General features: G+C 52.1%; 6 protein-coding genes across 13 annotated transcripts; 4 read left to right on the top strand and 2 right to left on the bottom strand.

Moving 5' to 3' along the window:
* The first annotated feature begins 292 nt into the window (after positions 1–292).
* GNB2 (G protein subunit beta 2) lies at positions 293–5,753 on the top strand. The gene is made up of 10 exons (XM_019752759.3): positions 293–726; positions 2,943–3,088; positions 3,304–3,342; positions 3,458–3,564; positions 3,894–3,957; positions 4,049–4,211; positions 4,306–4,372; positions 4,677–4,878; positions 4,970–5,186; positions 5,267–5,753. Exons 2-10 carry the CDS (start codon positions 3,032–3,034, stop codon positions 5,371–5,373), a joined length of 1,023 nt encoding a protein of 340 aa, XP_019608318.1. The 5' UTR covers positions 293–726; positions 2,943–3,031; the 3' UTR covers positions 5,374–5,753.
* A 322-nt stretch (positions 5,754–6,075) lies between these two features.
* Positions 6,076–20,790, bottom strand: GIGYF1 (GRB10 interacting GYF protein 1). Of its 7 annotated transcripts, none has more exons than XM_088796740.1 (28): positions 20,661–20,790; positions 17,495–17,567; positions 16,195–16,432; positions 15,341–15,492; positions 14,977–15,084; positions 14,753–14,882; positions 14,548–14,643; positions 14,279–14,390; positions 14,061–14,169; positions 13,677–13,717; positions 13,288–13,458; positions 12,811–13,064; positions 12,583–12,691; positions 11,929–12,066; positions 11,632–11,732; positions 11,248–11,419; positions 10,954–11,120; positions 10,738–10,838; positions 10,535–10,651; positions 10,310–10,410; positions 10,102–10,184; positions 9,850–9,999; positions 9,540–9,767; positions 9,144–9,331; positions 8,883–9,043; positions 8,629–8,792; positions 8,416–8,545; positions 6,076–8,316 (listed from the first exon to the last, which is right to left on the bottom strand). In XM_088796740.1, the coding sequence occupies exons 5-28, from the start codon at positions 15,009–15,011 to the stop codon at positions 8,264–8,266; spliced, it is 3,111 nt and encodes a 1,036-aa protein (XP_088652866.1). In that variant the 5' UTR covers positions 15,012–15,084; positions 15,341–15,492; positions 16,195–16,432; positions 17,495–17,567; positions 20,661–20,790; the 3' UTR covers positions 6,076–8,263. The 7 variants fall into 7 exon arrangements, with proteins under 7 accessions (XP_088652866.1, XP_088652864.1, XP_088652865.1 ...); XM_088796738.1 differs by having other exon boundaries at positions 17,495–17,622; positions 20,661–20,777; XM_088796739.1 differs by lacking the exon at positions 20,661–20,790 and adding an exon at positions 20,009–20,620.
* A 174-nt stretch (positions 20,791–20,964) lies between these two features.
* Positions 20,965–29,915, top strand: POP7 (POP7 ribonuclease P/MRP subunit). Of its 2 annotated transcripts, none has more exons than XM_074328353.2 (2): positions 20,965–21,195; positions 29,222–29,915. In XM_074328353.2, exon 2 carries the CDS (start codon positions 29,232–29,234, stop codon positions 29,652–29,654), a length of 423 nt encoding a protein of 140 aa, XP_074184454.1. In that variant the 5' UTR covers positions 20,965–21,195; positions 29,222–29,231; the 3' UTR covers positions 29,655–29,915. The 2 variants fall into 2 exon arrangements, with proteins under 2 accessions (XP_074184454.1, XP_019608239.1); XM_019752680.3 differs by lacking the exon at positions 20,965–21,195 and adding an exon at positions 28,735–28,976.
* Positions 29,916–37,550: 7,635 nt separating this feature from the next.
* EPO (erythropoietin) lies at positions 37,551–47,024 on the top strand. Its single transcript, XM_074329190.2, is given in 5 exon segments — positions 37,551–40,071; positions 40,073–40,222; positions 40,492–40,578; positions 40,837–41,016; positions 41,186–47,024. Coding segments are annotated over 5 exon segments (717 nt in total). The 5' UTR covers positions 37,551–39,930; the 3' UTR covers positions 41,345–47,024.
* On the top strand, positions 47,024–83,009 carry ZAN (zonadhesin). The gene is given in 50 exon segments (XM_074329191.2): positions 47,024–48,671; positions 49,573–49,634; positions 50,137–50,283; positions 50,449–50,720; positions 50,901–50,988; positions 51,695–51,847; positions 54,186–54,350; positions 54,642–54,733; positions 54,907–54,985; positions 55,097–55,243; positions 55,336–55,338; positions 55,752–56,020; positions 56,330–56,414; positions 56,931–57,446; positions 58,149–58,333; positions 60,826–60,967; positions 61,137–61,256; positions 61,763–61,887; positions 62,131–62,276; positions 62,868–63,011; positions 63,335–63,442; positions 63,559–63,728; positions 64,433–64,635; positions 65,738–65,879; positions 66,180–66,427; positions 66,667–66,847; positions 67,142–67,253; positions 67,638–67,729; positions 68,047–68,223; positions 69,060–69,268; positions 69,505–69,649; positions 70,058–70,305; positions 70,402–70,563; positions 70,889–71,013; positions 71,364–71,674; positions 76,598–76,836; positions 77,337–77,469; positions 77,840–78,085; positions 78,494–78,589; positions 78,592–78,621; positions 78,811–79,046; positions 79,294–79,415; positions 79,683–79,757; positions 80,232–80,385; positions 80,387–80,431; positions 80,530–80,668; positions 81,152–81,292; positions 82,127–82,226; positions 82,321–82,364; positions 82,978–83,009. Coding segments are annotated over 50 exon segments (7,449 nt in total). The 5' UTR covers positions 47,024–48,627.
* A 1,719-nt stretch (positions 83,010–84,728) lies between these two features.
* On the bottom strand, positions 84,729–100,280 carry EPHB4 (EPH receptor B4). The gene is made up of 17 exons (XM_019752811.3): positions 99,785–100,280; positions 96,962–97,032; positions 96,446–96,733; positions 95,412–95,808; positions 94,546–94,701; positions 94,041–94,373; positions 93,588–93,712; positions 93,046–93,211; positions 91,857–91,959; positions 91,586–91,650; positions 91,357–91,470; positions 91,011–91,258; positions 88,417–88,632; positions 87,992–88,141; positions 87,393–87,586; positions 87,054–87,209; positions 84,729–85,848 (listed from the first exon to the last, which is right to left on the bottom strand). The coding sequence occupies exons 1-17, from the start codon at positions 99,834–99,836 to the stop codon at positions 85,719–85,721; spliced, it is 2,964 nt and encodes a 987-aa protein (XP_019608370.1). The 5' UTR covers positions 99,837–100,280; the 3' UTR covers positions 84,729–85,718.
* Between the last annotated feature and the right edge of the window lie 11,649 nt (positions 100,281–111,929).

Below are 111,929 nucleotides of genomic sequence, written 5' to 3' on the forward strand. Positions count from 1 at the left end.
AAAGAGTTCTACAAAATCCCACTTTTGGTGGGAAACTGCCTGGGCAAGACCCTTTTCGCGGCATTCCCAGGTTCCCGAGCGCCGGCAGTGGTCCCCATTCATTCCTGCTCAGGGACTTTCAGAACCACAGCCCTCTCCCTCCGCCTCCTGGAGGCCTCCTGCCCAGTCCTGCCAGGGTCAGGATCTCTGAAACTCCGTCCCCTGAAGGGCGTGGTCTTACCAGGGTGGGGGCGTGGTCAAACCGAGAACTGGGGCGTTGAGCTTCCCTTCCCAGTCTGGAGCCACCCAATCCGGGAGGGTAGGTCACGTGACCAGAGAGCTGTTTCACCCTCCCTTATGCCGATACCACCTTTGTCAGTCCCAGGGGGAATGTCTTACTCCCTTTCGGGAAGCAAAGCATTCATTTTAGTCCGTTTTGCGTCGAAATAGCGTGGGGCAATATCTTCGTTTTGACAGAATCAGTCTTTGCCCCTTAGGTGGTATTTTCCCTTCCGGTCTCCCCCCACTATGTAGTTGGTCTCGCCCTGCCGGGCCCTGGGCGCGGCGGCGACGGCCGCGTCACTGGCGGGCGGGATCCCTCCGCCCTGGGGAGAGCAGCGCTGGACTGTTGAGTTGGGGTGACTGAGGAAATCCATCCGCGTCGCCGCCGCTGCCGCCTCCGCCGCGGAGGAAGACAGGACCTCCCGCGCTCCTCTAGCGACCCTTCGCAGAGTCCCACCGCCACAGGTACCTCCGGTGACAAAAGGAGTCCTCATCTCCCCCAGCCCCAAATTCCCTTGAGGGGAAACCTCTCTTTCTTCTGTCTCCCCGATCTGGCCTCTTGGGAGCGGACGTAACTCCCCAGACCTCTCCTCCCTTCCTTCGGCCCCGTCGCTTCTAAACCCGGAAGGGGAACTGGGGGACCCTCAGCCCCAATAACGCACGCGCTCCCTGCACCTTCAGGCGCATTTTGTCTAACCTCATCCCATCCCGGCCTCGCCTGCCTCTTGCTCCCTGAGAAGTTGGGGGGCAAATTCGGGGCTTTCTCTAGGCCCTGTTCTGTCCCCCCACCCCCGTTTGCTCCTGGGTAGCACCCCTCGTGTCTTTCCATTTCGCACTCCCGCCAGTATTCGCCTTGCAAAACTCTAGAATCCTCAGAGAAGCAGGCAAGGCCGCGAGGCCACCCTTCCCTTCGTCTCTACCCTAACCTCGATTTGGGCTCTGCCCATATTTTCTGGCCCCATTACCCTGGACGGGAGTCCTCGGCACCCCATTCCCTTTACTAGTCCTAACCCCAAGTCTAGCTCCAGGGCGCCCCCACCCCTCGCCTAGATTTCTTTTGGGCAAAATGGAGGTCGTGGGGGCCGGAGGGCCAGGCTTACTGCGCTTCGCAGCGCGGCACCGGTCCGCGCCTTCCAGCTGCCAGATCCAGGACCCTCCCTAGTCCCCTCCCCTTCGCCCCGCTAGACCTGCGGAGGCGGTGGCACCCCCATTTCTCCTTGGAGCCCCGGCTGCTCTGTGCCCAGAATCTGGGGACCCTGGAGGGCGAGGGGGACTGAGGGCTAGGAGCGTCGCCCCCGCCCCCAGCTTCCTCCTGCCCCGGGCCTTTGGCGTTGCCGCCCGGCCGGGATTGCTGACAGCTGGAAGGAAGGGGCTTTGTCTGGAGCTGGGAAGGTGGGGTGGAGGGCTTTGCCCCCTCCCCGCTTTTTCGGAGGGGCATCCCCTGGCGCTGGCTTAGAAAGCTGAACTGACAGCGGGAAAATGCCCGTGGGGAAGAGGAACGCCCAGGCCTGGGGGAAGTGGGAGCAGGGTGGGGGACGCCCGGGTTGGCATAGTACAGTGTGCATGGCCAGATCACACAGGTGTCCAAAAGGGGGGGCCAGGACTCCGAACCCTGGAGCGGAGCCAACCAGGCCCCTGGGGCCCCGGCGACGAACCCGCAGACTGGGCTCCTGGGGTGCCGAGGACACAGGGCCAGGCCGCCTGGGGCCGCCTCTCGCCCGCCCGCCGGCGCCGGGGAGAGAGCAGCTCCGTGCCTTGGGGCCGGAACCTCTCTTCCGAGCCCTAATTACTCGCGAGCGGTTCCCACGGGCTTTCCGCGGCGCGCTGGGGCGAGAGGCCTCGGCTCTGGAGGGAGCAGCGGCTTGAGACTGTCCTCCCCGCCACCCTCGCCTCCACCCCGCGCGGGCGGCTAATGGGGCGCAGCCGGCTTGGGGATTATTCAGGGTGAGCCGTCCCGAACCTATTAGTGCCCAATCGGCTTTTCCCAAATCCTGTAAACAGTCACCCGGTTCTGGGGAGGAGCGGGAGCCTGGGTCGGGCGGGGGCGATGGGGCCGGGGGTGGGGTCACCCACCCGACAGGTCTCTGCCGTGGATGCGGTTGCCTTGGCAACCGGGCTAGGGTGGGGGCACTTCACCAATGAGGTGCTCTCAGTCCGGGTGACGGTTGCCTAGGCAACCCCACGAACATCTCAGCTTCCCCCTCTGGTCTCCCCCCCAGTCTAAGCTTGGGGGTGTGTGTGGAGGGTGTGCGACGTGTGGGGGTGAATTTAGAGAGGCACCGCCCCTTTTAAAATGAGGTGCTATGAGGGCGGTGCCTGTACGGGCAGGGGCGGACGCCAGGTCTGTTTTCGAAGGGACTCTCCCCGCCCTCTTGCCCCCCCAGTTCCTGTCGCGGGTGTCCCGCCCGGGCTGCTGTCCGAGGGAGGGGTTTCCCCTGCGCTTCCTCTTGCACTTCCCGCTCCGTTTCCGGGGGGCGGGAGGAAGATTGGGGAAGTCAGCTATTCCTAGGCCCCATCTTTTCTGTGCCAGAGGCCCCGGGTTCTGCAAAGGGGCTGCGGCCAACCCAGACGTCCCCTCCCCCCTCTACCCTGTGCTCACCCTTTCCGGCCGCGCTTCAACCCCGCCTTGCCCCCCTTCTTCCCCGCGACCTTGGGCCTGACGTCAGCCCTGCATCCCCCAGGCCTCGGGCCAGCGGCGAGGAGCTGCCTCCCCCAGCCCCCGTCCCGCGGCCCCCAGCCGCCCCCAACCCCGCCCCACGGGCCTGGCGCCATGAGTGAGCTGGAGCAACTGAGACAGGAGGCTGAGCAGCTCCGGAACCAGATCCGGGTGAGGGCCTGGCCGGCTGAGCTGGGAGGGCTGAGTGGGCAGGGCCAGGCATCTGTGTGTGCCGGGCAGGGGGAGGGGTTCTTTGTGCGTGTGAGGGGTAACCTAACCCCCCCTTACTGTGTTATCCTCTCCACTCCTGTGTCCTGCGTTTCTTCTCCTCCCCTTCCTGGTCTTCTCTCCTGCCTCTTTCTGACTGGCTCTGCCATCTCTTGTAGGATGCCCGAAAAGCATGTGGGGATTCAACATTGACCCAGGTGAGATGAATCCAGGGCTGGACTTGGGGCTTGGGGAAGGAGCTCCGGTTTGAGGCATACTGCTTAGCGGGCCCTGCCTCCTGACTCGCCCTACCCATTCTCCCTCTACCTCTAGATCACAGCTGGGCTGGACCCAGTGGGGAGAATCCAGATGAGGACACGGAGGACCCTCCGTGGGCACCTGGCAAAAATCTATGCCATGCATTGGGGGACAGACTCAAGGTGTGTGTGCAGTGGGGGCTGGGTGTGAGCCTTTGTGTTTGCCCCAGGACTAAGTAGAGCAGGGCGAGTTGGGGGCAGTGGGAGGGGCAGCCTTGCAGAGTTGGGGGATGAACAGGATGCCCACGTTGCCAAGTGTGTTTGGGAAGATGGAGACTCCCAGACATCCCCAGGGGATGGAAAAGAGGCCCATACCAACAGGAACTTCTGAGCTGCTGCTAGGAGTTGTCTCAGAAGTGCTCCCCACCAGATGGGAGACTGGGAAGGGCATCCGTCCTCCAGAAGGGGCTTCACCCTGACCCCTCTGCCTCTCTCCTGCCACTCTCCAACAGGCTGCTGGTCAGCGCCTCCCAGGACGGGAAGCTTATCATCTGGGACAGCTATACTACCAACAAGGTAGATAGAGGTGGTACCGGAAGCTGGATGGGGCTGGGATGCACACCCTGCCTAGCTGGCTCTGACCCGGGGTACTGCCCCTCCTCCCTAGGTCCATGCCATCCCGCTGCGCTCCTCCTGGGTCATGACCTGTGCCTACGCGCCCTCAGGGAACTTTGTGGCCTGTGGGGGGTTGGACAACATCTGCTCCATCTACAGCCTGAAGACCCGTGAGGGCAATGTCAGGGTCAGCCGAGAGCTGCCTGGCCACACTGGTGAGAGGGGCCTGGTCGGGCATAGGTGCTGTTGGTGGGGGAGGGGCTGCGTTGCCCTCCCTTAAAGACCTGGTTGACCAGCCCCTTTCCCCAGGGTACCTGTCGTGCTGCCGCTTCCTGGATGACAACCAAATCATCACCAGCTCTGGGGACACCACCTGGTGAGGTCCTCCCAGGGCTAGGCATTGTAGCTCACCCCACACTTCCTGCCTGGGGGGCCACTGCCTCAGTGCTCGGCACATAGTACACACCCTGAGCAAGTGAGGGCAGAGCCCTCATTCTGAACACCTAGTCTCTCCCGTGGCGGGAAGGGATGGGAGAAGAGGAGGCTGCTGAGACCTAGTGGCTCCTGGCACCCCTTCCATGGAGGCTCTGTCAAGGCTGGGCTCCCATGGTCGAGGGATAGGGAGGCAGGGAGTCTGTCCTGCACCTCTCTCTGATCCCATCCTTCTGTCACCTCTCCAGTGCCCTGTGGGACATTGAGACAGGCCAGCAGACGGTGGGTTTTGCTGGACACAGTGGGGATGTGATGTCCTTGTCACTGGCCCCCGATGGCCGCACCTTTGTGTCAGGTGCCTGTGATGCCTCTATCAAGCTGTGGGATGTACGGGATTCGATGTGCCGACAGACCTTCATTGGCCACGAATCTGACATCAATGCTGTGGCTGTAAGTTCCGGGCTGGGCTGGGCGGGCCGTGTCTGCCATGCTCCTGGCCCTGCTCAGTGCCCTCATCCCACGCTGGTCCTGTGTCCTGTAGTTCTTCCCCAACGGCTATGCCTTCACCACGGGCTCCGATGATGCCACGTGCCGCCTCTTTGACCTGCGGGCTGACCAGGAGCTCCTCATGTATTCCCACGACAACATCATCTGCGGCATCACCTCTGTTGCCTTCTCGCGCAGTGGCCGGCTGCTGCTCGCTGGCTATGACGATTTCAACTGCAACATCTGGGATGCCATGAAGGGTGACCGTGCAGGTGAGAGCTGGATGCTGAATGGGGACAGGTGGGGACAGAGAACCAGGCCAGGTGAGTTCTGATGTACCCCTCCCTCACAGGTGTCCTTGCTGGCCACGACAACCGTGTGAGCTGCCTCGGGGTCACTGATGATGGCATGGCTGTAGCCACAGGCTCCTGGGACTCCTTCCTCAAGATCTGGAACTAATAGTCCCAACCCCAACTGGGTCTGGCCAGGAGGGGCCCTGCCCATGCCCACACTACAGGCCGGGAGCTTTGGGGCTGGGGGCATACAAACCTCCCTCCCCGGGCCACGGGGCCTTGGGTCCCTGCTCCCCTACCCAGGTTTGGTTCCTCCCGGGGTGGGGGGGGGTCCCCACTGTGGAGATAAAGATTGGAATAGAATGGGGGAAGAGGAGGAGCAGAAAGCCCTCATCCTTTTGCTGCCCTGGGGTCAGGGCCTCATCCCCCTGGAGGGCCAGAGGCAGGAGGTAGAAACTCCAGGGGCTGGATTTTTTAAAACTGGTTTAATTTTAATTTTTATTATATTTTCAGTTTTTCCATAAAGGAACCAATTCCAACTCTGTACCTGGTCTCTCCCCTTGCTTGTCTTTCTCACTTTGGGTCTGTCCCAGAGGGCACATCAGCTGGAGGGTGTGGGGCTCCACCAAGGAGAGGGCCAGAGAGGAAAGAAATCCCACTCTTTCTGACCAAAGCTGGAGTCACAGGCAGCAGGAAGGACCTTGTGCCCTGTGGGGCCATAGGTGTTCTTCCTAAGTGCACGGCTACCACTCGTGTCTGGCTGGGTCAGGCTGACCGCTCTGCCAGCAGCTCTTGGACTTCCTTCCCAGTTTTGTGCTTCTCCTCCCCCGTGTCCCCCCTCCCCCAAGAAAAGATGCAGAAGCAGAAGGGAACACACACCAAGTTTTATTGGGGGACATATTTACAGGGGCAGGGGTAGGTAGAAGGGTAAGTCATGGGGTCGGGGAGATTGTAGGTACAAGGCAGACAAGGGATTACAGAATGGCCCCTGCACCCACCCCAACTCTGGGAAGGGTGGGAGAGCAGCCGGGGCCCAGGAAGATGGGCTGGGAAAGGACAGCAATAGGGGCTGAGTCCCTGGGCTGGGGGGCTCAGGGGCTTGTAAACATTTACCACTCTCAGAAGGGGATGGGGTGGGAGAGGGCTCCCCCTACACTTCCTCACAGGGTTAAGGCCTCTCCAGGCTCAAGGGCCCCCTAAGTTCAAAGTCTCTTTAGCTGGGGGTAAGGGGAAGGAAGAGAGGGGAAGAGTGTCATCCCCCCTCCCCCTGCATTGGCTGCGGCAGGGGTGGGGGCAGTTACATTCAGTCACAACAGTACTCCCCCCACACCTCTAATGCCGCCAAATACTGGCGCAAGGAAACGGGGAGCTGGGGGGCCAGCAGCAGCAAGTCATTTCCCCCTGGCCCATCATCCCCTTATTGCTTTAGAGAGAATATTGTCTTTTCACGGATGCTAACACTGTTGAAACCAGGGAGAAGCAGGTGGAGGGAGTCCCTCCACCCCCCAAGGCCAGCTTTATCCCCCAAACACTGACCCAGTTGCCACTTTGGTGCAAAAAAAAAAAAAATGTGGTCTCCGGGGATGGATGGGGAAAGAAAACTGGGGCCACTCCCCGTTTCCCCAGGGCAGGAAGGATAGATACATTCATGGAGGGGAGGCAGCGGCAGAGTCCTGCCCTAATACTGCACTCTGAGCAATGAGGTCAACAGGAGAGATTAGATGAGAAACCCAAAAGGTACAAGGGAAAAAACCAAACCAGGAATGGAGACAAACCCAGGCAGGTGATTGGGAATACGTAGTCGGTGAGCAGGAGAAGGACTGCCGCCCACTCAGGAGACAGACACTTCTATTCTTGACCCCCCCACCTTACCCAACATTAAAAACTCATCAGGGGAGCAGGGAGGGGAGAGGCCACTCCTCTCCAGTTTGGTCAATGGAGGGGTACACAGCCAGCTGGCTGCAGGTGGGGGGCTCCCTTCTAACAGCCCCCACACTGCAACTGAAGCCCCCAGCTGCCCACTCTCGGCCTCCTGGGCCTCTCCTCTAGCCCCCTTTTCACAGGAGAAACAGTCATTAAGGGGTGCCTCTCCCCAGCTCCTGGAGGAACTGCTCTGCCCCCACCTCACTCAAGGCTGAGGCAGGGGACACAGCAGGGGCTTGTGGCCCGAAGAATACATTCATGTGGCAAGGCAGGGAGCTGGGGCTTTCAGCTTCACACCCAGGTCATCCCCCCAATGGCAGCGGAGGGGAACCCCCTCACCAGGGCCAGAGTGGAAGTTCTGCTGCCCTGACAGCCAGATGAGGTTGGCACCAGGCCGGCCCTCTGCCATCTACCCCATCAGCCACCTGGGGAGGGGAGATGGCACAGCCCATTTGTGCAACTTTCCCCTAAAGCAGCAAAGCCAAGGGGCTCCTTTGGCCCCAATCCCAGACACCTCTGCCAGTCACAGCAACAAGGGGGCCATTCACAGAGGTCCGGCTGGCGGGGTTAAGGGGGCCTTGCTGTGCAAACTGCTGGCACCCCAGCTTCCAGTTACCCCAATGGCCCACCTGGTGGGGCAGGGAGGGTAAGTGCAGCCTTGGGGGCCAGGCAGGACAGATCTGTGGGGGCATGTCCCCACTGCCCCAAAATAACAGTGTGTTTTTTTTCTTTCAGCCTCCTAACCTTTTTTTCATTGTTTTTCCTTTTTCTTAAAAAACAAACCAAAAAACCCAAAACTCCATGGACCTTCCACTGTCACCCCCAAAACCCCCAGAGGGGAAAGGGGTGATTAGAGTCTAGTTTTTAACAATTTTTTTTCTCTCTCCTAACGTTTTCTTCAATGTTGTTTAAAATTTTTTAAAAAGGAAAAAAAAAACCCTTCCCCCCAATCTGTAAAGTGCCTCGTGGTGGGTGAGTTAAGGTGCATTGTGTGGTTTGTAACAAGTGCTGGGGACCCTGCCCCTGCTTCCTCCTATGCTCCTTGTTGGGAGCCTGCAGACTGGGGACCCAAGGGTCCAAGCTGCTGTTGCTGCTCCTGGCCTACAGCCCAGGGGGCTGGTGGGATGGGCTGGTCAGTAGTCATCCACGCTCTCAATCTCACCAGAAGGTCCGTGCAGGGAGTACCCTGAAGCCAGAAGAAGCTGGGTTTGAGCTCTTTCAGCCCCAGGCAACTGCTCCATGCTGAGGAAGGAGCCTCCTAACTGGTCCCACCCCTAAAACATACCCAAGATGCTAGGGTCCGAGTGCAGCATCAGTGCCCGCCTCTTGGCCTTGCTGCCCTCCCCAGGGCCAAGTTTGGTGCTATGGTTGGTCTGAAAGGCCGTCTGCAGGGAGCCACTGCTCAGCCAAGCCTCCTGCCAGGCACCAGAGAGGGAGGGGGAGTCAGGAGGGCGCCTGGTGACCTCACCCTCACCTGAGTGGGGCTGTGAAAGCTCACCTGCTGCTGCTGCCGTTGTTGGCTGGCTTTCTGCTTAGCCCTCCGCTCCAGGAATTGTTTGGCAAATTCTTTGGCTTCCAGCGTGTCCCCCAGGCAGGAACGGATATAATCGTGGACATCATAGGGGGATTCCACCTCCTTGAGGATCGCTACAGCCATGGGTACTATGGGGCAGGATAGGGGCTGTCAGTGCCCACCTGATGAAGGTCTGCACCCCTGCGTCAGCCCAGCTTCCCACGGTCTGACACCCGTACCATCCAGGCTGCCTGTGGTGCTCAGTGTGTGTAGCATCTGCTCACACCACTGGGTGAAGCCATCCTGGGGCCTGGGGATGCCCTGTAACAGCTTCAGCAGCTTCTCTTCCTCCTCGGTCTTTTTGCGCACAGGCCGACCTGACAAGTGGCTATAGGAGTCACTGAGCGGGACAAGGGTGAATGAGAGGCAAGAGATCAGCTCCGGTGTTCTACATCCTTCCATCCTGGCCCGAGCCCGGACCCTGCGGCCCTGGCACCCACCTGAGAGAAGGGCTGCTCCGGCTGTTCTTCAGGCCCAGGCTACGGGCCAGGCTCCCGCTGGTCTTGAGGGTGTCCTCCCAGAGCCCCAGGCCGCTGCTGCTGCCCCCACTCTTGTCGGGCCCGCCCCACAGCGGCCCAGCCTCAGATACCCACTGGTTCAGGGGGGCAGTGCCCAGGCCCCCAAGCTGCTACAGATGGCAGGAAGTCAGGGTGGCCCGAACAGGGACACCCATACTCAAGAAAGCTAAGTGGGAAGACTCATTTATGTGTCAAAGGGGGGCAAATATGGACCAACGATCCCCACCGCATCCCTGGGGCACCTTGGGAGCTGAATGGAAGGGTTCCTGAGGGCCTAAAAGCTACAAGTCAGGTGAAAGAAGGGCCCAGACTGCTCACCACACGGTGGTTGGGGGCCTGGGCCCGTGATGGTTCCCGAGGCGGGGGCTGCTTATGCAGCTGTCGCTCGCCCTCCAGCTGCAGCTCAAGCAGCGTCTTCATGGAAAGTCCTTGCTTGGCCAGGCCGGCCCACAGTGGGGGCGGGGAGCTGGGTGCAGGGGGCACTGGGACGGAGGCCACCGCCTGCTGCTGCTGCAGCAGCTTCAGCAGCAGCTCCTGCTGCCGCACCTGAACCAGCGAAGACAGTGAGGGCCAGCAGCCTGCCCCCACGCTCAGGCCCAGCAGGTCAGGGGCGCGGCAGGGCACCCACCTGCTTGCGCCGAAACAGCTCCTCTTCCTCCTGCCGCCGCTTCTGCTCCTCCTGCTGCTGCTGCTGCTGCTGCCGCCGCTTCTCCTCACGGCGCTTTCGCTCCTCCTCCTCCCTCTTAGCCCTGAGCTCCACTTCTCTGCGCTCTTGGAACTGACAGTCATGATCCCACGTCAGACCTGGGGGCACCTGGCCTTCCCGGCCTCAGTCCCGCCCTTCACACCCAAGGGTTCCAGCCCCAGGATGCCTACTCACTTTATGTTGCAGCTGGAGTTGTTCTAGAATTGGACCCTGAGTCGAAGAGTTAATTGGTATGTCCCAAAGACTGGCCTCACCGCCTGCAGGAGGCAAAGGCACTTGCAGGAGCAAGCTCAGGCCCCCTGGGCTGAAGCAGCTTGAGCAGCAGGCACAGCCCCTGGGCCCCCTACGCCCCCAACAGCCCGCTGGGGAGGCCACACTGTACCTGACTGTGATGAGGCTGAGGTATGTATGTCCCAGAGGGAGCCTGAATCCGGCACCGACAAGGAACGGTTCATCGTCGGGAGCAGGTTCTGGTCCCCACCTCTGAGGAGCAAAGCACTGATTCTCAGCACCCGGGCTGCCCCATCTCCCCACTTTACATATCCTGAGGGCTCATACACGCACACAGCCAAGGGAAGACTGATTTGACAGAGAACAGCCCACAGACCTGGGGGGTTTGAGAGCTTGGAGCTGCTGCAGGAAGGCGGTGAGCTGCTGCTGCTGCGGTGGCGTCAGGTCCCCCAGAGCCGCCTTTTCCCGGAGCCCACACTGCTGGAGGGAGCGGCTGTAGAGAGGAGGACAGATTGAGGGGGTGCAGGCCAACACAGCCAGTGCCTGTCCCTACTTAGAAGCTCTTCTAGGCCCCGGTACCTGTTGACCAGTTGAAGAAATTGCTGGTGCTGCAGCTGCTGGTACAAGGCCGCTGCTGCCAGCTCCTGTTGCTTCTTCAGCCGCTCCTGGTCCATGTTGCCCTGAGTGGGGGCAAAAGCATTCCCACAGCTTCGACCTCGTGCTCCACACTCCCCGCTGACCTCCATCAAGCTCCCACCTCCCCTCCCTGCTCCTTGCAAAGGTGGGGATGCTCACCAGCAGTGGGGGTGGCGAGGGCCCCGGGGCAAAGGGCACACGACCCCACATCTTGATCACCTCACCCAGTGGCTGAAAGCCCTCATCACAGCCACGCTTTACAAGCAGGGCCATGGAGAAGTAGCCTGCTTGGAACCACTCCGCCATCTCCTGCGTGGTGAAGGGTCCTGGACCGGGAAGGGGGTGGGGTGGGGTTGCAATCAGAAAGGTGTGCCAGAGAAGCCCTGAAAGAGAACAGTGGTGTGCCCCTGCCCCAGCAGCCCCTCCTGCATGCCCCCTACTCCTCACAGCCACCTTGGATCTCCCCCTGTGGATCCTTGTAGAACCACTTCCGGGCTGCACCGTGGCTGAGGGGGAGGGCAGTGGCAGCTGCAGAGTGGCGCAGGCCCTGGGCCTGCATGGCGGCCGTGAACTGCTCTTCCTCCAGAGAGCTGTCCTGTAGGGATGCCACAAGCTTCTCTGCCTCCTGGGAGCCCAGGGAGAAAGGGAAGGCTCAACTGCCCAATCACAGCAACACAAAACGGGGCTGGGGCTAAGGTGGGGATGGGGTCAGCTGGACACAGCAGGATAGCTAGGGAAAAGCTTGGAACCTAGGCAAGGACAGAAGGAACAATGGCTTTCTGTCCCCCTACAGGGGAAGGCCCTAGAGCCTTCTTAGGCCCCCTGCTCCCTCCCAACCTGCTGGAGGTGCTTCAAGCCTTCATCATCTTCCAGATCTCCAGGTGGGCCAGGGGGTGAGCCCATCCCAGGACTCAGCTGCATTCCCCTCAAATCATCTCCTAGAAGGAGCAACGAAAAGAAGGTAGAATGGGGCGGGGTCCATAGAAGGGGCGAGACATCTCCCTATCTACCATTATTCCAAAAAAGAGGGTTCTACCCTTGTGGGCGCCACCCTTGTGGGCTCCACAAAGAAGGGGAGTGTTTTCCCCACCAGCCCTTGGCTCCAGAGAAAGGGTGGCCCCACCCTCTGGCTACCTTCAGCAGCTGGCAGGTCTTTCTCCACAGCGTCTCCTCCGTCCCCATTAGCTCCCCAGAGTGGGCCCAAGGTAGCCAGTGGGGATGGGGAGCTAGACTTCTCCTCTGGAGGCGGCAGTGGAGTCAGTTCCTTCCCACCTGAAGGGAAAGGTAATTACCAGGATTCAAAAGCAAAGAACTGGAAGGCCTTTAAGACAATTTAGCACAAACCTTCCATGTGTGGCCAGATCTCAGGCCTCTGACTCCCACCTGTATTGAGTATTGAGTCGACATACTTCCCTTTGGTCAGCACGACTAACACTCAGTAACTCAACACCACAACCCCCCTTTGCACCCCTTTTTCCCTGCAACATAGGCCACAGGTGCACGGTGTCCACAGCACTGCCCAGGGCTGCACGCACAATACTCTAGGTTTAATACTCCAAGGGGCTGGCAGAGCTCATTTGGATGACGCCTGATTTTTATCTGACATGCTGCCTTAGATGCAGCCCTGCTGTTTCCGGGTTCCTCCCCACACCTGTCAGCACCTGCCTTTCTCACATTTCTAAGCAGCTTTCTCCTAAAGGTGGGTGGACAGCCAGTGCCCAGCCGGAGGGAGCCCTATGCCAGCCCCAGGCTCTCAGGCTTTCTCCTGGCCCCACCCTGCAGGCTTACCTGCTTCAGGCCCCTCCTCGTCCAACCCTTCGGAGGGTTCTTCCTCCTCTTCCTCCAGACCCTGGAAGTCAAGCTCCTGCTCCTCAGGAATGGGCTCCTTGGGGCCCTTCTGCATGGGGTTAGAGGATACAATGGGAGGTGAGGAGGCAGAGGATAAACAGTTGGCAGGAAGAGGGCAGGTTCCCGCCAAACTCTAATAAAAGTTTCCCCCGGCTTCCTCACAGATACCTTGAGAGGCAAGAAGGCCCCCGAGGCATCGAAGGTGCCCATTTCTTCATCCTCATCGTCCAGGCACCACTCTGGGAGCCCGTCCTTGTCTTCGTCAAAGCCGTCAGGCCCTCGGCACCTCCGGAGGTGAGAGCTGCCCCCACCCACCCGCCCCTCCTCTTCACCACACCCTCCTCGATCCCCTCGCAAATCAAACTCAAACTTGCGACGCCGGTCCCCATGTTCTCGCCAGCCAGCAGAGCGGGGGCCACCATCTGGGCAGGAAAAGGTAGAGGAGGAGAATCAGTACCCCTGTCAAGCCAGAGGCTCCACTCTTCTGCTGCCCACAAGACCCCCAAGCTTTCCAGGACTGCAACCCAACCCACCCCGCTCCAGAAAGCTTTTGGCTCCCTCCACCCGGCCACAGGAGCCCTGGGCCCAGGAAGTTCTTTATGCCCCACCCTACCCCCCACAAGGCCCATCTGGCCCCAATCTCACCAGGGCTGGCTGAGCGCCAGCGGTCGCCATCTCGACGGGGTCCTGCCCCAAGTCTCCAGCTGCCCTCCTCCTCCTCCTCTTGCTCCTCCCGGAGAGAACGCCAGTTCTCGCTATCTGAGCGGGCATGTTCCTTCCTCAGGCCAGCCCCTCCGTCCTCAAACCCGGATCGTGCTTGGGAACAGGGGAAGACACAGTCAGCAGAGTGGCAGCCATGGTCCCTGGAAGACTCCTACTATAAACCTCGCTGGTAAAAAGGAGCCCAGCCCCGAGCCCTGCTGCTCCCCTACCTCCCTCAGGAAACATCCCCTCACTGGGGCCACCCATTTCAGTCTCCCCTCCCCCTCTCAATGACCTTCAGGGTCTAGCACCACCCTCACCACTATCCATACCTCCATCCCTCCTGGCCGACTTCTCAAACCGCCTCTCGCCTCTGCAGGAGAGACAGGTGTTGGTCAAAGGAGGACAGCTTCCCCTCCCCGACCTGCGGGATCTCTGTATACCTGTCCATTTTGTCCTGAGAAAGGTGAAGGGAGGGAGGGAACAGGGGACTAGGGAAAAGTCAGGCTAGGGAGGGAGCCCAAGGGGGATTGAGAGAATCAGAAGGGCAGGACCACAAGGGTTAGAGGGCAGAGAGAACGATCTCTAGCCAAGGCTTATTTAGTAGGTCTTCTGTTGCCCTCTAATGACAAAACCTAGACCCTCCATGGGACTCTGGATCTAACCCCGGGGCTTCTCTCTGCTCTGCTGCTATGCCCCCTCCTTCCAGCCTGCACCTGTCATCCCAACTCTGGCTACGCTGGATCTCCCGGGGGTTCCGACCAAAGGCCCCTTCGCCTTCTTCAATGCTTCTTTGGTAAAAGCAACTGTCACCACGGCCACGGCCTGGAGAAGGAATGAGACACACACGGGAAACATGCCAGATCATCTCTGCACATCCTCAAGACCACAGGCCCGGCCTCTGCTGTCCCCACAATACATCATCACCCCCTACCTCGGCTCCGCGTGCTGCCCCTGCCACGGGAGGCGCCGCCTGGGGGGGGGCCAGCCCCTTTCCCCATCAGCCTCAGCACAGCCACACTGTTCACTGACAGGGAGAAGTTTCTCTGAGGAGGGAGCCAGGGGTGGGAGTGAGGACCCAGGCACCTGACCACCCCCACCCTGTCCAGAACTGCACCCTCCACCACCTGTCTTCCCAACTCCAGCCCCCCACAAAGGTGGAGCCCCCGCACGCCAGCCTGCAGTCGCCCAGCCCGGCCCCACCTGCTCCTCCTCGGTCAGAGGCTCCAGTGCCAGGGGCTGCAGCGGCTCTTCCTGTAGCACCGCAGCAAATTCCTTGTCCTGCAGCTCATCGGGCACCTGTCAAAGGGGCAGGCGGGCCAAGACACCACATGCTTCTGGGCCCTGTCCACTGGCTGAGGCCACACGGGCAACTGGGCCACATACCCCACCCTGAGCCACCCCCTACCTTGTTCTCCTTGACGTAGAGGGCCAGCATCTCCTCTCGCCCATAGCGATAGTCGGCCAGCTTGTACTTGGGCATGGCGGGGGATGGGGGTGGGGAGGCCACGCTGCCACCGCTTGACAGTGCCCTCAGCCTAGAGAAGGGACACAGGGAAGGAGAAAGACAGGTGTCTGAGCAACCCTATTCTTCCCAGCTTCCCCATGCCACCCACAGCACATCTGACTCACCACTCAGGCCCAAAGTTGAGGGTCTCTGCTGCCATTGTGAAGCTGAGCGTGTCCTAAAGGTCGGAGATGAACAGGGATGAGGGGACCTGGCGTTCACTCTCCAAACACCTGTGGAGACATGGGGGACACTGGGCTTAGAAACAATGCACCCAAACAACCCTGAGAGGACGAGGACTATGTCCTCACCTTGGTGGGCACAGTAACGGGTCTAAAAGGACTCACCTAAACCACCCACATGCTACTCACACCATGAGTTAATAACCAAAGAGTTAACCAAAGAGAGAAGACCTGAGGGAGGAAGGAAACAGGGCAGCCAGAGCCCCTTTGAGCTTCTGTAGGAGCCCCTCCCTCACCCCAGACTCACCTGGCAGCCTTACCCCAGGAAGCAGTTAGAGTGGTGGCCCGACTCTCTTCAGGCAGGAGTCTATGCTGGAGTGAACCAGGGTCCCCAAGCTACTGGACGTTGGTGTGACCGCAGTGGTACCTGGGGAAGGACCTTCACATTTGGGCAAGACCCTTAACGAGAGGTGAGGAGAAGAAGAAGGTGGGTTAAATGAATGGGTCAGACGGCCCTCCCTGCTTCTAGCCCTCCTCTGTCCTGTATAATAGGGACCACAGCCCCTGCTCCTGCTCATCTCTGTCCCCCACATTTGGCCTCACGAGCAGTTAATTCACTTAGCAAAGCATGTCTGAGGTGCTGGAGGTGTGGCAGAGAACACACACGGCACCTCTCTGGATCTCAGCACTCTTTCCTGCATCGCGGAATATTCAGTAAGGGGGTATCTAAAGTTTGCATGGACGTTCAGGACAAAGATAAAACAAAAACAACCAAACAGACAAACCAACCACTGGAACCACAAATATTTTAAAGAGGAAAGGTTATGGAGAGAAGGATTAGAAATTAATCTGGGCGGAAAATTACTTCCCTCCTGAAAAATCTCAGAGCTGGCTATTGGTGGCTAGAATCCAGAGACTCAGTTTTGAGAGAAACCCAGTTCAGGGGAATTGGGGTGGGGATGCTATTCCAGAGCCAAAGGTGGGGCACACACTGAAGGCTGCAGGCAGGAGAATCCAGCCAGCACACCCATGGACTGGTTTACCAAACAGGAACCAACACCCAGGCCCCTTCCCTGGACCTGGAAGAGCCCAAGCACAAGTACAAAGAGCCAAGAAGGGAACAACATTATTAAGATACAAGCTAGGAAGAAGGCCCCTTACCATAAAGTAGAAATACAGTCAGTTACTGAGACTGAATGAAGTGGCAGTGGTGGCAGTGACCTGTCCCTCTAAGGATCAGCAGAGGAGATTCTCAGGAGGCAGCGCATCCCTGGCGGTACCGAGCAGAGGACGAGCAGACAGGGTCTCAGGGGGCTGCGCAAGGGTTCCCTCAGTGGCTGGGGGGGAGGTTGGACCGGAGCGCCTCCACGATGCCCATCAACTCTAAGACTCCACAACTCTGGGAAGGAAGGAAGAAGGGTTTCTACCAGACGGAACAAGAAGACAAGTCTGTTGAAAGCTCTTCCTTTCACGGAATTCAAGTAGGACTCCCAGGACAGCAGAGTAAGGTTAATTCTTTCTACACTACAATCCTTATGTAATTTGGCCAATGGATGAAACTTGAAGACATTATGCTAAGTGAAACGAGCCAGTCACAATAGAACAGATATTGTATGATTCCTCTTATGAGATTACTAGAAGAGTCAAATTCAAAGAGACAAGATCTTAAGTAGAATGGTGGGGGCCAGGGCTATGGGGCAAGGGGAGTGGGGAGTTGCTGTTTAACGGGTACAGAGTTTCAGCTGAAATGGGGCAAATGAAACAGTTCTGGACAGGATGGTGGTGATGGCCGAACGATGTGAACGTCTTTAATGTTGCAAAGCTGTAAACTTAAAAATGGTTAAAATGGTATATGTTAGGGGCGGCCGGATGGCTCAGATGGTTAGAGCGCGAGCTCTGAACCAGGGTTGCCGGTTCAATTCCCGCATGGGCCAGTGAGCTGCGCCCTCCACAACTAAGACTGAAGAAAACAAGCCGCTGCTGATCCCCCAGAGGGGCGGCCGGATGGTTCAATTGGTTAGAGCACGAGTTCTCAACAGCAATATTGCAGGTTCAGGATGGTGGGCTGCAGCCCCTGCAACTAAGATTGAAAACAGCAACTGGACTTGGAGCTGAGCTGCGCCCTCCACAACTAGTTTGAAGGACAACAACTTAGAGCTCATGGGCCCTGGAGAAACACACTGTTCCCCAATTAAAAAAAATTTTTTTTTAAAGAGGTATATGTTATATTTTACCACCATTTTAAAAAGGTTTAGGAAAAAATGGCATTTGGGAATAGCTATTACATACCTAAGCCTTCCCAATTCCAAAAAACACCCCATATTTTTCAAACAAATCTCAGGAGAGGCTGTTCTGAGCCTCCTCCGGTTCACTCCACAAGAGCCTGTCTTCTAGAGGAACAGGAGTCCTGTGGCATGGAAGGCTGCTGTGGGGAGGGGGTAATAGAAAAGGGACAACTCACCCTCCCACCCTGCCAAGGAGTGGCAAAGGTGGCCTCCTTGGTGCTTTCCACGTCTGGCCTTCACCTTTCTGTCCTGGTTGTAAGGAGCAAAGTGAGGAAAGCGGCTTCCAGTGTGAAAAGCAAGAAAACTGCAGAGGCAAAGGGAGAGGCGGTCAGGGGGGAAGAGGAAGCACAGGAGCAGCTGGAGAAAAAGGCCAAGTCTCCTGGCGGGCCCAGCCAGGAGAGGATTGGTCCCAGAGCTGGTGGCTGACTGGCTTCCTTGACAAGCAGCAAGCATGCCTCCCATGGTTTCCACCCCTCCAAGCAGATATGTGCGTCTTTTCCACATGCTTCCTCGAAGCCAGCTGTTCTCAACTGGGGGGGGGGGGGGTGACTCTGCTCCCCAGGGGACATTTGGCAAAATCTGGACACATTTTTGGTTGACATGACTGGGAATTACTACTGGCATCTAATGGGTAGAGGCCAGGGATGCTGCTAAAATCCCACAATACACAGGTCGGCCCCCACAACAGAGAATTATCTGGCTCAAAATGTCACTAGTGCCACGGTGGAAAAACCCTCCTCTATGCCATGAGCACAGGTAATCCTATTCTGTTTATGGGGAAGAATGGAAGACGACAGAAACCACATTTACTGCAGTTCATTCTCCCACTGAAGAGCAAGGAAATCATTCCATAATTATACTGTCCCATGAGAGAAATATGAGATTCTGCCAAGAGGGAAATCCTTGGGAAAACACTAGATTGAAAAAAACTGTCCCAAATTTCTCTATCACAAACTCTCAAAGGCAAGCGTTTGAATCCCTTTCCAGTGAAGGAAAGAGTGGGAAAGGCAGTAGAGGACTGGGGACATGGCCTTTCCTGGCTACTTGATCTAAGGGCCTCCTCACAGGCTCATTCCAGCTTAGCCCCACTGCTTACCCTGCCCTGAGGCCGCTTGCCTCATCTGTACTGGCTCTTCGTTCTCAGACCTCAGCATACCCTCACTCTCCTGGCATCTGAATTATTGCTATTAAAAGGCTGCCCCCTGCCGGAATCAAGGGGAAAGGACACACACTGGTCCTGGGTGCTCACAACAGGCTTCAGGGAACAAGAGGGGAGCCTGTTCTCTGGGGTTCAGAATTCACAAAAGGCAAAGATTCAGAGACTAGGCGGTCCCAGTACACACTAAGTTAAGAACATTATTTCCTCATTCCATCACCCCTAAAATTAGCCCCAATCCAGAGCAATGTGCCTTGGCACAGAAAGGTACCACTATTAACAGAAGTAGAATCCCAAATTCCCCAACATTTGAGCAATCGCCCAGCTCCAAGCCTGTTAGAGGTGACTCCGCCCTTTCACAGGATGGAAAGATTCTCCCAGCATGGTAGGATGAGAACTTAGAGGCTTAAAAAGGGGGTGCAAGCCCACATTCCTCTCGGATGGTCAGCTATCCCAGCTCTCTACTCTCTGAGCCATCCTGACAAATTCTGCCCCTCGGCATGTCTATTAGTTAACAGTTTTCAAAGCAATTCCACACTTTACCTCACTTGATCCCTTTTGCCCACTTGCCCAGTCTTGGGTTCCAGCCAGGGAAAACAAGGGAGGCTGCAGCTGCTACGGCAGGGGACCAGGACGTCCCTAGACACTATCCAACTGAAGAAGGGGCACGTAAGCAGCAAGAACCATCCCAAACTCTCAAACATACTTTGTGAGTTTCAAGCCATTTTAAATTTCTCATTAGAGAAATTTTAAAATCTTTCACATAGCTGCCTCTTTTCACCTTCTCAGCTCTATTCCAAATTCAGAAATAAAAGCGAGGATGAATGGGTCTTTTAATCCATCAAATCACACACAACACTAATACGTCCACTGGCTGAAAAAGCCAGACCAGGGGTCTAAGCACACAACTCACTTGACTGTAATTACCATATGGGACACTTGAGGCCCCTGGTCCCCAGCGATGGCAGCAACATACAGTACACATCTGCCCCAACCTTTCCCAATGACATGCTACACCTACAATGTAGGAAACAAAACGAGCTAGAGGGTTGGCGACCTGGGACTGCACAGGGGACAGTACAGATGAAGGAACCAGAGAGCAAACTCGCGAAGTGTGAGCCGCAGAGGGGACGCATGGTGTTTGAGCTGCAGAGGCAAACGAGGGGGCTCTTGGTGGGAGGCTAAGTTGTAACTATCATGTCAGCTCCAAGGGGCGTTGGAGAGGTAGTGTAAAGGGTGATTATTGTTGGGAAAGCAGCACTGAACAGCAAGAGGGGAGTAAGACTGGGTTGGCTGGAGGAAAGACTAGGCCAAGAAGTATTGATTTAGCATCTCCCAGGGACTGGCGCTATGATGGACCAAAGCTGGAAGCTTACTAGAATTGTAGTAACGACTAGGTAAGAGGTGCAAGATGAGGGTCTCCTTAAAGTTAACTCAAAAAAAAGGGAAAGTGTAAGGGGCCGTGGCCAGGGAGCTGCTGCATCAGGGGGATTGGGCTGGGAAGGGCGAAGCCTGGCGACAAAAAAAGACTAACCTGTTTAACACGGCTGGGCAACCGGGAGGAAGGAGACCCCAATGACCAAGCACTAATGTTGCTGACTGAAAGGAAATTCAGGTGAAGACCCAGTAGAGGTACTCTGGTTAAGGGGAAAAGGCTTCCACATTAGCCAGTCGTGCAACGCTTGGACTTTAAACCCGCAGGGCCCAGCTAATTTTGACAAGAACCCCGAGACACGTTAAGGAATCTCTGGGGAGCGCCCGGCATTCGGGTCGGGGGCCTCCGCGCGGGCCCGGCGGAGGATGCGGCGCGGGGGAGGCCGGGGGCCCTGGGCCGAGCTTCCGAGGGGCAGGAGACGACCGTTAGGAGCGCGGGGGTGGGAAGGAGGCAAACTGGCCGGGAGGACGGCGTGCCCTTCAGGGAGGGGCGCCAGGTGCGCGGGGCGTGGGTGAGGACGGCCACCCCCCGGGAGGGACGGCCGCGTTGGGGGCCGTCGCGCCGGAGGGAGGGCCGGGGGGCGGACACACCCGGCGGCAGCGGCCACGGGAGGAGCTGGGGGAGGTCCGTGCCGGCGGCCCGCGCTCTGGCTCCGGCTCTCGCAAGCTCGACGCGGTCGCCTCGGCGTCGGGGGCGGGCCTGCCCCGGGCCCGACTGCGGGCCAGGGGCTGCGGGACCGCCGAGCGCTTACCGCGGCGGGCGGGCGGGCGGCGCGAGGCTCCGGTCGCGGGGCGTGGGCGGCGGGCGGGCGGCGCGCGGCGGGCCGGGGGCGGCGGCGGGGGAGGGGGCGCTGGCGCTCCCGCGGCGGCCGCTCCTCTCTGTTTGTGTTTGTAGCAAGATGGCTGCCCGCCTCGTACCACGTGACGCGGACGCGGGGCCGCGGGGCCGCCCCCTCCGCCGCCGCCGCCTCCTCCCTCCGCGGCTCCCGCCCGCTCGGACCCGCACGGCCTCGCGCGCTCCCCGCGTGCCCCGCCGGCGCGGCCCGGACGCCCGCCGCCTCCGACCCCCCCCCCGGCACGTGACCCGGGAGCCCGGCTCGTCACGTGACGCGGGGGCTGCTGCGGGCAGATTGGGGGGGGTCCCCGTTGTACTCCGCGGCTATCCACCGGCACGTGACGCTCGACCATCGCGACGGGGCCGCCGCTAGTGGCATCACCGGCCTTTCCCGGTCAGACGGCTTCCTCCAGGAAGCCCGCCTGTATTGAGAGACTATAAACGATCTTGAGGTGTGTTTATCAGACGTCCTGGGATATATACAATAAATGAGGAACCTAATGATTTAGAAACAGCCCCAGGCCGCGTTGACTGGTGAGACCTAGAGTTTTACCTGGCTCCGCCACTGAGGAAGAGTTGAAGCTTTCTCGTATAGTAAGGAGTTAATGCTGTCCTCTGCCCCGTACCTGGCTGGCCCTCACTCCACTCCCTGGAGCGCTAAAAGCAGTAAAATGGGTGAATGTGAAAGACTTTGAAAAGCGATTAACTGCTATGCAAATGTAAGACTTCGATTGACACCTCCTTTGTTTAAAACAGGTTTTCAGGAATTTTCTGAATCCCTGAACCTTTTCGAATGAAAAAGTTTTTGTGTGTTTCCACTATTTTCCTTGGAGGTCATTCCAGAATGTGTACTCTGCTACCCAGCATCCTAAAAGAACTGTTATGAAATACAAAATAATCCTCAAGACAGGGAAAGTTAAGTTCAGTCTAGGAACTTGAGTCCCCTGTGTTGTGCCATAACAGAGTGCGAACCTTAGGAGCTACTACAAGCAAAGCCCTTTGTTCCGGCACGGGAGTATCCCCCAGGCTTCTAAGCACTCGTAGTTTTAGTGTCGGTTTGTTTCAGTTCTGCTGACTTTCTTGCAGTCTTGATTCCTGCCTCAGTGTTGTCAGTCAAGCTGCTTGCTCACAAGCTGCAAAATGCAATTGTTTAAAGCAATGGCTTCTGTGCTTCTTTCCATTACCAACAGTGTCCTTGGGCAAATTCATTAATCGCTCTCCTCTCTGGCTTGTATGGTAAAACACTTAACACAGTGCTTGGCACAGGACGAGCACTCCATAAATGTTAGCTAATAGGGGCTTGTGGTTCCACAGGGTCCACAATATTCAGATTGTTAACACTGTATGAAAATGTATCAACAGAATGTAATCTTGGGTCAGAATTCTCCTAAATTAAAGCTCATAAATTTATGACAGCTGTTTTTTCTTACTTAAAAGCTTTTGTTGTTTTTGTTGTTTTAACTTCGCTAGATTGTATTCTGGGTAGTTGAAATTACCAGTAGTCTAACTTCTGAATGAGTGCGGTCTTAGCATGTTTTACTTATTAATTGGCGAATATGAGATTGTAAATTACGGTGGAGAAATGGTGCAGGGACAATGGGGGAGGGGACCTCTGTGGATTGGAAAATGTTGGGGACTGAGGTTTGTGCTGAGCTGGAAGGAAGGGCAGGATTTGGATAGATTTAGGAAAAGTGGGCACCCCTTTGAGAATAGTAACAATCCAGGCTGATGGAAGACGATCTGGATTGCTAGTTGGATGAGAAGTGAAGTGAAACTCAGTTGAGGGCCTAGAATGCTACCATGAAAATGTTTTTGTTCTGAAAGTAGCACCCACTAGATGCACTGAATCAAGGAGAGGGTAGAAAATTAATAGTGATAACCCATGGTTTCATGTGTCCAGCTTGTGACCCTGGGCAAGTAATGTTCCCCAACTGTAAAGTGGGTACCCTGCTGCTGCTGACACTGGAAATGAACCGCATAAATGCCCTCTGTGAGAAAGGAAACTATGATATCAGACTGAATCTCTCATACAGGATTAAAGAAAAAAATTAGAAACAAATCACTTGGACGTAAAATATTTTTGTTTATTCAGGTGCTATGCTGTAAAATGTCTTGGTCTGTGTTGTTTTAAATTTAGAAGCTTTAGAACTAAAAAATTTGGTTAGATGATAAATCTAGATGAGAGGGAGGTCTCAAGACTAAACAGCCAAGCTCTGCCTTTTTTCTTAATGGCAGATTCCTCTGCGGTGTTTGCCTTCAATGAAATGCGAAAAGATAAGGACCATCTTTAGTGTCAAATCAGTTTGTTACAGAGCTTGGTTCACCCACCTAAATTGTGAACCTTTACATTTATCTGGATGTCAAAGTATGGAAAACATTTTAGACATCATGAAAAGACACACAACCTGAGTAATGGAATGATAGTTCATAAACTGTGCTTATAGTTAATTATTAGACAAAATGGACCTTAAAATTAATGTATTTCATTAAGAATTAGTTTCTGCCATGTGCCAAGTTCTTTGGTGGTCGACCAAATGTAACTGCTTGTCAGGTCACCAATGACCGCCACATTGCTAAAGCCACCGGCCGTTATCCTGTGTGGCCTCTGAGCAGCATGACACCACTCCCTCCTCCAGGAACTGCTTTCTTCACCTGGCTTCCATCCTGGGTTTCCTCCTACCTCACAAGCTGTTCCTCCTCTTCTCCCCTACGTCCCACGGCATAGTCCTAAACCTCACCATTGTAGCAGGAGGGGCTACACAGGATATGAGCCCCACTGCTACGCATTCCTATCTCAGCTTAGCCATTGCTTCCTTTAGAAAACCTTGGATCCCCCAAGGTCATATTGGCTGTTCTTCCTTGGGGGTCCACCAAATCCTGTACATTCCCTCCACTGGTCACACTATCTTGCTCATATTGTTTGCCTTCCACACAAAACTGAGCTGCTTAGCACAGTATTCTATGATGTCACCAGTATTCCATCTAACAGGGCTGCTTGATCCCACCTTCATTGCTGAATAGTATTCCATGGTGTGGATGTATCATAGTTTGTTTAACCATTCACCTGCTGAAAGACACCTGGGTTGTTTCCAGTTTAGGCTATTATAATGTTAAAAGTGAACTGGTATTGGGTAAGCATTTTAAGATACCAGTTCACTTTTATCAATAAATAAAACTGCTATGGACATGTGTGTACAGGTTTTAAATGCCTAGGAGTGTTCTTGTTGGGTCATATGGTGAGTATATTTTTAGTATTAGAAGAAACTGCCCAACTTTTCCAGAGTGGCTGTACCATTTAACAGTTAGTTGTACAGCAGTGTATGAGACATGCAGTTTCTCTGCACTCTTGTCAGCACGTGTTATTGTCAAGATTTTTTATTTTGGATATTCTAATAGGTGTGTAGTGGTTGTCATGGTTTTAATTTGCATTTGTAATGGCTAAGAATACTGAGCATCTTATGTGCTTATTTGCCATACTTATACCCTCTTTGCTAAAGTGTCTGTTCAAGACTTTTTCCCATTTTCTAACTGGGTTTGTTTTCTAACTCTTGAGTTTAGAGAGTTTTTTTATATATTCTGGATACAAGCTCTTTGTCAGATACATGATTTGTAAACATTTTCTCCTAGTTTGTGGCTTTTTTTCATCCTATTAATGTGGTTTTTCACAGAGTAAAGGTTTTTAATTTTGATGAAGTACAATTTATCAATTTTTTTCTCTAATGGATTGTGCATTTGAGGTTGTATCTAAGAACACTTCACTTGACCCTATGTCATAAAGATGTTTTCCTCTAAAAGTTTTATAGTTTTACATTTTATGTTTAGATTTACCATCCATTTTTATGTTGATTTTTTGCATAGGGTTGAGGTTTAGTTGCCTATTTGTCCACTTGCTTTAACACCACTTGCTGAAAAGACTTGTTCTTTCCCCATTCAACTGCTTTTGCATCATTGTCAAAAATCAGCTGACTGTACTTGTATGAATCTATTTCTGGGTCCTCCTTTCCGTTTTACTGATTTTTGTGTCTATCCCTTGGCAGTTACCACACTGTCTTAATATTGTATTTATACAGTAAGTTAAAATCAGGTGATATAATTTTTTTTTTCGAAATTGCTTTAACTTTTCTTGCTTTTCCATATAAATTTTACAATAAGCTTGTTTGTATTTGAAAAAATTCTTGCTGGGCTTTTCATAGGAATTGCATTAAAGCTAGAGATTAGGAGAGAATTGGTATCTTTACTATGTTGAATCTTCTAATACATAGACATTGTGTATCTTTGTATTTACTTAGATCTTCTTTGATTTCTTTCATCAGTGTTTTGTAGTTTTCAGCATGTAGATTTTGTGCGTGTTTTATTAGACTTATACGTAAATATTTCTCCCACCTCCCCCCATCTCGGGTGATTATAAATGGTATTGTATTTTAAATTCATATCCAATTGTTTATTGCCAGAATATAGAAATACAATCTGTATCTTTTTCTTGCCTTATTGCTCTGTCTGGGACTTCCAGAGTGGTTGGTGAGAGAAGACATTCTTGCCTTATTCCTGATTTTTAAAGCAAGGTAGCCAGTCTTTTATCATTAAGTATAATGGTAGCTGCAGGTTTTTTGTAGATGCTCTTTATCAGGTTGAAGATGTTCCTTCTATTCTTTTTTTGCTTAGAGTCTTTTTATTTTTTTTAATTTTTAAGATTTTATTGGGGAAGAGGAACAGGACTTTATTGGGGAACAGTGTGTACTTCCAGGACTTTTATTTTCCAAGTCAAGTTGTTGTCCTTTCAATCTTAGTTGTGGAGGGCGCAGCTCAGCTCCAGGTCCAGTTGCTGTTGCTAGTTGCAGGGGGCACAGCCCACCATCCCTTGCGGGAGTTGAACCGGCAACCTTGTGGTTGAGAGGATGCGCTCCCACCAACTGAGCCATCCAGGAGCTCAGCGGCAGCTCAGCTCAAGGTGCCGTGTTCAATCTTAGTTGCAGGGGGCAGAGCCCACTATCCCTTGCGGGACTCGAGGAATTGAACCAGCAACCTTGTGGTTGAGAGCCCACTGGCCCATGTGGGAATCGAACCTGCAGCCTTCGGAGTTAGGAGCATGGAGCTCTAACCGCCTGAGCCACCAGGCTGGCCCTGCTTAGAGTTTTTATCATAAAAGGGTGCTAAATTATGTTAGTTTTTCTGTATCAGTTTGATATGATCATGTGAATTTTCTTTAGACTGTTAATATGGTAGATAATACTGATTGGCTTTCTTATATTGAACAATCTTTGAAATCAGCTCTATTTAGTCATGGTGTATAATTATTTTTATGTACAGTATTCCCCACTTATCTCCGGGGATACATTCCAACACCCCCAGTGATACCCGAAACTACGGCTATTATTGAACCCTGTATATACTATGGTTTTCCTATACATACATACTTTTTCACTTGAAGGAAGCACTTTACAGCTTCTCTTTGGCATATCTGAATTGCCAGCATCACTGCTCTTGCCCTTTGGAGCCATTGAGTAAAATAAGAGTTACCTCAACACAAGCACTGCAGTCCTTGACAGCTAATCTGATAATCAAGATGGCTACTAAGTAACTAGTGGGTGGGTAGTGTATATAGTGTGGATACACTGGACAAAGGGATGATTCACATCCCTCAAGGGACAGAACAGGAAGGCAAGATTTCATCACACTATTCATAGTGGCGCGCAATTTAAAACTTATGAATTATTTCTGAAATGTTCCATGTAATATTTTCATACTACAGTTGACCACTTAATTAAAACCGTGGAAAGTGAAACTGTTGGTAAAGAGTGTCTACTATGTTGCTGGATTAAATTTGCTAACATCTGTAGTTTTCTTTTGTATTGTCTTTGGGTTTGACCTCGTAAAATTGGTTGGAAAACATTCCTTCCTACTGTTTTCTGGAAAAGATTGTGTAGCATTTGTGTTATTTCTCCATCTGGTAGAATTCACCAGTGAAGCCATCTGACCTAGATATTTTTCTAAAGGTTTTTAAAAAGCTATTATTTACTTTAATAGTTACAGGACTATTCAGATTATCTATTTCATCTTGGGTTTGGTTGTGGTTTTCTAGGAATTGGTCTGTTTTATCTAAGTTGTCAAATTAATGTATGTAGAGTTGTCTGTATTATTCTCTTAGTATTTTTTAGTGTACGGGCTCTTTAGTGCCATCCCTTCATTTCTGATAATCATAATTTGAATCTTCTTTCTCTTGTTCTCTCTTTTTTGCCAGTCTTGCTAAATCAATTTTATCTATCTTTTCAAAGAACCAGCCTTTGCTTTGAGTTTCTTTGTTGTTTTTCTATGTTCAATTTCATTGATTTTTTTGCTTTTTATTATTTCCTCCCATTTTCTTGGTTTGGCTTCAGTTGACTCTTCTTTTTCTAGTTCCTTGAGGTGGAAGCTTAGATTATGCTTCCCTTCTTGTAAATATACTATTCAGTGTTTCCAGAATACTCTTTGGTTCCCTGAAGGACTCCAGTTTATCCATTAAAACTCAGCTGAGGAGTGGCCGGTTTGCACAGTTGGTTAGAGTGCGAGCTCTTAACAAGGTTGCCCGTTCAATTCCCACATGGGATGGTGGGCTGCACCCCCCTGTAACTAAACATTGAAAACAGCGACTGGACTTGGAGCTGAGCTGCGCCCTCCACAACTAGACTGAAGGACAACTTGACTTGGAACTGATGGGCCCTGAAAAAACATACTGTTCCCCAACATTCCCCAATAATAATAATAATAATAATAATAATAATAATAATAAAAACTTTAAGAAAAACTCAGCTGAGATGTCACTTCTCAGGCAGTATAGGGTTGTAGCCAGCCTTTCGCCTAGCCCCAGCTATATGCCCCCAAACTTGTGGTTAATGAAAGAATCTGAAGCTAAAAGAACTATGGGATTTAAATTCTCAGGAACCTGACCTCTTTCTAACCGCCAGTCGTATGAGGTTATAGACTGCACCCTAGGTATCTAGAGAGGGGTCTGAGGGCCATAAAAATACCAACTCATGTGTAGGCTTCCAGTTTACAAGGTTATATAGATTATGCCTCACAACTCCAGGACAAGACAGGAATTATCCCCATTTGAGTGATGGGTAAAAGTCAAGCGGAGAGTAGTATGAGGTCCCCAATGCAGGGCTAACGCATTTCTGAAGAGAAGTCTCCAGAAGCGACACCAATCTAGGTAGAGAAGCCCCTCCCCAGGCAGAGGAAACCTGGCCTTAAGGAGCCACGACCCTCCTTCCCCCGACCCCTGCGCCGCCTTGCCCTGCCCGCTAGGGGGCGCACCTGCCCGCTCCCGGGTGGCTGGCCACAGCTGGAGAAGTGGTGAGTGGTAGTTCAGGCGTGTGGGTAAGTCAGTGTACCCCCAGGGAACAATGAAACCGGGTCTCACAGCTTGGGTCCCCAAGGGCAGGCCTGGGGTCAATCAGGCAAGAGGCAGTGGGGGGAGAGGGACAGCTCTCCGTGAACTGCAGGGGAGTCCCAGGATGCTGTCCTCCGCCGAGGGCCAGACCTCGCCACTCGATGCCCACCTCCGTCTTTGGGCCACAGGGACCTTGGGCATGAGGTCAGCTCTGCCAACAATGCCACGCCTCCTCCGACCAGAGGAACTGCGATGGACGCGGGAGTCCGGACTTGCCTTCAGGGTCCTTCGCGATCACGTTGTCCTGAACTCGCCGCCCTCCCTGCTATCTTTACAAGACCGTCGCCCAAATCTTCCACGCCCCTAGAATAGCCGCTTCACCTCCACGCCCCCCCACACCACACCACCCCCATCCCACAGGACCCCTCCGCGGGCCAGGAACTTGGACTGGCCTAGGAAAGCTGACCCTCCTCCTAGATCCTCCCCCACTTTGACTTGGTACTTGTCTCCGCCTCCGAGGCGTACACGTTGTAGATTCCATCGCCCCCGGAAGCCTCGCGTTACTCAAAGACCTCGCGCGATTGTGCAATCGCTCTGGAAAGGGGCGGGGAGAACGGAGGCCGAGAGGCGATTCGTGCACCGTGTGGGCCTGGCGGAGGGCCCGGCGCGCGTGCGCACTCTACAGTCCTTTCAGGAGTCCGGGGCCGCCTGCGACCGGGCATTCTTGTTGCGCGCCCCTTCTCTTCCCTTCCTGGGGCCCGAAGGTCGCGGACAACGCCCTCTATTCGGGCCAGTCAGCGCAACGCTTGAGCGGCCGGGCAGGGGAGCGGGCCGCGTGCGCGTGGAGGCCACGGTGGACCGGAGAGAGTAGGCGCGGAAGAGCCAGGGAAGGGGTGGTGGAGGGGCCTGAAGTTGGGGTGACGCGATGAATGAATAAGAACTGGGGGTGGGGGAGATGTGGGAGCTTGAGGTGAGTGGGCGGGGATTGAGGCTGGAAGGGAAGAGGGACGTCAAGTGCACCCCTTCCTGGCTACACCCTTTGGGCAGGAAATGGGTAGGAAGGAAATGAAGTCCCTTGTCACCCCCGTTGATCTCGCCCTTTCTCGTGCTAGGGCACGCTACATGGCCGAAAACCGAGAGCCCCGCGGGGCTGTAGAGGCTGAGCTGGATCCCGTGGAGTACACTCTTCGGAAGCGACTGCCTCACCGCCTGCCCCGGAGGCCCAATGACATTTATGTCAACATGAAGACTGACTTTAAGGCCCAGCTGGCTCGCTGCCAAAAGCTGCTGGATGGAGGGACACGGGGTCAGAACGCATGCACTGAGATCTACATTCATGGCTTGGGCCTGGCCATCAACCGCGCCATCAACATTGCCCTACAGCTGCAGGCAGGTAGCTTCGGGTCCTTGCAGGTGGCTGCCAATACCTCCACAGTGGAGCTTGTTGATGAGCTGGAACCAGAGACTGATACGCGAGAACCACTGACCCGCATCCGCAACAACTCTGCTATCCACATTCGCGTCTTCAGGGTCACACCCAAGTAACAGAAATGAGACTGGCTTACTTTGTCCACCCTCCCCCACACAGCTAGGCAGAGATGTGACTCTCCTTGTACTGAGTACTGTCGTGGACCTCCTACCAGACCCACTTAAGAAAAAGCCTGTCGCCTCATAGCCCAAAGGACTGAATTGAGAGGGGGAGTATATCTCTTATTGGACCCAAGCAGAGGGTCTTCCTGAATCTTTGTGGTCTGTAACCATTGTCCTAGACAATAAAAAGTATCAAGTTGTGTTAGTGCCCCGCCACCCCACTTCCACTGCCTCTCCCCTGTGTAAAGTCTGTGCATACCTGGAAAGGAGAGTAGGAAACTTGACAAGTATTTAGGTGCAGGAAGGGAACCCAAGTATTTCCTGCCTTCACAGCGCATAGATTGTACTATGGACAGTGTAACATAAAACAAACTTTAGTATAATGCAGAAGCCTGACAACCCAATGTTTGCTTTAAAATTTCTTACCCTCTCAGAGGCAGGCCGGATGAATAAGATGTACACTCACCTGCTGAGTGCAGCTGGGATAGGTGTATGCTCAGAAGTCAAGTTCTGGTGGCAGTTTCCAATCACAGGAAAGGTGAGGGTTTAAGGACGAGGGAAGCAGAAGCAAAGACTGGGGCCTCCTTTGTATCAGGCTCTGTGGTAGGGACTGACACACAGCTTCGTTTGCTTCCTGGTCCTGCAGGGCCCAAATTGTTCTAAGCAGCTATGGTCCAGATCCCTTCAGACCCTTCTGGTTGGGCTGCTCTAGTGGAAAAGGAAACCCCACTCTGAATTAGTGGGCATACAGATAATAAATCTTTCTGAGGTATTTGTAGAAGGATCTGATTTCTCGTGTTTATCAAGCTAGAGTCATGTTTGTCAAAGTGGATGTTGACCCATTTGTGTGTCTTGAAATCAATTTAGGCTTTTAAAAAGCAAGTATAAAAAGTTTAACTTAAATGGTATATCCACCCATTGATAACTGAAAAAATGCCAACATTACCATATATATATATACACACGATATATATATACATATATATATATGTAGTGTTTCCCTGAAAATAAGACCAGGTCTTATATTAAGGTTTGCTCCAAAAGATGCATTAGTGCTTATGTTCAGGAGATGTCATTCTGAAAAAGCATGCTAGGGCTTATTTTCCGGTTAGGTCTTATTTTCGGGGAAACACGATATATATATATATATATATATATATATATATATATATATATATATATATATATACACACACACACACGTGTACTAGTTATGAGGTAAATTGTGTTTTTTACTTTGGTCGAGGTCACAATTTTGCAAGTCTGATTTAAAGGTTAGTAACAGAATTTTGCTCTAGTTTGCTTGAAGGCAGTTTGGTTTGGGTTCTGAAAATCAGCCTTATTTATCCAAAATCCCTCCTGGCTTGAGTATTCCTATTGATGAGGGACTTTGGTACTGGGTGAGTGACTGCCAGCAACTCAAGAAGCACACTCCTTACTGAACGACTAATGCTTCATTCAAATAACTAAACGTGCTGCGTACCTATTGTACGCCAAGGCCTGGGTTGGGCCCTGGGGATACAAAGATGAGTATAAAATGGCCCCTGCCTTCACGGAGCTCACCATTTAATTGGGAAGGTGGTACACAGTTTTTGTGAATGAGGACGATATGTTATATAAGAAGTAATAGTAGCCATGATATGGAAATGTGGAGAAGGAAATGGCTAACTTCCTGAGTCTAAGATCATTTCACCTTTGACCTGGATTTTGGAGGATTAATAGTTTGCCAGGCAAGAAAGAGGGGAAAGGGCATATCTGGCAGAGAGATTGGTATACACTAAGGGGATTCATGAATAGGCAAGGCGTGTTTGGGGGTTGGAGAGTCACCCAGCGTGGCTAGAAAGCAGGAGACTGCAGAGACAAGATGGGAGATGTTCCTATCACACACCCACTGCCCCCCATTCCCCTGTCAGCCTTGACTGCAAGTCTCCCTTGCCCTGGAGCCCCCAGTAACAGAGTGGGAAGCTGTCAGGGATCTGGATGGAACTATGTGTCTCCCTGCACGTATGTGTTCTTGTCTCTGTGCTCCTAGCCTGGCCCCAGCTGAGGTGGTGGCAGGCATCCCTTTTGCGTTTGTTTTGGCAGCTATGTCTCCCAGTCTATTTGTTTGTTGTTTCTACTCCATGTTCTCTCACAGCTTGCCAGGGCGGTTTGCTAAGTGGCACGTTTACATGAACAGCCCCTAGACATTGCCACTGAAGGAAAAGAGAGTGTGGGGCACACCCTTGAGTGTGGGGACAGGTAGGAGGTGAAGGGAAGGCTCCTGCATCTACTGGAGACCAGGAGTGGTACGTGGGGTAGGGAACTCCATCCTTTCTGTAGGGAAGTCAGAAGAGAGGTTGAGAACAGCCTCTGTCCAACACCCTCCCTCCAGCCCCCCATCTACTGACTCTCTGAAGTGTCTTCCATCAAAACTTGAGAAATGGGAAAGTGGTGGCAGCAGAAGGTATGTCCAAATGCAGTTCCCCTCACTTCTTTTTACTTAACAGCTGAAGAGCCCACAATGACTGCCTAATAACCTCCTACTTCAAAACCATCCTCAGAAGCCAGAATTCAAATGCTTATCTTGGAGGCAGGTGTAGACATTTGTTCATCAGCCATTGCTCAGCATCCATCAGTTGTAGTGGTTTGTGTTAGGCACCAGGCCTTCCTGGAGTGGTGCAAACCATTGGTCCCCTAACGTCCAATAGGAAGCAGGACAGATAGACTTAAAAGACTAATAATTTGCATGGTGCTTGGAGCTGTCTTGGCATTAGTAAGGGCTCAATAAATGGTAAGTGTTGCTCTTGTTCATATGAGCCATTTTGCTAAGGAATGGTTTGGGGGCTCTTAGTGGGAATGGGAGGGGGGGAGGAAGGTGATTTGTGTGTGTCAGAATCACAAAGCTGAGTTAGTTCTGTCAGGCTCTGTGGCTTGCCTGGCAGGGAAGAAGACAGGCCCTCAGGACACATGAACTGGTTTTGGAGAGGCTGGTAATACTCCTGTGAAGGTCCCCATATTATGTGCCAGGTGAGTGCCTGGTGCATGGTCAAGAGTTGGAGGAAAAATGGTATGTTCCACACACCCTTGAACCCTTGGAGAAGTCGGACTAGAAGTATGTGTGGAATGTAGTTCCTTAGGGAACAGATGTCCAGCAGCACAGAGATTTGGAGTGAGGCAAAGCTTATTCCACCAAGAAAGAAGTCTGTGAAAATGGCCACTTAAGACTCCGTCTCCCAAATGGCATTATGGGTGCTTTGTAATTTATGGGGTTTTTTTGTTTGTTTAGCCATCTTTTCTACTTTTTCAATGATCACATATTGTTGGTTTTTTTCCCCCCTTTCGCCTACCCCCGCCCCCGCCACTCTGGTTCAAGCCGTTGTTTCTCAGTCTAGTTGTGTAGGACACAGCTCCCTGGCCCGTGCTGGTATTATGAGCCTTGTGCTCCCCCCGGCTGAGGAAGTTGGTCGCTGGTCGTAGGTTGGCTGCTCACAGCAGCTCACGGCAGCTCTCGCTGGCTTCCGGCTGCCGGCCGCTCATGAGGCTGCTGGCCACTCACGCTGGCTGCCAGCAGCTCCTGGCAGCACTCATCAGCCCGCAGCAGCCCGCAGCAGCCCGCAGCAGCCCGCAGCAGCCCGCAGCAGCCCGCAGCAGCCCACGCCAACGTCCGGCTGCTCACCGCAGCCCAGCTCCAGGGAGAGTCCTTGTTCACAATCTTAGCTGTAGAGGGAGCAGCTCACTGGCCCATGTGGGAATCGAACCGGTGGCCTTCGACAGTGTTAGGAGCACGGCGCTCCAACCACTTGAGTCACCGGGCTGGCCCCACATATTGTTTTTGTAATAAGAAAAAGTTAATTTTTTAACGAAGTCTGTTCTTCTGTTTTCTAGGTGGGGTGATCAGGGGAGTTAGTTATCAAACTGATGAGGTAACCTCAAAGAGAAGTGATTTCATTGCCCAATCCAGTAACAAATAAATATCCGACAAGCGAAGGAACGGAGTGGCAAGTGAATGAATGGATGCACATGAGGACAGCTTGCTGTCTACTCCATAACAAGCCTCTGCTCCCTTGGAGAACATCAAATGTCTCGTCGCTGGAAATATGCAAGCGGAGGGTGGAACTTCCCCTTCACCACATCTCCTAGGTCCCGTCCAACTTAGTCTATGAATGTTGTTTACTGCAAGAAAAATATGCTTTCCTGAAAGTACTAACATTGTTTGCAGGTTCATGAAATAAGACATGAGCAGAAGGGCTCATATATACAGATGGGGAATGCCTATGGTGTCAAACAATAGGCTCCTGTTATCCGCCAGTTCTCAGTGAACCATGGACAATTTGGGTAAATAATTTGCTAGATTTGGATGTTTAAGTATGTTTAAGGCTACTATAAACTTCCCTTGGGTAGCGCTTGGTCTCTATTCCTTCAAATAGGAAGAGCCTATAGGGCTGCTCAGTAGAGTCCCTGCAAAGTCCTTAAAAAGTCCCCAAGCCCCAATACAAAATGAAACTTTTGTATTCACAATTGTACACGTGCAAAGACGTTTCGTGGGAGAAAAACATTACTCCCGTTGATATTTTCAGTAGTGTTTTGTTTCAGTTAGGACTTTCTCATTTTATTTTTGTTTGGATAGGAAAGTTACTGTGGCCAATTCAGCAGCTCCATCTTCTGATATAGGATGGGTGATAAGGGAAGGCGCTTAGGAATATTCAGTGATACTTGTGAGCTGGAAATGAGGGCTGACACTTTTCATAGAAATCTAGACTGGTTCTGGAGCTCAAGGTGGAGGTATTATTGCTCTGGGAGCCCTGCTTCCAAGACCAAACCTTTTGGGGGTTCAAGAGACAAGTAACCAAGGAACGTGGCCCTGTAATGCTTGTCTAGGATGGGCCCAAAGGCTTCATTCCGTCCAAGGTCTTTAGGCTTCTCTGGGGACCCTCGTTGATGGCGCAAGGAATCTCTGGTTGGGCCCAGACTTTGAATTAACTAAATTTGAGACTTGTCTTGATATCCATGTCTTAACCCACCTCCAACTCCTATAATAATGCCGTTTCGCTCAGTTATGTTCAGGGGCAAGTTTCTCCAAAGTGCAGTCAATGTGTACACCCAGAGATACTTCTGTCCACACCCCACTATTCTCATGACTTCTTCCAGTGAGCTGCTCAGTGGGACAGCTACAATACCAGAGAAAAGGTGCCACGAACTTGTGCCTAGCTCCCCAGAGGGAACAATGGAAGATGCTGGAGGAAGGCCAAAGAAAAGGGTGGGGGTTTGGTCTCCAGGCTTCCAAAGTGAGGACAAATCGCAGGGACAATAAAGCAGTGTAGGAACAACACCTAGCGTTTATTGATCACCCTACACCAGGTATTATATAATCCCACAACAGCCCTGGGAAGCGATTACAATCATTTTCACCACCCCCATTCTACAGAAACAAGGCTCAGAGGTAAAGTCACTTGCCCAAGTCAGGTGCTACTAAGTGGTAAAGCTCAGGCCATGAACCTATTGTCCCTGTTTACTGGACAACCCCTTTAGACCCCTGGCCACAGAGCTGCTTGCTGAGAACAGTAACCTAGATTTGGTTCTCCCGGCTACTCGGTAGCCAAGAAAACAGGCCTTGCCTCAATTTCTCCAAATTGACCTTTACACAGGACTTTTCTTTGGTTATCCAGCAGGAATCCCTTCTCCAGCATTCTTGCTCCCTTCCCAGTTCCCCAAGGGTCAGGAAGCGCTCCCCCACCCCATCCTCCAAGATCCCCAGCCACCTCACTTCCTAGCACAGAAGGTCTTCTGGGCCACTGGCTGAACTCCCAAGTCAAGCCAAGAAGCCACTGCTTGGAAAGGAGGGAGGAGAGGCCCAGAGGCCCCCCTTATCCCCAGCCCGACTCAAGGCAGCTGGGACTTCGTGCTGCCTGGGGTCTGGGACAGCTCAGGGGGGCTGTAAATTTGCTTCTCCTTGGATTTTCAATCTGAATTGGCTGCCAGGAAGACTCCATGGAACAGAGCCTGCCTCCACCCCCGCCATCCTCTGGTAACAACTGTCCCTTTTCAGACCCTGCCTCAGTGGCTGCCTGCTCAGGAAGTAGAGGAAGGCCTTGTAAGTCCCCATGATGCCAGAGCTAGGTTGTCCAGGCATGGCTTCAGCAAGCACCACTCTGAAGATGGATGGATTACTTCCCTCCTCTAGGTCAATCTCTGGCTGAAGTGTTTGGGGACATAATGGAAGTCAGACACGAGTGATGACCATAAACAGGAAACGTGCTGGGTGCCTGGTGGGTACCAAGGTGAACAAGACCTGTTAACACTGTCCTTTGCTCTCTTCTCCGATTAATGGGGCACCTGTGCTACATGACTCCAGAGGGTACCATTCCCACCAAAGTCTACATGAATGACACCCCCTGGACTTGTGCAGTGCTCAACCATGACAGTTGAGAGGCATGTAAGATGTGTAAAAATGGCAGCACAGAGGAAGGAGACAACTTCCTGCTAGGGCTCAGGGAAGGTTTCATAGAGGAGGTAATCCTTGGGTTTGGGCTTTGAAGAAAAGGCGAGAGAGTGTGGGAGGCTGGCTGACCCAGGGAGAAGGCACAGAGTGAGCAAAGGACAGGAAGCTGCAAGCCATCTAACTGAGCTCATGTGATGGAGGGAGAGGTAATGAGCAATGTGGGACAATAGGCTGGAGAGGTAGGTGGGTGACAGAACACAGAGGGTTTTAGTTCTGAGGCAACAGGGAGCCATTGCAGGCTCCTGCTCAGGGGAGTGACTCAAAAGAGGCTATTCAATGGGAAAGTTCATCTAGCAGCGAGTTGGGAATTAACTGGAGGAGTCAATGAGGAGGCCCCCTGCAGTGGTGCTAGGACTGGGTCAACACCATGTCAGAGGAATATAAGCAGGCAGACGGAGGGGGCATTGGGCAGGGGGTGGTGGACATTGGAGGGGGGGCTGCAGGTACCGTAGCTTCCTGATTTCTTCCTGCTCAGGGTCCCCTGATGAGGACAGATACTGCTGGGCAGTAACCAAGAGCACCTGGGTTGAAGTTGGGCTCCAAACTAGCCCCTGCCCCTTTAGCAGGATTACACAGTTTAGAGATTGGGTGTGGGGTGGACCAAGACCCTCTCCTCTACCCTCTGTCCAAGCTGCAATCATAGCTCTTTCCAAAAGCCACAGAGAATGAGCCAGCACCCGCAGGCCCTAGCACCTACGGGCTGTGCTCATGGCCCATCTTCCTTCCTTTCTCTAAGGTAGGGGCCTAGGAGCCTCTGACAAGTTGCTGTCAGAGGGGAGGGAGGGGCAGGTCCCACATCACAGAGAGGCTCCTTCCCTCCTCCCTCTCCTGGGCTGTGTCTACACTCCTCCCCATCTGTCCCTGGTCTCCTCGTCATGGTCAGGTCAGGGCAGTGACGCAGGAGTCAGAGAACTGGGAGAGCAGAGCCTGGGGGCTGTGGGGGGGTCGGGACAGAACGCATGTGTGGACGTGTGTGGACGTGAGTGTGTGTGTGCTTGTTCCACAGCTGGGATCTGGGAAGGGAGCAGAACCAGGATCTGAGGGCCAAGAAGAGCTGGGAGCCTGCCTGGTGCTGAGAGGGAAACTAGGACCAGAAGGCATAATGGGGCATGCAGACCGTTATATCCGTATACCAGGTTCAGGGAGGGCGCCCAGAGTAGGCTGGAGGTGAGCAGAGGGTAGGGGAGTAGGGGCTGAGACAGTCAGGCCCTCATTACTTTCTACCAGAAACACAGCGGCCTCTCCATCCATCTTTCTGAACATGTCTTTGATCACACTCCCCCGCACCCCACGGCTCCCTCCCTCACCTCAGTCAGGGCTTCGTTCAGGTCACCTTCTCAGCATGCATCCCTGCCTGTCTGGTATAAAATTGCAAACTCTTCCAACACTCCTGGTCCCCTTCCATGCCTGTTCTCAGTCCTCTTTGCCATCGGAGACCCTCTATTTTTATTCGTTTTTGTGTTTATGGGCTGCTTCTCCACTAGAATATCGGTTCTACCAGAGCAGGCGAGCAGGCGAGCAGGCATTCTTGCCTGTTTTATTCACTGCTCTATCCCCAGGTTCTGGCCAAGAGTATATATATACACATATGTGTGTGTGTGTGTGTGTGTATATATATATATATATATATATATATATATATATATATATATGTATATGTACATATATATATATGAAATGAATATTCATTTCTTGAAGAAACAAATATTTCTTGAATGAATGAACATTTCCCACTCTGCAAACAAAACCCAAATTTCTCAGAGTGCCATTCCAGGCCCCTCATAACCTGAGCCCTCCCTCACCAGCACTCTGGCTTGATCTCCACCTCTCCCTGCCCTGCAGCCTCCACCCAAACACACCTGACCCTCCTTTCACTTGCTGAATTGGCCTTCCACACCCACCTCACATCTCTCCTACCCACCCTTCCAAGCTAAGCTCACTGCCACCTCCCTCATCAAAGCTTCCTTGAATCCCCCAGATAGAGGAGTTCTCCTTCTTCCAAACTCTCACAATTTATCTCTGTGCACTCCAGTCTTTGTCACACACGAAGATGTATCCATCTTATTTCTATAGTAAACTACAAGCTCCAGGAGGCAGGAACTAGATCTCCACATCTTTTTGTCCTGCAAAGTGCGTAGTCAAGTGTCTTGCACAAAGAAGGCACTGAACACATGAATAAAATATCTCTAATATCATGGGATGGAGTAGGGAGTGAAGGAATATATATAACCACCTGTATTTATAGGACTTTGCTGTCTTATGAAATCTGTGTGAGGTGAGACTGGTATTTTCATCACACCCATTTGACAGATAAGGACACTGAGGCTCAGAGGCTGAGGCTGCTTTCTGAGGTTTGAGAGCCAGCCAGCCTTGCACACCTGCTCTGGGGAGCTTGTCCCCCTGCCTCAGGGCTTTCTAGAAGCCACAAAAGCTTAGCTGCAAATCCAAACTGCCATCACTCTGGGGGTTAGCTCTATTCCAGAATTTGTAAGAATTCTGCTTTGCAAGCTAGCCTATATCACAGGTCAAAGAAACAGATGTCAAAGTGCATGTGTGTCTTGCACAGCATATCATGTGCTTTGTGCCGTAAATGTTCAATTTCAGTGTCCTAGAAAGTGAGGAGTGTGTGGGGTGAGAGAAGACCCCCCACATTTCTTGCTCTGTGCGCCCCCATCAAATTCCTCAGCGTGAACAACACTGGTTCTACAACAAGTACAGAACATGTGAGAAGGAAGACAACTGACTTGCCTTTGCCACCTTACTGGCTTTCAGACACCGCCGCTTCGCAGGAACGCGGGCACTGGCAGCTCTGAGCCCCCGCCCAAGACCGGGGCGCCCCCAACCTTTCTCAGAGTGGCTCTCCTCTCCCAGGCGCAGGCGTTCTGCCCAACCTGCCAGTGTGCAGCCAGCTACACCTCCGCAACCCGGGGTCTGGCGGGCAGACGGGTGTCCCTGCACACGTGCCTACCGCGGGTCCGCTCCCGCCCCGGCGAGCCCGCGACCCAGGCGTCCTGCCCCCTGCTCTGACCCTCTGGCCGCCCTCCGGCGACCCCTCACGCACACGGCTCCCCCACCCCCGCACACGCACGCACACATGCTGATAACAGCCCCGACCCCCGGCCGCAGCCGCAGTCCCTGGGCCAACGCCGGCTGGTCACCTCGCGTACTCCCGGACCCTGGCCCTGCGCTCGCTGGGCCCGACCCCCGACTCGGCGGCTCCGGGACGGTAGCCCCCTCCTCCGGCCCGTGGGGTGGCCCTGCCCTGCTGAGCTTCCCGGGATGAGGGCTCGGGACGAGGGCGCCGGGGGAGCCCCCGGTCGCTGAGCGGCTGGGCAGGGCGCGGAGATGGAGGTGCGCGGTGAGTGCTCTCCCGCCGGGGAGTTCCCGCCCCGGGCGGTGTTTGAGAAGGGATTTACCGCTAGGGCTGTTGGCCCCGAGGTGGCTGGGTTCAAGGACCCGCGACTTGCCGAGGACCCCGGAAGGGCAAGGGGGGGTGGGGCAGCCTCCACGTGGGACACGGTCTCGGGGAGTCCCTGAGAAAGGCGGAATGTGACCTGGAGACGGGGACGAAGTTTGGGGATTCAGGGAAAAGAAGGGCTGCTAGGCGGGTGGGGAGGTAGTTGATACCTGGGCGCTGGAGCAACCACCAGGATCTTCGAGAGGGAAAGCCTCTGTCACAACAGGATTGAAGTTTGGCCCCGAGAAGTGCGGCCGGTAGCTGGGGGGTGGGGTGTGCACGGTAGCGATTGAATGAAGGCAAAGGAGGCAGAACCTGAGCGCTTGGAAGGTTGGGGTAGGGAGGACTGGCCCCAGCGAGGAGCGGCAAGTGTGAACCTGCCCCTCCAAATCAACCCTTCTCCTCCCCTCTCCGCCTCACACCCAGCCTGGCTCTTTTTTTTTAGAATGTTCTGCCGTGCTGCTCCTGCTGTCCTTGCTGCTTCCTCTGGGCCTCCCCGTTCGAGGCGCCCCCCAACACCTCATCTGTGACAGCCGAGTCCTGGAGAGGTACATCCTGGAGGCCAAGGAGGCTGAAAATGTCACGGTGAGGCCTCCTTCCTAGGACATTCCACAGAACTCACTCTCAGGGGTCCAGGGGTCTCCTCCGAGATCCAGGAAGCTGGATTCCTTCCAACCTGGCACTTGGTTCAGGGGTGGAGGTGGGAAGCCAGAGCCCCCAGTAAAAATGATAAAACTGGTAGCCTCTAACCCACACCTGTAAGTTAGGTAAGAGGCAAAGCTGGGACCTATGGCCTATGGGCTGCCTGGCCAGGAGCTCTTGGGCACCCTGACTCACAGTGTTGCGCATTTCAGATGGGCTGTGGGGAAGGTTGCAGCTTCAGTGAGAATATCACCGTCCCAGACACCAAGGTTAACTTCTATGCCTGGAAGAGGATGGAGGTGAGTTCATTTTTTCCTTCTTCTTGGAGAGTCTCATTTTGAGAGCCTGATAGGGTGGGAGGGAGAATGCTAGAGAGAGAGCAGAAAAGGAGCAGTAAAGATGAGGGCTGAATGGAATATGTTCATTTGTTCATTCATTCATTCATTCCACAAATCTTATTGCATGCCTGCTGTTTGCTCAGCTAGGTGCTTGGGGCTGTGGAGAGGGAGGAAGGGGCTGGCTTGGGCTGGATGACTTCAAGTCTCTGCTCCCTTTAGGTTGAGCAGCAGGCTGTGGACGTCTGGCAGGGCCTGGCCCTGCTCTCAGAAGCCATCCTGCAGGGCCAGGCCCTATTGGCCAACTCCTCCCAGCCATCTGAGACCCTGCAGCTGCATGTGGACAAAGCCATCAGCAGCCTGCGAAGCCTCACTTCCCTACTTCGGGCGCTGGGAGCCCAGGTGTGTAGGAGTAGACCCTCCCTCAAACTCTGCCCTTTCTGTAAAATGGGAGAAGGGTCCTGCCGAGAAATACTGAGGCTTTCCTCATGCCCCCTCCAATTCTATTCCAAACCCCATCTTCCTCTCGGGTCCCTGGCACAGCAGTAACCTTCTGTTCTCTCCTTGGCAGAAGGAAGCCATCGCCCTTCCAGCTGCAACAGCCTCTCCTGCTCCACTCCGAACATTCACTGTTGATACTTTGTGCAAACTTTTCCGAATCTACTCCAATTTCCTGCGAGGAAAGCTGAAGCTGTACACAGGGGAGGCCTGCAGGAGAGGGGACAGGTGACCAGGTGCTCCCACCCCAGACACACCCACCACCTCGCTCACCACCACTGCCCATGCCACGCCTTCCACACCACCACTCCCAACCCCCATCAAGGGGCACTCAGCTCAGTGCCAGCCTGTTCCACGGACACTCCAGGGCCAGTGGTGACATCTCAGAGACCAGAGGAACTGTTCAGAGCTCAACTCTTATCTAAGGATGTCACAGGGCCAGCCTGGGGCCCTGAAACAGGAAGAATTCAGAGGAGATCAGCTTAAACTCGGGACTGCGCCATGCTGGGGAGACACTGAACTCACCTCGGTGCCCAGCAGAACTGTCATACCAGGACAAGCTGGAGGGAAAGTACTTCTTTTTTTACCTACCAAGCAGGGACAGGATGGACTGGAGAATTTAGGTGGCAAACCATGAATTCTCCCCAGGTCTCATGGGGTCTCCATGACAGAAAGAGCCCCCTGGACAATGAAGGTGGTGGGAGCCGTGAAGATGGGATGGGGGCTGGCCCCTGGCTCTCATGGGATTCAAGTTTTGTGTATTTTTCAATCTCACTGGCAAGAACTGAAACCACAACATGGCTCTTGGCTTTTCTGTTTTCCTGGGAGCCCCCCACTTCCCTGGCTCTTACCCCATCCGGGCAGCAGGCAGCAGGCCTGGGAAACCAAAGGTGGAGGGGGTCAGGCCCTACGTGCTGCCTCCCATGGCTTGTCTGACCTCTTGACCCACTGGGCCTGAGGCCACAGGCTCTACCCACAATGGTCAATAAGGTGGCTCCATTCAAGGCTATTCCTCAGTAGGCAGCTGCCAACGCTTCTTCTTTCTGCCTCTTCTCTGTGACCCCTTCAGCCAATGCCACATTCCCAGGAACCACCTTTGCCACGTCAGCACACAAACGTCTTAGAAATCCAACTGACCTCTTTCCGTGCCTAGGGATGGTCACCATTGGTGCTCTACCCTGCGACTTGCACAAGGGGCAGTACACAGCCGTGCCACCTCCCCCGACAGCTGACTCATTGAGCCCTGTGCCCACTGCTTCTCTCGGGAGCTCACTTCTATGACCTTCTTCTTCATTCCTCATGCAGCTCTATGAGAAAGTAACTGCCGTCATTCCCATTTTATAGATGAAGAAGTACAGTAACTTGCCCAAGGCCAAGGCAACAGGAATTCCCTCAACACTCGCCCCTTTCCTCTTCTGCTTATTCCTCCACGTAATCCGTACCTGTTCCCTGCTCCCCTGGGATAGGGGACACAGAACAAACTAACTCAACCTTCACTCCTGCTTCTAATCTGACCATTTACTCTGACAACCAACTTCAAATTCCTTCCCAGAAATAATGCTTCCAAGGGCAGAGCAGTGCCCAAGAGAGAGCCGTGCTAAGGGCAAAAGATGTCAGAAAACTATTGGGATCCCAATGCTGGCCATGAACATGTATGTGGTGATCAGTCTTTCCACTTATATCACAAAACTTAGAGAAGTCAGCCTGCGCCCTGCAAATATGCAAAAGGGAGAGAATGTTTTGCCTGTCATCTGCAGCAGGAAAAATTACGGGCAGGTTGTGGGGGTTGGAGGCTAATTGTCAACTACACGTGTGTATGGGGAGGGGTGAAGCTGTGGTGGGAGGAGGCAGGGAAGGGGTGTGCCCACAGGCGAATTTTCTCCCTGGCCAACCCAGCTCCTGGGCTATAGTGCCTCCTTCAGGCCCTATTAGGAAATGCTAGAGAAATCAGCAAGCAATAGAACCCTTAGGGTTCTGACCTCGCACATTACAATAAAAATTCGTATTATGGTTTCCATATATGGCATCTGGTTCTTGCCCCACTGCTCTGAACGAGTAAGGAAGAAATCTCTCTTTCTTACTGGTGAAATTGAAGCTAAGATATTTGTTCTCAAGTCCAAGGAATCCAGATAATAAATGACAGCTAGGACCTGAACTTGAGATGTAGGACTCATAACCCCAAAGCCTTGTCCACCTCTTTTTTAGCCTGAGTCACTGCCTACACATCCCCTGGCTCTTTTCCCCCTAGAATTCAGCGCTACTGACACTCAGCTTCTCTTCAGACTTCTTACTGCTTTCAATTAAACAACAACAACAAAAGTAGTTAATGGAACCGGAGCTATATGACCTGGGCTAGGTGTAATGGGCAAATATGTTAAGAACATTGAAACATAATTCATTTATTCCGCATTTGTGGAGTGCCAACTGTGTACCTTGGCACTAAATGCTAGGAAATGTGAAATGATAGTCATGCTACTCATAGCCCAGTGTCCTCCCATAGCAGGCAGTCCCCAGGGGCGAAAAGATTTAATCATAGTCAGCTTGGTATGTGACTTGAGTGCTGAGATGTGGGGTACCCAGAGGCCTGGGGTGTCAAGACCCTGGCGAGGGCCAGAGTCCCTATGCAGAGGCACAGATCTGCAAGGAGGACGTTGCCAGATTTCAGAGGCTTTTCAAATGCAGGCCAGGAGCGTGAACTTTCTTCTGTACTATTATTACTATGATTGACAACACATTAAACTCTGGCATCTACATGATCTACTGTGATTCTCACCACAGCTCCATGAAACAGAAGGACAACAGGTATCACCCTCGTCTGTCTGATGGGTAACTAAAACTGAGTTCCAATAGCTAAGTAATGGAGCTCTTCTGACTTCCTGGTGGGACAGCAGCCAGCAAGTCCAGTTGAGTGGGTGGGTTCAATCATTGTTTAATGGAGATGCCTTCTGTTTGTAGAGTACTTTGCGATTTATAAAGTGCTTTCCTGGGCATCTCTCGTTTGCCATCCTAACCCCACGAAGAAGGCAGGGAAGGCAGAGGAGCACCACTTTGCAGAGAAGGAAACCGAAGTCCAGAGAGATTATGGGGTTTGCCCAGCTCATAAGACACTGAGAGGCAGGCCCAGCACCCGAAGCCAGGTTCTCTGAGTCTGAGTCCCTCTTCTAACTGAAGCACAGATCATTGGGGAGAGGAGAATAGAGGGAGAGAAAGGAGAGAGGAAAGAGGCATTAGGCATGTCCAGCGCTCACTACCAACTCCTTCCCACTCCGTCCTCTGCCTCAGGCTTCCACTTCCTCCCTGGATAGGGAGAAGATATCTGCCACTCAGACTCCCAACATTATGGGCCGGCTCAGCCACCTCCTGCAGCCCCAGATCCTGCCTTGACTGCAGCCTTTGGCCTTGGGTACTACTGGCATAAATCCTCTCGCTGGGTCTGAGCATTAGGTTGTCCAAAAGCACTTACCCTAGCTCACAGGCTGCGTAGGATTTTTCTGGAACTACTGTCTACAAGTCTCACCACAGCAGGTGACTGTTGCTGGAGTTGAGTTAGCTAAATGGGGTCTCTTTGACATTGGAATCTAAGCTGAAAGTTAACTATTTCGTTTCCAGCTGGTCAAGGCTAATACTTCTAAAATTCCATCATAAAACTGTGACATTATGAAAGACTATTGGCAACAGAAAAATAGGCAACAGTATGGGTTCCCAACTTATGTGAGTCATGCCCAAATGCTTATACTCTCCCTTCTTGACTTTTAAAAATTGATTATTAAAAAAAATGATGTGACCCACACGTAATTTCTTATTTTTAAAAAACTTTGGCTGTATTAAGTCTCTCCTCTCCACATTACAGATGAGTAAACTGAGGCCCAGAGAGGGTATGCAAAGTGCCCAACGACACACAGTGAAGCCAGGACTGATTCCAGTTTTCTGGAGTAATTCCCAGGGGTCTTCCATAGTCAAGGGTATCTCATATTTATTCCTGTAGCTGCCAGTCTTGTCGGATGACAAACTGTCTGGGGCCTTGCCCTCTCCTGACTCCCCAAAATGCAGAGCCCAATGGTTCCCTTCCACCACCACCCTCCATTCCTTCCTATCCTGCCTTGAGCTCCCAACCCCCACATCCAAGCAGGTTGGAAGCTGTGACTGTCTAGCTCTGTGGCGCCAAAGGGAGGTCAGGAAAAGCAGCTTTCAGAGGACTGATTGCCCAACCAGGAGGCGCTGTGGATCAATTGGCTTCTGCTGCTCTTCCCCAGGTTAACCATTTCCTGCCTCGGTCCTTTCATTGATTGCTCTGCCAACCTGGTCTGGAGGAGGGGTAGACCAGGGTTTGGGATGGGCATCCTTTATATCACCAGCTTTGAAGTAAAGGGGCACAGGATCCCTCTCTCCCTGGGTGTAACCCCTGCATGGGCCCTGTTGTTACTCGATGGGCAGGAAGACTCCTGCTGGCTGCAAAGGGACTTGCGGAATTCCCTCTGAGACGCCTGGCGCTAGGCTGAGCCATCCCCTCCTTGACAGCCCAGGAGAATGGCCTGCCCAGGCCTCACTGTCACTTGCCCAGCACCCTAGACATAGATTTGAAAGTAGGGGGTGTTTGAGGTGGCTGGTTAGCTCAGTTGGTTACAGCGTGGTGCTGGTAGCACCAAGGTTGCCGGTCTAATCTCTGTATTGGCCACTGGGGAGCTGCACCCTCCTGAAAAAACAAACAAACAACCAAAAACAAAAAAAAAACAGGAAATCTGGACTCACACGATAGCTCAGCTCACTGTGGGCCAGCCCTCCAGCCTAGATACAGCTCTGTGTGTACAAGGAGAGTCAACGGGGTTTTTTTAACACAGCAAAACTGCCCTTTCAACTGCAGTCTTACATAGAATTGCCATCTATGAAACTGGTAAAAAGAGCTGCTCTGGCTGGGGTGGGACCCCCTATTTGGATGCTCCCAACAGCCCCCAAGGGTTTGCTGACAGAATGAGGAACTGGGCAGGACACCGCATGGGGCTGTCAGCACCATGCTCTCAGGCTCAGCGGTGACTTCGTTCCCACACACGGACATTGAGGACAGTATCTTTGCTATGAACAAGACATGACGTTCGGTTAGGTTAGTCCGCAACCATTGCTGTTCCCAGCTCCTGGAAAGCTCTTGATCCACTCACAGGTCCACTCCTGCAGCCTCGACATTAACATCCATCCACACCCCGTCTCTTACCCTCCACAGCCTCCTCTTCTGTCTCCCTAGCGCCAACCAGCCTCTTTGGTCCAAACCAGCTCCCCAGGATCGAGTCGCTCCTGCTGCTTAAAACCTTTTGGTGCCTCCTCACATCTATGGTATTCTAGGTCTCCCACGCAGGGCCCCTGCCTTCTCCCAGTCACACACACACACACACACACACACACACACACACACACACACACACACACACAGAGCTATTCTTCAAAAGTGTCATTGCTCTCTCCAAGCTTGGAACATTTCCTCTTCCTGGAATGTACCTTCCCAACTTCTTTGCCTAATTACCATCTCTGTCTGTGACGAAGCCCCTCAGGTGTCACTTCCTGCAGAAGTCTTCCCTAACCAGCTCCCTTCCCTTCCTGTCACCAGTAACCCGGGTCAGGGACTCCTTCCACACTCTCCCTACCAAGCACTGATCTCTCTGCCCACCAGAGGAATGCAGGTCGGAGTGAAGTCTTGACGCCATTGTAAAATGTGTTGAAAGGTGGAATGGGGTGCAATGGAGGATACAGGGCTGGCATTAGAGCAAGCAGGAAGGTGGGGATGAGCTGGCTGTGGGCAGGACTGGCGTGAAGGTCATCTGAGAGGGCTTCCTATGACCAGAACCTTCTCCATTTGCCTCCTACTTTACAGATGAAACAGAAGCCACGAAACATGTGTCTGCACAGCCCCCTCCCCATTCTCTTCACAGAGCTGCTTGTACCTCCTGTTGTCTGTATTTTAGACTTTTCCCTCCCACCTTCCCAGGAGCCCTTTTCTCATCTCTCTGGCTGTTGCACTCTTCCTATGAGCATTTACAGAGGCTCAGATTTCTCTTATCTTGAAAAGATCCTACTTTGTCCCAATTTGTGCACCTACTCCTTTAGGTGGCCGGACAGCTTTAAAACATTGTCCCTGCCTCTTCCTGGGATCCCATTCTTCAACTTCCTCTCCCTCCTCAGTCTGGCTTCCTCCCAACCAGGCCCCTCAAAGACCTCTCAAAGACAAACCACATTTATACACAGGAACGCCTGGATGCATCAATAGGCAGAAGACATGAAAACCCTCCCGACCCCTTTCCAGAGGTCACCACTGTGAACAGCTTGCTGTGTCCTGCTAGTTCCATCTCTACTCCTTGACCTGATTTTGTATGTAAACACATACCTTCGTTCTGGGAGTTTACATAAATGGGATTACCCTATAATTTTTTTCCTGTGACTCACCTCTTTCATTTAATATATCTCTAGGTGCTCTTTCCACCTTTGGAATCTATGGATTCCTTTTTTTTTTTTCCTCTTTTAAGTCAGGAATAAACTCTGACAGTATCATATTATCAAGCAGTACTTTAGAAAGAAAGGTAATGCTGGGTCAAAGATATGCACATTTGGAAGTTTAATAGTCATTGTCAAATTACCTTCTAAGAAGTTTTCACCAACATACAGTCTTATCAACAATGTATTTGAGTGTTTCTACCTGCAGCCTGGCCAACACTCAATGGCATCAACCTTTTAAATTGTTGTCAGTATAACAGGGATCGTTTGATCAGCATTTCTAGTGAAGTAGAGCATCTTTTCCAATGTTTATTGGATGGTTGTAGTTCTTCCTGTGACTTGTCTTTTTCAATTCTTTGCCAATAAGTATTTCAGACCTCACTTCACTGGACCTTCCAGTTGCCTTTGCCACTGTTGCCAGATATAGAATTTTAGGTTTGAAATTATTTTCTGTTGGAATTCTGCAATGTTCTGCTGCCTCTTAGAATCCATGGTTGCTATTGAAAGGTCCGACGCCATGCTGATGTCTGTTCCTTAATATGACCTGCTTTTTTCTGTCTGAAAGTGTTTAGGACCTTCCTTTCACCCCTGATATTCTGAAATTTTATGACATGCCTTTCATGGGTCACTTTGCATTCATCATACTTGACCCCTTTGAATCAAGAGACTCATGTTTCAGTTCCGGGAACTCTTCTTATGTAGTTTTTCTTAAGTAATTTTTTGTGTGTGTGTGTGTGTTCTCTTTTTTGAACTCTTTTCGTTGAATGTTAGACTTCCTGGACTGATTCTCTAGTCTCTTTCTCTTGTTTTTCTCTCTTGCTTTCCTTCTCTCGCTATCATTTCATTCCTCTCAATTTTGATTTTTAACTCTACTACTGGATTTTAAATTTCAGCCCGCATAGATTTTATTTCCAGTTCTCTGTCCAGTTTTCATGGCATCCTTGGAAGTGTGCCCAGAGTGGAGGGTCAGTGGTGTCTAAGTGGCCTGGGCTCCTCACTCTGCCTTCCCGTCTCTGAGAACCTCCTTTGAGGTCCCACATGGCTCCTCCAATCTGGACTGTGGTGCTGTTGGTGGCAGCTGCCTGGGCCCAGGGCCATATACCTGTCCCTGTCTGGTAAGTTGGGCTCAGGGAGCAATTGGGGATGGCTCTGAGGAAGAATGAGGGGCAAAGTTGGAGGGAGCAAGCAGGCTAGTGATGAAGGGCACAGCCCGCTGGGATGCAAAGAGAAGGATGAACTGAAATGGAGGGAGCCCCACAGGCTGAGAGTCTGGAACTTAAGGCAGTGCGAGAGCTCAGTGGGAGCAGGACAGATCCAAACCGTGAGGAAAGAGGGAAGAGGTGCAAAGCTGGGGAGACAGGTCTGAGGATGGCAGGGGAGGAAAGAGAGGTCGAGCCCTCAGAAAATGGACAAAATCTAGGGCACACTGAGCAGAGAGGAGAGACTTCAAGTAGGAGGCAGCAAGAAATGATGGATAGCTCAGTGTCCTGGAGCTTGTTTGTGGGGATTTGAACAAGCAGAACTTGAACAACTAAAACTAAGGGCTGGTTGATGTGGTCCATGCCACCTGAGGAGGGGCAGCAGCTTTTCTGTGGAATCTGGGAGGTGAGGAGGTGCTGTCCCTTTGTTAACCATCTCTATGCTCAGTTGCATGTAGCTGGGGCAATACCACGTCCACCACACACCTACAACGTGGCATCCATACGGTCCCCACTCTACTGGGGAAAGTTAGACTTTAGGACAAGAAGACCTCTAGTGAAGGAAGGAGATGCCCCAGGTAGTAAACTAGTTCCTCCTCACCTGAGACTCAACCATGCTTGACATCCAGGGCATAGAGGGATGGAGGGTACTGGCAGGGATGTGAGGAACTCTCAGGGAAGACACTTTTTCGGAGAGAGATGCAAACTTAAGGTGAGCTCGCAGTCATTGAGGCTTATAATTCTTGATAATGACAAGTATTACATTTTGTTCTTTCTCCAAATTAATCTCCAGGGAAGAGAAGCCTCCAGACTGGAAGCCAGTTGCCCGCAGCTCTAGGGACAATGGTGAGTTGGAAAGCAGGGCTACTCGGACCTTCTTTCCCTCCCGGGGGGGCCACCCACGTGCCCTCAGGGCCAGGCGATGACATAAACATGAAATAAATGTGTGAAGGGCAACCATTAGATGACAGAGGATGGATGGAATTGTGGAGGAGTTGAGTACAAGCCCTGCCTAAAAGATTCACATTCAAATTTACACCAACAAAGTGTATGCTGCCCAAAGCCTGTCTGCCCCCCTGAATCCAACCCCAGGGACCTCAGTTTCCAACCCCAGGGACCTCAGTTTCCGACTCCAGACCTAGACATCCTGCCCACCTCACCCCCCTCCTGCCCTGAATTTCTCATAAGAGATGACTTGTTTCTCAGATTCTCTTTCCCAAGTTTCTGTTCTGGACTCTAGTTTTAATGGATAGCTTCTCTAAGCTTAGGAGTCCCGCTAACCCCTTCCCCCTCCAGTTTGGCTCCACAGCTGGCCCTCTACCCTCTCCTGGTGGCCTTTTCTTCCCAGCCATTATCACTCAGTGTAATTTTGAGGACAACTCCAAACCCTTCTGTGATTGGACACAAGCGTCCACGGATGATGGGGACTGGACTCGAGCCAGTGGGCCTTCCCACACTGGCAACACCAGACCCCCCGGGGGGTACCCCAATGGAGGTAAGGAAGCCTAAGGTTTAGGGAGGCAGCTGGGAGGTGGGCACAGGCAGACTTGGGTGGAGGGAGCAGGGAGGCAGCTGGGAGTGGGTCCTGGGCTCTGGGAAAGGGGTAGGGGCAGCCCTTGGGGATGGCAGGACCTCACCATCCTGAGCTCTTCCTCCTCAGAGGGCTACTACCTGCACATGGACTCAAGCACTTTCCACCCGGGTGGGGTGGCCCGCCTGCGCAGCCCCCCCATATGGGAGCAAGGTCCCCTGTGCATACACTTCGCCTACCACATGTTTGGGCTGTCACGGGGTGCCCAGCTCAAACTGCTGCTGTTCGGGAGCACCAAGCACAAGCACCCCCACCTGCTCTGGAAACACATTAACACCCAGAGCCTCTCCTGGATGCCTATCGCTGTCACTGTGCCCATGGGGCACACCCTGCCCAGCCGGGTGAGGCCGAGGGCAGAGCCTAGGGCCCCAGTGGGAATCTGAGTGTTGGGGGTGCCTGGGAGGGGCTGGGACAATTGAGGGGGTGAGGGGGGCGGGACTGGGCCATCTGAATTCAGGCAGGAAACTGGGAGCCTGAAGCAAAGGCACTAACGGGTGTGTGGTCCGTCCTCCCTCCCACAGCTGATGTTTGAAGGAGTGAGGGGCAGCACTGCTTACCTAGACATCTCTCTGGACGCCATCGCTGTCTACCGTGGCTCCTGCAATCAGGGTGAGCTCATCCTTCCTCCTCTTTCCTCCCCAGCCTCACCATCTGCCCAGGGAGGCAGGAGTAGCTCAGGAACCATGCCCCTGGTTTCTTAAAGAGTGGAGGCTACTTGCTTCCCTCTACCGTCCCATCCTGTACCTTTGACTCCTGAAGAAGCCACACCTAAAAAGAGGTTCTCTTTGAACAGAATTGTGGTGATACCTGTCTTACAGTGGCCTGGCCAATCATTCCAGTTTGCCCTGGGCAGTCTGTAGTTTAGCACTGACAGTCCTGCATCTCAGGGAACCCTGAGTCCCAGGCAAACCTGGACGTCTGGTCACCCTGGCTACTACCCTAGATCCATCCAGAATTAGTCCACTAAGCTGATGTCAGAGATTTGAGGGGAGCAAATTCAAGGGAAGGAAGATCTCAGAAGCTGGGTGTAAGAAACTAACACTTATCAAGCACAGGCACTGTGCTAGATGCTTCCCTCATGTGGATACTATTATTCCCAGTTTAGAGGTGAGGAAACTGAGGCTTGGGCGGTTTAAGTAACCTGTGCCAAGAACCAGCTGGTAGGGAGTGGGACTGTAGCTGGCCTGAAAGCCCTCCATGGCTCATAGTAGTACCCAGATTGGGACTCAGAATTCTGACTCCAGACTGATGCATACTTTTCAGAGCTGCCTCCTCTTAAGAAAAGCTAAATCCTCCCTCCTTTCTTTCCCCTCAGTCTGTAAGATGCAAATGTGCAGCTTCGACACTCCAAATGATCTCTGTGGCTGGAGTTGGATCCCGACGCCTTCTGGGGCCAAGTGGGTCCAGCAGAAGGGGTTCTCGGGGATGCCAAACGTGGGGCCTGAGAATGATTTCTCCAACCCCGGTAGTGAGTAATGGCCACACACCTTTCTGGGCTTTTAGTGTCCTCACAGGAGTTTATGATGTTTGCCTGAACCCTACAATAACAACTTGGGATGGTCTGGGTTGAACACCAGCAACCTCAAACCTCTATCAGCTAGAGTTACCTGGCAGAAAACAAATTCCATGCACCCAGCCAGCTCCCCCCACTGCCACCCCACAAGCCCTACCTGGAAAATCCAGCACCTTTCTTCCTCATTCATCCAACAAATATTTACTGAGTACCTACAAGTGCCAGGTTTTGTCCCAGACACTTAGGATATATCAGCCTACAAAATAGACAAGGAGCAGCAGGGAGCCAAGGGGAGACAGGTCCTGAAACAACAAAGTAAATGATACAGTTATAAGGTGAGCAGTGCTGTCAGAAAAATTAAAAAGTTGAACAAAGTAAGGGGATTGGGAGTGCAGGGGTGGGGTGGGCTGTATGTTTCAAACGGGGCGGTCAGGGTTTATGCTCATTCCGGTCACATATGAGCATAAACTTGGAGGAGGTAAGGGAGTGAGGCATGAAAATTTCAAGGGGTAGAACATTCTAACCAGAGAGGCCAGGTAGGCAAAAGCCGTGAAGTACCAGTGGGCTGGTGGGAGCTGGGGCTGGGGGGCTGCTGAAGTATAACAAGGAGCCGTGTGATTGGGATGGAGAGAATGATCTCCGGTGGGCCCTTGGAGGGACAGATGACGTGGAACCTTGAAGGCCATCGTCAGGACTGTGGCTTTAATTCTGCACGGATAGGGGGTCTGCAGATGTGGAGCAGAGGAGTGACTTGATCGGACTTACGTTTAAAAGGATCACCTAGTTTTTGTGTTGAGAATCTACTGAAGGAAAGGGGCAAAGGCAGATGCAGGGAGGCCATTTAAGAGGCTTTTGCAATAATCCAGGAGATACTCTTTCTTTCTCTTCTGTTCCGTCTGTGTCTATCCCTAGCTACTTTTCCATTACCTCCCTGTGCTCTTGGCTCTTTTCTTCTTCTTCCTACAGTTGACCCCATTCTTCCCTCCCTCCTTCTATTCCTTTTCTCCTCCCCCCTCCCTGCTCTTTGGCTCCTTTTTCTCCCCCAGAGAAGCCACCTCTGCTCTCCATCTGCTCCGCACAACATACACTTCCAGCCGTTACTGAGTGCACGCCGTGCCAGGCTTCACAAGTCAAACATAAAGGATTATACTCCCTAGTTTCCCCTCCGAGTTTCTACCACTTCTTTCTTCTCTTTCCCTTCCTGCCACCTAGTTTCATTTTTTTCTTTCTCTTTTTCTCCAGCTTTCCCTTTCCCTACTCCACAGCCCCTTCTGCCCTCATCCAACTCCATGTTCTCCCTCCTCCGAGCTTTCCTGCTGCCTGAGGCTTGCTTTCTAGAAAGACCTTGGGAAACCCCACTTACTTTCATTCTAAGCCCCACCCCTACCCCCCACCGAGAGCAGGGCAGGGCCCGCCCGTCTCTGTGCCCTGCGCGCCCCCTCCCCGCCGCATTTAATACCGTATCCCATGCCCAGCAGTTTCAGTAAATGTTGTTATTGTTATTGTTTTAATTTTCTCTTTCTCTTCCTTTTACCATCTTTCTCACTTAATTATATATTTTACACATTTCCTTTCTTTTTCTCCCACTTCTTTCCCATTTCTCAGATGTCCTAGTATCGCCCCTCCTTGCTTTCGCTTTCACCACTTACCATGTCCTTTCCTTCTCTTTCGCTCCTTCCTTGTTGTTTCTTCTCTTTTCTCCTCTCTCCCACTCCCTCTCACTCTCCTCGTCAGCTCTCTCCTCTCGCTTTGCGAAGTCCACCTTCCACTGCGACTTGACTTGCGCATGCGCACATGCTCACTCTCAGTGGCTGCTGGTATTCCACCCCCCACCCCACCCCAGCCACTTGCTACTACTAGTTGCGTCCTGGAACGAGATCCATGTTGATTGGCTGCCTGAACTGGTGGCAAAGATGGGGTGGGGAGACACCTGCTCATCTGTGTCAGACCAGACCTCTCACCAGTTTGTGTGAGATGGCTATGTACAGTGGGACAAGAAAAGGAAGAGGACATGACTCTGGGGGACCTAAAAAGTCAGAGCACAAAGGACAAGGTTCTGACTACTGCTCCATCTGAGAGGATGCCACTTTTCATAGCGTGACACTCGTGTCCTTACCCAGCCCTACCAAGCACTTCTGGAAGACGTCGGCCAGTCGTGAAACGGGTGTAGGCCCACCTCAGCGCTGGCTGTGCTAGGCAGCTGTCGGGGCCCCTGCCCTCGCCTCAGGCCCTATCCCTGAGCCATATTCTCCTCATTTCGGCCACCCCATCTTACTGACCTTTTCCTCCGCAGGCGGCTTCTACATGCTCCTGGACCCTAAGAATGCAAAACCGAGGCAGAAATCTGTTCTCCTTAGCCCCCTGAGCCAGTCACCAGGCTGTCTGAGCCTGTCTTTCCACTACACCCTCCGTGGCCGGTCTCCTGGCGCAGCCCTCACCATCTATGCTTCCGTCTTGGGTGAGAGTGGTGAAGTCATGGGATTTATGACATGAGGCTCATCTTCCAGGATTGGGTTGATGGGGGAGATATGGGTCTAGGGAAATCTGGGCTAAGTGTAAGATTATTCCACGGAGTGGAATTGGGAGCCAGCAGGGCACTGGGTTCTGGAAAACAAAGTGCCAGGAGGTTGGAGAGAAAGATGTGCTTGCATTTGGAGGAGGGGAATACATTTCAGGTATTCCCTTTGCTACTCTGTCCTTCTGAGTACAGGCCCCTTAATCTCACGTCCTCGGATTCCTTCCACTACAGGCAGCACCCGGAAACACGCACTTTTCTCAGGACAATCTGGACCCAACTGGCAGCCTGTTTCTATCAATTACACAGGCCAGGGACAGATTCAGGTACAGAGGAGCAAGAGGTCAGGTTTCCTTGTCCATGGTAGGCAACCCCAATATTGAAATGGATCTGGGCACTGAGAGCCAAGTGCCCTGGTCCCTGAATAGAAAAAAATCGGAAGGGGGTTGGGGGTTTGGGCTGTTTTCTCACACCTGGCCCCCTCTCCCTCTCTCTTCAGTTTACCATGGTGGGTGTGTTTGGAAAGATCCCAGAACCAGCTGTGGCAGTGGATGCAGTCAGCATTGCTCCCTGTGGGGGTGAGAGCAAGGCCCTGGGAGGCCCAGATTTCTCAGAATCAGAGGGGTAGGATGGGGGAGGAATAGAGAGCAGGGCCAAAATTTCTCAAATCTCCCATTTTTATGCCCTAGAGAGCTTTCCTCAGTGTGACTTTGAAGATGCCGCCCATCCCTTCTGTAGCTGGGCCCAGACATCAGGCGATGGCGGACACTGGACCCGGGGGAGTCAAAATATGCCCATCCAGGGAACAGGCCCCTTCGGAGGGTCCCTTAACAGAGGTGAGGAGATTGAGGACCCCTCACGCCAACAAATTACTGAATCTTCTCCCAACTAGGGTGCTGGCTGGTGTGATTGATAGAAGATGTTGGAGGTGGTGAAGTGTTTATTGGGAAGTCCCAAGGGGCCAGAGCTGTGAATATGACAGAGGTAGAGTGAGTTGAGGATTCTCATGGCTGTGGGGGTCACTGAAACCCCCAGAGAATCTAAGCATCTCATTTCATTGAGTTGAAGGCTTCAAAATCCACTGCCTTGTTTTCATTCAAGACATTACTAGTCTAGCCAACAAAGGGATCTGGGTGGCGGTCTGTTTTCCCTTTCTTTCTGATCCTGCCATATTCAGTTAGAAAAGTCCAAAATGAGCAAACAAAACAAACAAAATGTTACAATGTAGGAAGTTTGGGTGTTTGCATGAAATCCCCATTTGGAAAATAAGTATTGCTAAAGAAAGCAGCATTATACTTGTCCTGTGGAGGTTTCTCATCTTGCCCATTCCTTTCTTTTGCCCAGGTAACTATATCTACCTTGAAGCTGACAGGTTCTCCCAGGCAGGCCAGTCTTTCAGACTGGTGAGCCGGCCCTTCTGTGCCCCGGGTGCGGTCTGTGTGGAATTTGCCTACCACATGCATGGCCTTGGAGAGGGCACTAAGCTGAAGCTCCTGCTGGGGAGTCCTGCGGGCAATTCCCCAACTTCTCTCTGGCAACGCGTTGGGTCTCAGAGGCCTGACTGGCTGAATGCCTCCATCACCATCCCTTCAGGACACCAACAGCCCATGCAGGTGAGAGACAGAGAGAGTGGGCCCTGTAAGTGTCTGCGTGGGGCATGGTAAGAGGGACACAATGCCTGGTATCCAGGAGAAGAACCGGGGCTGAGAAGATGAGACGCTAGAAGGGGAACAGTAGACGTGAACTTGGAATTTCCGAGAAGGCTCTCTGGCTCCAGAAAAGGGGCAGGGACAGAGTCGGACTGCTGAGACTGGAATTGTGACATTTTGGCAGAGGACAGACTCTATGCCTGGCAGAGTCGCCGAGGGGCCAGGGATTCACTTTCGTTTCTCTTTTTTTTCTCCCTTCCGCGTTACCTTCAGCTGATACTTGAAGCCGTCAGGGGTACCAGCACTGCATTTGTCGTTGCAGTGGCTTTCATCTTGATCAATCATGGGACCTGTCGAGGTAAGACAAAACCCAAGACCCCAGAAAGGGGGCCAGGCTCTGCGATGACCATTTCTTGGGCTTCTCTATATGTACTTCTTTAAATGCATGTCCTCTCTTGTGCCTGAGTTCTCAGACTGTGTTGTTTCCTGTATTCTGCCCACCTTAGCCATCCCAGCCCCATCAGGATGCTTGTTTGAATGAATGTGACTTTGATGCCATGAATTTCTGTGGTGGTATCCAGAACCCCTTACCTACTGAACAGTGATCCTGAAGGGAGGACCAATATTCTATTCATTTTGTGTTTCCTGTACCTGGCATAATATCTGACATATATTAGGAACAGTGGTTATTGAGTGTTTATTGAATGAAGGTGGGGTTGGGAGTAGAAGGAGGGATGCGAATAAGTTACCCCTTTGATCCCACCCACTTCAATTAGATGTGAGTGAAGAAGGTGGTGGTATGATTTTAACGAAACTCCAGGGATTTTTTTCTTTGCAGGACCTGTACCAACAGTACTTCCTTCCAAATCTCCAGTTCCCCCTACTGGTCATTCTGAAACCCTTGTCTCCACAGCAAAACCTATGGCTCCCACAGTAAAACCCACTGTCTCCAATGAAATATCCACTCTCCCCATGGAAAAGCCTAGAGTCCCCACAAAAACGCACATCATCCCCACAGAAAAACCCACCTTCTTCACAGAAAAGCCCACCATTTCCACTGAAAAGCTTACTGTTCCCATTGAAAAACCCACAGTTCCCACAGAAAAACCTACAGTCTCCACAGAAAAACCCACTGTCCCACCTGAAGAGCCCACTGTCCCCACAGAAAAACCTGTCCCCACTGAAAAACCCACTGTCCTCATTGAAAAGCCCACCACCCCCACTGAAAAACTGACTGTCCCCATTGAAAAGTCTGTAGCTCCTACGACACCACAGCCCAATCCCACAATTGTACCCACTGAGCCTACAGTCTTGGTGACAGCTCCTAGTGCTCCAAGCACCTCCATGATCACGGTGACCCTGGCTACCACTGCAACCCCTAGATCCACAGGTATGTGATCATTGGACAAAGAGCTGAAAGGAAGAGAGTGACTAGGAGAGAGAATTTGGGAAAGGGATGCTTCTAGTAGAAAACTCAGTCTTAGAGGAGAGATGAGTCAGACATGGTGACATTGGAAAAAATCATGAGGACTGACTACCCTGAGTGAGAGTGACAGCAGGGCATGGGTAGGTCGGGGTAGTTGGGAACCAAACAACAGGCTTACTTCTTACTGTTTTATTAATTGTGAATCGACTCATGTACCATAAATGCATCCTTTTATAGTGTACAACTGAGTGGTTTTAGTATATTCGCAAGATGGTGCAAACATCATCACTGTCTAATTCCAGAATGTTTTCATCACCCCCCAAAGAAACCCTGCGCCCTTCAGCCGTCACTCCCCGTTCCTCCCAACCCCCCAGTCCCTTGCAACCACTAATCTACTTTCTGTCTCTATGGATTTACTTGTTCTAGGGATTTCATACAAACGGAATCATACAATATTTGTCCTTTTGTGACTGGCTTCTTTCACTTAGCGTAACGTTTTCAAGGTTCATCCATGTTGTAGTTTGTATCAGGACTCCATTCCCTTTTCTGGCTGAGTAATATGGGCCTGCTTCTCAGAGAACTTGAGTGTGGGTGTAGTGGAGAGGCAGGACGTCTCCCTGAGAACAGCTGCGAGTGGAGGCTTGATGGAGGCTGTTTTCCCTTTAGCCAGCTGCCCCCCAAATGCCCACTATGAAACCTGCGCCTGCCCGGCATCCTGCCAGAATCCCAAGCCCAACTGCGAGCTCCTCTGCAAGCCCGGCTGTGTCTGCAATTCTGGCTTTTTGTTTAATGACTCCCACTGCATCAATGCCTCTTCCTGCAACTGCTTCTACAACAAGAATTACTACAAGGTAAGAGTACGAGGACGCCCAGGTCAACCTGTGGAAGACTGCAAGGAACGCCGGGATTCTGGTTCCACCTGCTTCTTGGGTGATGTGAATTTGGATCCATGGTACAGTCCCAAAGGGTCAGCTCACAAGCAGTGGTTACACAGTGGTGGAGTCATTCGTTCAGTGTGTGGGTTTTCTTTTCCTTGGGGTGGGGGACCAGGGAAGGGGAACAGGACTTTATTGGGGAACAGTGGGTACTTCCAGGATTTTTTCCAAGTCAACTTGTTGTCCTTTCAATCTTAGTTGTGGAGGGTGCCTTTCAGCTTCAAGTTGTTGAACTTTCAGTCTTAGTTGTGGAGGGCACAGCTCAACTCCAGGTCCAATTGCCATTGCTAGTTGCAGGGGATGCAGCCCACCATCCTTTGTGGGAGCCGAACCGGCAACCTTGTGGTTGAGAGGCCGTGCTCTAATCGACTGAGCCATCCGGGAGCTCAGCAGCAGCTCAGCTCAAGATGCCGTGTTCAATCTTAGTTGCAAGGGGCGGAGTCCACTATCCCTTGCGGGACTCAAGGAGTTGAACCGGCAACCTTGTGGTTGAGAGCCCACTGGCCCATGTGGGAATCAAACCGGCAGCCCTTGGAGTTAGGAGCATGGAGCTCCAAGTGTCTGAGCCATGGGGCAGGCTCCAGTGTGTGGTTTTGATTGTCATCTCCGTTCATACAATAAATATCCGTTAAGTACCCACTGTGACCGGGCATGATGCTAGGCTGTGTAGAAGTTTCCATCATCCCGTGGCCTGTGCCCCTAACAGTCTCAATATTGACATACTTTTCTGTCGCGTACTGGTAGCCTTGAGTAGACCAACAAGGTGGTGCAGAGCCCTCGTTTCCATTCTGAGGAAAGTTGGGAGTCCCTGGGTGCTGAGTAGAGCTTCAGGCGTGTTCAGGACAGAATACAGTTTTCCAGAATCTTCTTCCAAAGGAACTCGAAAATCCTGATAGAATAGGTCAAAAGTGAGGAGTTACTGTTCTTGTCTCCCCTCACTGGTCCCCTCCTGGGGAGATTCAGCAAGAGCAGAGGCTCAGAAGGTCACAGACTCTGGGCCAGCACTATCCATCCAAAAGGGACCCCATGCAAGCCACACGCCATTTTACGTTTCCTAATAGTCACATTAAAAAAAAAGAAAGGAAACAGGTTAAATTAATTCCAATAATCTATTCAATCCCAAATATTATCATTTCAACATGTAATCAATAGTTACTAATGAAATCATTTACATTTCTTTTTTTTGTCATACTAAGTCTTCAAAACTCAGTGTGTATTGTACACTTACAGCATATCTGAATTTGGACCGGCTACATTTCAAGAGCTCAGTGAGCACATGTGGTGCCTGTATTGGAACTGCCCTAGAGTCAGGCCAATCTGAGCTTGAATCCTGGCTCTAGCACTTTTGCTGCGTGACCTTGGGCAAGGTTCTTTACCTCCTCAAATTTGTTTCCATATCTATAAAATGTGCACAATAAGATTTTTCTACCGCATAAGACAGTTGTGAAGATGAAATTAGATCCTGACACAGACCAATTACTTAATAAATGTTAATTAGTACTATTATTAGCAATTTATGATAACCGTCATATGCAACCTGTTAATTAACAGTGCAGTAAGCCATTCATTAGTGTCCACTGCCTCTTCTCAGCTCAGAGTGTTCTTCCCTTTGGTTGTCAGAGTTCCTTTTTGTCTCTTCAGGGGCCACTTCCTCCCCACCCTACCCCCCTTACCAGTCTCCTAGGTGTCCCTGCGTCAGTGTCAGGATTAGCTACAGCCACAGCCTGGGGAGAAAGGTCTGTTATAGCTGTCAGCATCAAACATCTCTTCCCTACCCTGGGAGACATGTATTAACCTATTATATACTCACTTATGCTTTCAACAAATGTTTGTTGAGTATCTTGAACCCCCCCCCCCCCAGCATTGGGGTCACTGTGAACAAGGCATGATCCTTGTTCTCCTAATGCTGTTAGATTCTGAGGGACACATGGGTCTTGGTTCACGCTTTCATTCAGCAAGTATTTCTGCTGGGCACTGTGCTATGTGTTGGGGCTAAGATAGTGAATAAAGATGGACATGGTCCCTCACAATAGCTTATAATCAAATAATCCCCAAAATAAATATAAAGGTGCAATTGTAGTAAGTCTTGGGAAAGAAAGGTACCCAGAGGTATGAAGACGAACTCGTCAGGGAGGTCTGGAAAATCTTCCTGAGAAAGTGTGTCCCTTGAACTGAAACTGCTGGTTGCATAGGAATGATTTAGAAAGAGAGAGAAGGAAGAGCATTCCGGGATAAGAGAACATCATGTGCAAATGTCCTGTGGTGGGCAGGACCATGTGGTTGGGGGCGGAAGAAGAGTATGAGCAAGGTTAGGTCTGCAGGCACAGTGGAGGAGAAGGGCTATAGCGTGGGATGACAGAATCCGATCAAGAGCTATAGTGTTGTGACCCCTGACCCCTTGCTCTCAGCCTGGGGCAGAGTGGTTTAGCCTTAATTGCACAGAACATTGCCGTTGCTGGCCTGGCAGTCGGATGGAGTGCCAGACCACTCAGTGTGGGACACACACGGTATGCCAGCTGAAGAACGGCCAGTACAGATGTCACCCCTATGGTGAGACCCTCCCCTCATGTTGTTCCTGCCTGCCAGCCTGTCAGAGTGGGTGTGACACCAGGGTCCCAATCCTTCCCTTAACCAGAGGAGCTGGGACAGGCCACTGGGTGGGTGGGACCTGGCCTGCTGAACCAGCTTCACGTTCAGGGGTGAACCTTTCTCCCCTCAGCAGGCACTGCCACCTGCTTTGTCTATGGCGACCTTCATTATCTCACCTTTGACGGGAGACACTTTAGCTTCATGGGCAAATGCACCTACATCTTGGCCCAACCCTGTGGCAACTTGACAGGTAGGGTCCTGGAGATGCCCTTCGGCCTGGGCCTTGGGTCTGAGGTCAAAAGAGCTGGGCATGGGAACAGATGAGAAGGGCAAGTAAAGTAAAGGTTGACATGTCCACCCCAGAAGCAGGACTTTCCCAGGACCAGACTACCAGTAAAAATGCACTTTAAGACACTTCTCTTTGTCAGTTGTCTCCTTGGCCAGATTTTATTGAGAGGCCCCCTGGCATAGTCGCAATACAGGGATGAGAGAAGTAACACAGTGCCTGCCCTGGAGGACGCTTCAGTCCACTGAAGGGAGACGGATTGTCGGCGTACTGTGACAGACTGTTCTGGAAGAGGCAGACAGTCACACCCCACTCACATCTGGGTCCTGGCTTCCCTCCTGAACTGCAGAGCTGGTGTCTCTGTGGCCCTTTATCCTCACAGTGCCAGGTATGGGCGCCCCCCTCAGTGGGTGCTCAGAAACGCTTGTTGAATGAGCCCTTGGGTGCTCTTTACCCCTCTCCCCACCCAGAGCCCTTCTTCAGGGTGGCAGTGAAGAATGAGGAGCGAGGACAGGAAGGTGTGTCTTGCCTGAGCAAAGTCTACGTGAGACTACCCGAGACCACCATCACCCTGCTCAGGGGCAGACGCACGCTGGTGAGCCCCGTTTTCTGCTTAGCCCTGCTGGGGCCATGAACCTTGGCTTTGGCCTGTCCTGTAGGCGGCCTCGGCCTTGTCATGGCCAGCTCCTGCAGCCACCAGGCCCTCCCAGGGCCAGGCTCCGGAGCACTCCAATTGAAGAGGTGTTTAGGATTGCTCTCCCGGGTTGATGTAGGAGTCCGTTGGGGGTCTTCCTGACTCTCGGATCTGTCTGTCTCTTTTCTTGGCCCCACCTTCCAGGTTGGGGGTCAACAAGTCACCCTCCCAGCCATACCTTCTAAAGGCATCTTCCTGGCTCCAAGTGGACGATTTGTGGAGCTGCAGACTGCGTTCGGTTTGCGTGTGAGATGGGATGGTGACCAGCAGCTGTTTATGAGTGTGCCCAGGTAAGGGGGGCAACCCAGTGAGGCAGCTGCCACTTCTCCTGCTCTGCCCCTTCCTCTCCCAGAACCCTCCCGTCCCCTTCTTCTTCCATTTCAGGTACTAATTATCAGTCTGGGTAGGAATTAGCAGGCCTCCCTTTGGATGAGGAGACAGGAGGAAATGCTTTCAGGGCAGTGATAATAGTAGGATATATAACACAATGCTTTGGGAATGTGCTAGAAGGAGTCACTAATGGGCTGCGGAAGCTTTCACAGGAGTGGTCACTGGATCCCAGTCTTCAAGGAAGAGTGGCTTTCAGGGAAAGAAAGACTTTATAGAAATAGTGAACAGCAAATGCAAGAAAAAACTGGAATGTCTTAGGGTCAGCAAGAGGTTTGTTATGGCTGGAAGATGGCATGTGAGCAGAAGAAGGGGAGACTGTAAAGGTGGCTTGGGGGTGAGGGTTGTGAGGTCCTTGTGTGCCTGGCAACTGGTGTGGAACCCTTGTTTGGAGTTTGCTCGTCTTACTCCCCCACCCGCCTCACTCACCACCTTCTGCTGTGGTCCCTCAGATGACTGAGGACCCTTCTTTCATCCTCACCTGGCCCCCACAGCACCTACTCTAGCAAACTCTGTGGTTTCTGTGGCAACTATGATGGTGACAGTAGCAATGACAACCAGAAGCCCGATGGCAGACCAGCACGAGATGAGGAAGAGCTGGGCAATAGCTGGCAGACCACAGAGGATGAGGAAGAGGAGTGAGTCTCTGTCTCTCCCCTCCCACTCCTTTGACCCTTCTAAGAACAAGCACCCAGACCCACATCACCCTTTTTCTCCTCTCTCCTCTTCTGCATGCCCTCACCTCTGTCCCGGCCAAGTTCATGAACTCATTTACCACCGCGCTCACCCCTACCATCAATGGTCCTCATGCGATTCTGAGCAGGAGGTTTTCCCACCTTCTTTAGGGTTTGGTATTCAAATGTTCTCCACTAGGGGTTGCTGAGAGTGGGGAAATTGCTGGGGTAGGGGCCGGATGGAGGCGAGTCCTGGCCCTTAGGGCATTTGGGGTGAGTCTCTCTAGGTGCCAGAAGAACAAGACAAGTCCTCCATCTTGTGACTCAGCCTTGCAGAATACTCTGTCGGGGCCAGAATTCTGTGGACGGCTCATGGTCTCCCCCGGAGCCTTTGAGTATGAGGGGGATCAGGATGGGGGGGCACTTGGCCTCTGGGGTCCTTTGATGTGGGGTGGGGGACAGCCAGGAGGTTCTGCCCTCTGAGTCCCTCCGATCTGGCCTGTCTCCACAGGGCATGCCTGCCTCATCTCATGGCCCCTTTCTTCTTTGACAACTGCATATTTGACATGTGTAACTTCCAGGGGCTACAGCGGGTGCTGTGTGCCCACATGGCAGCCTCGACCGAGGCCTGCCAGGATGCTGGCTATGTGGTGAAGCCCTGGAGAGGACCCCAGTTCTGCCGTGAGTTGGGCCAAGAAACAGGGGGGCCCGTTCCTTCAGATGCAGATGGAAGCAGAGGGCTGGCATCTAAGAGTGTTAGCACGCACTTGGGGGCTCCTGGTTGAACCCCTTTGCTTCCACACACGGATGGGGAAATCTGCAGTCAGAAATATCCACTGAAAAAAAATCACAGTCACTTGCAAACTCAGAAAGCCTTCCCAGCTGCCTGAGGCTATGCAGAGCAATGCCTGTTGGCAGTTGCCCACCTGACAGGTTGCCCTATCCACACATAAAACAGACTCAGGTTTGGGAGGTTGCACCATGACTGCCGCGCAGCTGCTGGTTATGGCCTAGCTCTCTGGGGAGCCTGCTTTAGGGCAGGGCCAAGCCCTTGATTGAGGCCACACATGCAGTCACCCCACTCTCCTTCTACCCTGACCGCTCACCTTAGACATGTCTACACAGCAGCGCTAGTGAGGTTCTTGGATCAGTCTTGCTCCGCAGGACCTGCCTCTTGCTAGCTCCCTGCAGGCTGCTCCTCCAGGCCCAGGGTGGAAGCTGAGCTTGTCAGTCGTGCTTCTCCCACACCCTCTCTTCCCAACATGGGGCAGAAGCCTCTAGCTGTGGGCCTTCTGAACTCTGGGCTACGAACTAGCTATAGACCTTCTGTCTCTTGTCTCCTGCCTGCCTCACAGCCTTCTCACCTGTGCTTTTCTCTCTACCAGCTCTGGCCTGCCCACCCAACAGCAAGTATACCATTTGTGCCAAGCTGTGCCCCGACACATGCCATTCCAGGTTCTCTGGCATGTCCTGCCAGGACCGCTGTGTGGAGGGCTGCGAGTGCAACCCCGGCTTTGTCCTCAGTGGTCTCCAGTGCGTCCCCCGGTCCCAGTGTGGGTGCCTTGATTCCACAGGCAGCTACTTCATGGTGAGTCGCTCGGCCTGGGACTCCTCCGGGATCTGCCGCAAGAGAGAAGGCTCAGGGAAAGCCAGGGCCTGCAGGCCTGGGCTTAGGGAAATTCTGGCTCAGATCTCCTTTCCCATCTTCTTTCTTCAGCTTTACTACTTTTCATGCAGATGGGGATGGAATCCTAACAGTTACTGCTGGCCGCCTAAGACCCCTGCTTCTCTCCCTTCCCATCTTCCCTACCCTTCATGTCCCTGAGTCATTTTCTTACAGCTGTGTCTCCCCTCACTCTTTCTAAACACCACCAGCTTCTCTCCTACCAAGGGCCCCTTCCTCCTGAAACACATTGTCTTCCTCCTTGGCCCCTATCTTCATAGTCTTCTCAGAGACAGCTAGACCCTCATCTATGGTCCTTCTCACTTCCTTCTTTGCCTGTCCATCACCCAAGTCCTGGGAATGGCACTGGTGTCCGTCAAAGCCTTATACCACCTGAGGCCCACTTGGCTCTCCTCCCCTCGCGCCCCGTTCCAGACCTTCTGAATGCTCTTTGTCTGTGCCTTGCTCTCCTCCCAATTTCACCTTCCTCGTAGCCCCTTTCACCCTACTGTGCCTCCAGCCACCCAGCCATCCATGCCTGTTGGAATCCTTCACCACCTCTGAGGCCCTGTTGAAATGCTGCCTTCTCCTTGAAGCCTTCCTGATAGACAAAGTTAGAAAACATCCCTCTAAACTCTTAACTATCGGTGTTGATGGCAGGAAACTCTCACTAGGTGCCCCGCTCATCTTCTTTGGGTGTATATTGTGTTGGAGCATATAACCTATCAGTTTACTTGTTTGCTGCCCCCATTGGGGTTGTGAGTTCTCCTACGTCAGGGACATCATCCATTTGGGTCATTACTGAATCCCTAATGCCTGGCGCAATGCAGACATAAGTGTGTTGAATCAGTGAAGGAACAAACACATGATGGAATTAAGTGAGTGAATGCCAGACTTTTGCAACTAAGCCTAGAGCATTGGGAAACAGGAATGCCTCCCCCGTGAGCAGGCTGGTGATCTGAACAGCACTGGACCGATAGTCAGACCTGGGAATAACCTCTTCTCCTTCCTTCCTTTTGTCCCCCAGGCAGGGCAGCAGTGGTTCAAGCCAGGCTGCAGACAGCTCTGTATCTGTGAGGGCAACAACAAAACTCACTGTGTGCTGTGGAGGTGCCAGGCCCAGGAGGTCTGTGGTTGGCAGGATGGCATCTATGGCTGCCATGCCCAGGGTGAGCAGTCAGGTGGAAGGTGAGCTGGGGGGCTGCCCATGTGGCCTCAAACAAGAGCATAGCCTTGCCCTAAAGCAGGCTCCCCACAGAGCTGGGGCATAAGCAGGGGCTAGAAGGCAGTTGCCCAGAGCTGGAGCGGTGTCTTTAAGGGCCCAGAGAGTGAGGTGGGGACAGTTCCTGTCCTTGACCTCTCCAAGCCAAGCTGATCACCCGAGGAGCCACGGGCACCACCCCAACATGGGCTCACCAAGATGACAGCTCAGGGTCAGTGTGCTGTGAACTCCATCTCCTCCTCCCCAGGGTCTGCCACTTGCACTGTCTCAGGGGACCCCCACTACCTGACGTTTGACGGAGCCCTGCACCACTTCATGGGCACCTGCAGCTACACCCTGACCCGGCCTTGCTGGTCGAGGTCCCTCGAGAACTACTTCGTCGTGAGTGCTACCAACGAGTTCCAAGGTGGGAACTTGGAGGTCTCCTACGTGAAAGCCGTCCACGTACAGGTGTTCAACCTCAAAATCTCTCTGATCAAAGGCCGCAAGGTCGTGGTGCGTGCCTCCGCCTACCTCCTGGGCCCCACACCTCAGCCGACTCTGCACCTCTGCTCTGCCCCTCTTTGCCCGCAGGCCCGCCTGTCTGGCTTCTAGAGCCCCCGGGGGTCGCCCGCAACAGGTTCAGCCCCAGTTCCTGAAACATATCTGCCACCCCCCTTCTGCTCCCTGGTCTTGGCCCTGCTTTTGCCCATGTTCCCAACGCATTTCCCTACCATGTCCTCCCTGCCTTGTAGCTGAATGGTCGCCGGGTGGCCCTGCCTGTGTGGTCTGCACGAGGTCGGCTAAGCATGAGGCCCAGTGGCTCCTTTATCCTCCTCTACACGAATTTTGGGCTTCAAGTTCGTTATGACGGGAACCACCTGGTCGAAGTGAGGGTGCCCTCCACCTATGCTGGCCGGCTCTGTGGGTTGTGCGGTGAGTTCCTTGGGCACCTGTGGGCAAAGCCGGGATAATGGGCAGCAGTCTGTCCTGGTCCTGCTCAGACACACACCTAATTAGGTGTCCTAAGCGCTTGTCCACAGGTTCATGGGTAGAGGGTGATGGGTGTGTGAGGGTGAGTATGAAGGGAAGCCTACCCAAGGTGAAGAAAAGACAGGGTTAACCTTGGTCTCTGGAGTGCAGAATGAGGGCACCTCTTGGGGGAAGGATGGTGGTGTCCTGGGGCTGGGTCTGTCAGCAGGGCACTCTGTTAACTGCCCCTTCCTCCAGGGAACTACAACAACAACAGCTTAGATGACAATCTGAAACCAGATAAAAAGGCTGCAGGCAACTCCATCCAACTGGGGGCCGCTTGGAAGTCAAATGAGTACTCTGAACCTGGGTGAGCCAGGAATGGGGGGCTCCAGGCCTGGGGAGATGGGTGTGGGGAGGAGCCTCAGTGGGCAGCCAGCTGATGTCCTCTGTGTGACCCCAGTCTCTCGGAGGCTGGAGTTGATGAAAGGTTGTTCTGACCTCTCTTGCCCCTGCCTGCTGATTTCTCCCATGCTTACTGATCTGTCTCTTTGGAGAACACTTTTGGGCAGTCTATCCTGAGATCTAACTTTCTTCCTTCCTGCTGCATCTTCTGACCTTTCTATTTGAGGGCGCCACCTTATTCTTTTTTCCTGTCCTTATTCACCTCCCTGTTTCTTTCCACTTTTGTTTCAGTTTTTGGGAAGGTTCCTCCAACCCTAAATTCCTATCCCTTCCCCCTCTTTTTGTTTAGCTGTTTTGTTGCTGGTGGCAAGCCTCCCAGGTGCCAGGGAAACAAAGTGGCAGACACCTGGAATAACTGTGACATCTTAATGAACCCTCTGGGTATGCCTCATCCCCTGCTGGTCCTTTTCTCCTCCCCCAGGACAGGAGCTAGAGGAGGGGTACTCTAAGGGAGGGAGGAAGAGTGGAACACGAAATAGATGGAAAGTCAGGAGGAAGGCAGATGGAAACACAGAAGCAGCGCGTGCCTTCTTGGGAGCCTGATGGGTCAGCACTTTGTTGCATCTCAGGCCGTTGGTTCTCAGGAAATACAGGTTTTCATGGAAATGGATGTCAAATTTGCCTCGAGTAGCTGCCTGGTTCTGCTCCCTTCCCAGGCTTCCTCTCTTCTCTCACACCCCCGTGGTTTCACCCTCCAGGACCCTTCTCCAAGTGCCATGGGGTGGTACCCCCGCACTCCAGCTTCGCCAGTTGTGTGCACGGCCAGTGTGCGACCAAGGGTGATGCCCTGACCCTCTGCCGCTCCCTGCAGGCCTACGCATCCCTGTGTGCCCATGCCAGCCAGACCCCTGCCTGGCGCAATAGTACCTTCTGCCGTGAGTGACCTGACCACCCCTCCTGCTGCCTGGAAGAGTCCCTCCAAACCCTGTCCTCCCCTCCTTTCCCTAAATTCTGCTCCTCACCTCTTCCCTTCCCAGCCTGGCCCTCAGACACCACATGGCACCTCCTCCGTTCTCACTCTCCAGTCTCTCCAAGCCCAGCCCCCTCCCCTACTTGTCTCCCTTTACTGGGAGCCTCCTTCCTCTGATTCTCACCTCACCAAAAAGTTCCACCTTCATTTGGCTGCTGCCTCTTTCCCCTCTTACCTAGGCCAGCTCTGTTCCTTTCTTCCTGTCTTTCCCAGGAACTCTTTTTTTTTTTTTTTTTAATTGTGGTCAAATACGCATAACACAAAATTTCCCATTTTAAAGATTTTTGAGTGTCCAGTTCTAGAGCATTAAGTACTCTCATGTTGTTGTGCAACCATCACCACCATCATCTCCAGAACTTTTTCATCTTCCCAAACTGAAACTCTGTTCCCATTTAACACTAACTCCCCACTCCCCCACCCCTGCCCCAGGCACCCACCATTCTCCTCTCTGTCTCTATGAATCTGAATACTCTGGGGACCTCCTGCAGGTGGAATCAGACAGTCTTTGTCTTTTTGTGATTGGCTTGTTTCACTTAGCATAATGTCCTCAAGATTCATGCTTGTTATAGTGTGTACCAGAATTTCCTTTTTTTTTTTTTAAGACTGAATCATATTCCATTGTATGGATGAACCCCATTTTGTTCATCCATTCATCTGATGGATATTCCCAGGAATTCCTGGTGCGCCAAGGTCAGGGAGCTGAAAATCACTCAGCCCTTCCTACCACGGGTTTCTTCTTAGCTCTGAAGTGCCCACCTGGCAGCAGCTACAGCCCCTGTGCCAACCCCTGCCCAGCCACCTGTCTCAGCCTAAACACCCCACGAGACTGCCCAGCCGCACTGCCCTGTGTCGAGGGCTGCGAGTGCCAGAAAGGCCACGTCCTGAGTGGAACCTCCTGCGTGCCCCTCAGCCAGTGCGGCTGTACCGACGCAGGGGGCTCCTACTACCCGGTGAGAGCCAGACCGCAAGGTGTGCCCTGCCCTTTCCAGCTCTGTGAGTTGGTGAAGGGGCAGGGTGGGCCAGTGCCCGCTGGGGGCTGAGGAGCAAAGTCAGAAGCCAAGAGGCTGGAAGAGGGTAGTGATGGAGGTGATCACTGAGTGAAGTGGGCCTCGTAGAGGGCTCAGGGTTGGGGGAAGCCCAGTCCGCCTCTGACTTCAGGTTTCTGTTGCATGTCCACACCCCACAGGTCGGGGAGAGCTGGTACACGGACAGCACCTGCTCCAGCCTCTGCACCTGTTCCACCTATAACAACATCTCCTGCCTCCAAACCTCCTGCAAGCCTAACCAGATGTGCTGGCCCCTGGATGGGCTGATACGCTGCCGGGCCACAGGTAGGAGGCCACTGAGTATGGAGGAAGACCCCACAGCTCTGCAATTCCCCCTCACGGTCCTCACTTCTGTCCGTAGCACTCGGGTTCATGGCCCTGCTGTACCGAAGAGCTTCTGGCGGGGAACAATGACCACTACACTGTCTATCGGGAAGGGCTCCTTGGGTCACTCATGGTTTTCCTGTAGTGGCCGTAAACTGCTTAGATGGGATATTAAAAGTCTCTCCCTGGCAGAATAATACCTGCTCTGTACCCAAGCCTCACATTGGCCTGGCCCTTTGGCCTTGATTCTTTTCTTTTAGTCTTCCTTCCCTTTGGAGGCCCCTCCCCTTCACATCCTTTCCTTGAAGGTGGGGAGAACGCCTGTTCTTGCAGGAGGCTGGGCATTCCTCAGGCACCTGTTTCCTGCAGGTATGGGTGTGTGCCAGGTCTCGAACAACTCCCACTCTGTGAGCTTTGATGGCAGTCACCATGTCATCAGGGGCACCTGTGCTTACGTCCTGGTGAAAACGTGCCACTCCACCATGGACCTACCCTTCTTCAAGATCAGTGGCAAGAACGGGAAAAGGGAAGGCCAAATCCCCACTTTCTACCTCTACCAGGTCAACATTGACATCTTTGATTCCCTGGTCACCCTGAAAAAGGGCCACCGTGTGCTGGTGAGCTGGGCGGCATGGGCAGGGATAAAGGAAGCGAGCTCTGGGGACGGGGCTCTGGTCCTTCTTCCTACTCACCAGCCCTCGCCTCCTCTGTAGATCAATGGCAAACAGGTCACCCTGCCCTCGACCAGCCACATCCGGGGTGTCAGCATCTCTGCCAGTGGGGTCTACACTGTGCTCAGCATTCACATTGGGCTGCAAGTCAAGTTTGGCAGTGGGTTCTTGGAGATTGAACTCCCTAGAGCCTATTATGGAAAGGTGAGGAAAACGCCTGGCTCTCCTCCTAGGGGTGGGGCCCCATACACCCTAGAAGAGGAGAGTGATGCAGAGTATGCCTTTCTCTTTAGAGTGGAAAAGGGGAAGTCAATGAGAAGTGCTCTCCCGGGGTGGCCGGTTAGCTCAGTTGGTTAGAGCGAGGTGCTGATAACAACAAGGTTGCCGGTTCGATCCCTGCATGGGCCACTGTGAGCTGCGCCCTCCTTAAAAAAAAAAAGCGAAGTTCTTTCCTGCCTCATCCTCTCCCCTCACCCTGCACCTTACCCCCACCCCCACCCCATGCTAAGACTCCCCTCTGCCCACCCAGGTCTGTGGCATGTGTGGGAACTTCAACGGTGAGGAAGAGGATGAACTAACAATGCCCAGTGGTGAACTAGCCCAGAATGACGTTGAATTTGTGGACAGTTGGCAAGATAAGGAGGCCGACCCAAAGTAATTGGTCCCCAAAGACTCTGCCTTTTCATAGGAACATGAGTTGGGATTCTAGACCATGTGGCACACCTGTGGTAGGGAGATCGGAGTGCTCTGTTATCCTTTATGTGTATAACCTCACCAGTGATGGCTTCTGGGTTCTGGGAACCTATTTGGGGAAATATGAAAGTCTTCTTTTCTTGGCTCTGAAATGTGGAAGGAGACCGAGGCTGCATGGAAGGTGGCCAGAGCTCAGACCAGCTTCGCAGTGAAGACAAAAGGTGTCTTCAGGGGCACTTGGGAGCGCCAAATCATTTTCATAAGTGGGGCAGTGGTGGTCCCTATGACGATTCCTTTCCCTTTCTTCCCAGTTGCCAACAAAATGACCAAAAAGCTGACCAAATGAAGACCAAAACAGAACAGCAGGGGAAGACGAATGCAAACTGCAGGCCAGTTGACGTAGTGAGAGCCCAGGAGCAATGCCATGTGGCCTTCCAGGCTCAGGCCTGGGCTAAGTGTGCTACTCGCGTGGCCCTTAAGCCCTTCCTGCTCAACTGTGCACATAACCTCTGTGAGTCTGGAGGCCGAAAGCATGCCCTCTGTGAGTCTCTGCAAGCCTTTGGAGCTGCCTGCCAGGCCCAGGGACTCAAGCCCCCAATCTGGAGAAACAGCAGTTTCTGTCGTGAGTGTCCCTTATAGTTACCCCAAATAGTTCCCAAACCCTGTTTCTGTCTGTGGATCCCTTAAAGCTGCCCTTTTCTCTTTCCCTCTTGCGACGTATTTCTGACGTTGCTGTCTCTGACGTGCATTGTTTACAATAGACTCTTAGCCAGTGCCCCTACCGCCAGGACATCACAGGCTGCTTCTCATCTGCTTCTGCGCCAACACTGTCTTTCCAAAGGACATGTGATTGGGCTACTCCTCTGCATGGCTGTTGCCCGAAAGATTAAGTCCACGCTGCTGTCTGAGATGTACGATATCTTGCACACTGTCCCAGCCTCTCCTCTCACCCCTCTCCTGTGCGCCTGCCATCACCTGCACAAAAGGACTCCATTCACCCTACAGGCCTTGCTTTTCCACACCTTTTGCTCCTTTTATACACACCGCTCCCTGCACCTGGAAAGTTCTTCCCTCCTGGCAGACTTCTAGACATCCTTCTTTAGCACTTTCCTTTAAATTAAAATCAAAATTTATTAGTCACATACCATAATATTCACCCTTTTAAAAGTACCATTAAGTCTGACAGTGAAGTTCGCAAATTCATCCTAGAAAATGTACTACATACCTCATTGCTGAATATCACTACGGTCACCTTCAAAGTACTCTCCTTGGGAAGCTATGCACCAATGCCATTACCTAGTCCACTCTTCAAAGAATTTTGGAACTCTTTTTCTGGAATGGCCACCAGAGCTCTCATCGTATTACCCTTGATGTCCTGAATGTCATCAAAATGTCTTCCTTTCAATATTTCCTTTATCTTCAGGTAAAGAAAGAAGTCACTGGGAAACAGATAAGGTGAGTAGGGAGGGTGTTCCAATAGTTATTTTTTTAGTGGCTAAAAACTCCGTCACAGACAGTGCTGTGTGAGCTGGTACGTTGCTGCGATGCAAGAGCTCCTTCGGGGCCATTTTTGCACACACCTTTTTCATGCCAAGATTTTCAATTAAGATTTTTCTAATTGTTTCTCTATTGAAATTTACTTGGTCTGCTATGCTTCTCACAGTCAGCCGATAATTTTGATGCACAATTCGAGGAATTTTTGCAATGTTTTCGTCAGTTCTGCTCATTATTGGCCGCCCTGACCTCTCTTCATCAGTGACGCTTTCTCTCCTCTCAGAAAAACATTTAATTCATTTGTACACTGCAGTTTTCTTCATGGCATTATCCCCATAAACTTGGACTAACATGTCCCTGATTTCACTTCCACTCTTGCCAAGTTTAACAAGAAATTTAGTGTTTGTTCATTGCTCTAATTCAAGCTCAGACGTTCTTGCAATGGCACACAAAAACACGCAATAATAATAATGAATGTCACTCAGCAAGACACCGCCACACGTCATCATGAACACAGCTGTGAGATACTGGTATACTGAGGTTATGAAACCTTACCAAGCTGTTTGTACAGTGCTGCCAATGTCAGTGCACGGTGGCAAGTTTGTGAACTTAATTGTCAGACCTCGTGTACAATTCACTGGTTTTTAGGATCTTCACAAAGTTCTGCAACCGTCACCACTACCTAATTCTAGAACCTTTTGGAATGGTTCAGAAATTTTAAAAATATTAAGAGAGTCCCAGCGAAAAGTCTCCCTCCCACCCTGACGCCATGGGACCAGTTCCCAGCCTGCTCTTACAAATACCTGAGTATTTTTCCAGAGGTCTTTTGTTTGTGCACATACAAACAAATACAAATTTATTTTCCTTCTCTTCTTATACAAACAGCATTTGAGACACAGTATTTTGCACTTTATTTTTTTTCACTTGACAATCTATCTTGGAGATCCTTCCACATCAGATATTCTCTACCATGTGTCAGAAAACCATGTCTCCTTCTCTTTTGTGTCTGTGTAATATTCCATTATTATATTATAATTCTTTTATCATAATTTATTTAACTAGTCTCCTATTGATGGACTTTCTAGTTGTTTCCAATCTTTTTTTTTTTTTTTTTAAGATTTTATTTGGGAGGGGGAACAGGACTTTACTGGGGAACAGTGTGTACTTCCAGGACTTTTCCAAGCCAAGTTGTTGTCCTTTCAATCTTAGTTGTGGATGGTGCAGCTCAGCTCCAGGTTCAGTTGCCGTTGCTAGTTGCCATTGCTAGTTTCAGGGGGCAGACCCCACCATCCCTTGCGGGACTCGAGGAATCGAACTGGCAACCTTGTGGTTGAGAGCCTGCGCTCCAACCAACTGAGCCATCCGGGAGGCAGCTCAGCCTAAGGTGCCTTGTTCAATCTTAGCTGCAGGGGGCAGAGCCCACCATCCCTTGCGGGACTCGAGTTGTTAAACCGGCAGTCTTGTGGTTGAGAGCCCACTGGCCTGTGTGGTAATCGAACCGGTAGCCTTCAGAGTTAGGAGCACGGAGCTCCAGGCGGTTGGAGCTACCAGCCCAGCCCGTTTCCAATCTTTTGTTATGGCAAACATTGCTGCAGTGGATAACCTTATGCAGTTATGATTTTCTATGTGTGTGTCACTATTTGTGGGATAAATTCCTAGAAGTGGAATTGTTGAGTCAAGGACTGTGTGCATTTGTACTTTTGAAAGATGTTGCCATAGGGGGTGAGGAATTTATATTCTCACCCACAACGAACGAGAGTGTCCATTTCCCCATAGCCTCACGAACACTTTTACTTTTGGATTTTTGCGAATATGATAAGGGACAAATAAAAAGAGTCTTAATTTGCATTTCCCTGTCATGAGTGAGGTTGTACATTCTTTCATATGTTTGGAGCCATTTGAATTTCCCTTTCTGTGAACTATCTGTTCAGACACAGTCACAATTTTTCCACTGGGTTGTTGGTCTTTTCAAAATATTTTATAGAAGTTCTTTATCTATTACAGAGAGTAGTTCTTTATTAGTGCTATGAGTTAAGTTCGAGAACTTGTTGCAATGATGATGCTAACCTTTTTTTTTTTTTTTTTAAGATTTTATTGGGGAAGGGGAACAGGATTTTATTGGGGAACAGTGTGTACTTCCAGGACTTTTTTTTTTTTTTTTTCCCCAAGTCAAGTTGTTGTCCTTTCAGTCTTAGTTGTGGAGGGCGCAGCTCAGCTCCAGGTCCAGTTGCCATTGCTAGTTGCAGGGGGCGCAGTCCACCATCCCTTGCGGGAGTCGAACCGGCAACCTTGTGGTTGAGAGAACACGCTCCAACCAACTGAGCCATCTGGGAGCTCAGCGGCAGCTCAGCTCAAGGTGCTGTGTTCAATCTTAGTTGCAGGGGGCGTTGCCCACCATCCCTTGCGGGACTCGAGGAATTGGACCGGCAACCTTGTGGTTGAGAGCCCACTGGCTCATGTGGGAATCGAACCGGCAGCCTTCGGAGTTAGGAGCATGGAGCTCTAACCTCCTGAGCCACCAGGCCGGCCCCAATGCTAACCTTTTTTGGATATCAGCATTTGTACCATGAATTTGTGTCAACTGGACAAACAGTTAACCAAGTTTACTATTTGGAAATGCTGAAAAGGCTGCATGAAAAAGTTAGACGACCTGAACTTTTCGTCAACAATTCATGGCTCTTGCATCATGATGATGCACCAGCTCACTGTCTGTGAGGGAGTTTTTAGCCAGTAAACAAATAACTGTATTGGAACACCCTCCCTACTCATCTCATCTGACTTCTTTCTTTACCCAAAGATAAAGGAAATATTGAAAGGAAGACATTTTGATGACATTCAGGACATCAAGGGTAATACGATGAGAGCTCTGGTGGCCATTCCAGAAAAAGAGTCCAGAATTGCTTTGAAGGGTGGACTAGGCGCTGGCGTCAGTGCATAGTTTCCCAAAGGAAGTATTTCAAAGGTGACCATAGTGATATTCAGCAATGGGGTAAATAGCACTTTTTCTAGGATGAGTTCGCAAACTTAATTGTCCGACCGTCGTGTGTGTGTGTGTGTGTGTGTGTGTGTGTGTGTTTGAATATGTTAGTCTTTGTTTTATGTTTTCTGCATTGAGTCAAATTTATAAATGCCTTTCCCACTCTGAAGTTAAAAAAGAATTTGCCCATGTTTTGCTCTAGTAATTTTTATGGTTTCATTATTTTTAATATTCAAATGTTTGACCCATCTGGATTTATCCCCGTGTATCGTATGAGATATGAACCAACTTTGTTTTTATTTTTTTTCCGGCATTATTAAATGACTAGTCTCTCTTTTCCCACTGACTGAAATGCCACAATTTATCCTATACTAAATTCCCATATGGATTTGGGTCCCTGTCTGGGTTTTTTCTCCCCTTCCATTGTTCCATCTCTCTCCACTTACTAATAACACAATGTTGTGATCATTGAGAGTTTAAAATGTGTTTTAATTTCTGACAGTCACTACCCACTGCTTTCTTTTTTTCTTTTTTTTTTAGAGTTCTCCTGGCTTTTCTGATTTGTTTATATCATCTTCTCCACTTTAATATCATCTTATCCTATTAAAAAACAAAACAAAATCATTTTGGTGTATTTTATGGGATCATATTAAATGTATAAATTAACTTACGGAGAACAGACATCTTTATGTCTCAAACTCTTCCTGTCCTTGTACTGCTGCACCCCCCAGGACCACAGGACCCACCAGGTGCAGGTGGGTGGTGGGCTGGGGCTTCTGAAGCTGTCCCTGTGCAGTCCCTACGCTGAGTGACTTCCTGCACACGGTGGATGCCATTTTTATTTGTTGACAACTACTTTTGCCTAAAGAGCTTTATTTAACTCCAAAAGAGAGTAGCTCCCTCCTCTGTGCTTTTATTATACTTCGTACATACACGCATGTCACACATTTACTGACCATATACATCTAGGTCACGCAGCGGCTATTGGCTGACCTTTGTCTCCCATGCTGAACTGGGAGGGCCACTCTTCTTCCTCAGGGCCTGGTCTTTACCCCCACCCACATCCCTCCCCAGCTCTGGCATGCCCCACCCACAGCACCTACATGACCTGTGTTCCCCCCTGCTCACCTTCCTGCTGGGACCTGCAAGGCCAGTGCAAGGATGCCAAAGTCCCCTCCACCTGCAAGGAGGGCTGCATTTGTCAGCCTGGCTACTACTATGTGCTCAGTGAGCAACAATGTGCGCTCAGGACTCAATGCAGCTGCAGGGATGCCCAGGGTGGCTCCATCCCCATAAGTGGGGGGCAGAAGAAGGTTGAGGACAGCACTCCCTGAGAATGGAATTTTCTCCTTTCCTCAGCCTCTATCAGCCTGGGGCACCCAGATGGCTGGCCTTGCCTGGGGTGTGAAAGCTGGTGACAGCGCAGGGTGGTCTCCAGACAGGCTGGGGCTGGGGGTACATGGTTTGGATTTGGATTTGAAGAATCCAAATACCTGAGATGCCGCACAATGTGGTGGAGGAGCACAGCCTGGGTTTGAATCCTGATGGTACCATTCAGTGAACCTGTTACTTCAGTTTCCTCTTCTGTAAGATGGGTCCAGTAGTACCTCTTGAACAACATATGTAAACCAAGCACAATGCCTCTAGAGGGCGATACAGAGACATAAGTATGTGGGTGGCACCAGAACTGCCTGTGGCCTATGCCAATTAAGCCATTCAGACAGCTGGCTTGGCTGAAGGGGTAAAAGGAAGGAGAACTGGCACTTCCTTCAATATTCCCTTATTCTTCCTGTGGCTTTCACAGGCGGAGAAGACCTGGCTCTCCAGTGCCTGCACCCAGCGCTGTACCTGCAGAGCAGGAGCCAGTCAGTGCCGACCCTTCATCTGCCCCTCTGGCTTCTACTGCCAGCCCAACTCCAACGGCAATGGCAGATGTTCCCCTGACAGTAAGGGAGGCATGTGAGGAGGTGGAGACAGGCCAGAGGGGCTGAGGCAGCAAAGCTCTGGAGAGAGAAGGGGCCGAGCTCAGGCACGTAGTCAGCTTGGGTTCTCATTCTGGCTCTGCCCTGTTCTGTGGCCACCTGTAAGTCATGACCCTCTCTAGGTTTCACTCCTTTAAGGGCAAAAAGACGGCACCAGACAAGGTAATCCTCTCCTGTTTTTAATGGGCCTAGGAGAGGAGAAAGTTGCAGCTCAAGTATCAAGGGAGCTCAGGGCTAAGAGAGAGGGTGACAGGAGACATCAGGGCAAGTGAGGGATTCTGGGGGCTGTTATATCTGGGCAGGGTGGCTTTTTAGCATTGGCCCTTCCTGGCAGAGTCGGAACAATGCTCAATTTTGGGGGACCCCCATTACTGCACATTTGATGGCGTCAGCTATAGCTTCCAGAGCCATGTGACCTACACTCTGATCAAGACCGTGGACATGCTCCCTAATGGAGTGGTGTCCCTGGTCATGGAGGGACACGACAAGATGTATATGTCCCTCAACCTGATCTTCCTACACAAAATCATTGTGATGGTCTACAGTTATACAGTCCAGCTCCAGGCCGAACTGCAGCTTGTGGTAAGAGCCAGGCCACCCGAAGCAGGGAAGCCAGGCCTCTGGGAAGTTCCCAACAATCGCTGCCTGGTGGTTATAGAAGACAGTCATTTGCCTCATGGGGAGAGGCAGCAGAGGGCATGGGATTAAACAAAAGGTGGGAGACAGACAGGGAATGGGAGAGAAGGACAGAGCCTACAGTGTAAAGGTGGAGCCAGCTGAGGAAGTACCAGGGATATCCACTCTACCAATGTTTTTGCAAGGAATGGGCAAGGGCTGCAAAGGCAGCAGACCTCAGGGAGGCCCTTGCCTACTCCTTCCACGGATTGATGGCACAGAGAGGCATCAAGATATGCAGAGAGATACAGAGCCAAAGGGGCAGAGGGTCGGGTTGCTACAGGACTCCCTGCAGCTCTTGTCTTCTTTCTCCTGGTCAACGACCAGAAGATGGCCATCCCCTACAACTCCAAGCACCTGCAGGTTACCATGCAGGGCCATCGGCTGTATCTGGTCACTGACTTTGATCTGGTGTCAGCTTTGATGGAAAGAATAATGCAGGTACCTGAGGGTACGGACAGGTGAGCAGAAGGGACATTTCTGGGGTGGTGGAGGAAAACCATATCTTAGACCAAGCCTGGTGATCTCCCTGGTTAGAAGTGGGGTCCCAAGCTCCAGTGGAGGCCCCAGGAGAAGAGGGAGATCGAGGAGGTGGGGAGTCTTGCTCTGGATGCCCCCTTTCTCCTGCAGTGATCTCTTTGCCTAGCACATACCAGGAGCTTGGGTGTGGCCTGTGGGGGAACTTTGACAAGAACCAGAAGAATGAGTTTATGCTGCTCAGTGACGCCCTCACTCAGAACCTCAACAATTTCAGCAACAGTAGGAAAGTGAAGATGAAGCAAGGCCTCTCCTGCTTCTCAAGGTGTGAGAGTTGGGGCTCAGAGCAGGAAGGCCCAGGCCTCAGGGCCACGACCAATAATAGCCCAGTATCCGTCCACACCTGCTCAACCCCATATCCTCAGCAGAGGAGGAAACCGGCGGGTGAGCACCAGACACGCTTGCCTGATTCTTCTAATTCTGTGGGGGCACCTACCTTCTGGATCCCGGTCTGTGCCCTGCCCTCCCCTTGTACTCCCACTCAGTTCTTCCTAAGTTCATGGTCTTCGTGGGTCTCTCCTGGCCCTTGGCTGTCTCTGCCCCAGGGCCACCCAAGAAGAGAAGGAAAGAGAAGAGTCAGAATGCTGCCTGGAGCAGCTGGAGCTCATCAACAGCACCCAGGCATGTAGGGTGCTGGTGGACCCCCAGCGCCCCTTTGCTGCCTGTCACCAGACTGTGGCTCCAGAGCCCTTCCAGGAGTGAGTCAGGGGCCCAGGACACTGGGAATTGCCTTTCTCTGGATCCTTCTGCCCATCTCTGATTTGTGCTGTTTGGCTCACCTCTCTCTCTGTGGCCTGGGTTCCTTCTGACCCCGCCCCCCAACTCCCCCCCCCGCTCCCCCCCGCCCCCCCCCACAGCCTGATGTCCTTTTGCTGGGGTTTCCAGGTCCTATTCTGCAGGGTTAGGTGTCCTTGCCTCTTCCTCTCCACCTCTGACAACCCCCACTGTCCCCGCTGCTCCCCCAGGCACTGTGTGTTGGATATGTGTGTCACGCGGGAACCCAAAGAGCAGGACGAGCTGCGCTGCCAGGTCCTCGGTGGGTATGCCATCATCTGCCAGGAGGCAAACATCACTTTGGCCATCTGGTGGGGCCACAACCACTGTGGTGAGGCATTGACCTTCCCCCACAGCGGGCTCCTGACCCCCAGCCATTTTTAACTCTGCTCAGCTCTGTGCCACTACCATTGCCCCACGAGGGACTTCTTGTCTGGGTTCCCCGATTCTCACTATGGAGTCCTCGATTCTCAGTGTCAGCATCCTTCCAACCTAAGCCCTCTCTGCTTCTGCCTGGGAAGCCTCATCTCCACCCCATCACTCCATCCCACTGCTTGTCACCAATGCCCATCTTTCCTTCTCTAGTTCCTTTCCGTGCTTTGATGTCACAGACAAAGAGACACTCAGAGCCAGTCTACTGTTTGGCTTCCCTGCCTATACTGATCTGTGTTCTATGGGTGACCTTGGTCCTCCTCCAGCCCCACCCTGGCCACCTTCTGACTGTGACTCTGTGCCCTCAGCCTTGGCCTGTCCAGCCAATACTGTCTATCAGAACTGTATGACACCCTGTTCCGCCTCCTGTGCCACCCTGGCAACCCCTGAGGACTGCGAGGGTCCCTGTGTGGAAGGCTATACCAGCCTCCCAGGCTACATCTACAGTGGAGCTTGGAGCCTTCCCCTGGTCCTCTGCAGCTGCACCAACAATGGCGTCTACTACCACGTCAGAGGGGAGGACCTGGGGAACAGAGGTGCAGAGGGAGAGCCAGCTAAGGAAGGAAAACCGGACCTTCTCCTCCTGGTGTCTTCTCCCCTCTCCAGCGGGGTGACAGCTTTGTGACAGAGGATTACTCTCAGCGCTGCACTTGTGGCAGCTCAGAGGTCCTGCTCTGTGACCCCTTCAGCTGCAATGCTGGGGAGACCTGCACCCTGGGGAACCCCACTCGTGGCTGCTTGCGAGGTGAGCGAGACCGCCCCTTGGCTTTAAGCTGCTTCCATACCTCGGAGGTCCCTGGACAGAGGACTGTCCCTCCCAGTCCTGTGCCTGGGACTCCTCCGCACTGACGTGAGAAAGGCTGTGCTATTTCTTCCTGCTCTTTCTCACTCAGTCCCTTCCTTTTGGGGGAGGGGCAAGGGGTAAGGATGTGATGTGCACTGAGCATCCACTATCTGCTGAGCATTGTGCTGGAGCCTTTTCTAATCATCAGCTTCCATGATCTCCTTTAGTCCTTATTCAGCACCAGGTGGCAAGGATAGTCTCCCCATTTTATAGGTAAGAAAAATGGAGTTCAGAGAGGGTGAGCAATTTCCCCAGAGCCCAGGGCTAGTGAGTACAGAGCCAGGAATGGAAGCTGCTGCTTTATTCCCTGGGGTCCCAGCCCCCTCTCCCTGACTGTGGGTGTCCTCCCAGAACCCACCCCCGCAACCCTCTCCATCCTCATAGAAAGCCTGTGTCTACGGAACCCCTGTCAGAATGACGGGAGATGTCAGGAGCCGGGCACCCACTTCGCCTGTGAGTGAGAACTTGGTTAGGGCAGAGACCTCTGCACAGAGCCTGAGGATGTGTCATTTTCCAAAAAGCCAGGTAAGAACTTCATCCCAGACTGTGTATCTCACAGCCCCTTCCCCACCAACAACTGCTACAGCATTATTCCATGTATATAATGTTCACATCTAATAGATATGTGTCATAGATATATAACAGATGGGTAATGTAGTATTAATGTAATCTATATTATAGAATACATAATAATATATAATATTATAACATGACCCCTACAGATTAGCAGGACAAGGGTTCTCAGCTACTCGGAATCCCTGTGCCCATCTCTTGAATCTTCTCTCTGAACTCTAGCTGTCTTCTGAGATCTATATGCCTCACCCTCACTGTTGTTTCTCCTCTTGTATCACTCTAGGCCTCTCCAGGACCTTTTAGTGTTTTTCCCCATCCAAAACTACAATTCCCTTGAGCCTCTGGGCCCATGGTTCTCCAATTACCTAAGATTGCGGCGGGGTGGTGGCTTGTTTAATACTTTCATTCTGGGACTCACCGCCAGAGATTGATTTGGCAGGTCTGCAGTAGGCCCAGAAATCTGCATTTTTTAACAAGCTCCCAAGTGACTGATGGAAATGATTCTAGGGCACCTCTCTGAGAAGCATTGGCCAAGATGATGCTCTGGACTCTAGGGGACCAACTGGATGACCATCTCCCTAAAAGGCTTATGGAGTTGTGTTCCCAGAAATAGAAAATGTTCCTGGGGGGGTGGCACTAGACCTTGGAGCCCCTGGGGCTGACAGCCAGCTGGAGGAAGAACCAGCCACCATCAGGAATTTAGGAGGATGTGGTCCCCTCAGGGTGGCAACTGAAGACCAAAGGGAGGGTCTCCTCCCCCACCCCCTTCCTATCCCATCCCAGAAGTGTCCAACTTTGTGGCCATCCTGTTGGGAATGCTGGTGCCTGGGGTGGCCATAGTGCTGGCAGTGACCCAAGAATATGTTTCCAGGAAGAGGAGGAGGAGGTGAGTTCTGGGAGAGGGAATGAGGAGGGGCGGCTGGGGGGGAGTGAACATGAGGAGTGGGCACTGACCCTCTCTGTTCCCCACCGCCCCCTAGGGAGAAAATGCAGAGCCAGAACAGAGACAGGCTGGCAGACACAGGTAAGAACCAACTCCACTGCCCAGAACGTGGGCACTGGGAGTTGTCTGCCTCTAACACAGGTTTTCTCGCATTCTCTTCAGACTTTGTTCCAGAGCCCTGCCTTCAAAGTCACTCAGTTTTGAATTGTCCTCAAAAAAGGAGAGATAAAATAAAAGAATTTATTTTTGAAATGTGAATTTCCACAAGATCATGGTGGAGGAAAGGTCTGTGAGGTGGGTTTTGTAGGGAGAAATAGTGGTAGGAGGGAGACAGGTGTGGGGGGGCCTGGGGCTCAGTGCCCCACAAAATGTCCAGAGGGGAGGTCTTGAGGAGGTGACGGGCTCTGTCCCTTAAGCAAAGCCACATGGGAGTGGGTGGTCAGCCCTCTGGCTTCTGGAATACAGGAGAAAAGACCACTTTTCCCACTTTCCCCTTTCAAGAAAAAAGAAAGAATCCTCTTTCTCAGAGGATTTGGCCTCTGTGCTCCCCATCAGGGGTAGTGAAAGGTGATTCTGAGTAGTCTGACATTTCTAATGATGAGACAAGTCACTGGGCAGAGGCTAGGGATGGGGAATGTGGCTTTTTCCAAAGGGTGAACTGGCCCACCTTCTGTTCGCATCCATTTCCCCAAAGGGCCTAAACATTACGATGGCAAATGTGGGTGAGGTCTGGGACCTCTAGCTCAGGAGTCTAGAGTTCCAACCCAGTAGGAGTGACCTGCTCACCTCAGTCTGAGGTCAAAGGGCAAACATTCTGACCCTTCCCCTGCCTGGTGCCTCCCACCGGGCAGGTCTTTGTTTGAAGGGGCTGGGACAATTTGTTTGAATTCTAAGAAGGAAGGCTGTCAACTGAATGGGTGGGGGAGGTCTGGGGGAGGTAGGGCCCCAAAGGACAAAGGATTTGGGTTGAGGATGCCAAATCAGGTAGGTATCCTTACTCTGCTTATCCTCCAAGATGACCAGCCTTGCAGCCACCTTCTTTTAAGGAAGTGAGACCTAATCTGGGTGGGGAAAGGACTCTGGGGAGGGCGGGGTGACACTGGCTAAGCCACCCTTCCCCTTAGCTGGAGAGAAGAGCTCACACTCAAGCTGGGAGTGGCAGGCAGTCTCAGGGGTTCTAGAGCTGGGCTGGCCATGCTTGAACCTGGCATTGTGGAGCTTCCTGCTGCAGGTCTGCCCAGACCTTCACCTGGTCTTTAATCCTTTGTGTATTCTTCATCTATGCCCTGCTTGCTTGACCTGTTCCTCCCCTGGCCAGCTATGGTCATGTTCTCTCGCTCCGATGTCTGGTTGGCAGGGGAAGTGGGTAGCCTGGGTAGGCATCCTCCAGATAGACTTCCTCCTTCTGGACCCAGACCCCCTCCATCCTTGGCAAGACAGTCCCTCCCTGCCCCTCTTGGAGGTACAAAACATAGTCAATATGTCATCAAGGGAGGGGACAGAGGATTCCAGAGTATTAGGGACTCCAGAGGGGCTTGTACAGGTAGGAAATTGGGAATGGGATTACTGCCTGAGGCTTCCAGGGCTGGGAAGGGAAGAGGCTGTGATTTAGGGCCCTGCACCAACCCCAACACGACAACAGGGAGCAATTGAGATACAGAAATGGCAGAGCTGCTCCAGCTAAATAAAACTGGCCCCATCTGGGGCTGCCCCTGCAGGTGTCCCAGAAGGAAGGCAGATTGGGGGCACAGAAGAAAACAGAAGATGGTGAAAAAGACAATGGGGATTGATCCAGTCTTCATCTTCCTGTTTCAGAGGGAGAAGTGGGGGGAAGTAACTCAGGTGGTTCCCCCCCCCCCCTTCCCAAGAGGCTGGGAGAACCTGCCTGGGCAGCATCTTGAAAGGGGGAATTGTCCTCCTGACCCAGCCCAGCCTGTGTACGTATGTGGGGGGCCTCGTCCTCCACCTCAGCTCTCTGACCCTCCCCCACTGCCAATGCAGACATTCCCCTCCTAGTTGCCTTTAAACCAACCTCAGCTGTCAACATCTGGTCTGCATCTGTCTCCTTCATCTGATTGGACCCCCACCCCAGTGGATGCCCCCCACACACACTTCAGGGGGCTGTAGGGCAGAGCTGAGCTCAAGGCCTCTCCTGCCTCACACAGCCCCTTCCCAGGCCTAAGGAACCCAGGGCAGAGTGAGGGGGCAGCCACACCCCGGAGGTGCCCCAGGCTGTTGGCAGAGCCATCTGGAGCCGTTAGAAGCAGCTGCCAATGACTCATCTCCCACTGCCCCCACCCCACCACCTCAAACACACTCTGGGGCTGGGAACTAAGCACCCAGCCCCCCACAGCCTTGTCTCTAGACCTCCTACCCCTCCATACCTAGACTCCACTCTTCTTATAAGTCTATTCCATCCCCCACTCCCAATCACTCTGAGAGATCTGACACTTCCCTTTTTTTTTTATTTATACAAAAAAAGAAATTGTTTTAAATATAATTTAAGAACCCCTCCAAGCACCGGTGTCTGTCTCTGGTTTCCACCACCACCTCACCCCCCCCACACCCCTTCATGGACACAGCTTGGGGGTACCTGGTGGGGCAGGGAAATGTCAGGGGCTTGTGGCGTGACCAAGGCACTCTTCTGGAAATAGACACAAGGATGGGTCCCTGTTTCAATGTGGGCAAAGGAGGCGATAATGAAACAGGTCCCCTCCAACACAAAGTTATGACAAGATGGTAGAAAAACAAAACAAAAAACAAAAACGGGGGTGGGAAGGGAAGGAAAAATAAGACCAAAAACAAAAAATAAAACTCAGAAACCTTCAATATGAAGGCAGCTGATGGGGGGGAGGCATTTACAAGGGAAAACTGAGTTCGGTGGAGACAGCAGCAAGGTTGGGACATCCAAGTCCAATGATTCTGTCACTGAGCCAGGCATGGCACCCCTTCCTGCCTCCTGCCGCGGCGCTCCACTCCCGAGCTCACAGGCTTGTTACCCTCTTCTCTTTGGTCTGCAAGGTCTGCAGGGCTGTGGCCCTTCAAGGTGAGGAGGGGCACCTGGGGGCCCTAATTGGGGATCAGACGGAGTCTGTGGGGATTGCATCCAACCACCCCTGGGAAGTTGGCAAATTATGGGTACTTCCTCTCCCTCTGGTCATACCCAATCCTGAGGAAAGGGGTTCACACTCTTGGTGTGGGGTTCCTCACCTAGGGGGCATGTTATTTCTACACTCCCACATGTCAGAATCCCCAAATCCTGTCTCTCCAAATTGCCAGCTCCCCACCCCCATGGGTTCAAAGTGCAATCCAGTGAGGCGCAGGGATGGGGCCTCTTGGGACCCCACCCGACTCTGCCCAAAAAAGGGGAGCTGTGTCCCCGGCGTGGGAATTCCAGCAGCTCCAGAGCTGTGGGGCCAGGCGAGGAGGTGCAGGTCAGTACTGGGGGGCTGGTGCTCCCGACCCACCCGATGCTCCAGGTTTGGCTTGGGACTTCATGTGCTGTACACTGGCCAGGATTTTCTTCTGGTGTCCTGCCAGAGTGACTCCAATTCGGAGCAGGTCCCTGGGAGAAGAACGGAGAGCAAGGTGAGGCCAACGAGCTCTTGAGGCAGCTCTCCTAGCTTAGCTGCAGAGACCTGGTCACTGCCTCCGGACTGTCAGCCAATCAGGAAGGCCAGTGTGGAGGTGAAGCATACGTCATAGTTGCCGGGTAGTTTCCGGAGGATTTACGAGCCAGGCCACAGTCCTCCTGCGCAGCCGTAGTAGGGGTTGGGGCTAGGTATCCCGCAGGCCAGGGCAGAGGGGGCTGGGTAGAGAGGCAGAGAGGCGGGAGGTAGGGGCTGCAGCTTGGATGCTCCAGCAAGGATTAAGGCGGAGAACTGGAGAAGGGGAGGAGGAAAGAGAGAGAAAGACCCACAAAGTGAGGTTGGGGGAAGGGGCTGCACAGATTGCTTTAGAGAAGAAAGGCGAAGTCAGAAGGAAAAGGCCAGAGAGAGGAAGGGCTGGGTGGAGAGGAAAGGGAGGGAAGAGGGGAAAACAAACTGCCTACCCCCTCCATCCTGACGCCTGGAGACTGAGATAAGAAAAAAAAAGAAGAGGTGGGAAATGGAGAGCAAGAACCTGTGTCAAGGCCAGGCTGAACAGTTTGCGAGGAGAGCATCCAGGCCCAGTGGAGCAGACTGGCTTGTGACCTGCCCCACCAAGGAGAGGGCTTCCTGGACCCTGGTTCCAGGTTTCTATTCCTTCTATTTCTGTTATGCAAATCTAGGGCCAGAAGAGGCCTTGGGAGTGAAATGGGAAGGCAGAAAGGAGAAGTACCAGAGAGAGGCCAACTAGGGAAAAACTGTTTGGGAAGCACTGGAACCATAAAACCATTTAACAGTAAAGCTGGAAAGGTTCTCCAAAACCTAGTCCAATCTTCTCCTTTTATGGGTGGGAAAACATCCAGAGTTGACACATTGTTAATGTGAGAGCAGGGTCTGGAATGTAGATAGATGCACAAAGATAGATACAGATTGCCAGGCAGAGAGCAAGATGGCCCAGGGCTGAGATGGTGCAAAGGGGTGAGGCGGGCACAGCTGGCCTGGAAGATTCCCTTGGCTGTCAGCCCCAGCAGCTATTATTGCTTTGGAGGGACTCTAGAAAACAACTGACACCAGGAGCTGATTCCAAAGGCCCCTGCTGAACCTGTGGGCCAGATTCAGATCCCCAGGTGCCCCTCTGACTGCTTGGCTCTGACCCCCATCTTCAGCTCCTGCCACGACTTACTCAGCGGAGATTTGGCTGACCAGCTCAAAGGAGCCAAACCCAGCAGCTGCAAAACTTTCTTCATATCTTCCCATCTTGATGGCTCGAAGCCACTCACCCACAGAGCCAAAAGCTGAGTAGTGGGGCTGCCGCTGATCCAGGAGTGGGTGTGAGGCCCTAGGAGGCAAGGATGGGGAGGATGGACTGAGTACCAGGGCCGTGTTGGGGGGAGACGCTGAGCCCAGCTTTGGAGAGGCAGACAGGGACAATCCACACCAAAAGGGGCAGGTACTTTTTGGGGGAAAGGGAGGTTCTCAGGTGTAGAGGTGGCGGAGTGTAGGAAGGAGGGCCCATTCTCACCCGCCGTTCTCCCTGGCTACAATTTTGAGGCTGGCAGGGTTCCGGATCATCTTGTCGAGGGCGCTGACCACCTGGGGGAAGCGGGGCCGTGCATTCCGGTCCTTCTGCCAACAGTCCAGCATGAGCTGGTGCAGGGATGTGGGGCAGTCTGGGGGAGGAGGCAGCCGGTAGTCCTGTTCAATGGCATTGATCACCTGGAATGACAGAAGCACTGGGTCAGGATGTCCAGGGAGAATGAGGATACCAAAGGACCCCAAAGAAATGGCAACATCCCAAGCAGATGTTGGGATGAGTGCTACAGCCCCCCCGAATGGTAAATATGGGGGTCTTCCTGGGTAGGGCCCAGGTTGGCTGTGGCTCAACGCCCCAGCAGCACTTGGGCTATGGTCCAGATGTGTAACCTCCAAACGGGCCCTCCATCCCTGTGCCTTTCTGTGACCAGACATGTTGTATCAAACTCTGAGGTACAAAGATCAACTCTTCTTTGTGCCACCCCCATCATCTCAAGGAAACAGCAGCGATGAGCTCTCTGGAAACACCACCCCATATCCCAGGTGAGGCCATTCCAAGAAAGCTTCGTAGGACTGTGGGACACTTACATCCTGATTACTCATATCCCAGTATGGCCGTTCCCCAAATGACATGACCTCCCACATCACAATCCCGTAGCTCCAGGCATCACTGGCAGATGTGAACTTCCGGAAAGCAATGGCCTCAGGAGCTGTCCATCGGATGGGAATCTTTCCTCCCTGAAGATGAGAAAAGCAAAGATGAGCTGAGGGTCTCACAGGAACCAGGCACTCTCACCCTGGCCTTCACTTTTCCCCCAACTCAAGCCTTTTTTCTTTCTGGGTCCAGCTTCCCAACTCCATTCTTTTCCTGGACACCCAGAAATTGAGTTCCCTAAACTGACCACCCCCTCTGTGGTCTGCTCCTACATCCTGTCCCTGGATCAGATCTGTCAAACCCCCAGCCTCCCACCTTTCCAATCTTCCTGGTTCCTATGTCAGTCCTCCAGCCTCACCAGAGAGCTCGTGTAGGTGGGGTCGGAAGAGTTCTCCTCCAGGAATCGGGACAGGCCGAAGTCAGAAACCTTGCAGACCAGGTTGCTGTTGACCAGGATGTTGCGTGCAGCCAGGTCTCGGTGGACGTAGCTCATCTCAGCAAGGTACCGCATGCCTGAGGCAATGCCCCGTAACATGCCCACCAGCTGGATGACAGTGAACTGTCCGTCGTTCAGCTGGAGACCAGACAAGGGAGAGGGGCATGGTTAGGACAGGTCACCCTCCATTCCCCCTTTCTTCCACCTTCTGAATCGCATTTGGCACTTCCAGACCCATCTCACACTCACCTGTAGAGCAGGCCCATAGACTTCCCAGAAGCCCTCCTGCCTTTTCTTACCCTAAGTTCTCTGAGCTCTTACTATACTCTAATGACACAATGCTTATAACTGTTCCTGTTTCAAATATATGCATTCACTCTCTTAATTAGATCGTAAGGACAGATTTAACAATTTTTCTTCCATTTAACCTAGTGTGAGGCTTTACACCCAGAAAATACTCAACAAATGCTTTTGATCTAATATGTTCTTTTTAGTCAACAGCAACAGAGTTCTGACAACAGTGTGCTCTGAGCTACCTATCTGGTGGAGGTGCTTTTGTGCTGATCCAGCCAAAATCATGCTCAGCCTTCTTGGACCAACTTAGAGAACAGGGAGGAATCTGGGTATGATCAGTAACCAGAGAACCAAAACCAAGGTCTAAATCTTGACCTTGACCTTTACAGTTTGCTCTTACCAGGTAAGCCAACCAGTCATGGATGGTTAACTAATCCCATCTTCTGGATTCAGTTAGCATGCAGGGGACCCTTGGCAGCCCTGCAGGGCCAGGGACACAGAGTCCAAAAACTTAATTCTGAATCCATCCTCCAAGCCTGCACCTACCCCAGGCCTTGAATCTCAGTTCGTGAAAAGACCACTTGCCAGATGCTCAGGATATAGACCTAGAGCCTCCGTGATTCCTTCCTTTCTCTCACTCACCCTCCACTTATAATCCATTAGCAAATTCGGCTGGCCCTGCTCCCAAAATATATCCCAAATCCAACCCATTTCTCTGAACCCCACTGCAACCCTCATGGCCTGAATGACTGCCAGTCTCCTCATTGGTTCCTGGCTTTCTTCCGCTCCTGTTCCCCAGCACCCGCCCAAGGAATCTCCTTGAATCACTTCACATGCCTACTGAAATCCTTCCAAAGTCTTCCCATTGAACTTCTAATCAAATCCAAATTCCTGACAAAGGCCACAAGGCCTATGTGTCCAGGCCACCAGCTACATCAGGCTCCACTATGGCTCCTCTGCTCCCTGGATTCAGCCTCACCTGCCTTCCTGCCTCTTGAACATGCCAAGTTCCTGCCCATCCTGGTCTCTACTCTCTGCCCCCAACACACTTCTCTCCCTATCTTCTCAAGGCTGGCTCTTTCCCATCTACCCAAATGTCATCGCTTCTAACATACAGCCCCTCCCCTTCCCTGCACGGGATTTCTGTCTAGTACCAATGGAGCAGCCGCCAGTGTCCACAGGGAGGGTCAGGTCATCGCACTACTCCAGGGCAACCTCAGCATCACTCACGGTGGGAGCCAGGTGGCCTGTGTCTCCTGACGAGGTGCCATATGATGTTCACAGCACCTTCAATGTAGGCTGGCTACCAACGTTTAATTTTGAGTGTATCAAAATATTAGACATAGCTTCTCTTACAGGGCATACAGAGAAACAAGCTAAGTGACCCCACAGGGAAGAATCTGATAAATCCACAAGATGAGACATCCAAGGGGACAAATAGTCCAGCTCATCAAAATGTCAGGGTCATGAAAAGGGACTCTCCAGGATTTGGAAGATGCTCAAAAATGATAATCACTCGGTACAATGCTTGATCCTGAACTGGATTGTGGTTTGGATAAACCAGCAGTAAGGGAGATTTGGGGGATAACTGGGGAAATGTGGATATCGACTGGGTGTTAGAGGATACCAAGGAATTGTTGTAACTTTATCAAATGCACTGTTATTTTGCTACGTAGGAAAATGTTTTGATTTAAAAAAAAATTCATTGTAAAGTTAACAAAATAATAAAATTCAGTAAAGCCTGTTAAAGTGACAAAAATAAAGTAAGCTCTTTTCCCTCATCACCAGCCACTTTCCCATGATCCTGTTTGTTTTCATATCTGAAACTACCTGTTTACTTTTTATAAAAGCTTGTTTACTTGCTAATTTTCAGCCTCCCCCATTACAATGTCAGCCCCCCAAGAGCAGAGGAGATGTTCATGGCTTTATTCCCGGGGCTGAGGATCGTGGCTGGTGCACAAGGCGGCACTCAGGAAATATTTGTCAAAAGGATGGATGATGACCCCTTATATGTCAGGGTCAGCTGCCTCAGAGGCCAGTTCCACCCACGGCCTAAGGAAGGGCTAGTCCCAGGGACTCAATCTTTTCTGAAGGGAGAATGAAGGGCAGGGGGAAGTGATGTGGGATCCATGGTCTGTCCTGGGTTCTGAGCTCCTTGGCTGCGCTGGGGGAGGACAGGTGGAGTACAGGTGGATGCGAAAGGCTGGGGGTAGGGGGCTCACCCGCAGGAAGGAGTCCAGGGCACCGTTCTCCATAAACTCAGTAAGGATCATGACGGGTACACTGTTGGTGACCACACCCTCCAGACGGATGATGTTGGGGTGTTCGAACTGGCCCATGATGGAGGCCTCGCTCAGGAACTCCCGCCGCTGCCGCTCCGTGTAGCCGCCCTTCAGGGTCTTGATGGCCACACAGCTTTCCTTCTTCCCTGGGGCCTTAAGCCGCCCCCGGCACACCTCCCCAAACTCGCCTATAGGAAGGATGCCAAGGGTCCGCATTCCTGGTCTGGCCCTGCCTTCCCTGCCCACCCCACCCCCCTCCCGGGTACCCAGGGATCTTTCCTCTCACCTGCGCCAATCACCTCTTCAATCTTGACGTAGGAGACATCAATCTCTTTTGCAAATTCCCTTACAGCCTCATTAGGGTCTTCGTAAGTGAAGGGGTCAATGTAGACCTTAGTACCTGAGAAATCATTCCGGGCCCGTTAGCCAAGTAACTTCCCCTATATTCAGATACCCTTAATTCTTGGCTCACATCCTTGCCCCAGTCCTGTTTCCTTCAGGATAGGCCTACCCACCGTGCCCGATGAGATACTGTCCGTGTTTGTCTGAGTATTCAGCTTCTCTCCCACTGCTCTGCTTCCTGTAGCCAATGGGGAAGAAAAGGTAAACCGAGTCACATATCTATGTTTCCAGAGGGACAGGACGGGAAGAGAGAAGCAGGGATCAGAGACAGTTCCAAGTGAAAACAGGCTCCTGGGGCATTGAGGGAGGCTTGCCCTGGAGCAAGAGGGCAAGTGGCCACCCATACAGGTTTCCCAGGGGCCTCCAGGTGCCTGGAGCCCTCACCGGAGGCAGAGGACGGCGATGACGATGACCACCAGCACCAGCACCACACCCACGACCGCAGTGCCTGCAATCAGGGCCAGCTGCTCCCGCCAGCTCTCATTCTCTGGGGGAGAAAACACACGATCAGGAGAATCCGACCACCCCCGGGGGCCCTGCACCAGCCTCGTGGAAGAGCTGTGGTTCCCGAGAACAGTGTGGCAGGTGGGGGAAGACAAAGGAGAGCCAGGCTGGGGAAGCACAGGGGTTTTCAAACTGCTTTCTACAGGTCGTGCGCCCCTCTAGGGCCCCTCAGGGCAAGTGAGGAAGTTTCCCAGCCTTATTACTGCCACAGTGGGTTTGACCTTGTTCTGTTATAGCTTCTGGTGACCACAAAAAGTCTCATTTCAACAAAAGATTCCAAAGGCTAAATAAAAATGAAAGAGTTAAATGCCCTAAAGTGGAAAAAACCCAGATGTCCATCAATGGATGAATGAATAAATAAAATGTGCTAGACACACAGCGAAATATTTTTCAGCCATAAAAGAAATGAGGCATTAATACATGCTACAACATGGATGAACTTGAAAACATGGCGAGTGAAAGAAGCCAGTCACTGAAGACCACATATTATATGATTCCATTTGTGTGAAACGTCCAAAATAGGCTGATCCAGAGACAGAAAGTAGATTAGTATTTGTTGGGGTTCGGTAGTGATGGAAAGGGTATGGGGTCTCTTTTGGCAGTACTGAAATGTTCTAAAATTAATTGTGGTGATGGTTGCACAACTCTGTGAATATGTTAAAAGCCAATGAATTGCACACTTTAAATGGGTGAGTTGTATGGTATGTGAATCTTAAGTCAATAAAACTGTTTAAAAAAATTAAAAGGTTTAGAAAACCACTGGGCCAGCATATTACAACTAACGGGTGTCACCTCATTTAATCCTTGGAGCCCTGTGAGACAGACCTTATATTCTCATTTTTTTTGGATGAGAGCTGGGGCTCAGGAGTCATTTTTGCTAAAGGTCACACAACAGGAAGGCTGCTGAGCAGGTCTTCACACCCAGCTGCTGGTTTGGGTTTCTGCATCTTATGCTCTCCTCACCAGGCCAAAATGCCTTGAGGTTGAGCTGAAGAGGGGCATGAGGGTGTGATTTTGGGGCTCCTTCAGGGGCAGCACTGCCCACCCATGCCCTGCTCCCCAGTCTCACCATCCAGCTGGGTTTGGCTATGGTGCTCCTGGCCGAAGGGTCCGTAGCCAGCCTCAGAGCGCGCCCGCACCTGGACCAGGTAGCTAGCTCCTCGCTTCAGCCCCTGCAGCTCTGCCCGGTTTTCTGACGTCTTCAGGAACCGCACACTGCTGGGGCCCTCTGCACCCTGTCCAGGAGGGGCTGGGCATAAGTCAAGGCCCCCCGTTTCCAATGCTCTTCCCACCTCCTCCTGCCCTGCGCCCCCATCACTAGCGTCTAGGCCCTGCTGCGTGGAGGGTGAGGCCTCTATGATCGCTAATGTGTACTGTGCTGAGCATTTTGCAACGTCTCATTCAATCCTGGCAGCAATTCTGTGGGGTTAGTACCATTACAACTATTTTACACATGGGGACACTGAGCTTAGAGATGCGAAAGGGCTGGTCCAAGATCACACAGCTAGTAAGTGGCAGAGCTGAAATTCGAGTGCCTGCAATTCAAGTGTCCTACCCACAGAGCATGTCCCACTGCCCATCCCCACCAGTGGGGGCAGGGGCTGGCCTCACCTTCTCGTGGTACTTGACCTCATAATCCAGCACTGCTCCACTGGGTGCCCGGGGAACAGCCCATGCCAGGCTCAAGCTACTGGGTGATGACCGTGTCACCCGGATGTCAGACACTGGAGGCGGCACTGTGAGAGACAGGATGTGTTGGGGGTTCTTCTGCATGGCAGGTCTGTCCCTTACCTTTCCCAACTCTTTTGCTGGCTACACTTGTCTTGGTCCTTCAGCTGTTTCAAGAATTCCTTCTGGTTCTTTCTGCCCCATCCTCAACTCTCCAGCCTGCCTTTGCATCTTTTTCATTCTCTTTCTGTCTTTTGCCCCCAAAGCCCTGAGCCTCCATACTTCCTGAGGATCCCACTCCACAGCCTCTGCCTTTTATTCCTTTAGGCCTCGCTGGCTTCTCCCACCAACATCTCTCCTATCCGACCATGGGCTGCCCTCAGCCTCCAGTCTCACCCTCACGGTCGGTGGTGACATTCACAGCCTCAAATGGGACCGGCCCAGTGGCTAAGGAGGATACACCGTTCAAGGCAGCGACCTCGAAGGTGTATGTGAAGTCAGGACGAAGCCCACGAATTGCCACCCAGGGCTCCACCAGGTCCCGGGGGCCAGGGTCAAAGGTCAGGTCTCCTCCACAGGGTGTGCAGGACCCTCCAGGACGGCACTCGCGGCAGCGGAGTGCATAGGTGAGGTCCTTCCGGCCACCTGACTCGAGGGGGGCACTCCACTCCAGGCGCAGGGATGAGCCGTTCAGGCGGGGAACCACACTTCTCGGAGCGGACGGAGGGGCTGCAAGAGACCAGAGAGTCAGACAGAGGTGGAGCAGATGCAAGGGTTGGGCAGTGGGACAGATGGGCAGCCATACTGACTTGGCTGGGCACCAGCAGGCCAGGGGCAAGAGAAGGCCTGGGAGGATGGGGGCTAGGGTGGGGGTCTACCCCATGGGTCACTGGTCACTTACTGGTACAGGGCGAACCCTGGGGGTCTGTGTTGGCCCGGAAGTACCCGATGCGGCACTGACAGAAAGGTGCGCTGATGGCGTTGGAGTGGCTATTGGCTGGGCATGGCTGGCAGGACCCCTCCCCAGATAGGGGCTTGAAGGTGCCCTGGGCACAGGCTGAGAGAGAGAAAGCATTCATCAAAACATGCGTCAAAAACATGCTCTTAAGGTTGGATGAAGTACGAAGGGGGAAGCAGAACAAGAGGAGTTCAGAAACCTCACCTCTAATAAGAGGAAGTGACTTTCTCCAGATCAGGGATCAACCCTGACACCACCCCCCAGACCCTTGCTCAGGATGATTTTAAATGCACACCACAAAATACACAGGATTACAAAGGAAACCAAGTAAGTTGAAATACAATGATCAAAGCATGAAGAAAAGTCTGGGACATAGAAATGTGTGCGCTTCTTTGTTAACAGCCAATATAACAGCCACGACGGTACTGAAGTGGTGAGGAGCAAATACAGTATTTGACACGTCTTGCTTCATCTGTCATAATGGGCTGTGAAAATACCCAGGAACCATAATGAACAATAGAGATGCCTTTGTCCTCTGAGCCCAACAAGGTCCCCATATCTGAGGACAGTCCTGGATCCCTGGGCAACTTCCCATGTCCAGAAAGGAGTGGATGTAGTTAGGAGAGAGTGAGGAAGTGAGAAAGGGCTCAGAACTGTGCTGGGAGGCATGGGGTTGGGGCAGGGAATGGATGAAAAAAGGCTGTCCAGGAACAGAGTGCCCAGGAGAGCAGAGTGTTCAAAATGGATAAGACTAGGGTCCATCCCCACATAGACGGCCAATGCTTTATGAGGGACATGTCAACCCTCACCTCGGCACCTGGTATTCCCCTCGGCAGCCTCAAATCCAGGAGCACAGCTGCAGCCAGTGACTGGCTGCTCGGCCCACTGGCCATCCTCCCGGCAGTAGAGACTGGGACTGGGGCCAGGGGCAGGGACGGCATCAGCCACGCAGCTCCCTGCCACAGGCACCACAAGCTCACGAGGCACAGTCTCCGAGAAGCGGGTGAGATTCACAGTCAGCTGGGCGCACTTCTTGTAGAAGAGGTGCAGGGACAGCAGGGCCATGCAGGCGCCCTGGTCCTGGAAAGCCAGGTAGAAGCCAGCTTTGGTGAGTGGGCCCAGACGCAGCATCTTGACATTCACCTTCCCGGTGGGCTCAGCCCCAGGGCGCTTCCGGGTCAGGTGCTCAGCAGCCACTGTGTCCACCTGCCAGGTTGGAGAAGAGATTCACTATCACTATCCTCCACTCCCCAAGGACCCAGGAGACTGTCTTCTTCTTCCTAGCTCATCCTCTGCCTGACCTCCTGGGTTCCTGTTCCAGAACCTTCTCTCCACACTTTCCTGCAGGCCCCAACATTGTCCATGAATACTTGCTGTGCTCCTACAATATTCCTAGCCTCTGTCCTGTACTCTCTTTCTGTTCACGCACATTTATCAGCACCTACTCTATGCCAGGTCCTGAACTCAGTGCCGAGGAAACAGAAATGAAGGTAACACAGATAAGTTCTAAAGTATTGCAAGTGCTACCACAGGTGGGACCCCAGGGTGGGGCGCCTTAGCAAAGGCATCCCAGGGGAGACCTCGGAGCTGGAACTTAGAAGACAAGTAGTAAGTGGGTAAAAGATAGAGGGAAGGCATTCTAGGGTGAGGGGTAGTAGGAAAAAGGGGGAAATGTAGGGTGGCCCAAGTATAGTGGAGTAGAATGACTGAGGGATCTCCCCTGGGGCCAGGCCGGCAGCACAATTGCATGCTGTCCTACCTAGCAGACCACCTTCTTCCCTTGGATGTTCACCTCTGTTGCCTCTAAACCACAAACCTGCCCCAGCTTCAGGCACCCGGGTACCTTGATATAGGGATTCTCCATCCAGGCTGGTGTGAGGGCCGTGGCCGTGTCAGCATCGCTCTCGAAGTAGAAGACGGTAAACGTCTCCTTGCAGGAGCGTCCAGCCTGAGTCAGGGACAGGCACTCAAGCATGGTGAAGCGCAATGTGGCATATACATGGACAGCACCTCGCCGTGGGACCCAGCTGGTACGCAGCCAGTGGGCCAGGCCTGGGGCCCGCTTCATATCACACACCTCGTAGGTCCTAACGCTGTGCTGCTCCTCATCCAGACCGCTCACCTCCTCCCACTGTGGGGAGAAGGAGGTCAATGTGGGGGCTGCTGAAAGGGGTGAAGGTCAATGGGCGGGTGTTTGTCATGAGCAGGAGGGATTGAGGGAGGGAACCTCTGAGAGCAAGAGTTCAGAGGACACATGTTCCCACTGCTGTGATCTGGGAGGGCAGTTAACCAGTTAGCATTGGCGCCCCTCATCCCTCAGTTTCCTTCCTGAACTCCAGCTCCTGGGCCCAGCTCTTACCTGCCCTTCCACTTGAGGGAACGTCACCCACTTCAAATCAGCAGTTTCCAATTTTGTGTTCAGTAGGGTCTCTAAGACAGACAGACAGACAGACAGACAGACAGACAGTCAATCAGCACTTGGGGAGACACCAGGAAGACCAGATCCCTGAGACAGGTGGGTCCTCTTAGCTCCAAGCTGGAGGAGCCAGGCAGACTGAGACAAGAGAGGAGGATGGAAGCGAGCCCTGCCCTCTGCACCCCCCCCCCCATTTCTGGCCTCTTTCTCTGAATGTCAACCCCACCCCTAACAGCTGGCAGTCTCAGGCTGCCCCCTCAGGACTCCCAGATCTAGCCCTAGGTGAATGCTATGCTCTAGAGGGAGAGAAGCAAACACTGGAAGGGGAGAAGAGCAAACAGATCAGAAAGGGTTAAACTAGAGCCCTGACCTGGCCCTGACCCTGTGGTGGGCAAAAGGCATCAGGCAAGGGAACACCCCTCCCTACTGGGCCTGCCTCAGCCTCCACAGTCCCTTCCCCAATCCCAAAGTTGCTGCCTCCCTGCCCCCAACTCTACTCCTCTTCCACATCCCCACCCCCATTGGTGACCCAACACTTCAGTCCTACAGATCCTGGAAGGTGGTGCTCAGCTCCTGAGGTCCAGCCTTGACCCCCATCCCCTCCCCCTTAGCTCGCTGCTGTCAAAGGAGGAAGTGCTGGAGGCCAGGACGCTTGGGTTCCCTCCCATCCTGGTCCCTGCCAGGAGAGGCCTCACATCTGGATTTGGTTATGGGAGGGAAAAGGGGAGGAGACTTTAGGGGTGTGTGTATGGGGGGGAGAGAACACACCTGGCTCTGCTAGGCCTGGGGGAAGGGCGTTGGGGGAGCGGTGGGGCTCTGGCGGAAAGGGGGGATTAGAACTGCACAGGCCCAGGCAATGGAGGGAGGGTAGGGGAATCCCCTTGGAGGCCAGGGCAATGTGGGGGGCCCGGGGGCTGGCCCTGAGAGGAGCAGAGTGGGGACCCCCAGGCAGCCAGCAGCACACCTGGGACCAGGCCCCCCTCTCCCCCATGGGGGCTGCTGTAGACAAGGGAAGGCAGGTGGGTGGGGCAGCCTCTTCCCAGGGACCAAGGGATGTCTATGAGGGCAAGGAGTCAGGCAGGACCCCAGCCAGCCCCAGGTGAGGCCCTTGCCCCCATGGGTGGTGGGAGATAGCCCAGCACACTGGGGACAGGATGCCCGGGTTCTGGGAAGGGGGTGGATAGAGGTTGCCGTCTCCACCCTCCATTGTTCCAGCCAGGATAGTGTTTTCCTGTCTCCAATTTACACACTGTCTCTGTTTCAGGGCAGTCCATGGCACTCTGAGCAGCTCACTTTCTCTCACACTATCTTGGTCTCCCCTCCTCCAGCTCTCTTTGATCTGTCAGTTCCCTTGCCTCTCACCTCTCTCTCCCCAGCTCTCTGTCCACCCCCATTTCTCTTTCAGTCTCTCTCCTCCGTTTTCTGTCTCCCACCTTTCATCTTCACTGGGACACATAGCCTTCGATAAATTACTTAACTCTTCTAAGCCTCAGGCTCCTCATCTGTAAAATGGGACAATAATCCCACCCACCCCCAGACTATGGGAACCAAGAAATATAAAGCCCTCAGCACTGGCCTGGAGCTTGGAAAGCACTTCGGTAACAGGAATCAAAAGTGATTCCCTTTTCCTCTTTGCATCTTTCCTTCCCTCTCATCCCACTTCATCCTGGTGGGTTTTCTCTCTGCTCTGCCTTTCTTTTTCTTTTTCTCTCCCACAGTTCTTTACCCTTCTTTCTCTGAGCCAGACCAGTCTCCCCTCTCCTTACACCCAGCCTTTGATCCCCAGCCCAGAGCAGCAATGCCCAGCCTGGGGGAAAGGGGTTTCCAACTGCCTTTGATTCTTCCTCCTCAGCAGCCCCCCCACGGTCCCCTCCCCGGAGACCCCTTTGATTCCAAGAGATGAAGGGGGGGAGAAGACAGCTCATTGAAAGGAGATTAGGGCCTTTAGGAGGAGGGTTTATAGGGCTCTTGGTTCCCCCTCTAGGGGGTGAGGGGAGGGGAGAGACTCACAGATGAAGGAACACTTGGAGGAGGATATAAAAAAATTAGAAATTTATAGAGACTAGGAGGTGGTCGTTTGGCTCAGTTAGGGTGACACGGGCTGCACAGGTCAGTTTCTGCTGGCCTACGGAGTTGGAGGAACGCCAGCTTGTCTAGCACTTGGGCAGGGCTGGGGTCTAGAAAGCATTTAAAGGGCTGGGGTGCAGCTTGGGGGAACCAGGAAGGGGGCCTCTTTGCCGCAGCGGCAGTGGCTTTGGAAGAGATTTGGGGGTTTGGAGTGAGTGCAGAAGGTGGCCATACTGACAGAGGCGTGTGGAAGTGTAGCATCAAGGTGTGAATGCTAAGAAATGAGGGATGGGGGCAGTTTATGGCCTAGCACAAAGATTTGCCTCGTCTGCAGTTGTTTCTCCAGAAGATTTTCCTCCTGTTTGGCGGAGTTGGGAAGAGGGACAGAAACTTTGGAGAGAGTTTTGAAGATTGGAGTAGGAAGAAAAGGAAAGGCTACCAAGGGCGTCCCTGGAGTCAGGAGTAAGAGTGTGGGGAGTCGGGCCAGGGGCACGTCCCGGGACGGAGCCCTGCTCTATCTCTTTCCCAAACAAAAGAAAACTCCACTCCCCGCTGGGCCGCCTCCTCCCCGCCCCCCGCCCGGTCTAGCACTATTGGTCCGAAGTGTTCGGAGTTGGGGTAGAGAGAGGTCGGCCCCTCCACTCCGAGGCCCAACTTTGGGGGTCCCAGGAGTGGTGGGATGCCCCTAAGGAAACTCACCTTCTAAAGCGGCTGCGAGTGAAGCCCAGCAGAGCAGAGCCCGGAGCTCCATGGCGCCGCCTCACTCCAGTTGGATCGGATCCGAGTTTGGGGGGCACTAGCCCCCCCAGGTCTGAACCCCCCCTGAGCGGGTAGACGTCGACTCCCCGCGCGCGACTCTCGGTTGGGGCCTCAGCGTGGGCCCATGAGGGCGCGCCCGGTACCCGGCAGTGGCGCCCAGGTGTGGCCCCGCGTCCCCGCCGCACGCAAAGGCGGGCAGACGCGGGGCGTCCTTGCAGGGAACGCGCTGGGCGGGCGCAGAGAGAGACGTGGCTGGAGTCGGGGGTCCCTCCGGGGCCTCGGGGTCCCGCCCTGGCTGGCTGGGCGTGGGCCTGCCGCGCGCGGTCTCCCCCCCTCCCTGGACTGGCGCAGCTCGCGCCGCGGGGCCGAATGCGCTCCTCGCCGGCAGGGAGGGTGGAAGCCCGAGCGGGGACAGAGCGGGAGGGAGGGAGACTGCGGAGCGGGGCCGGGCGGCTGGGGCTGGGCCGGGCTGGGACTGGGCCGGGAGGCGCCTGGCCGGGGAGGGAGGGGCGCCCGGGGGGCGGGGGAAGCCTCCCCCAGCCCCGGCTCGGTCAGGGGGCCCGGGCGCGCTGATTGGAACGCGCGCTGCTGAATAATTCATGAGGGAAGCGGAGCGGGGCGCCGAGTGGAGCTGGTCGGGAAGTTGGGAGAAAGTTTGGAGAGGGGGGAGGGGCGGTGGGCGCAGAGCCCGGGGACCGCCCAGACGTGCACAGTGGCTGTGCTCCCTGCCGGAGACCAAGCGTGTCCGGGCCGGGGCCCAGAGACCCCCGGGGCAGGCCCGAACCCGGCAGACACCAAGGAGCAGAGAAGCACACCCAGCAGCACCGAGGGCGGTACAGAGGTGCGAATCATTTTCCTGCGGACTTCGGATTCTTCTGGATGCGCCCACTACCCCTAGTTGGCGCAGGGGACCGTGTTTTGGGGAAGCTTTTGAGGATGGAGGGTGGCCCAGCGGGCCCCAAGGCAGCGATCTCAGCTTAGAGAACTCTGGAGCGAACGTTCACACAATCATTCAACAAACATTAAGTATTGGGGACCCACTGTGCGCTCAACCTAGCGCTGAAAAATGTGGGGAGGGAGTGAAGCAACTGGGTTGAGATGGGGAGAAGTATAGAAAAGTCAAGGAAGCAAAGGTAAATAAAAGGTAGGTGGGTCCAAGAGAGTGAGGGATCCGGGTGGATTCCCAAATCACCTTCCTCATTCAGTCGCGTTTGGGAGGGCTCCGCGCCGCCCACAGCCCTGACCCCTGGAGCTGTCTTTCCTGAGGCTGTTTCCTGTCTGGCTCCTGGGGGCCCTCGGGATGGCTGGGAGGGCTCTTCCTCTCATTGCCAACACCCCCCCCCCCCCATCCCATCAGTTAGCCGGGAGGGTCCAGGAAAGCGAGGCACTTCCCACCAACCTGGTTCTATGTCAGGGTACCTAATGCAGGTCGTGGGGTGGACGGAGGGTGCTGCAGGAGTCCTCAAGTTGAAGAGCTGGAAGAAAAGAGCTTAAACTCAGAAAATATTTAAGGGGGACAGAGTCTGTAGAAGCTAAGGAGTCAAGAAAGAGGGAAGGAGGTGTCCCTGATGCTTGGGGGGCTGCCAAGCACCTCCAACCTACCCCCCCTCTGCCCCAAAGAGGACAGCCAGGCCTGCAGTGACCTCTTGTCCCAACTCACTTATCTTCCTGCCACAGAGGTACTCCCCACACCCCTGCCCTTCCTTGTTGCCCTGCCTGGGTCCTGCTCCGGGGTGGGGGGTCACAGAGGGCAGGAAACAGCCTGCTTGGCTGGAGCCAGGCAGACCAGGCAGGGGCTGAGAATACCCTCTTCCCTCCCTGATCCAAGTCCAGTCTGCCTTATTCAGCTTCTGCAGGTTACACTCCTCCCACCCCTACCTTTCTCTGCTTTCACTGATTCTCTCTTCTAAACCTTATGTCTCTGTCTTTTCCTGGGCTCTGCTTGAATTTTCTCATGGGGGGGGGGGGCGGGGAGTGCATCATTAAGGATGACTCATGATTCATCATTATGGAGTGGGGGGAAGTTGCATGACCTGAATGGTAGAGAGAGACCCAGATGCACAGAGAAATGAGGCAGGATGGAGTGAGAGGCTGATGGGACAGAGAGGCGAAATGGTATAATCAATAGCTCACTGCAGTTTTGAACCCTGGATTTCTGACCCTTGAAAGTCAGGCCCCCTCAGCTAGAGAGAAGAGGGCTCCTTAGGTAAGAAAATCCCATATCATTGAGTCCGCAGCTCCCCTAGCATGTAATCCGGTTTCTAGTACCTAGTGTATACCAATAAAAGAATGAATAAAATGAAACTTGTATTGAGTATCTACCATGTAGCAGGTGATCACTGTGCTAGTTTGCAAGATTTGACTTCAAAGATTTTATAATCTAGTAGAAATCCCATTACTTCCCCTTTCCACGGAGATAGTATCTGAGATTTTCTTTTTTTGGGGGGGAGGGGAACAGGACTTTATTGGGGAACAGTGTGTACTTCCAGGACTTTTTCCAAGTCAAGTTCTCTCAATCTTAGTTGTGGAGGGCGCTGCTCAGCTCCAGGTCCAGTTGCCGTTGTTAGTTGCAGACGGCACAGCCCACCATCCCTTGAGGGAGTAGAGGAGACCAACCGGCAACCTTGTGGTTGAGAGCCCACTGGCCCATGTGGGAATCGAATCGGCAGCCTTTGGTGTTAGGAGCATGGAGCTCCAATCACCGGAGCCACCAGGCTGGCCTGGTATCTGAGATTTTCAGTGCAGTGCTCAGGAATCACCCTTGGTCTATCACATGAGTATGAGGTCATTTTGCCCACACTCTGACCACCCAGGACCACTTCCTAGGCAAACATTCAGTATCCACTGAACTACATTACACAAGTAAGCATCCATGTCACTGTCTGGATTGGCCCAAACAAATCTCAGGCCCTCCTTTCCTCATTATTAGAGCACTTAAGTTACTTCATTGTCCTCCCAACCCACATATAATATTAGGCTGTCACCCCACCTCCTGCCCATGATCAATATGCTGCTGTCACTCATTGCCAGGGCAGTACCTGTGTGGAGCACCCCCTGAACAGCTAGCACGGTTTTCTTTCTTTTTTTAAAAAAATTAAAGTTTATTGGAGTGACAATGGTTAGTAAAGTTACATAGATTTTAGGTATACAATTCTGTGATACATCATCTGTATATCACATTATGTGCTCACCACCTAGAGTCAGTTCTCCTTCCATCACCATATATTTGATCCCCCTTACCCTCATCTCCCACCCCCATCCCCCTTACCCTCTGGTAACCATTAAACTATTGTTTGTGTCTATGAGTTTTTGTTTCTTCATTTGTTAGCAGGGTTTTTCTTGCTATCCACATCATTACAGTTGTTTGGAGCATTCTTGAAGTTAGGACTTTTTCCTGTATATACTAAACAACAAATCATCTCTTTTCACCATAAATTGTAGAAATAGTCACTCCTCTTCCTATATCCCAGCCCCTGTCTGGCCCACTTGACCCTGTCAAGTCTAGAGTTAAGTTTACCCAGAAGCTCATGAAATTTACTCTTGAGCACCCCTCACCTGCCTGGCTCCTCCCACCATCCTGGTTAATGAATGCCATCAATTTAAACAATTTTTAAGGTGAGTCACACACAGCACGAGAACGTTTGAAATGGCCTAAAATCTTACAGCTCTTGTAGGAAAGGAATTTGACCTTACCAGTAATGAGTTGTAAAGCTAAAAGAGACTTTATAAACTCTCAATAATGAAAGAAAAAAATTAAATTGGCCATACTAGAGGGAAGACTGAGATATAGAGAGAATAGAAAGTAATAATGCAAAATCATTATATGAAGAGGTGGTCAAAGAGTACACAAGTAATAAAAAGGTAGGACGTGAAAGTATTATAGAGGTGTATTGAGCAGTTATTTACTACAAATATTTTATCTAGCTTTTTTAATACTTAGGGTATTTGTCACCTTAACATTTACAACTGGTTGCGATTTCTCAATCTAAATAAACATTAACTTTTATACCTAATTTTATATTCAAATTTTGTTTTTGTTTTCTTAATGAGGGTTCCCCAAATTGTATAAACTTCAGGACTCGTAAAACCTGAATCCATATCTCATCTGATTACCACAAATCTTCCTAAACTCATCATATACAAAGTTGTAATAGACATGCACATAAAAGCCTTTATTAATTTGTTAGTGATTATGTATTTACTTGTGTGTGGCCCTAAGTTCAATGAAATCAGGTACAACATATACTCAACACATAATGTAAATCCAGTACAGGTCTGGTCCATAGTAAAAACTCAATAAATATTTGTTAACTATTTATTCTTTATTGACTAGTCATTCTTTAATTTACTCAGCAATTATTTATTGAACATTTTACTATGGGCCAGGACTGGGGACACAAAGTCGTCCATCCCCTGCCTTCCAGGACTTGACAGCTCAGGGGTAGAAATAGCCATGAAATCCCTAACGTACGAGACTATATGTTGAGCATAAAAGGTGGCATACAGAGGATCCTATGGGATTAGAAAAGAAGCATACTTAATCCAGTCTTCAGGGTCAAGATGAGCTTTCTGGAGAAAATGATGCTGTCTGAATGAGTCCTAGAGGAGATTGGCAGGAAAGGTTGCTTTAAAGGCAGAAGGAGGAGCAGATACAAAAGCATGAACATGGTGGATTGTCCCAGAGCAGCCAGAGTTCACAATGCCAGGGTGTAGAGTGCAAGGACAGTGACAGTGGACAAGCTGGAGAGGTGAGCAAGAGCCAGCTTCAGTCATTACAGGACCTTCCAGGAGTCTGGCCTTGTCCTGAATACCTTGGGAGGTACCAAAGGGTTTTAGGCAAAGAAACAACATCGGTGGATTTGTCCAGAAAGACCCCACTTATACAATTTTGGAGAATAGATTGAAAGGGATCAAGACTAAAGGCAGAGAAACTAAATGCAGTTCTCCAAATGACAGTAAGGGCTTGTGTGTGTGTGTGTGTGTGTGTGTGTGTGTGTGTGTGTGTGTGTGTGTGTGTTGTGGGGAGGATTCAAGAGATGTTAAGGAGCCAGAGTAGGCAGGACTTGGCACCTGGCTGTGTGGATGAGGGAGAGACTGAAATCAAGCATGATTCAAGTTTTAGACTCTGGCAGCTAGATAGGAGCTAGTGAAATGGAGCATGGGGGAGGAAGACGATGGGCATGTTGAGTTTGAGATCCCTGTGTACCATTCAGGTCTGGAGCTTGGAGATAGCTTTTTGGTTGGAGATGCAGGTTTTGGAGTTTTTGGCATATGTGCTGATGGAAGCTGCCGGGAGTGAGAATTGGTGTATGGAGACTATATAGATTGGGAAGACAAGAAAATCTTACTGCTTCACCTTCTTTGTTAAGCAAACATATTTAAATCATAATCAGAACCTTGTTATAGAGGCATCCGCTTTAAAAATGAGACAGGCTTAGAAGGTTAAGTGAACTGTCCAATGAATTCAGCAATAGTCAACAGGTGCGCCTGACTCCACCAGGGTGCTCTCCACTGCGCTCAGCACCCAGGATGGCCTTCCAGCCCCACCTCTAAGGCCCTTTCCTTCTTCCTCTCTCACCCAGGCCAGGCAGAGGGCATTTCCCTCCCTCTGACCTGGAGCCTTTCTCTTATACAGTATCTGCTTTCCACTAGCCATTAAAGGGGTGTGATTTACCCCCTAACATTCACCAGAGCCTTGCCCATTCAGTCCCTTATCTTGGCACTGGGGTTAGAGGAAGGGATCCTGAGCAGGGGACTGAAACAGCTAGGACTGGGAGCAAGCATCATGGGAGCTGACAGGAGAGAGGGAAGGGGAAGGGCAGAGCTCACAGCACAAGCCAAGGCTACCAGAGGGCAAGGAGGTGGAGAGAAGGGAGGCAAAGAGGCTGGGGGCCAGAGCTAAAGGGTGAGATGGGGGGGCGGGGCGGTGGAAGGGTGGGAGAGGTAGTGGGAGGCTCATTGTCCTAGCAGGGGGAAGTCTTTTGTTTCCTCTCTTCCCTTGGCAGCCTGACAGGATATGAGGCCAAGCCCCCACTCCATGCCAGCATCCCCCCCCACCCACTGGACATAGCCCTTCCCTTACCATTGTGTCATTGACAGGAATGGGGCAGGCGCATTGGCTCTAGGAGGGAATATAAGAAGGACTATTCATGGCTGGGGGCTAGTCTACCAGGGTCCTGAAGGGACAAGAAGCTCCGGGGCTGGTTCATGGAGCTTGGCACGGAAAACTGTGCCTGGGGAGGAGCAGGAAGCCAGGCTTGGGTGGGGCCAGCACCGAGGGTAGCAGGTCAGGCCAGGGGGCTGTAGGTTGGGTCCCAGAGGAGATGACGCAGAGCTTCAGGCTTCTCCTAGCCCCCACCATTCCAGCCTCCTGGCCTGAGAGCTCACCTGAACCCGTGCCCCCGACCCCCTCCATTCCCTAAGGTTGACATCACTCCTACCAAGGCAGTAGGCATCTGGTATTGGCCAGCAAAAGCAGGTGTCCTGTCTGGGCCCTCCACATCCACTTCCCTGGACTCCCTACCTCCCCGCGATCTAGGAGGCTAGCCTCCCACTGCGGTCCTCCAGGAACCTTGGAATTTTATCCCTCCCCTCTGCTCCCTTTTGGGCCAGTTTGCTCCATCAGCTGTTTCTGCAGGAAGGGCGCCCTGCATAGCCTCGCCTCTCTTCCCGAGCCTTTTGTTTGCTGGGTCTGCAGGAAATTGTAGGGGCGGTGGCTAAGGGCTCATCTGCCCCATGGGCCTGAGGGAGGGGGGTCGGGACTCACTAGACAATCCTGGGGAGCTCACAGTGGGGGTGGGGAGGGTGGCTCACCAGGGAATTAGCATTCAGGGCCTGAACTCGGAGTGGGGCACCCTGGGGCTGGGCGAGTTGGATGACCTCGTCCATGAGGGGCGGATCAGGTGTGTATTTGGGGATTCCTAGAACTGAAAGCTGGACGCACACTCCAAGATCACCTAACATGACCCGGGAGCCAATACGGGGGGGGGGGGGGGGGGAAGCAGATACTGAATCCCACAACCTCGGTCCTACACGTCAGGGATCCCAGTCGGTGGGGAGGCGGCAGGCAGGTTTGACCAACCAACCTCTGAGGATTAGCTTTTTTTTTCCTTAAAGAATGGTGGGGAGGAGGACCAGCACGTAGCCCCAGAATTCGCGCCTTCCCAGGACGCAACCGCAGAATAGGTGGCGGCGTGGGTGCTCTAGCGAGCCTGCGCCCTCTCGTTGGTTGCCCTCTCTCTGAGGCCATCCTGGGCGCCGCCATCTTCCCTTCCCAGAGGGTAGGGCGGGGCCAATGAAGTCACGTGAGGAGCAAGTCCCTGGTAGGACAGGGTTCCTACAGTCCTACAAAGAATGGTTATTAAGGGCCACCTGAGTGCCAGAGACTGACTGTAAAAAGCCTGGGAGCTACAGCAGCAAAGAAAACAAAAGTTCCTATTTCTGGAGCTTAACTTTATATTGGGAGGAGGCAATGAAAAAGATAAACAAGTAAACGACAAATATTAGATGGTGTTAAGGGCTTTAAGGAAAAAAAATAGGAAAGGGGATGGGAAAGAAGGTGTGGCTCAATTTTTAAATGGGGTTGGTGAAGGAGATTTCACTAAAGGTAGTATTTGAGTTCAGAAGACAAAGGAGGCTCTTGCCCTGTGAACCACAGCAATTTCTCCATAACCTGTCCAGAGGCCACGTGGGGCAGGAGCAGATGAGCAGAGGTGAAGGAGGGATGTAGATTGGGTACCGGCTTCATGGGTAGGTTGACTATATATAGACCACTCTGGGTCGTGTTTGAGCAAAGGAAACACTGTTAATAAATACGAGGTCTGCCAATTAAGTTAGTGAACTCATCCTAGAAAAAGTGCTACATACCTCATTGCTGAATATTACTACAGTCACCTTCGAAGTATTTCCCTTGGGAAGTTATGTACTGATGCCAGTGCCTAGTCCACCCTTCAAAGTAATTTTGGAACTCTTTTTCTGGAATGGCCATCAGAGCTGTCATTGTATTACCCTTGATGTCTTGAATGTCATCAAAATGTCTTCCTTTATCTTCAGGTAAAGAAAGAAGTCATTGGGGGCCAGATCAGGTGAGTAGAGAGCGTGTTCCAATACACTTGTTTCCTGGCTATAAACTCCCACACAGACAGTGGTGTGTGAGCTTGTGCATTATCATGATGCAAGAGCTCCTTCAGGACCATTTTTGCACACACCTTTCTCATGCCAACATTTTCGTCAAGATTTTATAACTGTTTCTCTATTGAAGTTTACTTAGTCTGCTATGCTTCTCACAGTCAGCCGATGATTTTGACGCACAATTCGAGGAATTTTTGCAATGTTTTCGTCAGTTCTGCTCATTATTGGCCGCCCTGACCTCTCTTCATCTGTGATGCTTTCTCTCTCCTCAGAAAACCATTTAATTCATTTGTACCCTGCTGTTTTCTTCATGGCAGTATCCCCATAAACTTGGACTAACATGTCCTTGATTTCACTTCCAGTCTTGCCAAGTTTAACAAGAAATTCAGTGTTTGTTCATTGCTGTTATTCAAGCTCAGACATTCTTGGGACAGCACACAAAAATATGCAACAACAATATGAACGCCACCCAGCAAGACACCGCCACACGTCGACATCAATACAGCTGTGAGACACTGATATACCAAGGTTATGAAACCTTACCGAGCTGTTTGTACAGTGCTGCCAATGTAAGCGCACGGTGGCAAGTCCGTGAACTTAATTGTTAGGCCTCATATGCCAAGGCAATAGGCATAAGCTGTTGCAGTAGGACTATAGTCAGTGAATCAAGAGGTGAGTATGGTTACCCTATGTATAAGAGCCTTTGGCTTTTACTGAGGAAAATGGGAGACCATTGGAGAGTTTTGAAAAACGTCATGAACTGATATTAGCTTTAATAGCATCACTCTAATTGCTCTGATGAGAATAGACTGTAGGGGCAAGGGTAGAGTAGGAAACCACTCAGGGGGCTAGTGCAATAATACAGGTATGAGCTGGTGGTGGCTTGGACTAGGGTGGTAAGAGGTGGTTTAATACTGGTTATATTTTAAAAGTAGAGGCACAGGAATTGCTGATGGATTGGATATTGGGTGTGAGAAAGAATATTCAAGCATAACCCCAAGAGTTTTGACCTAAGCAACTGGAAAGGTGAGAGGCTCATAAGAGGAGTAGGTTGTAGGGGTAAGTTTAGGCATTTGATTGTGGACATACCAAGTTTGAGTTGCCTGTTTGATGTCCAAGCAGAGATGTTAGTATGGTGTTGGACATACAGTCTGAAGTTCAGAGTAGAGATCTAGGCTGGGGATACACTCTTGGAGGCACTATTATAGAGATAGCATTTAAAACTATGAGATTAGGTGAGATCCTCAAGAAAGTGGATGTAAATGGTTAAAAGTCTGAGGATTGAGCTTCCAGTCTTCAATGGAGCCTCCAGTCCACAGTGGCCTCTTGGCTGTTACTCCAACAACACCTAGGGGTGCTCCTGAGTTAAGAGGAGAGATGGGGAAGAACCAGCAAAGGGGTGTAAGCAGGAGGAAATCCATGAGAGTGTGGTGTCCTAGTAGCCACATGAGGAAAGTGTTGGAGGAGAAGGTAGTGATGAAGATGTCAAATGATGCTGGTAGTTAAGTAAAATGAGGGCTGAACAATGACCCTTAGATTGACCAAGTAGAAGTCACTGGTGACTTGAGCAGTTTCCCTTTTGCTGAAGTACGAAAGCCTTAGTGTAGTGGGTTTAAGAAGAAACAGAGGAGATTGGAAATGACTAGTCTAGACAGCTCATAGAAGAAGTTTTGCTATCAGAAGAAACAACAAAGAAATGGAATGATAATGGGGGTGTAGTAAAGAAAATCTTTTTTTTTTTTTTTTTTTTTTTTTGAGACTAGACATACGAGCATATTTGTATGGTAATGGGAATGACCCAATGGGAACGGAAAACAAGATGATGACATGGGATCTAGTGGCAGGTTAACCTTAGCTGGGAGCATGATCAGTTTACCCCTAGTAACAGGAGGGCAGAGCAAAGTCTGGTGGGTAGATAAGAGCTTTTAGAGTCTCATCTGATGGCTTCTATTTTCTCAGTTGGGAATCAAGGGAGTGAGCTGAGAGTGAGAATGGTGGGGGAAGCATTGGAGAGTTGAAGAGATGGGTGAAAATTTAACAGTCATCTAAGAGTGTAGGAGAGTAAATGGATGATGAAATCTTGTCTGAATGCTGGGCAGCATTTAGGACCCACTTATGGTTCATAGTCACGAATTTGAGATGAGATTGGCTGCCATGGTTGGGTGTTTTCCCCAGCCACATTCAGCTGCTTGGGTAGGCTCAGGGTAGGAAATTGTGTTTACCAGGGTTGTGATTTTGCCAAGAAGTGTAACAATGTGAGAAAGGGGTAAGGGAGTGCTTTTCACTGACCATAAACATTAAGTTGGGTAAGAAGGGAAATGAGTGGGGGACAGTGGAAAGAGGTCAGGATCAATGGATTGGGGGTTCAGTGAAGTGGAGGATTGTTGGAGTCAGGGCATGACCTCTCTTTGACCAAACTTCAGTCAGGCTCCTCTGAATCCTCTTCTGGACTAGGCCTTGATCTTGGCCCCAATCCTTGCTGGGCCTGCCTAGTCCAATTTAGAGAGATAGCTAATATCTTGATATCCGACCACTCTGGCCTGCCTTCAGCAAGAATCCTGTTAAGCCTGTTTAGCTAGAATCCCCCTAAGCTTGGTATTTCCTCTTAGTAATTTCCCATTCACTGACCCCCTCATTCTGCTTGTTAGGTATAAATCCCTAGCTGTCTTTGCTGTATTTGAGGGTTGAGCTCCATCTCTCTCCCCTACTGTGAAAGTCTTGACACCTGTTGCAATAGTCCTGAATAAAGTCTTCCTTACTGTTTTAACAAGTGCCTGATTAATTTTTTTTCTCAATAGGCCTACTAAGAGAGGTGAATAGAAAGAGGGAGGGCCTACAGTTATTGGTAAGGATAAGGTCTAGGCATAACTACTGGGTAGGGTGGAGGGTGAGATCTATGCAGAAGTGGAGTTGAAGCATCTGCCAGCCCAGGGTGTTGAAAGTCTCCTCAATGTGGATATTGACATCACCCAAAATTATGACAGGAGTGGTGTTGGAGAGATCCAGGAGCCACACTCCGTGCTGTGGGCAGCAGAGATGACCACTGAAAATGCTCATGAGACTTCTCCCTGGCAAAGCCACGTTTGGGCTGGTTTGAGCCCCTTCCTCTCCTAGGGAAACGTTGCAGATGATCTGTAGACAAAGCCCAGTAGCAGGAAAAATGGTGTTCATTTCCTGAGGCTCAAATGACAGTGTAACCATAAAGGACTGTATAAAAGTTATGAATTTATTATTGAGGCTCTCCAAGCTTCAATTGCCTAATGAAAAATGTAAACAATGGCTGTATTTACCGCACAGAGTGGTTACGCATATTTAATGTAGTACTGTATGCAAATAATAACTTACTGAACATTTCCGCACTGTTCTCAAGTGCTCATTAGTTCGTTGAATTCTCATACGGAGTTTCCCTGAAAATAAGACCTATCAGTCTTATTTTTATATAAGACAGGGTCTTATTTTAGTATACTATAAGACTGGGTCTTATATAAGACCGGGTCTAATATAACATACACATGATATGATATAATATAATACCGGGTCTTACATTAATTTTTGCTCCAAAAGACGCATTAGAGCTGTTTGTCAGGCTAGGTCTTATTTTCCGGGAAACACGGTGTAACCTTATGCGGGAGGCTCTAGTTAATCCCCAGTTCATAGATGAGGAAATGTTGCCAGGTGGTGCTGATGTTGCTGGTACCTGAAGAGAGTGAAGAGGGGGTCCTAACTCTCCCAAGTTCAGAAATCCTGCGATCTCCGCTGGAGCGGAGAAGGCACGAAAACAGGCGCGGAGGCACAGTAGCCTGCGCCAAGGCTCGCGGAGATCAGCAGCCAATGGCTCCCTCCGGTGGCGGAAGCAAAAAGCGCAGCTGGTGGGCTGGACCGGGCGCGAGGGGAGGGCGTGGGGGGGGGGTGAGGAGAGGCCAGGACCCCGGGGGATATTCCCGGGATTCGAGAG

This window comes from Rhinolophus sinicus, chromosome 3, assembly GCF_057876585.1.
Source record: "Rhinolophus sinicus isolate RSI-liver-muscle chromosome 3, RSI-T2T, whole genome shotgun sequence".
NCBI classification, from domain to species: Eukaryota; Metazoa; Chordata; class Mammalia; order Chiroptera; family Rhinolophidae; genus Rhinolophus; species Rhinolophus sinicus.

What these genes read in the sequence shown, in the direction of transcription:
- GNB2 (XM_019752759.3), top strand. Translation starts at nt 3,032, where the DNA reads ATGAGTGAGCTGGAGCAACTGAGACAGGAGGCTGAGCAGCTCCGGAAC. An exon ending in AGCTCCGGAACCAGATCCGG is followed by an intron (nt 3,089 to 3,303) that starts GTGAGGGCCTGG and finishes CATCTCTTGTAG; the next exon opens with GATGCCCGAAAAGCATGTGG. An exon ending in AGCTCTGGGGACACCACCTG is followed by an intron (nt 4,373 to 4,676) that starts GTGAGGTCCTCC and finishes TCACCTCTCCAG; the next exon opens with TGCCCTGTGGGACATTGAGA.
- GIGYF1 (XM_088796740.1), bottom strand. Translation starts at nt 15,011, where the DNA reads ATGGCAGCAGAGACCCTCAACTTTGGGCCTGAGTG. An exon ending in CAAGCTCTCAAACCCCCCAG is followed by an intron (nt 10,411 to 10,534) that starts GTCTGTGGGCTG and finishes TTTGCTCCTCAG; the next exon opens with AGGTGGGGACCAGAACCTGC. An exon ending in AACAACGGCAGCAGCAGCAG is followed by an intron (nt 8,546 to 8,628) that starts GTGAGCTTTCAC and finishes GGTGCCTGGCAG; the next exon opens with GAGGCTTGGCTGAGCAGTGG.
- POP7 (XM_074328353.2), top strand. Translation starts at nt 29,232, where the DNA reads ATGGCCGAAAACCGAGAGCCCCGCGGGGCTGTAGAGGCTGAGCTGGAT.
- EPHB4 (XM_019752811.3), bottom strand. Translation starts at nt 99,836, where the DNA reads ATGGAGCTCCGGGCTCTGCTCTGCTGGGCTTCACTCGCAGCCGCTTTA. An exon ending in AGGTCAAGTACCACGAGAAG is followed by an intron (nt 93,212 to 93,587) that starts GTGAGGCCAGCC and finishes CCTCCTGGACAG; the next exon opens with GGTGCAGAGGGCCCCAGCAG. An exon ending in GTCAGCCAAATCTCCGCTGA is followed by an intron (nt 85,849 to 87,053) that starts GTAAGTCGTGGC and finishes TTCTTCTCCCAG; the next exon opens with GGACCTGCTCCGAATTGGAG.